Source organism: Argentina anserina, chromosome 1 (assembly GCF_933775445.1).
Source record: "Argentina anserina chromosome 1, drPotAnse1.1, whole genome shotgun sequence".
In the NCBI taxonomy this organism is placed as follows: domain Eukaryota; kingdom Viridiplantae; phylum Streptophyta; class Magnoliopsida; order Rosales; family Rosaceae; genus Argentina; species Argentina anserina.
In genome coordinates this window covers 22,389,485-22,533,663 of record NC_065872.1, presented here as the reverse complement: position 1 = coordinate 22,533,663, position 144,179 = coordinate 22,389,485, and the positions used below count along the sequence as shown (strand labels likewise).

The window sequence follows — 144,179 nt, the reverse complement described above, 5'->3', positions numbered from 1 at the left end:
ATGATTTGAACATCAAATCTCACCAAACATTCTTAAATCAAACATGTATAGTTATCTGTACATAGATAAAAAGAAAGAGAATTACATAATAACTCAAAACAAGAGGTTACAATGAAAAATAGATTCACGCGTGGTATGACCTTCACACACTTAAACAGTCATAAATTCTTTGATACAATATGTATGGATGAACTATAAAACGTTCTGGAAAGTAGACACTCGTGGCGTTCCAGTGATATATGATTCATAACCTAGTTCGTTCTAAACTGAACACAAAGCTCTGTCGAAGTTGATTCATCTGCAGTATCTGGACAGATCCGTCCTATTTTACTAAAAAGCTATAACTTATTCAATGTTATATATTTGGTCAAATGGTTAGTGTTCTTCGAAAGTAGACACATAGCGCTTTATAATGGTACCAAATTCATTATTTTCCAACAAGTGAGCTGCCATATACGTCCTGTGGAAGCTGACCTACGAATCTAGATAGATTTTGAAATCGCTTCATTAAAGTGTCTTTTGTGTTGGGATATAGGATTTGATGTCATAACATGTTGTGATCAAACATTGACATATGTGTGGGCACACTCAGCCATCATCTTGGCCTTATGAGTTTAAACTGAATGAGATGTTGAGTCAAGTATATTACAACAAGTACATGCATACACATATCATACTTAAATATTAGGAGTTTCATCTCTGAAGACTTATCATCGCTCAAACAGCGAAAACACGTCTTCTCATGACTTCGACTGATTCATGGAATACTTGTAAGCATCGGTTTAATATCCATATTGCCTTTGGCCAACCGATGAATAACATCATCAATAACGGTCATTACTTTCGAGACCTAGTATTCTCAAGATCCTTTCATTTTTAAGTATAGCTGCATGCAATATTGCATATCCCCAGACAATTATGGGTAAATTACTTAGGCGTAACAAGGGCCCTAGCTATAATTTATAAGCTATAACTGCTTAATTGTCGCTCCTGCTCATCCATTTTATAGAATGGACATGGGGTTACGGGAGGTTCAGCATCTATCCAGGCTATGCAATAAACCCTAAACCGATGAATAACATCATCAATAATGGTCATCACTTTCGAGACCTAGTATTCTCAAGATCCTTTCATTCTTAAGTATAGCTGCATGCAATATTGCATATCCCCAGACAGTTATGGGTAAATTACTTATGCCTAACAAGGGCCCTAGCTATAAGTTATAAGCTATAACTACTTAATTGTGACTCTTGCTCATCCATTTTACAGAATGAACATGGGGTTACGGGATGTTCAACATCTATCCCAGCTATGCAATAAAAAGTCTTCAAAGTGAATTCTTCTGCATTATCCGGTCAAAAAGATTTGATTGGATGGTCAAAATGGTGAGCCCTGAATTTTAAGCAAGGAGCTTAGGAATTGCAGCATTTGGCTCTTAGTTCATCAAGACTCCATCACACTTCATTTTAATATCTCTACCTTAATCAAATTATCGCGCTCTGTGGTCTAGAGGCACTTGAATTAGGTTAAAACCAATCAATTCAGAATCTTTATCTACATCTCTTAACTTAGTCCCAACAGAGATAATATGTGATCACAAGTTGCAAATTCAGTTGTTTTGGAAAACACCTAACTGACAAGGTATTATGAGGACAAACCGTCTCATATTTGATTCCAGGGTGTTTTGTCAGAGAGTTTGCACCATAAGGTGAGTCTAAACTCTTCTCTTTCTCACTACGGCTAGTAAAGGTATAATCGATAGGATTTACATATGCGGTGTTGGCATTACCTGACCAATGACCTATCTCATTGTTAAAACTAGATCATATGGCTTTCCAGGAGGCTTTGGCGGCGACATGGATCAATCATCACCATCAATTACTACCGGATAGCACTTTCTATATAGGCCAATCTACAATGTTGGAATTTTGTTTAAACAGAGTATGTATGATTTGACATCAAACTGAATCATGATAAGCCAATTTGGGCTTCCATCTTATGTCTCATTCTCTTTAGCGTATGTGGGTGTATGCCACTCCTAAACTTTGCTAAGGAATAGGCTTGAAGATTGAGCATAGTTAATGCAGGATCATAGAGGGGACTTATGCACTTAATAATGCATCTCCATTAATTTGGAGGATTTTATTGATGCGTTTAACTTCTTCGCTCAAAATAATAGCTTATACGAGTCTTCGATTCAATATTCTGAATTATAGTATCGTAAAAGAATACAATTCACACTATTTTCGACTCATAAATGTGCTACATCATTAGAAGCAATACATTAGGTGATACACATTGGCATAAGTACTGTCTTCAAGTAGCTTATCGTCTCACCAATTTTATTTATGGTTTTGTTGTTAACTCAACAACGTAGACAACTACTATGCCAAAAACCATTTTATAAGTTCAATTGCTCTCTTAATGCATAAAAGTATGTGACTTGAATCATAATGTCATAAGGCATTTAAACTCAAACATTTAAACCGCTCTTGATTCTATGTGATGATCTAGTCATCATAGTCACAATGGATTAAAAACTAAATCAATTAATAGCTTTCATTTAGCTATACACTCAACGTCTCTTTAACATATTCACAAATAAGAATATAGAGACAATTAAAGCACGGCAAGTACATTGATATAGTCTCAAATAGCCGTGTAACGTTACTTATGGGTTTTAGACCCTCAAATGTTATTCACCATATCCAAATACAAGGACCGTTATTGCCTAGACATACCCAAAAGGGGTTGTCGGCGTCATAAAATAGCCATAAAGGCTAGGAGTTCGTGAGGAGGATATGCGAGGGGACTGCGGAGGCCGTGCGAGGGGTCCTGCGGGGGGCCTCGCAGGGGTTGCAGGGGTCGCGGTAGGGGGGGCTACAGGGCAGGTGTAGGGGGCCTGCAGGGCTGCTACAGGGGCTGCCAATGGCCTGGCCCGAGCTAAGAGCTCGGCTAATTTTTGATGCCATTAGGGGTAAAACCGGGCGGCGGACGGAATATCTTGGCGATACTGCCAAAGCCGTAACTCGCAAACATGTTATAGTTTGCCACTCCCCTAATCTTGTACGAGCGTTAGTTCAATTCGAACTTTGTGAAAAACATCACCATATTTTGAAACGGTGGGATATATAGTGCATTACATGGCGTATAACACTATAAGTCATCACCAAAACAAGGTGGAAACGTGTCATAACAAGAGATCAATCAATGGTTCATCATGCCAACGAGGCAAAAATATACTACAACAAGCATTGTCGATTCGAAATAAAGCCGAGAGCAAATGCTAATGGCTCGGAGTCCTTCGGCGTTTTCTAATACTAGGTTGCAAAGTCTTGATCAAAATCAAATAGATGATGACCTAATCCGCCAAAGATTATGGAGAACCGAAACAGATGTATAATAACAACATCAAAGATCATATAAGTGTGCATTATGCCACACAAAAATCATGTAAGCCTGACTTATGCCACAATTAAAATTGTGACCTTATGTAGGTAGTGTCATGTTGTATGTAACGCGTTACATTGCATTAACATATTGCTTTTGGTAATGAAATCATAAATGCATCGAGACATTCTTGTATGTTCGTTTACTTGAACTACATGAGAATGTTATAGCCAACAATTTGATTGAGATCTTGACCATGAACCAATTTAAAGTGTAATGACTAAGTAACTATAGTCACACTTGTGCAGTGAATACATTCACAAAAACTTGGGAAAATACACAGATTTGTAGTCATTCAGACTTTTTAACTGAAGCATTTATGCTTCATTATTTTCATTTTATTACCGTAATGTATAATTGTTTTGAAATCCGTAATAGTGAGAACACATTCTCATGTTCTTCCATATAATGAGTGTCTTGTTTTAAGAACTTCCCATATCTTGCTCTTGTATATTTTGACCATAATGTTTCTGTCTTTCAATGAAATGATGTTGCACCAAAAGAAATTCTACACTAGGTGCATAAACACATCCAACATGAAAATGCTAAATTTCAGGCGCATGTTGCGGTTAACAAGAGGGGAGATTCATTAGTTTCAATACGATACAACTTTCAAGTACTGAATTGGAGGTCAAGTCCCACAGTATGATAACTCAATTTAATAAACCGTGACAAATTCTGTCCTAATGGTGTAAGTGACAATTTCAGTCACAAACCGGGGGTATAAGCGGTAATTTTCGTCACAAACAAATGTTTGTCCCTTTTTTTCAAACTTGTAGCTACACACAACGACTACAGATGGTAACATCGGCGTTCCGGGCCACTCCTAAAACTCGATACCGGGGGAAGCATATCTCTGTATACCACCCGAGAAGCGAAAGAATCGGGTTGAAAAGGTAAGGGAGGTTGAATGTCCCTGATGAAAGACAAAATTAAGATGAATTTAAATTTGCATGAAAGCAGCAAGTTTATTAAAACATGGTTGTATGCCAAATAAACAGTGTAATAGTTGCTCTTGCTTATTTTCACGGTCATGCTTGAATCAACGAATATACGTTGTGAAGTGACTTTCGCCATTCAAATTTGTTCGTCGTGTGATTAATTTCACAAAAATGAAAAACATATGATTAGCTGTGTTAATCATATAGAAAATCAGTAAATTAAAATCAAATTATTGATGTAAATACTTAGTTTTACCCATATAGTTTTACCATGCCCTTCTTACCGGTTTACCAGAGGTGAGAATCTCTTTTCTGTCGTGGTCAGAGAAGACCGAGCAAATTGGCGTCGAGCAAGGCAAGGGGGGTCACCGTACATGCAACGCTAGTCCTTCGTTGGAGGCACTAGGTCCGACGTCTAAGGGTCTACTGCCGGTATGGGTTCGATGAAGCTAGCGACTGAGCTCGTTCTTTGCAGATCAGAGAAGTGCAGGGTGGCATCGATGCAGTTGCAGAAGCTTCCAATGACTGATGTCTGTCTGGGCACTTGGGCAGCAACACCGTGGACGGTGCTAGATCGTCGATGAGCCTACCGCCGATCTGGGTGCATGCTGCAGCAGCTCCTGGTAAAGTTAATATTTTAAAGTTACTTTTATGCATCACATTCTACTTAATTTGGAAAGTAAATATATATAACTGAATTAGAAGGAGACCATGGTAGTCCAAGTTAAATAAGTTGCCTAATTTAGTTAGGAATAATTACAAAACTCTCTATATAGTAATAGTTTATTCATTTATCGATGATATAATAACCTCTCTAAAATAATAAATCTATATATAGAGGTTTTACTGTAGTTTAGATGTATAAAGTCAATTTACGATATTTAGATACAATTGAATCATTCTCACTTGTCCATTTGAGTTCTATCAAATACATTATAAATCAATAACGAATAAAAAAAATAAAACATTTTCGAGAAGTTTGAAATTGCATACTTGTTCTCCCACTTCCTACAAAATTTAGTAACAAAACAACTATCATTGCATTTGACAAATCTGTTTTCCCAATACAACTACGAAGCTCTAAAAAACAGCTTATAGCTATTACATCTATGATCTATGTATCCTAAATTGTTCTTCTTATGAGAATCCTTCACCCATGTCTAAATTTAGGGAAAGTTTTCACATCGGTCCACCAACAGAAACCCCACTTCCTCTTCAGCCTATAGCTATTTCACCAACGAGAAGTCGAGAAATAAGAAATGTATTAAATAAAATAGTACAATGAAGGTGTTGTAATAATTCAAATTAGAATTTACAACATGTCTCTTAAATAAACAAAAATAGTACAATCATTTGTATATTTGACGATTTTTGAATATGAACTCCAATCACTTCATTGACTTTATCATGTGTCTGAGCAGGATTCTCTCTCTCTCTCTCTCTCTCTCTCTCTCTCTCTCTCAAATCTCACATTAGGAAATAGGAGCTTGCCCGCCTGGCATAGGTAGAAAATGCGTTAAAACATCTTGACATTGGGTTTAATTTCTCGGACATATTTTCTTCGTTGGCTGCTATTGTAAATTGGAATGGGTTGTTTTTCAGTATAAGGGAGGCATGGCTTAGTCATCAGTGTCCTACATTTGTTGTTTCTATTCTATTTTACTGATTGTGTTGGCCAAACAAATCCCAAATGACTTTCCTTGTGACACAAATTGGAAAGTGGGGTGCTGCAATTTGTTACACAATTCAAATGATTGTCAATATTGTCGAGACGATTATTAATTGGATGATGATTAGATACCCACATTAACATAGCCATACACATTCTTCTCCGTTATGCTCCACTTACGTATCCATTCAGATATTCCCAGTTGCATTATGCCCCAATAATAATTGGTCGAAATATTTCTTAGAGTTCAATCAAGGTTTTAATTCTACATAGTTTACAACGAATATATATTTTCTTTCTCACCAACTCATTCTATGATGTCAGCGATGGTTTTAAAATACCAAGTTATTACTTGCTAATTAGAGAACAGAAATATCCCCATGAAGTGCGATTACATATCAGTAAGTCAGTAACATCGAGTTGACCCACGTTATTCTGTTCTTGTTTATTCCCATGTTAAGATGTGAGAGAACCAAAAATTGAAAAATATGATGGTTGGAACTTGGAAGTATCAATCAAGTGTACAATCCCAATCACCTTGATCGATCGAGTTCAATGTGTATTGCATCGAGAATACTACAAACACTATATGGGAACCTTGCTAAATTAGGTTTAAGTAAAGTGAATTCATGCAGGTAGACAGGTAGTAACTTCTGTGAACTAGTTATTACCTAAAGTACTCGGGGCTTACAGATCTAATGTAGAGTATTGCACATCCTTCCTCGACCTAGTTATCTATCTTTAACCTATTTGAAGAAGTTCGTTTTTCTTTTTCTTTTTTGTGGTAATTGAACTTCATTGAAACAAAGGAACAGAAAGAAACAACATAAACAACTAAGAAATCCTCATGGGGGAGGAGGAGCAACATCAAATAACTAAATGCGCATTAGGGAGGATGGAGGGTTTGAAATCCAAACCATCGGGCACGCCTTGCACAATGCTAACGAGCAATCCAGTCTACTGCTTCGTTTGCTTTTCCATTGGACCTGATGTAGAGCAAATGATGGAAGAGATTGAGGGGTTGATTGATCGCAACAAGGCAAAATTTAGTTTGTTGAAAATATGGCGATCAGTGGCAGAACCGTAAATAAAGTTGTAGTTTTGTGAGTTGCATATTTTTGCATTTGGAGGCCGATTGATTATTATGAAACCTTTCCGAGAAGAGAACAATGCCAGGAGTCAAACTCGATGCTTTGTCACGATGTATGAGATTTTTCGGACTTCTGAGTTCGTTTAGGGTCTCAAAACAACTGTTTTATATATTTTCAGAATTTATGTTTTCTAGTTTGTTTTAGATTTATTTTGTTTAATTCTTTGGGCTTTGGCTTGGTTGTTAGTTGCCCTAGGGTTTGTTTTATAAGTATTTAAGCATCCTTAAACGGGTGTAGACGATCCATCTTATTATTATTCAATCAAACAAGAATTTTCTCTTATTTTCTAGTGGATTATATAGTTTATTTTTAGTGTTCTTCGCTTGAGATCTATTTGTTTCCTTTCGGGTTTATTGCTGGTAAACCCTCCTTACTTCTATTGTGTCAGGTCCACAACCAGTTAACTGGCTAGAAGAAAGACACACGTTTCCTGATTCTAGAATCAGAGAGGATGCAGTCCAATCAATCAACGAAATGGAATTTGTCAGAACTGAAATAAGAGGGAGAGAGTCGGATTATAGTGAGAAAGTAGAGATTGAGGTTGAAGTTCATATTTAGCAACTTTAAAAATTTTATCATCAAATACCACATTTTGGCGTGGAGTAACATTAATATACACTTTAGGGTTGAAATACACTAGATAGAGACATGTGGAATTATCATTCTAATTATTTGGTTGTATGGTTGTGGTAAACTGATTCTCCTTTTTTATCTGCTTTGGGTTTTTACCTAAAAAGAAAAAAAAGGAAAAAAAAAATTGGGAGCATTATGATTATAAATTTGATGGTGTCATATGTTTTTGTAAAGATTTGTCCAAATGAAAAATAGTGGAAGAGGATGTCATGTAAAAGGTGGTGTATATTGTGATTACATAGTAAAGATATGATGAAAAGCAAGGTTAAATTAGTGGTATACGTAATGAGAAGGAGATTTGCACTATGAGTTACTTGTACGTTTAAGCCTAAAAAAATAAGAGAGATATTGGAGGTTAGGCAAATTACTATTGAAACAGATGAGAGGAGTGAGTCGGAGTGCCGCGTCGAGTAGAAGAAATTGTGGGTTGGGGAACACCTTCGAACGCATTAACCACCTGGTGCAGGCCTACCACCTTTGTTTTTGTTAGCTAGTGCTGCCACCCACAACTCATTAACTCTTCTTTCTTCTACCGCCTTTCTTGTACTTCGTCTTTCCTTTTTCTTCTTTCTTCTTCTTTAATCTGCAAATGTATATATAATTACGGAAACGTATATGATTTGTATTTGGGGTCAGCAAAGCTGATGCAGCCTAGGGTGTTTCGTTTTTTCTATTCACACAATTAGATCTGTTCATAATGGAAGATTTTTCAATTCTCCCGAGAACCACGTGATAATATCAAGTGATTCATTACACTAAAATTATAATTTTATATATTTTATTAGTTGTAAAATTATTTACATGAGTATTTATGATTTTGAACTAGAACTTAGAGTTTAGGGTTTAGGGTTTAGTGTTTAGGGTTTTAGAGTGTAGGGTATAGGGTTTTAGAGTTTTAGAGTGTAGGGTATAGGGTTTTAGATTTTAGGGTATTAAAGTGTATGATGTAGGGTTTAAAAATAAACCAAAATAGTCGTTAATAAAATAGTTTAAATATGATTTTTTTAATTAAATACCAAGTGTCAAATGGTAATTGGAAATTGAGACCACTGGACATTGTCACATGATTCTCCAAAATGATTAAAAAATTTCTCTCAATAATGAGAGCTAATCATAAATTCAAGGCAAAATTGTCAAAATACACTCTAAATTTGGCTGAAATTGTCAATTTGCACCCCGAACTTGTATTTGAGTCAATTTACCTCCTAAACTTGATAAAAATTGTCGATTTGCACCTCATCCGTAAAATAATAAATATATAAATCAATAACATGTTTCAAAAAAATAAAAATAAAACATAGTAGCAAGTGTTCATCTTAAGTAATTTTATTAATTTATTTTATTATTAAATATGAATAAATATAGAATGACAATATTGCCCCTCAAATGCATGACATGTGACTTAAAATTGGATGAAAAACATTAAATTTAACGGATGAGGTGCAAATCAGCAATTTTTACCAAATTTAAGATGCAAGTTCGGGGTGAAACTGACAATTATGGCCAAATTTGGGATGTAAATTGACATTTCTTCCTAAATTCAATGTAGTTAACGGGTAATTTCATATAGACAATTACATTATAGTTGTGGAAAAGTAGATAGGGTTTGTGTATGAATATATAGTGAAATTAAATATGTTGATAGCATCACTCTATATTTATTCACATTCATCAAGCTAACTACAGGATCGGGAATTAGAGATATGAGCTAAATGTCATGTCCAAGCCAAGGAACTCACACCAAAAAGTCTTGGTTAAAATTGACATAATTTTTGTACTCAGTGTTGAAGAATTTCAGCCAGTCACTTGGTCTCATCGGATCTCCCTCCATATCGAGCTCTAAGTAGTGCGTTAAAACCCTCTTGCTGATGTCTCTCTTAATTTTATAGGATGAAATGCTTATCTCAAATTGAAGTAAAATATTTGCATGAAGCCATACAAAATATATAACAATATTTTCTTTTTCATAGCCATGTAATATTGAAGATTTATCGATCAATATGAGGGTGTTTTAATTTGCTTACAGGGGTTTTTTTATCGATCATATGCAAATGGTGGTCCCCCAAGGAGGGCTTATATATAGGTAAGCTGCTACCATTAGTCCCTTAGGAGACACACAAGCAAACTTGAAGTGTTTTTCCTCATTCTTCATTGCTTCTCTCACTGCAGTCTGTATTTCCTTTCCAGCTAATTAACTAGCTAGCTAGCGAATTAAGTAATGGAGGGAAATGGCGGGTGTTTTCGAAATTTCTTCCACAGTTCAAAGCCATACATTGCTATGGTTTCTCTGCAATTCGGCTATGCCGGAATGAACATCATCACTAAGGTTTCGCTCAATCGTGGAATGAGCCACTATGTGCTTGTTGTTTACAGGCACGCCTTCGCAACTGCCGCTATTGCTCCATTTGCTCTTGTTCTTGAGAGGTACGTACAGTGAACGACTAATATCTATTTCCTACAGCCTGGTCCTATTCTTTTATTACATGAAATGTAATATAGTAATTGCCTTTTGATTTTACAGGAAAATAAGACCCAAAATCACATTCCCCATTTTCATGCAACTTTTTGTACTCGGTCTTCTTGGGTAAGCATACTTAACAACGTACATGTACTAAAGGATATGAAGCTAGATAAAATTATTTTTTTAGTTAACTTAATTTCATTCCATTTGCAGACCAGTGATTGATCAAAACTTCTACTATGCCGGGCTGAAGTTCACATCGCCCACCTTCTCTTGTGCCATGAGTAACATGCTCCCGGCAATGACATTCGTCATGGCCGTCCTTTGCAGGTATGGGACGAACTTATTCTACAAACGTAACTTTAAGATTAAGTTGAGCTTGCTTAAATGAGAGAGAGGTCGATCAGAACCTGGATATGTAGTTAATTAGCATTCTTCGTGATTTTAATGAATGAAGGATGGAGAGGCTGGACATGAAGAAGGTTAGATGCCAAGCGAAGCTGATAGGCACGATAGTGACAGTGGCCGGAGCTATGTTGATGACGTTGTACAAAGGTAGCATCATTAACTTTCCGTGGTCGGCACACTCGGCAAGCTCCAATAATGCCTCAAGTGCAAATAATAATGAGGACAAGGACTGGCTCAAGGGATCCATTCTGCTCATCTTGGCCACCTTTGCCTGGGCATCGTTCTTTATCATTCAAGCAGTGACACAGCAAAGGTACCAAGCTCCACTATCCCTCACCGCTATCGTCTGCTTCTTGGGTACCCTGCAGTCCATAGCAGTCACCTTCGTCATGGAACACAAGCCGGCGGCTTGGACTATTGGTTGGGACATGAACCTTCTTGCTGCTGCATATGCTGTACGTTACCGAATCACACGTAATTAGATTTACTTACTTGTCGATAATTCACAGTTATTTAACGTACTGTACGTGTGTATATATGGCAGGGCATAGTATCATCGAGCCTTGCATACTACGTTCAAGGACTGGTGATGCAGAAAACAGGTCCTGTGTTTGTCACCGCTTTCAGCCCTCTTATGATGATCATTGTTGCTGTCATGGGTTCTTTCATTCTTGCCGAGAAGATCTATCTCGGAGGGTACGCCTCTAATTATTAATAACCAATATCGTAATTAATTATATGGATCTTCATGTTTCATTGAACCTGATCAAGTTGTATGTGTTTGTAATTTCAGTGTTCTTGGTGCTTTACTAATTGTCATGGGACTCTACTCGGTTCTATGGGGCAAGTATAAGGAGTACAAAGAAAAAGAAGCTGAGAGCTTTAGTATTCCTCAAGCAATAAAGGGTGCCACAGCTACAACCGATTTGCAAGACATAAAAATACAAAAGAACACGCAACCTAACCCCAAAGAATGAAGCACCAAATTTTAGAAACTTATATCCAGGACTCCAAGAGAGCCCTTTCTTTTTAATTTTGTTTCTGTAGTTGCATCCTGCAGCTGATCAAGAGAGGCCTTTCTTTCTTTCTTTTATTTTTTTGTTTCCTTTAGTGATTGTCGAACTGTGATGCATTTCGTTATATTTCGTCTATGAAAAATTTCTATAAAAGGGAATTCTTCGATATTAAAAGGAAAAAAAATTAAAAACGGTTAACTTTAGTTACCCTGGCTACTTTAATTAGCTAGCGCTCATTCCGTTGTTCTTGTTGTCGTTACTTGAATAATTGCCAAACACAATTAAGGGGCAGAATTTGCTGATTCCATTATGGATTTATGATTTCATGGATTGTTGTCAACTTTTCTCTGCTCTTTTCTTTATTTTCGTCTCATGACGTATGCTGATTCCATTATGGATTTATGATTCCATGGATTGTTGTCAGAATTTGTTCGTTTCATGGATTTATGATTTATGAAAAGTTGCTTAATGAATCAACATAACTGATCAGATAATAATTTGAAAAGGGATTTGAAAAACAAGAAAAAGATGCAACATGTTGGCATGAAAACTCATCTTGGCCTAAATTAGAGGCCGACGGACTTGTCACTTTGATTTTCACGGGTGTGCCAACTCGCACTAAATTGATCAAGAGAGGTGCGACAAATTTTGTGCACAATTTTACTCTTTTAAGTGATTGTGGGCCGAGGAAAGAACTGTCTAGGACTTTGTTGCAATGACTTTTGGCGTTTTCACAAATGTTGTACTTGTAAGAAAATAATAGCCAAAATAATACAATCATATTTAATCGAGATTACATGAACTGTGATAAATACTATTCATAGTTCAACATGGATATTAAATCGTAATCTATTTTAGTTGCTTAATGAATCAATGTATTACTTCATTAAGGCAAAAGACTTGTACAAAATCTATAAGACGATTGATTTGCAATATTACATTTAGTATCTAATTAGGATACTTGTGCCGTAAGGAATCCTTTATGGATTTTTCCATGTGGTGTAGCCTATTATCCCTATTTATAGATGGCATTGTCCCTATTACCAACACCGTTTCTAAGCAAAAGTTCTATCCACACAAAAATTGTGGTGACGTTGTCGGATCAATCAAGGAGTTACAAGAGCAAGGAGCAATGGAACCGATTCGTGGAGCAGATGGTAAGTCTTCACGTTCTTATTTGGTTTTAATCAAGCATAAGAATTATGTGTATGAGCTAAACAAATGTTTTAATTAATATGAGAAATAAAATGCGGAAAGTAAAAAACTGGAATCTGGTTGCGTGAATCTAAACTAAAAACGCTAAAAAAACAATAAAAAATTAACTACACAAGCTGGCTAGAACAAAAAGTGTAGAGAATTTGGGCCGGCATTGGTCGGGGACCTTTTATGACGAGCTAGATATATACCTCCTATTTATATAAGATTTCATATGGAAAGAACAATTAGATTTAAAGGAAAATGATATCACTATAAAAAAAATACATACATATTTTGAATCCTAATTTTACTTTTAAAATAAATACATTGATGAGAAGCATAATAAAATAAAGAAAAAACATAATCATATGAAAATTAAAGTTTGGCATCACCACAACACCACCACAGCCATCACCAATTTATGGTTTTACTACACTCATCACCAATTCACCAATCACCAAAGCCTTTTCTATGCATCTCTTGTGACGCCTGGTTAGGAAGCTAGTAATTAAGCATATAGGTCACGGTCTCACATCACCCGGAGGAGTGTGGAAATTGTAGTTATATGAACAGAGTCAGATGCCCATAGTGAGGACGCATTTTGAGATGTTATACTGCTACCTTAAGAACAAAACCGTGCGGAGCAGTGGGCCCTAAGCGGACTGAGCTGTTACATATGAACAAGTACAATTGGGCAGCATGTCCTCTCTCTCTCTCTGATGGACTCTTCCTCATTATCAGTTCAAAATGAGCTTCTATAAAATGCACAATGGGGTTCTTGAGTATGAACTGAACTTCTATAAAATGCACAAAAGGAGTCTTGCAGTATGCTCCCTTAGAGGCACCTCTTATATATGTATCTTCCTTGATTATGGCGTTATAACTAGCTACACTGGCTGTAAGCTCAAACGTAATTTAATAATGTAAACTCTGATTGCCAAAACAACAGCTTCTAATAGAACATGAATTTGGATAAAAAGAAAACAGAAACAAGAGTTTTTAGTTTCTTTGATCATGATAGAAAAGAACTGGGAGTGAAATCATCAAAGTGAATAAATTAATTTGACAGGTTGTACACGGATTTGGAAACAAAACATACATTTGCTGGTTTAATTTGTGCGGAAGAGAATACACAAAACAGTGGCAATGCTGCATCTAATCAAAGGCCTGTCCACCTCTGTGACTTTGACCTGAATATGCAATGCATCTTATGCCAGCTGGATTTTTTAATCGACTATGTACACATAGGAAAAAAATATATCCACTCACTCACGTGTAAACCACGCTCTTTGCGTGGCTCAACATTACACAACAGGAACACCAACTCCTCCAGCCATTTCGAGTCCTTTCTCGACTGCCAGAAAAGTGGTCACACTTGAAACGCAAAGTTTATCCTTGGTTGTTATACATGTAATACCAAAGCTAGGAATAGTAATAATGCCCATTGAACCAAAGGAAGAGGAGCTGGCGAAGCTGCTGCAATAAATGGGTCAGTAAACACCATATTAGTTTCACCATAATTAACAGATCTCAGGTTGAAAGTAGAACAAGTATTGGAAGCTTCATATTCGTAACCTAATATTTCTATAAGCACTACGAATTCTTTTATTGCAGGAACAAAATGGACAAGGTGAGAAGATACAATATCAATTTTAAGATTACGCAATACGAAAAAAAGTTACGTACATGTTGATGCTGATGGTACAGGTGATTGCCCTGTGTAAGAATGGCTACTATCTGATGCACTCTTTGATGGAGGACGGGCATGAGAAAAAAACACACGAGGCAAAGGACTAGATGCTGGTACTGAACGAGAAATGGGTGCTGAAGGGTGTACATGCTTTTGGGGTGATGGACCCAAGACGGGAGGTGAAGCATCTGGTGCACCAGCAGGGGACAAATGATACTGGTTTCCTGCCTTCCCTCTACGACCAGACCAAAAGCTGGGAGGCGTTGCTTCACAACTTTTCCCAGGTGGAGGCATACTTTTCTGCGGTGCAGGTGAATGGTCAGCTGCTTGAGGTGCACCTTTGAGACTTGCGGGTGGACCACTGCCAGTTGCAGGTGCAGGTGAAATTGCAGGAGCTATATGGGAATTGTGGCCATGGTGATGGTGGTGGTGGTGGTGGTGATGGTGGGGGTGGGGGTGGGGGTGGGGGTGGGGGTGAGGCAATGGAGCAGGAGATGGTGATGAAGAGGTGCCATCTCCACCAATAAGCGAAATGGATGACAAACGAACTTGCTTGACTCTACCAAAAACCGTATTATTCAGGCCAAGGTTTCTTGAATGAGAATGTGTGATGGTTTGGGCCAGTTGTTTTAATCTTTGCATTGAAGGAGTGTTACCAACTGTCAGTAGAACCAATGACTGAACAGTAGTAGGGGCAGCCACTGTTGAACCTCTTAAATTGGATAAGCTAACATAGAGGTTCTGCATCAAAAAGATAAAGCATTGAGAATCTGCAAAAGTCCATCCGGCCACTGCTATCATGAAACTATCAACTCTTCACAATAAGTATCTCTGCCTTACAAAAGCATGTAGAGTTAAGGTGGGTCGTGAGGAAACAGAAAGGATAAGTTGTACTAACCTCATAGGGAGCTAGATGTAACCCAGACTTCAGTTGGCTTTTAAGCTCATTGAAATTTAGCTGTATCTGATAGATGGAGAAGTTTAAGGTGAAATTGAAACGAATTTGCACTTTCTGCAAAAGAAACGCTTTTTGTGGTGGAATTATGGTTATTCCACCTGGGAATTTTAGCACCTCGAAGAAGGACGTGGACCCAAACAAGGATGTATTCAGGCTCAGTGATTGGTGTGTGACCAGATATTCAAAAGACGCCCTGATCAAACTTTGGGAAGTTGGCAGTAACTTTGATGATTTTCGGTCTGGATCAACTCCAAATACGACTCTTGTAACATTTGAACCAGCTAAAGATTCCAGAGACAGGATAACCACCTGGTTCAAATAGTACATTAGATCTAAACACAGAAAAGATAGAGGCTAAAAGAAAAGAAGGGTGTGAGTACTTTAGTTGACGGAGCCACTATCTCATCAAAAATGTCATCTTCAAGCTGCATGACATTATCCTCCAGCAAAGAAACCGGTTTCAAAAGATTGAAACTTGCTACTATATCATGATCTGGAAAAAAAAATGCGTTGATCAAAAAGGTGCATTAGCATGCTAGAAATTGTGATCACAAAGCACTCAAAATCATGCTCACATACAAAATTAATTAATTAATTAAAGTAAAAAAAAAACAGAGAAGCAAAAACAAATAGAACACTGAATACAAGTTAAAATTAGAGCATCGGTTCAATCATATATTGGCTCATATAACATACTTTAGCCTATCATAAGCCCACCACAAGATAAGGCAAGATTAAATGTCACTCAGCCATCACGGAATCCAATATTCCCAGAAAGAAAACATAACATGCATCTGAATAAAGAGAGTTATACAGCTTAGCAACATATCATGTCTTCATATTGAGGACAGAAAAAAAAAACTGTAAATGCATGGTACTTTGAAATAATTACATAGCTATCGAGTATTCCAATTGGAATCAGATAGCTTTGGACCAAATTTCATTTTAAGTAAATGAAAATCATCCAATTGATAATGAATACAGAACTGAGAGCAGGGCTGTGTTGAAGAAAATCAAATCTAACATATGTGCAGTGAACTGATAGCATAACCTCCAAGTATAACGGCTAAAAAGAGCAGCCAGCAAGCTTAACAGTTAATACAAGTATACTGGACATACATTACCTGGCCAGTTAATGGCACGAAGATAGTAGATTTACTTAAAGCATACACAAGGAAAATATTGTTTGTATAGACGGACGCCGTCTGTTTTGCACTTTGCATGTCTGAAATATGAACCAAAAAGCATAAATAATGAAGTAAAAGTTGAGCATAGCTAAACATGACTGCCCCGTTTTTCACTATTGAAGAAAACCCAAATATAAAAAATAAAATAAAAACAAGTAGAATCAGTGATCAATCAAAACAAGTTCATAAAGCCATGAAAGGTAAAAAAATTGAAAGGGAAAAGAACAATTAAGACCAAGATTCTATATTTAGCGGCCTAACACAATTAAGGTGGTTTAGTTTAGTCCCTATAATTATTGGTTTTTACTTTTTAGCTTTATATAGAAACAAGTTTACCTTAATTAGTTCTTTGTTCAACTTTGATAGTAATGAGATTGGAAAAACCAAAAATGGATTTTGACCCGTTCAATTGCCAAATTGATGACCCCTACATATTTTTTATTTTTTGAACAAGGCAACAGTGCCAACTAATAAGAAATAATATAAAAAAATATAAAACTCAGAACATTCCAGATCCAATGGGTTGCAACAACACACCATGGTTAATTAAAGGTTTCAAGTTACCTCTGAACTTGGGATCAGGGACCGGATGGCCCTGATCCGAAAACTGAAGAAAGGGAGGCAGCCAGAAGATTGCAGAGAGGAACAAAGCGGCAGAGAGAAAGAGAAACAAAATGCATCGGAGGCCAATCAGAGTCCGAATCCTGCTCCGAGCAGACCAACAAGGGCAGTGAGTATCTGCATTTCGCGAGGAGAGCGAGGCCAAACCCTGCTCCGCTTCAGTCTTTCCCATAGAGAGGAGAGAAGAGAAGAGTGAGTGAGAATGGTCAGGCTCCATGGCCGCTGAGCTTCATTTCTCGGCTTGCAATTGCCGATTTCCGGTTGTGGAAACACAGTGGCGAATTTAGGGTTCGTGCACAGATGACAACTACGAGCTTTTTTCGGAATGGTGTTGGTTTATCTGGCGTTTTCCTTTTCTATTTTTTCTTTTCTTGATTTATTTTTGTACTTATTTTGAAAACAGAAATGAAATTTGCGAGTGTGCGCACGCACTAGCATCTTGCTCCAAAAAACAAGCATATGCAGTCAAAATATGAGCTAAAAAATCGTACTTATTTAGACTAGATTTTTCAAATAAAAAGATTATGAAAAACTTACTAAATATCATTATGAGTTGCTGGTCACTCGGTGGTCTATTGGCTTTGCTTTAATTGCAGATCCATGAGGTCTCGAAATATTAACTAAACTGTACGTACTCGCCATTTTCATCGAAGCAGTAATTATTTCTGTTGGTGCTTTCAGGCCAACCAACATTGTAATGAGTCATCAAAATATCATTTACAATATGGAAAATCTTGAACCTGTGCTTTTGGCTGATACGACTAATCATAAATTAGGGTTCCTAGCTGCAAGACCGGACTCCTTTTTTGTTTTGGTGGAAATATGGCTAGTTCATTAGGCAGCCTTTGCATACAGCAGTGCAACTCCTTCGATTTAGTAATTACAATTCATCAATTTAATATGACTTTCAGTACTAAAAGAAGGAAACAATAAGAGAGAAAAAAAAAACCTTAAAAGAATTTGCACGGTCAGACTTTCTTTTATATATGTCATCAATATTTCATACCATCTACATTCTTGTATCTCATGTACTAAATGTGTAGCTGTAATGGCCAGGACAACTCTTGCATCTAATAAAAAAATGGAAAACAGTATCTGCTGCAATTAAGCTGTGTTCTTGCCCCAACGCAATATGCTCGCCTGTCACTAAAGCCGGAATGTATTCCCCAGTCATACATGATCATTTGACCAACACAACGGAATACTTGGATCTGCAAAGTGCTGCATAAACAATTCTCATCAATTGATTCATTTGGTACCGTTCAATAGAACTATTATAAATATTAGAAACCAAAAATATGAATACACGACACGCACCCTCATATTTTTGATAGCAAAAGTACTGATACTGATTAGTGTCTTAATCAGCATCACCAAGTCCATCACTCCCGTCCCCTCTTTTGGATATAGGTGCTAAATGTGAGCTTGACTTGGTTTGTGAAGCAAGTTCAGCATTCTTCCTCAAGACAGCACCTGGTGATGGGTATGGACGCTGTTGGAAGAGAGGACCCTGGAATTTGCAAAATCACACATGAAAACCTCACAAACAAAATGAAATTCAATTAGGAACAAGACGTAACATTTGCTTTTGTTGCATAAATGATGCAGCTAGTCATATGGGTGAAAGTACCCCAGCAAATGGAAACATATAGATAAATATTGTAAGTGACAAATATTATGCTAGTGGTCTTATACCAAAAACAATAGGCATTTGTACCAGGGTCTTGGACAGAGTATTATCATGCGACACCCAGTATATGACCATTTTACCAGTTATACTGTGAGGCTACTGTGCGGCTCCTGTGCGTCAAGTGTTACTTCGCTAGCCACCAAAATATACGGATAGCCAGATTTCAATTGTCAAACAACATACATTAACTATGTCTACGCCACCTCCCAGATTACATTAACGGTTGTTAAGGCTAGCAGTTTTAACACTGTTTTACTAAGATGCTTTCCAAGCGGAAAAGCAAACAGAATAACTAATTAGTAAATTGGAGTAGAATTCAACATATATAATGGTGTGTTTGGATGAGGTAACACATGAGGAAATCTAATCAAAAGTGAGGATTTCATGATTCTTGAAAGTGAATTCTCCTGTTTGGCTTTATTAGATAGGAAGTTTCAAATTTCTTTGGAAAAGAAAACGAAAGAATTCGCTGTTTAAATTCCTCACTTGAATTCCCCCAAAAAAATAGATGTCATTTACAAATTCCTTCAATTGAACAATTATCTTTCCAAAATAAGGCTTTTTACATTTTAATTGTTATTAATATGTTTCAAACTTCTTAATCAATTACATACTTCAAATCCCACATAATTATAACCAAACAACAGAATTTGCAATTAATGGATTTCAGATTAATGAAATTTTAGATGCCATCGTTTATAAACACCCACGGACTTCATTATTCTCTCATCCAAACACACTGTAAGAGTACCACCTAAGTTGCTCCTTCAAAATTCTTTCCATTTTGCGATTTTTGCCTTTTCTGCCTTTAAAGGCCATAGAACTAAGTCCAATTTACTAATGGTATACCAAAAGAAATTCAGATTAGAAAAATTCATTGAAGCAAAAGTAATTTACTGTAGCAGTTGTGTCAGCTGCTCGTGGTTGCACTCCTTTGAGGCCTACCACCCTGCAAAATCAGCAACAGATGAATTTATAATTAATAAATGGAGAGCTATAATAGTGTTTAATCAAGCATCGAAACACACCAGCCACCGCGGGGAGCATCTGAGTAAGAGCTAGGGTCCATTGGATCCAATTCATCATCCTCAGAGTAAACACGCTTCCTACTCTCTTTTTTGTTGCCTTTACCTATTGGAGGTTTCTGATTGGACCTAAAATTCAAAATCAGAGTCAAATTCATCTCTCTCTAAGGTTTGTGGATATCCTTTGTATACTGTCTGATTAAACAAAGTCAAACATTTAAACTATTTCAACGTCCAAGGTTCATCGTGGCCATATAACATCAAGCATTCCAATGTAGCATGTCCAAACCCCATCTTAATTGGCAAACTAAACAAAAATTGACACTAGGGAGAAATAGAGTATCGCATAGTCATTGTTTAAAATTGAGAATAAGCCTCTAATGACAGCTGTAAAGCTGTGTTGTCCAAACTTGCACCTTTTTACATGTTTTGTGTTGTTCAAGAACCTTTCCGTCCTTAAAGTATAAAATAAAATAAAAGGGTAGTAGTATAGTTAGACAGGTTAGTAATGCAGAAACATAATAGCAGCTAACGACAGCTTTTTCCCATCTCAGGTTACATACCTCTGCATGGTGGCCTTGATGTCCGAATCACCTCTGATATCAGCAGCACTTGTGGTCTGCTGATTAAAATTAAGGCTAGCTGTCAAGTACTGGGACTGTGGAAGGGCAAGAGTTCTGCACATGATAAGATACATATATATCACCATGATTCAAAGAAGGTGAATCATTCTTGGAGACTGAAGGAGTTTTTGTCTACATCAATCACAACCGACAGATGAAGATAGCAGGATAGAAATGTATCTAGTAATTCTTACATAAGTATATAAACCGATTATAAATCATAGCACCATATTATGAAAAATGAGACACTACAAATGAAAGACGATAGGTGCAACAGAAATATGGACCAGAATCATAGAAATTCTAATTGACCGTAACAAAAGCCTTGATAATAGCAAATCTACTTCCCCGCAATTCCAGGTTTGCATGATAAAAAAAGATTGGTATCTTATCTATGTTTTCTGTTAAGTTCAATAGACCAAAGATCAACTAATTTGAATTAATTTTGTTATATGATCACTCAAGGAGAAACCCAGTTTTTTTAATCTTTGGCGTGCCCTTTACGTAGGGTAACAGTAGAATGAACCGAGACTCCAAGAGTTGAGAAGGTGCTGGTAACATTAAATTTAAGTATCATCTACGTTAGGTGGGATGTAAAAACGAGGTGGTTCTGGTGAGCTAAACTTAAATTTTAGTTATCGCCTTCTTAAATTTGACCTTCATAGTGGTGTTTTTTTCTAAGATCGTCCATCCAAATCTAACTTTTCCTCTTCATCTCTGTGAAAATGTGGCAATTCATAATATATAGATAACAGTTGCAGACTTTAGGGAGTCATATTGTTCATAGGCATATATAGTTTTGACTTTTGACAATCCTCATGAGATGGGGATGATATATTGGGTCCTCTTTCTTGTGGTCCAGAGGCTTCTAGGGGTGTTGACATCTAGCAGGATTGAGGATGTATCTGCTAGCTAGCTGTTTCTATCTCATAAATTGTTTGTTCAATAATCCTAATGTACTGTTTGTATTTCTTCTGTCAATAGTCTTGTTCTTCTGAGAACAAAAATAAAAAATAAAAGGGGATAGGTTGTACTAATCTAATCCGGAAAGAGTATTTAAAGATCCAACCAAAGTCTTTTTGTGCACCTGATGGAGCACTTATCTGGACAAGCATTAATAATGTATTATATAATGAAAATCATACATAACAAACAGACCAGTCAATAGATAGCTTGTGATCAACAGAGTCATCCTTACCTCGTGCAGTGATTGCAGTAGTCCCACATCTGAACAAGGCCTACCCCCCATCCACCACAATCCATGCATCTCCTTTGTTCGGATAACTGATCCTTTTCTACCTGTAGCTCAGATGCACCCTGACCACGTTGAGATGCAATTTTCTGTTCTAAGTTTGGGTGTTTCCATTGTGATACATATGTCTTCATATTATAGTAATACTTGTGACCTGTGTATGTGCAGAAAAATTCAGTTTAAAAAAAAATGTTTAAACAGCATACAATTATAAAGCTTAATCTGGTCATCCTAGAGTTCCATGGATTCAGGAAGAAATCCCAAGCAGTGCCTAGCTTTCCCTTGAAATGATACAGAATATAACAAATAAGGAAAGTACTCTATTTATAAAGATTAGACATTTAACTAGCTAATTGTTATCAAGAATCCTATCCCAGTTTCTCTTGATTCCCCTTTAATTCTTCTGCCTATCTCCCTACTCCCTAGTCTATCTATGATTAGCCCTATTCGTCTCTTTGCCCATCTGTAAACCATAATTTCCCCTTCTGTCCTCTATCATCTAAATATCTTATCTATCTTCCAATTCCAATCATGAGACTTTCTTGATGAAATATTACCATGTGGCTGTTAAGAGAAACCTGATATTTACTCTGACATCAAATTCAATAGCCATTCTTTTTTAAACGAAACACAAATTTTATCAAACGTAAATAATAGAAGTAAGGACGTGAGGTGAAAGAGAAATCCACTCAAACCATATATGTAATAAACACTATATTACAATCAAATTAACACTCCCCACTCAACAAAGCTTAACAGTAAGACGATTCATCAAAATGTTTATATAAAGATGCCAACTGAATAGTTTTCTATCTCAGTGCTACTCCAACTCCTTACTGATTCCCAACCACAAGATGAAGGACCGTATACCCCCATCAGGGTATCTGCCTTCTTGTTATTCCCACGAAAGACAAGTAATCCTGGAACCAATTTGGATTATATCATCAATCCGCTAATAACAGAGAGCCCATATCTGTTTATCAAATGCACAATGGAAGACAATAATTTTTTTCACCTCATCTATCATTCTCTCTCAATTCATATTAGTCTATATCAATTACTCTTGTTCGTGACCTCTACTGAGCTGGGGGGGAACCAGAATGATCAGGAAGCTGAGGATCTGGCTGAGCAATTGATGACTTGGAAACTATTGTGTTTGTCCTACCTAAGCAGGATTAAAGAACTGGAAGTCGAAGCCATCAGGAGTCTTCTCTTACATATCATTCTCATGAAAACTAAAGGAATGTTTTCAATATCTCCTTTTGAGGGGCAAATGTCAAGCAATTTGAAAGGTGTGGAAGCACCAAGGAGACGTTTTGAAACGCGGGATTGGATGGGTTTGGACTGTCTTACACAATCCAATATCAGACATCCCATGTTTGGTGCGTAGTGGGTTAATTTACTTGGGATTGCGGTGTCCCAAAAAACACCAAAAACTCGTCTACCATAAAGACACAAAAAACCATGGGACCATGAAGAAGCATCCCTCACTCGCTCTCCTCTTCCCTTCAATTCGTTCTCATTTTTCTCAACCAGCAATTCAACTAAACCCCATCTACCCATAATTCCGCGGCGGCTCCAGTACTCCCAATCTCCCACACCTAAGCAGACCCAGCTCCCACTGCAGACTTGTATTACATCTTGACAACACCTCTATAGGGTCAAATTTTGGATGCCATCTTAGCACCACCAAAGTTTCTCCAACAATATTCCCATGTCCATTGCACCTCCATACTCCATATCTTCATACAAGTTAGATTCTGCCATGAAAGAGAGCCTGCCACATCAGCTTCTAGGTAGAAAGGTAAGCTGATGTAACTAAAAGGGAAAAAAGGTTCATTCCAGAAAGTGAAAAGGAAAATTGAATTGGGATTTCAAAAAAATTGTAATTAAAGATTAAGATTATTGGGTGATTGAAATTTTTTATAAATGTCTTCATATTGCGCGGATGAGGATGAGGTTGTATTTCTGGGCATGAAGTCGAACGAAGATGTGGTAGAACCTGGAGCTGGGATGATGGCGCCAAACATGGGTTACGCCTTCTATAGCACAAGCCCAGCTTGAGGAGTGCAGGATTGTTAAAAGATTTAAGACCAGCTACAAACATCCTGTGTACCAAACATCCCCCAAAGGTGCAATGCTGGTTTACTGGAACTTAAAATAACTTATGCATATGTAAAATTTTAGGGATACCTGTTGTTTCATCTAAAGCCTCCACCCAATCTTCCAGAAGAGACAAAGGTGACTGAAGTGGTGTATTAGAAGATGTTGCAGCAGGTTTTTCCCATTGACTCCTCCCTGTGGTCTCATTAAAATAATACAAACTACCACTTCCAGGGTCTTTTGCTGCCACCTATGTAGTAATTTAACAAGTTACAGGTTAATAACAGCAGAAACAAAAAATTATGAGAAAACTAAAAAAATACAATCTCTACTACTTGCACTCTACAGCAATGGATGTGTAAAACAACTTTACAAATTAACCGAACAGATATGAGCTTGTGTATGTTACTTGTTTATAGTCTTGCATAAAACATAATTTTAAGCCTCATGCTATCCAATGCTACAGGCCTACAGCATAGGATCATTGGATGTGCAACACTTTTACAGAATAGAAAGAGCACAAATGTCCCTGTATATGTTACTTTTTAATATCCTTTGGGATGTCAACCAATGCCAGCCCCACCTAACAAAACTCATAAGCTGTATAATAGTTGCTATGGGATTTAGGGCTAGTTTGGTATTGCTGCGATTAAAAAAAAATTGCTTCTACTGTACTATGAAAAAAATCAGCTGTGAATTAAAACAGGTTTGTGTTTGGTAAATACTACTTTTACAAGTGCTTTCGATAAATAAATTGTTTGGTAATAGCTGCTGTAGATATGGTCAACGACCAAAAAGGACATGATTTGTTTTAATTTATTGAGAATGATTATAGAAGGGTGTTATTTGAGAATTTACATAAAAATATTAACATTTAATGAGCTTTGAGTAAAAGCAGCTTCTAAAAGAAACCTTCGGGTTGCTTTTAAAAGCTACTGTGGGTGACCTATAAATTCTATAAAAGCTGATTTTTCTAAAGTTACCAAACACTATGAATTTTAAAAGCCGACCTAAAAGCTGATTTTTTTAGAAGTGAAGTTGTACCAAACTAGGCCTTAAACATTTAGAACTTATATATACCCCTAACAAAAATGATATTAACATTCCATACATGTCTGAGATTATCATTGAAGGTTCTATGTTCCCACTCTTTCTTAACTACTAGTCGCAATGTCACTAGACACGTTCATGGGGGTGGTGTGACCAATTCTGAATATGGGATTCATGGTCCACAAATCATTTCCCAATCACAGGTTGCACATCTATACAGTTGCACATATATTCTCTACAGCTTGCATTCTGGACCTCAAGTAAAATATACCGAAAAAAGATGCAAAACTTAAATTACATCTGACAACTTATGCTCACCCATCCAGGAGGCAATTTCCCATTATCCATCTGTTGAGCTGAAATACTCTTTGTGTTCTGAAACTTAAAATTACAGATTAATAAAAGGCATAAAAAATTATTATAAGATAAAATTACCTTTTCAAACCTAATAAGAGAAAATTACAAAAAAAAAAAGTCAAGAGAATGAAATCAGATCTGTAACTCCCAGTGATACCAGTGAAGGAAACCATTAAGGCGTGCAGCTTTGACTTTAGAAAAAAATAACAAGAAAAGTAATTAATCATGTAAAAGAAATTTGGGGCTCAAGTTTTAAGCATTCATGAATTCCAAAATGGAGTAGGAAGACATAGATTACAACAGGATCATTGTTTAGACCTTTGGGGCATGCGCTAGCCATATTGATAAGATACTTGAACAAATGAGTCATCAAAGCGGCAGCCCTGTAATTGCCTTTACAGCCTACACTGACCTAATACACAACCCCAGGACTTGACCCAAATTTGCAGATTGCTAATAGAGCTGGGTATCACAACTTCCCTGTTGATAACCCACACATTATCCTCATCAGTGCTGAACTTCTATAATGGAGTAACAAAATGCCCATACATTAAGAAATCACATTTACGATATGATGAACTATCCAACAATTGTTTATACTACCTGTACTTCTACAACATATATCAACCTAGTACACATGATATCTAGCCTGAACATACCTACACAACCTACAAATAAAAGGGGCCGGCATATTACATGCACCCCCAATATAAAAGCATTCTTAGAAGCTCCATTTCAAACTTGCACAACAAGATTGAATTGTTTAGCTTTATACATAGATTTTGGTTTCTCAAAACAATGTAATATCAAGTTTGAAAAAGAACTTACAACGTCATCTTTGTTTGAGTCATCTTTAAGAATACCTCTATCTCGCAACTTTTTTTTAAGATACTCGGACAATTCTTTAGAAGGATGTTTCTGTTCAAAGCCCTTATCAGGCTCAAAGTTCATCTGTCCCATTTCATTGATTCCAAGTCCCAAATTCCCTAGGCATCATATGTAACAACAACTGTTTGAAAACCAGATTTAAGAAAAAAGATTTAAATACAGTCCAAGTGCTGCAATCAGTCTTACTAGGTAGAGTATTATTAGACCTCATACCACCATGATAAGCACCTCCTCCTGGTACACCATAGCCGTTACCGATTTCTAAGTTACCTGTTAAGACAACCATATATGGAATCATTAACACCATCAAAATCTGACGAGTTTGGCAACAGCTTGAAAGAATTTACCCCAACCCCCAAAAAAAAACACCACCGACTAGATTGACTATGCTACCAATTGTTGATATACAAGAAAAAAAAAGACCACACTACAATAGAGAACAAGAAGTCTTCAAATAAAGCTAAGGGAACTGGATACTATAAGAAACACCAGGCTTCCATGAACTCAATAGACATCTAAGTTTCACCAATAACCACAGTTTCCATGAATGCTGAATATTAATCCGTAGACTCATCAGCTCATGTTCTATGATATGTGGAAACTAATCCAATAAATCAAAAGGTTGAGAGCTGGATAGTGTTGCAACCCCCTATGAAGGTTCTTTAAGTCATATAACAAGACAATAACTTCAAGTAAAGCTGATGGTAAAATAGGAACCTTGTTGATCCTGAGTCCCGCGTTTAACAGCCATTAGGGCCCGATGGTCGGTGGTCATCTTCAACAGATGCTCCTGTAACAACAGCAGTAGCAATAAGCTCAATACTAAATAAAGCAGAATGCCCAAAAATTGAGGGAAAATAAGATTTAAAAAAAATGGGCCGGAAGAAGAGGACCTTGAGAGCACCGGAATCAGGGCGTTCGGAGAAGATATCTGAAGAATCATCGCCACCCACACCTCTTGCTTCTCTAGAGTTCACATTAAGTATTATATAGTCTATCATTACCAGATCAGTCGACTTGAATGGCGAAAGCAAAGAGATACAGACCTTTGAGTTCGTATGATATTCTGGGTAGTAATCTCCTACAACAACAAGAGAGCAATGGGTTGGCAAAAAACAAGTTTACTTGTTCATGAAAGACAATACTTTGCGCAGCAATTTCAATATGAGAAGGAGTTGCAGAAACGCAGGGAGGGAGAGGCACAGGCTCATCATCCTCCTCCTCCATTCTAAATCGGAACCCAGATAAACCCTAAATGAACCTCACCATGGACGCGGGTCTATATCACACATTTTACCAATTTACCTGGCTATAAATTTTAACCTCGAACGAAAAATTATACCAATCCACCTCCGACGTCTAGTTGGAGAAGATTTTCACTACCAAGCTTAAAAAGAAGCTGAACCCAATAAGTTTGACAGAGCTGAGTTCTTGCATAGTTGCATATGCTGAATACATTTCTTGAGAAGATTAGGGACATGGTTAGAGTTTCAATTGCGGTTTATTCTAATAATGATGGGTGTAGATGTGTTTTAGTTGAGAAGGTTGGGGAGTGTTTCATTGTATATGACAAATGATGCCGCTGATTTAGTTTTGGAGGTTTTGGAATTAATGGGGATTTTGATAGCAAATGGGTTTGTTTCAAATTCTTGCTGCGAGGATTTGTTGTGAAAATTATGGGAAAGAGGAAATCATATTTGTTTTGTTTCGTGTGCATCTTATGTGTCTGATCTTGGATCGTTGAAGTTAGTAGTAATCTTGGTTTGCGTTTAGGTAGAGATGTTAGTTGCTGAGAAGACGAGAGAGAACTGAAGAATTAAAATAAAAATACATAAGGGCATTTGAGGAAGTTAGAAGATAGTAGAAAGAATTTTACAGACAATTTGGAATGTGGTGGACGGAATGGATCAATTAGTAAAAAAAATTGAGAGTATAAAAAATGTGGGTTGAAATTGAAATTGTGGGATTAAATTGTCGAAATCCTCAAATTATGAGAGACTAGCATTTTATTTTTTATTATAATTTTTTTAAGAATTAAATGATTTCACATCCACCTCCTAATCTAATCGTGACTCGAACCTAAGACCTAATAGTCATATTTCTTGAAAATCAATATGTTCTTTTTTTTTTTTAGAAAATTTCATATAAGTCCACTTTTGAGCACTTCTCCGAAAGGACACCCTAATTTTTTTTTAATCTAAATAAGCCCACTTTTAAGGCCCAAATCCATTCTTTAAATTATTGTAGAACCTAAAATAACCCATCTCTCCCAAATCAGATCTCTCTCTCTCGCCATTCTTCGACCTTCCATCGACGACGTCGATCATCTCCGGCCACCAACCATGCCACCGCTGGCTCCACCTCGATGAGATTCTCAATCCGCACCCTCAGCTCCTCTCCACCTAGTCAACGATGGAAATCTACGGCGACGATGCCAATCTGCGTCGACAATGCCAATCTGCGCTGACGACGCCAATGCTAACGACGACTTATCTCTCTCTAGATCTTTGGGTAGACTATAGGAATTAAACCTCACTGTGATGAGGCAGAAGCTCGACGCCGACGCAGAGAGCTTGACTGCAACGATTCCATCACTGAAGTCAAGACGACAGCACTGAAACCATGGCGATACTTCTTGAATCCTCGGCGGCGGAGGCCTGAAGCCTCGACGACAAAGGCTTCATTTATATCTGATTGATCTCAATTTGTTTTGGAGAAATCAAGCTTTAGTTTCTAGATGGTGAAGACTACCTCAAAGCACCACAACCGGCGACGGCGAGGCCGGCTTGAACGAGGTAAGTGAGCCAAGGCTTTTGATAACTGACTATTAGTTACGCCGGATATGAGCTTTGTTTGGTGTTAGTAGTATTTTTGTTGATAGTAGTTTTGTTTGACAATTAAACTAACTTTTAGTGATGGTGATAGTAACTATTGCTTTATATGGTAATGGCTTTATTTGCCTTCAGTAATGGTTTTCTTTGCCTTTGGTAGTAGTTTTACATTTGCACAATAGAAACTTTCAATCGCTTGGACAGCTTGGTAGTAGCTTTGTTGCTCACTAATAGTATGTAATACACTAAGCCAAAAATCAAAGTTGACAATGGTTTTTGCCCATTGTCTAATATAAGGGTGTATCATTGTTTATTGAACAATTGTCTGTTACATGATTCAGACAATGCACATAAAGCATTGTCTAAGATTAACTCCAACAATGGACATAGTTAAAAGAGCCATTGTCTAATCACTAGAATAAGCAATACTTTTTAATTTACAATCATTGTGTAAGGTCTATTTAACAATAGTACTCTCTAGTTTGTCCATTGTGTATAGTTCCTCTTAGACAATGGTTTTTAATCAATATCATCAATGGTCTCTTTTATTTTGACTATTGTCTTTTATTTTATTAGACATGTACGCTTTAGTAAAAAAAACTAGTTTATGCTGATTTCTAAAAATAAGTGGCTGATAAGTAAAGTAGTTGACTGTTTAGTAAACTGACTTATATAAGTGGTTGCTAGTGGCAGAAGTAATGACAAAGCGTTTGGTAAACTCAAACTAGCTTATGTTTTTAATTTGTCAAATGACTAATTTAGACATGTAAGATAATTTCAAGTTTATTTTATTATAAAAGTAGTGTTCATATGATTAATACTGGATGGTTTTAAAATTTATTAATTAAATATATTCTTAACATTACAAGTTGGTTTTGATCATGTAAGTATAAATAATCAGTTTGTGTACTACAATTACCAATCTGGGTACACTTTGATCTTGCCACAAGAATTTCGGGACTCATGCTATATATATATATATATATATATATATATAGTTTGTGTAATATCATGTAATTATATTGCTATATATATATTCAGAAATTTTACAAACATGCATTGATCATATTCCTATCCAGAATGAAGAACATAGGAATATAAATGTGATATTCTCTTTTCAGCTTTTATATCAGACCAGATGTACAAGTAGTTGCTAACAATTTCTATCTACGAAAAAATGCAAATGAATAATGAATGATATTGATTCATAATTAGTATATATTTTTAATACATATATGTGAATATGAATCTGGACAATGAATCATTGGTCTCATTCTAAAAGACAACCACTTCTGCTATATACATATACTCTAACAACAGTAACAATTAATCTGCAAGAAGATTGCCTTGATACTTTCGAGCTCCCTCTTCAAGTCTGGAACCAATAATCTTATTTTTTTCTCCTTTGCAGCAGTATTGATCATGCATGTACACTCACATAACATAATGTCCAAATAAAAAAGTAGGTAAAATGTGGAACCTAACCAGTAACTTTGCAACTATATATATATATAGAAGAAATGAATTGAATATCACAACCAGAGAACTCCCATTATATTGATATTCATAGTCAGTATATTATGGACCACTCTTTACAGAAGCAAACATAAAATGAAAGCTATGCTTTATTCTGCAGTGGAAGACCAGAGTGACCACGTACACCTATAAAACCAAGACATCAAGCTAAAACAAGATCAAATATTATTTAAAAAAAAAACACTAATACAATAAGACCACAACACTCAGCAAAAACAAGTATGGTGTTACAGCAGTAAGCCTGGTGTTACAACATCATCAAGTTGAGTACATAACAGATGGGATACAGCCCCTTTGACATGATAACAGAAGAATGGACTGAAGTAGACCTCATTTTATAACACGTTTATAACATGCTTGAATTTAGAGCAGCAAGGATATACACTACTGCAGACTATTTAAAATCCTTATTAGGTCGAGCAATGGACTGATGGGAATTAAGTAGCAATACCATACATGAATGGCAAGGTCGGGCAATGGACAGATAGGAATGGAGGTAACTGATACTATACAAGAAATGAGGGAGCCTCAGACTCCATATGCCAACATAAAAGCAATATGTACTTTGAAAATTGTGAAGACAAGGGACAGGACTATGAAAATTGTTGTGGTTCAGAGGAATATCAAGGCATGCTGCAGGACAAAAAAACAACAAAAAGTAAAGACATGAAATGGCAAGCTGTCAATGTAGCTTTCTTACGCACATTTTAACTAGAAAACATGAAATCAAGCAGACATAGAGATGCACAAGAACTTTTTAAATAATTATAATAACTAATCATACATAATGTCCCTGAATGAAACAGAAATGAACTCATCTGTAATCAAAACAGAAATATACTAAAACCTTTATTAGTTGACCAGCCAATAGCTCATTTGAACCCTTTCTCTTGGTTATAGGTAGGTTACTTATGATCGGTGGGAAGATAAAATGTAAGCGGATAACTCATGGTAAAGTCCAAATGGCCTTTAATAAAAATCTACGCATATAAAAGGTAACATTTACAATATGAAATTGGTTAACATAATCGGCCACATAGAACACACAACATTCATTATGTTCTCTATGCATATACTAGAACACTGACACAACAAGATACAAAACCATCAGCACGAAGCACCAATAGAGAGCATTAACACTAATTAATAATCACACATTCAAGTTCAATTTACAGATCTTAGTTCGGATTCGCAAGCTTCTAATATTTAATCAACAATAAGTTCAACTCGATTCTTTATGCAAACAGCACGAATTATCTAAAAATTCAATGGGTACATTTTTAGCTCAAAATTCTCAAATCAATCAAATATTGTCAAACACAACTCATACCTACAAAAGACCCATTCTTCATGCGAGGCTAAGGAGCCATAAGCATCTGTTTTGGCACCACATCGCAAGCTGTAGAAATTTGGGGGTTCCCACCAGCATTATAAATGTTCATAGAGCTCTGTAACCCATTCAAAAACGACTGAAATCTACTCTTCTCCCTGCTCCACCCAAACCTTCTCGTGGTCCAGCAACACCTTCTGCTTTTTCAATGCTATGTACTCATTCGGAATCTCAGAAGACTTCGCTATAGGTAAACAATATCATCTTCATAAGAAAAGCCAATACATATGAAATTCAAAACCAAATCAGAATATCACCTCCTAATACCCTCTCGAACAAGCTATTTCGAGGTCACACAGAGTGAGCGAGCAAAGATTAAGGTACCAACATTGAGAGAGAAGAGAGAGAGAAAGAGGGAGAATGAGACCGAAGTCTCTCACAATCTGGGTTTGGAAAACAATCTTGTAATTTGTTGATGTTTAAGAGGGTACCCAATGTCATTTTAAAAGTTTCATTAATTCACAATCACAAAAGCTCCGTGCTTTCTAGGCTTCTACTTCTAAAAGTAGGGTGAACCAACTTCTAAAATACGGGGAAAAAAGCCAAGGCTTTTCGAAGCCGAAAAGAAGAAGCCAACTTACCAAACACCTTGAGGGGCTTAGCTTATAATCACCAGAGCCAAGAAGCTCCATCAAACACAGTCACTTTGTGCTTCTTTTTATGTGTAATCTCCTGAACTAAAATTCATGCAGGGATTATACATCTTATATTTATGTGTGTGTTTTTGAATTCCTGAACTATGCTTTCATGCATGATTCACTATTTGTTTTCTTCCTTGTTCTTCTTGTGTGAGTGTGTTTTATCGAGTTGAGTGTTGTGGTATTGTGAAGTGGTGTATCGTTTGTTGTTGTGCCCAATTGGCGGCCAAAGTGGTGATAGGCAGCGTCTACTATTCATGTGGCAAAGTGCTGAAATTAGGAATAGATTTCTAGTGTTTGAGTCTACTACTCATGGGGAAAAGTGTTGAACTCATGATCAGTTTGTTTGTGTGGAGCATCATTCATAGGCAAAGTGATGAACTCATGAATGGCTCAATGGTTGTTGAGCATCATCTAGGATGATGTTATTGGTGTCGTGAAGTGAGTGTTGTTTGGGGTGTTAGTGTTGTGATGTTGTTCATATTTAGTTTACTCATACCAGCTGTGAAGCTACTTGGGTTTGTGCTTGCAATCCCGGTGTACCAACCAATGGTGCAGGGGTAGTGTTGCAAGTAGTACATAATTGTAGTTTGAGAGTCGAGCAGCTGACAACAGTTTGTTGTTTTGATTTCAGTTCTTTTAGTTTTGGTGAGGCTCGACTGGAATCTTACAACTATATTTATTTACTGAAATGTAAACAGTGAGTTTGGATTCAAGTTGTAACTGAGTTGTTTGTTTGAACTCATAATCGATATTCAACAGCTGTATTGTAATTTCAATTATATTGAGATTATTTTAGAGTGTTAACATTCTAAATTTTGAAATTGTACTATTCAGAATTTAGGGATGTAACATAGTATCTTTAGTAGGCAGTGATAGTACCTTTGCTTGGCTTGGTAGTAGCTTTTGAGATCTAGTAGATTTGTTTCTCACTGATAGTATCTTTGGTAAGCAGTAATAGTACTTTTTGCTTGGCTCGATAGTATCTTTTGGGATATAGTATCTTTGTTTCTCACTAATAGTATCTTTGGTAGGCAATAATAGTTCTTTTTGCTTGGTTCTGTAGTAGCTTTTGGGATCTCGTCGGAGGTTGTCGGAAATCTCATTATAGTAGCTGTTATTGCTGGCAACAGTACATTTTCATACATGTGACATTATCTTTTCCGACATCACAGGAGTTCGTTGGAAATCTTGTCAGTCACACGAAAATCACCGGAACCTCGCCGGAGACAGCCGAAAGTCGCCAGGACCTTGCCGAAGCCGGCAGGAAGTCGCTAGGATTTTGCCAGAGCCGGCGGAAAGTCGTCGGAGACCTAGCTTGGGAGGAGAGAATATTTGGGTGTTTTGAGAATTCCAGTGGCAGTTTGTAATTTCATTAAACTTTAATGCCTAAAATGAAAGCTCTTTTAAGAGAAAATTGCCTTATGTTGAAACAAATGTTTAAGTGTCATTATATAAAAATATGAGTCATGAATTGGTCATCTGTGTAATTGGCCTTTTTTTTTTACAAACTAGATGGCGTACATCCGCTTTGGATATTCTTTTGTTTAACACGCGTCGCTCGTGTCTAACCACGGTTAGAATGCATTAGAGTCTAACATATCACCCTTGTGACCTTCTCGTCCTATATCTTATCAATGGAAATATTGAAAAGACAATGATGGGATTGAATTTGACAAGGTTCGAAAAAAAACGTTAGGTGGTAGCTGAGCGAACAATCATCGCCTAGCACCTAGGCGCTTTCGAATTATTAAATATTTATTTATTTTTATACATGTATTTAATATTATTTATATGATTAAAAATATATAATAAGTAAAAAGTGCTCAATATTAATGTTCAAAAATCAAAATACTCTCAACTCATAATAATTTAAAGTCTAAAGTTTATACCATAATATTAGAAATTTAGAACAAAAGGTAAATATTAAAAGTTTAAAATAAATGGAAGATTATATCTCAAATTCCTCTTGTCCAACTCTTTCCATAACTACTTTGGTATCAGATTCAAACTCAATATCCATGTCTTCTTCCTCATCTTTGGTGTCATCATCTGAAATGAAATCTTCATCATGAAGTTCTCTCACTTCCACACTCCTAGAACTTCTAGTCCTAGATCGGCTAGGCGCACTATCCACTCCCAAAGTCTCTCCCTCCACACTAGTAACCTCACTAATATGAATATCCAACTCATCTTCTTCATCATCACCTCCATCAACAATCCACCATTCAACATTACTAGCTTCATTAACAAGTAGCACATCTACTCCCAACTCTTGTATCCTTCTCCTTTTATTGATAATTTTGGCATTAAATTGAACATAAACTAAATTGTTCAACCTTGAAACATCTAGTCTATTTTTTTTTTTTGGATTTACATTAAGATAAAAATCATAAAATTAAGTTTGACCGTCGGAATTTCCGATAAACCGAAAACAACACTAATATGTCATAAAAGAAGACCCATTACCAAAATGCGAACACCGAAAGCCTTTTACATATCTGAAATCACTCATTTTTGTCACCGATTGTGTGCGGTTGCACCAAGGAAGCTCATTTGGCAAAGCCCCGGTCAATGAGAATTTTAATATGTCAAAACGCCTCTTTTTTGGTTGACCGTAGGTACGAACAGTCAAACAATGTCCAATACGGACGAAATTTTTACAGGGTCACTAAATATATATACCGATCACATCTGCTGGTGTCGATCGACCAGATTTCGAACTGGAGTTGGCGATCGCCTAAGTGTCCACTAATGTATCATAACCTTTATATTAGGTTTAAAATAAAACTATCGCATTATGAAGTGACTATATGAAGGAAACTTCTTGGGATCGATCGACACCAACCGATGTGATCGGTATATATATTTAGTGGCCCTGTAAAATTTCATCCAATTCAGACTTCGTTTGACTGTCAGAATTTCTGGTAAACCGAAAAACACCACTAATGTGCCCTAAGGGATGACCCATTACAAAGATTCGAACGCCGAAAGTCGTTTGCATATTTGAAATCACCTAATTTTTGTTATCTATCATGTGCGGTCGCACTGAAGAAATTCATTTGGCAAAGCCCCGGTTAATGAGGTTTCAATATGTCAACACGCCTTTTTTTTAGTTGACCGTTGGTACGAACTGTCAAACCATGACCAAAACGGACGAAATTTTTACGGGTACCCTAAATATATATACCGATCACATCTGCTAGTGTCGATCGACCATATTTCGAACTGGAGTTGTTGATCGCCGAAGTGTCCACTAATATATCATAACTTTTATATTAGGTTTATAATAAAACTATTGCATTATGAAGCGACTATATGAAGGAAATTTATCGGAATTGATCGACAACATCCAATGTGATCGGTATATATATTTAGTGACCATTTTAAAATTACATCCAATTCGAAACTCGTTTAACCGTCGGAATTTCCGATAAACCAAAAACAACACTAATATGCTTTAAGGGGTGACCCATTACCAAGATACGAATGCGGAAAGCTGTGCACATATTTGAAATCACCCAATTTTTGTTACCGATCGTGTGTGGTCGCAACGAAGACACTCATTTGATAAAACTCCGGTCAATAGGGTTTTATTATGTTAAAACGTTTTTTTTTTAGTTAACCGTAGGTACAGACGGTTAAACTATGTTCAAAACTGATGAAATTTTTACAGGATCCCTAAATATATATATCGATCACATCTACTGATGTCGATCGACAATATTTCAAAAATAGAATTTATTTGTGATTTTTTTTTAGAATATTTTCTAATAATTTTTTTATTGTTTCAAACCCTTAAATTAGAGTATTATGTTTTTTTTTCTAATAAAAACCCGCAAGGCCCGGCCCGTAAAAATCCGACTCGGCTGGCCCCTTTAGGTAGACGAGCTTTGATCTTCATATTGATGAAAATACCCGACCCGTCATTTGTTTAAATATATTAAGGCCCAGCCCGTTGACGAATCCTAATTCAAGACTAGAGATGCTTTCCTAATGAAAAGGGCAAAGTGCAAAATTTGTTACTAAGCTTTGACTTTGATCTAAAATTATTCTGGATTGACCAACTTAATCGTGAAGATTTGGAGATGAGACTTCTGAACAGAAAGATTTGAATATTGTACTTCTGATCGGAAGAAAAAAGATAAAAAAGAAAGACTGGACATCGCTGTTGTGGGATACATAGAGAATTGGATTTTTGTGAGCCATCTCTCCAAATCCACCTATCCAAACAAGGCCTCAAGGAAAAATATCCAAACTCACAGATATGGAAGTACCTAGAGCTAGAGGTGTCATTGAAACAAAGAACACTTCATCTCAGGTAGAACAAAGAGGCCGTTGACAGGTAAAAGATAAAGCAGAGTAAAGTGGTGCAACTCAAAACGGTTCTAGACACAATACAGATCTAACAACCCATAAATTAAGGGAAGTTATGGTCAAAAGCATTGAAAAAGCATCAATGGGGCTCACCGCCTATACTAGCAACAGCTTCCAAACTATGTCAGACTCACAGGGTCGTTGTGGAAAACAGGCCTAGATTAGAGCAGAAAACAGTTACCAGCCACCACCACCACTTTGCGAGCCCCATCCTGAAGTACCATCACCTTTTTTCTTCAAGTCGGAATCCCATCTTGAAGGCTCATTATCAGTGGCAGCATCATTTGCAGCCCCACCCCATCCTCCTGAACTGCCACCACTTCCACCACTTCCACCAGCAGCAGCCCAGCTGCTGCCTCCAGTACCACTTCCACCCGTACCCCAGCCACCAGGAAAAGCTTCCCTGCCAGGTGAGTTTAAAACCTTTGCTCCTGGAAAGTTGCCCAAGCCATCATTGCCATCCTTGGTATCTGAACCCCATGTAGAACCATCAAAACCTGAATCATGTCTCTCATTATTGCCTCTGTTATCATTATATGTTCCTCGTCCACGACCACGCCCCCCATATGGTCTAGGTGCGCCGCTTGGATGTCCATCTCGACCGCCACCGTTTCTGTAATCACTTCTGCCTGTAAAACCAAACATACAAACATCAGTGACAACTTATATTCTTAAGCTTTCTGATGCCGAGGACAACAATTAAACAAGCAAAAAAGACTTGCTGGTATGAAGCCATAATCACAATTTCAGAACATAAAGAGAAATTGAAGTCAACAAAACCATACATGAAAAGAGAAATGTAAGGAAATCTTAACTGATAGTTTTGTCTTTGGAGAACCTATTCCATAAGAAATAAAGATCTTATTGGCCCAATTTATCAAAAAGAAGTTTCATACCACATTTCCAAAGGTAGGGCAGAAAATAAAGTGGTGATTTCAATCAGTTGATTGAATTTTTTTATCCGTTAATTGACGTACTACTTGAAGAACAAGTAGTGCCCAGAAAGTTACAGCCTACACCAAGATGATACCCTAGTTTACACTTCGATTGCATATATATTCGATTGGAAAAAACTTCACCTGGTCGCGAACTAGGTGTAGAAGACCTATCCCTGTCAAATGACTGGCCTCTCCAACCACCCTCATTGTTTGAACCACCCCATCCACTGCCTGCCGATGCACCAGAGGAGCCCCCAGTTGCAGGACTTCGCATGGGCACCATAGCAGCAACTGATCTTATAGATGGTCCAGACTCATGTTGAGGCTCATCAATGTACTTTTGGAAATATGCTACAAGCCGATCAATGCTATCAAACATCTTTTTTCTGAACTTGAACCCCTTAGGATACAGCCCAACATACTCATGGTGTGGATTTGTACTCCGTATATAGGTCAGTATGAAAGTCCCTGGATGCTCATGTGATATGCCGAAACAATAAACAATCCTCATTGGAAACTCCAATTTTTCAAGCTTCAAAAGTTCATCAACCTCTGCTTTTGTCCCCCGTCGGAATTTGCGATAAGTTAGCATTGCCTTTAAGTGAGACACCAGGGGATCAACATAACGGTCCATTACCTGCATTCATGTTTGCCAAAAAGAAAATCAATCTTCTGTGCCATCAAACTTCTATACCTCAGCATCAAGAGGCAGAAATCCAAGTATTTACAAGCATATTATAAGAAAGAATAGCCAATATTGATAGTAGTAGCACCATTATAACATACATAGGCCTATTACATTAATACAAATTGACAATTAATTCGTACAAAATGACAGACCAAAGATAGATCAGTACAAGAACTGAAAAGTAAGACTCATGTTTACTTCCAACAATAAACTGTATTCAAATACTGACCTCATCCAGATCTTCAAAAGTGTCATCTCCAATTTTCAGGGTCTTTCCAATACGAAGTAAGCTGGTGATATCCTTGTGTTCCTTTCCACCTTCAACCACGTCTTTGTGAGCATAAACTCCATCATAAACTTTAAGAGTTAAGGTCAAATATGAAGGCCCACGAGAACTAGGACGAATAATACTTTCCCCGGGATCTTTATCGGATAAGAACTGTAAAACAAGTAGATGATTATATTTGGAAGAAATGGTTTGGAATAATATTTATGCATATCTAGACTAGATTATATAGTCCTCTTCACAAGCTCTTAATATTTAGAAAAGTAAGGACCAGTAAAGGCCCACTCACAGATGTAATTTAACTATCAACAAAAAAAGCAAGAGACGTTATACCTTCATTGCTTCATCAGCAGTAATATTCTGGAAGCGAGGATGAACAATCATCCTGGGCTTGAAATGTTTTTTCGCAAGCTCCTTCTCCTTACGAGCTTTTTCTTGCTCTGTCTGTAGACTTCTCCTGTCCTCATGGTAATAGGTATCGAGATTCTTCATATTTTGATTTCGATTATTTCTCATTTCACTCTCTCTACAAACTAGGAACACCTGATACCTTTCCTTTACAATAGATTTGACCTTGCAAGCGAGAATGTCACCCTCATTCAGTCTCTCAGATAAGTCAGAAATGTCCCTTGAATCATCTGAATAATCATCTTTTGTAAGTATACCAGTCAATCCAGATTCAAGAGCACAAAATGCCCTTTGAGCTTGCACCCTACGAACTGTGGCCTGCACAATTCTCCCTTCAGCAAGGGTATCTTCAGTTTCACCTGAAATCATGTAGAATTCTTCATCTTGACTCAGTTCTTCATATTTCTTACGCCAATCCTGAAAACCATGTATCAATTCTCTTCTTATGTCACCAAATGTTTGTATCTTATTCTCACGTTGTTTGCTTTTAGCATATGCTTCAACATCAAGATTCTTTAGATAAGTAGGTCGATCCCTGACATGTTCTATAGCCATCTCCATAGCATCCTCATCATCATTGGCACCATCAGCTTCAAATACATCTTTGGCCAATTCTTGCGCAAGAATATATGATTCCGGATGAATTCTTGTATCATCCAACAGATCAATAAACTGACTGCTGCTAGCAGCCAAACCACTGCGCCGGACACGCAAGAATCCAACCGCATTAACAAATACCTTTTTACTTAACCCATGTGTTGTCAAGAAGTCCTTCCGAGTAAATATTGCACCAGATCTTACCAATGATCGCTGCAAAAATGCTGCTTTTCTAGGTCCAAGCCCAGAAATGAATTGCAGAGGTGCGAATAACCATTCATGGCTTATAGCCAAATTTATGTCGAGACCTGCCTGGTTGGTAACATCTACCATGACCTGTTCAATCATTGTATACTTCTCATCCTGGGTAAGAAAGTTCTCCAAAGGATTGAGTTTCCAAGACAAGATTTCTCTTCCTGGTCCACAAAGAGTTGCAACCATTGCCAACGGATTTTGAAGATAACGCCCTAAAGCCACAGCACGCTTCACAATGCCTGAAAACACAGAATGCAAGATCAATGAACAATTCAATATGAAGGCATGAATCACATGACATTTCTGAGATGGGAATATTAGTACCTGATTGTGCAGGTAGCTGATCAGATGAAATGCGAGAGTTTTCATACAGGCGAGCCAAAGATTCATCCCCATAGACAATGGTTAGACCATCCATATCATGACCAACATCTCTAGGATTCTCCTCCACCATCTTAAAAATTATCTGATGATTGCAAGCAGAGAAATAAGTGTCGTGTGCAAAAGTTTGCTTTTTCAAATACGACATGCAGTCATGCACTACATCTAATACATACAATCAGGAAATCGACATAAAAACCAGATAAGTTACACATGAAAAAGCAACGCAGCAAACCTCATCAGACAAATGTCACCAAAGAATAAAAATTTCATACACACCATCTTCTCCCACCAGGTAGATTTATATTAACATGTAGAAATTACGACAAGACTTCAATTTTAATTTCCAAAGATTTATCACCATTATCTGCCACCTCATATATGACTGCATTGGAAACATAACCACAAATCAATCACCAGCATGATAAATGTAGATCCACTTACCTCGTAAATATCCTCTTTCAGGCGAAAACAAGACAAATTAGCAGCTCCTAGAACAGCCACGTGTGGTTGGTGCTCGGTCATGAATTTAAGAACACGTTCTTGATCATTTTTCTTCCGTTGTTGATCGCCAACATTCTGAGAGCGTAAAGTAAGAGACCCTGTGTAAAGAACATCTAACACCTCCCCTGATGCATCTAACATAACAAAAGTTGTTGCTGGCTTCCCAGGGCCCCAACAGCAAGCCATGACCCTGGGTGCAGCTTCATCGTCTGAACTAACGTCATTGTCTTTCCGTTGGTAAGGTCCCACAGAGACTTTATTCCACAAAACTTTTCCATATTCCATCAGTAACCAGTTTTTTGCCCTACTGGTCAACAAGGCTCTTGCTTCTTTCTCCATTGAAGGTAGAAGAAAGCTGAAAAGAGCATCCTGCAATATCAACTTTCGCTGCTCATTCCACAGTTGTGCAGATTTACTAACACCATCACTAAGATAGTACTCATTAAAGTCACTCATCAACTTGTTTAGTCTGTCTTCTGGTAGCTTAATAGTCACTTGAAGAAGTTTCTCCTCTTCAGCCTTCTGGATAAGCAGCCATTGTGCATCCTTAAATTTATTTAAAGGCTTTCTTTGCAGCCACTTCACCCCCGCAAACTGATGAAAAGCATCAATAGCAGAATTTCCATCCGGTGTCGGGCTTGTTGACAACTCAAATATATCCAAGTAGTTGCTCCGAACATACTTTCGGACACATGGCTCACAGCTTATCTCGACAGCAGCCTGAAATATGTCATCACTGACCATCAATCAACACTGTCCCAGAACTTGTGAATTTATGTTAAGCCAAACTACAGAAAAAATATATACGGAACACAAAACAATTAACGCATACCATATGTCTGGCTCCTTTGAGCACTTCTTGGGGCGTTTCAAACATTCCACACGTGAAGTTTGAAGCCAACTCCTCCGGAGTCTCTTTAGCATCCTCCAACTCGTCCATTCTCTAACATCAAGTAAAGTGGAAAATTTTTATGAGCTATACCTCTTGGAAGGAAAAACATATGAATGCTGAATAAAAAACAAAAATAAAAAACAAACCTACCATTTCCTCCAGTGATAGTTGCAAACCAAACTGTTCGGAGCTGTAACCAAACTTGTTAGCAACCTCCCACAAGCCAGCCTTACTGCAGATACTATAAAGTGACTTCCTCTTAGGCCTCTTATATTGGCCCTCATCCACACCTATCTCACCAGCAGGGAAATGCAAGTTAAACTTCGTATCCACATCATCAACTTCTCTCTCTGAATCTGCAGCCTTTAGTGACTTCATAATTGATTCGAAAAGTTGCTGATTTATAATGTGTCTGGTCTCATCATATGAGTGTGACTCTTCACGCCGCTTTTCATAGTAAGATTGCAGAGCACTTTTCCGCTTCTGAAGCAGCAGCCATTTTCTGTGCAAGTCCTGAATAGACCAAAGTACCTAGACAAAAGAGAACAAGTGTTTTAATATATTTCTTGTCCAAACTTAAAATGCAAGACATCTCATTTGTTTGATGAGAAGTACTTTGTGCCACTTTAGCGTAGATGCTTTCTCATTTTGATCATCCATGTCTTGTTCAGGATCTTTCAGTATACTAAGGCACTCCTCCTTTCGATACATCGCAATAAACGGAACCTGAGGATAGAGAATGACAAATTAATCAAATAAATACCAGAATAATTAAAGATAATGTTGACAGAATTGAAAATACTAACATCTAATTTCTGCACATGGTGCAAGTTCAAGAATCCGATAATGTCGTCCCTGCTTATAGAGTTCCCCAGTCCTGTGTTGCCAAAGAAGGGAACAGTACCACTTGCAAGTTGATTAAATATCCAGGTACTCTCATCATCTATGCTCTTTTCATCAAGTGGAGGAAAACCAGTGCTTTCCTCATATACCTACAAAGAAAAGAATATGTAAACAAAAAAAACAGGTCATGGAGACTGAAATCTTGAATTACAGGATATTATTCATATGAAGCTAAAAGGACCTGAATTCTTTCGGGGACATCAATCTCTCGAATCTGGTCATCCTTCTCTGTCATATACTTCTCCGAAAGAACAGTTGGTTCAAATTCATCTTCAAGCTTGCTTTCCTTCCATCCACTAGAATCCAAACCAAGCCTATACTTATGCAGTAAATCATCAACATCACCGAATATCTCATGGGCTTCCTGCAGAGCAGATGAAGATACTCCTGGTGCATCCCTAGATTTCTTTTTCTTAAACTTCTTCTGTCTAGCCAAGGGAAGAAAACAAGGGGCATCAATTAGTCAATTATTAGAAATTAATGTTCAAGACGTAACGAAGTCAAATTCACCAGATGGCATGCACACACTGCAAAATATACCTAACAGGAACACCAGCCTCATCAAACTCTTCGTCGACTATAAAGTCTGCCATTTCATCATCTTCTCCATCATCTTCCGCTTCTGCTGGTTCCTCCTCTTCAGCAATGTCCTCGAGTGGAGGACCTATATTGTTACATAATAATTCAATCAAGAACAAACCAGAATTCAATACGTTGAGCATAGTACAAGTTAAGTATAGATGGGCATACCTTCCTCATCACCAAATAACGAGTACTTAAGCTTCTCCTCAGCAGTTCTCCCACCTTTACCAGTACCAAGAAACTCCTCCTCATCAGATAATCCACCAACATCCCCCTGAGCATGTCTCTGAGCTTTCTTCAGCCGCTTGAATTGCCCCTGAAAGTTTGGCCAAAGAAAAAAAAATGGAACGCATTTCAAATATACACTTTGCGCACACAAACAAATAAATATGTACAAACGCATTTATAACTCAACAGGAACCGAACCGGAATGGATAGTCTTAACAACCTTTCTGCGGGGCGCGATCACATTATTGTCCTCCAGGAGCTCATAGTCATCTTCGTCAAGAACATATTCCTCTCTATAATCGAAAGGGGGCAAAGGAACAAGTTATACGAAGAAGAGTCTCTCTCTATTGAATTACCAAACAAAAAGCAGATATCTCAAAACAAAAACAGTCTCTCTAAAATTTACTTTTTCTTTCGTTTCTTCTTCTTGTGCCTCTCCTCATCACTGTCAGCCTTCTCCTCTTCCTCATGGTCATCTTCTTCATCGAGATCGTCTACGATAAAACCATCCTTCTCATATTCATCCGGGCCTTCTGCGAATTCCACCACGAAAACAAGCAGTAAGCCAAACAAATTAAAAAGCCATAGTTGTTTGAAGTAACAAAACCCTAACCCAAAAATGAGTCCTTAAACCCCAGAAAATCAACCAAATTATAAATCTGGAAAACAGAAACAGGCGAGTGGGCTAGGGTTTTTACCTTCTTCTTCGTCCTCATCTTCGTCGCCGCCATCCCGGTCGACTGCGTCCCCGTCAACGGGTTCCCTATCCTCCTCGTCGAGCTCGACCTCATCTGAACACAACAAAACATCGCAATCAAACAATCTCTAGGGCAAAAGAAGAAGAAAAGGCCGAATTTCACGAAATCAGAGAGAGAGAGAGAGAGAGAGATTACCCTCGTCGTCGGAGATGACAGCTTTGCCCATGATTTGGAGGCGGAGAGGGGACTTTAGGGCAACAAGTGTCGATTCACGAAAGCGAAAGACAGAGACAAGATGGTGCGACGGAAGAGACTGATAATTTCATTTCAAGCTGCGTCTGGGCTAAACGAATTATATATACACAGAAATTTATTATTTCCTTTTCTTTTAAAATTATTTTGGAAAATGAGAGACTCCAACTGGGGCGTGCTATTCGGTTTAAACGGTTCGGTGTTGGGATCAAACCGTAAACCAAACTGAAATTGAACTTCGGTTCAGTTCGGTTCGGTTCGATTCACGGTTTTTTAATAAGGCAAACTGAAAACCGAACCGAACGGTTCGGTTTTTTTCGGTTTTTTTTTATTTTTTAAATATTCTAGTTTCAAAATATTGTCGATCGACACCAATAGATGTGATCAACATATATATTTAGGGACCATGTAAAAATTTCATCCATTTTGAACATAGTTTGATCGGTCATACTAACGATTAACCAAAAAATAGGCGTTTTCACATAATAAAACCCCATTAACCGGGGCTTTCCCAAATGAGTTTCCTTATTTCGACCACGCACGATCGATGATAAAAATTATATGATTTCAAATATGTAAACAATTTTTCTCATTTGCATCTTGGTAATGGGTCCTCCCTTAGGGTATATTAGTGTTGTTTTTGGTTTACCGGAAATTCCGACGGTCAAACGAGGTCCGAATTGGATGAAAATTTAAAATGGTCACTAAATATATATACTGATCACATCGGATGGTGTCGATCAATTCCAATAAGTTTCCTTCATATAGTCGCTTCATAATGTGATAGTTTTATTATAACCCTAATATAAAAGTTATGATACATTAGTGGACACTTCGGCGATCGACAACTCCAGTTTAAAATATGGTCAATCGACACCAGTAGATGTGATCGGTATATATATTTAGGGAACCCGTAAAAATTTCGTCCGTTTTGAACATGGTTTGACCGTACGTACCAACGGTCAACCAAAAAACATGCGTTTTCACATAATAAAACCCCCATTGAACGGGGCTTTGCCAAATGAGTTTCCTTGTTTCGACCACGCACGATCGATGACAAAAATTATGTGATTTCAAATATGTAAACAAATTTTCTCATTCGCATTTTGGTAATGTGTCTTTCCTTATGACATATTAGTATTGTTTTCGGTTTACCGGAAATTCCGACGGTTAAACGAGGTCCGAATTGGATGAAATTTTTACAAGGTGACTATATATACATATCAATCATATCGACTGGTGTCGATCGATCTCGAGAAGTTTCCTTCATATAGTTGCTTCATATTGAGGCGGATTTAGTAATTACACATCCGCTTGTATATATATATATGTGTTTGTTTTAGCAAACTTATTGGAAACATACATATATGGGCATACATATAAACATAGATGATTATATATACATATATAACACTACAAAAGAGAAATATATAATTATATATAATATAAACCTAAAATCACATTAATCAAAACAAATATTCGGTAAGATAAACGTAAAACGACATTATTTTATAAATAATTCGGTTTTTCGGTTCGGTTCGGTTCGGTTTCTTATGTGCCTAAATTGAAACCAAACCGATTAATTCGGGTCGATTCGGTTTTTCTTGTGTTCGGTTCGGTTTTTTTCGGTTTTAGTCCGTTTTTTTCGGTTCGGTTTTCGGTTTTTCCACAACTCCAACAGCCTTTTTTACACAAAATTTACTCACATGCTATAATATCTTCGGTATGCAATTATATTTTGAATTATGAGACAAAAGTAATTTTTTTGTTTTTACTTGAGTGAGAGGTTATCTAGATTATCATAAACCACATACTTTATGGGTCTGAGAGTGGGAAAGGTGCTGGTTATTTAGTGAGTGAATATGTGCTCCTCCAGTTTTCCTCCGCAATTATATAATATAATTTCTTTTCATTTTCTATTTTACACCATCATAGCCTTATTTGTATTTTTGTGAGAGTGTGTGACAGAGAGGCAGATTTGGGAGTTCACAATTTGATAAAACCCTAGTTGTTGGCTTTATAATAATAGAGATAGGTGGTTAGTGATGATAAGCTAGTTACTGGTTCAGAAATTAAGTTTTTACTTATTATTTTATTGTCTTATATTCGTATTTATTAGATTGACTCTTAATTATTTAAAATTAATATAAGATCTAGGGGTACTATTGTATTTTCACAGGTGTTTCGGCTGATATCTTGTTTCGATGGGCTTTTTACCGGTAGCTACAATTGTATGACCATAATTATTGATGGTAGGGCTAAAATTTCGTTTTCCATGCGGTCAACTTAAGTTAACGACCCGTATAAACAATCTGTTACCAACTATCAATCAAATTATGGATATGTCATCACATATATACAGTATCATTCTTTCTTTGCATTTCATTCCCGTTTCATTTTAGTTTTGAGAAGAACTCTAAGCTATGTTTCATTTTGGTTTGGTTATGTATCTTGATTTGCAGTTGAATCTTAATAGTGTTGCATGCTACTAAGCCTCAATAGCTTTGGAAATCCATAAATGATGTCACTATTTTTGCTGAATCTCAATAGCTTTATTTACTATTGAGGCTCAGTAGCACTTGTTTGCCATGAAGGGTTGTCAAAATGTTAAACGGTAATTATTGTGTATAAAACATTATATGCAATTTAATCTCATGATATTAGGATGTGAAATAGACCACTATATATAAATGCACACATTTCATGTGAGCATAATGATAAGCCTTTACTTGAGCAATACTCATATATTTGCATATTTGGTACAGACTAATGACAGAGGAAGGTATGGAATTGTAATTGTCAACAATGTCTCATCAAGCATGGAGAACGAAAGAGTAGTAGAGTGAACCAGAGTCAGTTAAAATGACAATGACTCTTGTAATATTTCAGTTCCCCAAAAGGCTATTTTTGTAAATTGTTAGTTAGCATAATTAATTGACTCTTAAATATACTAACGACACAAGTTTTTTGTTTGTTAAATTGATGTTCCCCAAGGGAATTAAAGGCACGCTCCCTGGTTTGGGTAATTAATGAGGCAAAATTGTATGTATTGGTAAGTTTGTAGGTTATAAAAGTATACTAGTAATTCATACATGCAGATTTTTTTAGAAGAAAAAGAATACGATTGGTTTTCCAAAAAGAGTGGTTGATACAGAAAAAGTGTAGTGGGGGCAAAAATTAAAAAAAAAAAATTTGGCTAGCAAGCGATAAATCATTACAATTTTTTGTTAAGACAAAATTAGTCATAAATTTTATTGAATGAAGCCAAATTGCGCAATAACGGGTTTGCATGCATACAAATCACATTACACAACGATTGTTTTATTTTGTATCAAAAACAAAAGAAAAAGGAAAAACACCACAAAAAGATTATAAGGAAAAAAAAAGAGAGAGACGCTGAGAGGGGAGGAGGATGATGGAGATGTGATTTGAACATCCATCTCTTCTCTGCGCGTTATCGATCTCATATCATTGGTTTCGCCCCCTCACCAAACACCCCATCAACCCAAATATGTTTGGTTTGATTCTTTCAGCGGTGTTTGGGAACCCAAATTCCTTCCATTTAGGAAATCAAATTTGAAAAAGATTTATTATTAATTTCGCTTGATGACGATGTTAAGCAGGAAAACCAGCCAAGTTTGTGATTCTTCTTCCTTTCATGGCAACCCTCTCGCGCCTCAACAAGAAAGGCTCTACCGGGTTTGGAAGGGCAACAATGTATGCATTCATGTTTTTTTTTTCATTCTTCTTATCACAATTCATATTTTTCAATGATGATTTGATGAATTTTTTGAGTTTGTTGTCAGAAATTTTTATGTGGTGGAAGATTAGTGTTTGGTCATGATGGCGCCTCCCTCTATCTAACTAGTTTTTTGATCGGATGTCCTGCACTTACATTCTGCATCAGAATGCTTGTAACCATCAATGGACATCAACCCCATTATGACTATCCTGTTTTTGTTGCGGGCCTCCTCCTCACTATTTTGGTTGGTAAATTGAATTGAATTCTTTCTTCCTATCTTTTTTATTCCTTACTTGTTACCCTTGTTTTATTGTTTTTATCGATGACTATGCAGGATTTTACTTTTCTCTTCCTCACATCCAGTAGAGATCCTGGTATAATTCCGAGGAGTTCAAGACCGCCAGAATCAGATGAGGCTTGCGAGTCTACCCCATCAATGGAGTGGGTCAATGACAAAGGCTCTAGTATGAAATTACCTCGAATTAAGAATGTACAAGTCAATGGTCATACTGTAAAGGTCAAGTTTTGTGATACATGTCTTTTATATCGTCCACCGCGTGCTTCTCATTGTTCCATCTGCAACAATTGTGTTCAAAAGTTTGATCACCATTGTCCATGGGTTGGTCAGTGTATTGGATTAGTAAGTTAGCCTTACAACTACCAACTATATATATAAGTTTTCAACTTAATTACTTTCATTTTATTATATATAAGTTTTCATCTTGTGCATTTAAATTACATTCTAACTAGGTATAATATCAGCTTTTATGTGTCTACTCCTTAATGCATTTTTCAACGTCTAGTGTTACTATTGTATAAGTCCTTGTGTATAAACTAATTGTACTTATTGCATTTCCGTAAAAACCATTTGCAACCTCTCTTAAAAATAATATGTTTTTAAATATAAAAAGTTAACATGAGAATGAATTTCGGGAATAATAGGGTATTGGAAGACACGAGGTAAGGGGAAGGTGTTTAATTTGTGTCTTAAGGCTTGAGACCCTAGATAATCTTATTTAGGATGGCATATTGGGTTATCTAACTATAACAAAACGCATTTGTTACTGCACTTTAGTCTTTGTTGAAAGTTACTGCACTTGAAAAACAAAACTCTTACTATAGTTTAGATTCGGAGGAAGTCCATTATCATTCTAACATGGAAAATCAGTTGATTAACATTCTAACATGTTAATCAACTGATTTTCCATGTTAAATCAGTTGATTAATATTGTTAAAATGAAAAACTTTAGATTATTATTACAGAGAAACTTAATTAATTTCTTCATACTCTCGTGTTTGCAGCGTAATTATCCATTTTTCATCTTGTTTATTTCATCCTCAACCTTACTCTGCATATACGTTTTCGTGTTCTCGTGGATCAATCTTCTTCACCAACAAGGCAATCTATGGAAGGCCATGTCACAAGATGTCGTATCAGTAATTCTAATAGTGTATTGCTTCATAGCTGTCTGGTTTGTCGGAGGGCTTACGGTTTTCCATGTCTATCTAATTTGCACCAACCAGGTACACTATTGCTCTTTTTTCATTGTTGTAATATTCATTGGTCGATAATGGAATTACCATTTGTTTATGAACTATGTCTTGCCTGTTTCTTTTCTCATGAGTAAATTTAAGATGACATACATGTATATGCATTTATGTTGGTTGTTTTCTATAATGTATTCAACACATATAAAATGTTGTCATAGAATAGATGTGATGATTTTTTTATCGAGTTTTCCTTCTTCTTTTTTTGATCAAATACAACAACTAATATGCAATAACAAGTCTGTTGTAAGTGGAACTCATGACTTCTCACTTACAAAGAGAGACTTATACCATGAGACCTATTGGTATTGGGCAGTTTCCTTTACTCCTTTTTGACTGGAAAATGTGTTTTGCATCATTTTGCAAAACATGTATATGTTTAATTCATTTACTTGGCTTATAATTATACCATGTGGAAAAAAAGAATAGTAATTGATCTTCGATCTAAATTGATAGCTTAAAAATTCAAGACTGAACAATACTTATTATGGAAATTAAACAAAAAGAGGTTTATAGGATTATGATATATCCTTTGTCTTTACTATGTTCATTAGAGAATCTTGATCTTTTCTTTTTTTTAATGATTAAAGAATCTTGGTCTAGCTGGACGTCAAATATGATATGCTATTATATATATCATTTGAAGGTTATAGTATATCATCATATTCAGGGGAGTATATAGCTCGAGTTAATAAAGAATATCTCTTGAGCTAAATGAAAAGGTATTGTACATAGTTTAATTATTTTACATGCTATGTTTTAAATAAATTTTTTTGACGAACTTAGTTTGGAAAAGATAGAGGCCATGCAAATTTCAGACTACATGTATACCACGTGTGTGTGTGCGTGTATGTGAGATATATCAAGTTCTCTTTATTCTCAATTACCACTATTCTACTTTTGTAATCAGAAACTACACTACATTTAATAGGAGAGGCACACGTTTGACTTTTTAAAATTATTTTTTGATTTCCAGTTCTCATATGTTGACTTTTTTAATATAGTACTCCTTATATATTAAAATACTATAGAAATCAAACTATGCAAAGGGTAATGAACCAGTAAAATTACAAATAACATGGTATAAAAACAACATAGCCAATTGCATCCTTCTATTCTAGTGCCATGTCTATCTCTGTTTCTACTTTTGTTGTTGAAAGTTCATTTTTCATTTTATACCTCCTTGATAATATAGCTGTAATTAATTATTACATTGAGGATGTAGTTCTTACACCTACTTGTTTACATCAGTATGATGTGCTGAATATTTAGCCAACCTTCCAATTTGGCATAGATTATTTTTCTAATTTTACTACTATTTTTTAACAGACAACATATGAGAACTTTCGTTACCGCTATGATAAGAACGAAAACCCATACACCAACGGGATATTGGGAAACTTGAAAGAAGTGTTCTGCTCTAGGATTCCAACTTCAATGGTCGATTTCCGAGCATGGGTTTTAAAAGATGATGATAGTGTCATGGGATCTATCGCTTCAGAGAGTGAAAGAGGTTTCATTGGCTCCAAGCAGAAATTCGATATAGAAATGGGAAATAGGTTTACCAAGGATGGCAAGATGGTAGTTCCAAGTATTTTGCAGAAATTAGACTACAATGGCATTGATGATAACATGAGGAAGAAAAATTTGGATGGTAGTGATTTCAATGATGACTTAAAAAGGAGGACTTCAGATCAACCGTTTATCTTTCCTATTGGCCAAGAAACACAAAATTCAAAGGGGTATTCAGCAACTCGAGTTAATTCTGCTAGTGATGAGAGGACACGGTAGTTCCAAATCAGTAGTAAAAGGTAGACTTCCTCATATCTCATATACAATATAAATTGTTATTATTATGAATATCTTTTAGGAAGAAAGTAGAATGATTTATTTTTACGTCTATCACCCATGTTCTAGTTGCATTTGTATCCTGGATACCTCATACAAATTTATTGTCCATGTGTTCAGATGTGAGTTGCACTCGCTGAAGATATATGCAAGCTGAAATTAATTGACACAATTAAATGAAAATTTTATGTTTTAGATATAAAGAAAAGAGTTTAAAGGGTTATTTATTATTTCTTTCTATTTGTTTAAAGAAAAAAGGGGGAAAATTGTTAAGATAATTATTTATTTAATTGTATATCACTCCAAAGGGTAGAGATTTTGTTAAAAATTTGAGAAACTCTATTCCTTTGAAACAATAAAGTACATTATTAGAGGGAGTTTGGAAGAAAGGGAGAAATAGTTATGTAGAGAGTGAGTGCAACAAAATAAGAGCCTTTTTGACTTGTCCGGTGGATAGCTTTTCTGCTGTCATCGGACAAGTCTTTTGTTGGCCTATTGTCGATATGCAGTGTCCTGAGTTCTCTCAGTCTATGATTTGCGTTTCTATCGAGGAGCTGTGGTAGGCGTTGGTGTTGTGAGGAGAGGATAAATCTGGCTTGATCCACTATGGTCTAGTTGGTGATTTGCCTTGGTGGCTCATCTTTAGAGGTTATTGTGGTGGCGAGGTTGGGCCCATATCGAATTAGATCGAAATGGAGGAGTTGGGTGTGGAGGCGTAACTTGTATTGGGTATTTTAGACCCGATCTAAGCGCAACAACGATCTTCAAAAGGAGATGGTGGGATATGGTTCTCATCAGGTGCGACGTAGGCAAGGTAACACGAGTTGAGCTTAGTTTAGATGTCAACTTGGTTTTCTCCCGGTTCTTGTAGTGAGGCTTGGGCATTTTTAGCTCAGGCATGGGCTGGTTGTTCACTTTTTGGAGTTTTTTGTGTTTTTGATCTTGTTAAATATATTAGTTATGTAAGGCCAGTCTCGGGTGACACGTTCGTGTGCGGACTCATTGTGCTTTGCTGCTCTCGGTCGATGGCGAGTTTCGTGTTTTGTCAAATGGTCATTTTGCCTAGCAGTATAATGAAACTAAGTGTTGTGGGATCTAGTTTCTTGCATCAACATAATTAGGGAGCTGGTTTATTGGACATTAGGATATGTAATTGTTGCTTAATCATAACTAGAGTTACATATCTAGTGATTCCTCATTTATGACATTGTTGGTTTAAAACAAATATAGCCGAATTATAGTAGTGTTTGCTAGATTTTGTTTTATATTATTTCAAATCTCTGTAGTCAAATGTTTAAGCTTCACTTCTCCCTTACATTTCACAGTTTTGTTAATGAAAAATAAGGGCAACCACACGAGTTTTTTATTCAAAAAAAAAAGTGCAATATCATATATGACATGCTAAAAAAGTTTTAGTACATGTAGCTGGCATATTTACATATATATGTTTATACATGACATATGATAAGATGCAATATTGATTCACTTGTAGACAACACCCAAATAGATTTTAAAATGTCAATAATAATGTGGGATGATATAATTACAAAAAATGAAGAAATGTGAATGTGTCTTGCTGCAATATAGGGCATAATTGGTGTGCTCGACAGAGTATATCGTATCTTGGTTAGTATAATTGTAGTTCTTATGGGTTTACAACTTATCAGAGTGGACATATGTGAGAGGCAAAATTACCAAACTACTTCCCATTGAAATTATCTACTTACATCCTAAACTTGCAATTGCGCCAATTCACCTATTAAATTTGGAGAAAATTTCCGATTTGCAACCTCTCTGTTAAATTTCATGATTTTCATTTAATCTTACATCATATGCAATGTTTGTGAGAGGTAAAATTATCATACTATATATATTAAATTATTTTGAATAATAAAAACTTAATAATATTCTTTAAAGTGAAAATTTAGTTTTTTATTTGATTAGTTGTTCTTATACTTCCTCTCAGTTGTCACTGAGGGAATACATTGTTCTCAATCCTCATAAGTATGACTTGCTACTCGATGGAAAGATACCACGCACTCTCTAAGTGTTGTATAGGTAAGAAATCAAATAATAAATACTTGATTTGGTTGTTGGTTTACATTTCACAATTGACCGTATAATATATACATTTATACATTCATTCATAATTCTATGATTGAATGGATACATAGAGATAACGAGGTGAGTAATCGTACAGTAAAGGTTCGGGATTGTCAAATTGTATTATTTTAACGAGATGTTAATATATTGATAAATTAATAGATTATTAATTTATCGATTAATTAATAACTTATTAATTTATCAAGGTATAATAAATATAATTTTTCACTTTTTTAGAAGAAAACACAAGTTTTTACTTTGTTCATGCACTACATTGTTTGATTTATCACATATACTGTTGTTCAAAATATTATGGTATTCAATGTATTATATTATTTTATTTGATGATAATTAAATCAAAAAAATTCTTCATTGAAATCTTCATAAATGCAAAATTCATTATATAAATTATGTCATTATTAATTTGTATATTTGATGGGGTCTATATGAACTTTCAAATTTCTATTATCTTATAAATTTAACGAATTATTAATTTAGTACGTTAGCCCTGAGTCGAGACCGGAAAAAAATATTATTTTAGCGATGATATTAATTAATAGGGTATTAATTTAACGAGGTTCTACTGTACATGTTCAACTACAATGGAAGCAGGAGACATGTCATACCTAGATTGAGGCATGACGCTTGTTGGGAAACTTTCTTTCAAAATAAACACTAGTTGCAGAGACCTATTGTGGCTATCCGCCAACAGAATTATAGATGGAGACTTGCAAGTAAAGCTAGATGTCGACAATATCATTGTTGAAGTAGGAGACATATATAGTATTAGTAGTATAGTAAGAAAAATAGAAGAGATATATCCCACCTACCCTGAGAGTTTGTACCTCTTATCCGCCAATCTTCATCCAAATGCCGAAGAGTACCTAGTAGACTTTCAGCATTTCCTGCACATGTTGAAAACGGTTGACGATAACATGTAAGAACCACTTTCTACAACTCTTTAGAGTAACATCATAAAAAAGTAGATAGTTTAACTTGTCATCTAACGCATGAAAGATTATAGATTAATCGTGGCACATTACTATATAGTTATAGTGGTTTATGTAATTCATCATTGTTTAAAGTTTAAGCATAAATATCTTCTCAAACAAAGTGTTAAGCATAAATAAACATTAGTCGTCCACATTACATCATAATTTTGATCCAAATTTTTGAATATGCACACAGGGAGAATCTTAAGAATATGTACTATCATCCGACCTTACTTGAAGAAGAAAATGGGTTGATGATTTGCAATGCATTCAATAAGATTTACAAGAGACAAAAAGATTACTTGGCATATGGACTGATTTTAATGCTATGATGGGTAATTGAAATCCATCATAGCATTAAAATCAGTGCATATGCCCGGGTAATCTTAAGGGGGGTGTATTGTATATGGATTTAGTGAGAGTTTTAAAAAAATCTATGGAATTCAAAAGTCTAGTTGTATTCAATACAGACTTTTAATTATCCATATAAGTCTAGGTGTATTCAATTAGGATTTTTAAATGACCTTATGTGGCTTTAAATTTGACATTGGGCTAGTAGAGAAAGGGATATTCAACCCAATAAAGCCAATGCCCATTTCTGGCATAAAACCCATCACATAACCCATATCCATTTCCCATTTTCAATTGTTTCATCTCCATTTGGCAAACACGTTCTACCACTTTTGCTACTGGGATTGGTGCTTGGCTAGTTCCGACAGCACCAGAAAATCAGGGAGAGGGAATCACGCATAGATCTTTTAAGATCTCTTTGATTTTTCCTATCCCCACAACTTCCTTTGAGCATGATTTAAGGAGCCCATGATCTTTGATTGGTCACAACAACACCAAGGTGCCGACCTATCCCTGCCATCACCGCCCCTATCCATTGACCACGCATCTCTCCGACGACGCGATGAAGAGAAGCCTTGAGGACCATCGGTCTTTGAGGTTCATCCTCCATTCCCAACTCCACTATAAAGAGAGGAGGGGGATTTAGTCCAACTAATTCCAACCTAAGAGAGATTCGAACCCACATGGATTCATTCCAACTCATCCAGTACTGATCCCAACACACAAAAAACCCAAAAACCATTAAAAACTTCAAGCAAGAGAGCAAGCTCTATCTCTCTTATCCAAACCCTTACCCACCACACCTTAATGATAGATCATTAATTAAAACGTCTATAATAAACCCTGTAAAATGTCATCGTTAGTATAAAATAAGTAGGGATCGTTCAGTTTGGAGAATTGAAGGGAACTCTAAACTTTTAGTGTTAACAAATAATGAGGGGTTTGAGATTGATTATTAACTACTAATGAAAATAAATCCTAAATTACTATTTACATGATCGACTTCTCTTTAACAAACTTAAACCAAATTTACCATTACACCACATAATTACAAGTTTGAACATATCATGCATTCTAATTCATCTGATTACATATTTTTAGACACCAATACAATTAGAACCTTAGGGAAACATCTAATCATGTAAGATTTCTATTGACGTTTAGGTTGACTTAGGGCCTCACCTAAATTGCATGTAATCAAGTTTAACAACACTTAGAGTAGAAATCAAACAAGATTACATTTAAGCACCAAATCTTTGTTGGAGACATGTTTCATGTATGGCGTTACCCACCATGGTTTCACATGCAAATTTCTAGAATTTTTGCCACTTTTAATCAACACAAACCGAACCTACTTAAGGCATGATTCGATTTATGTCAATATGGTTGATGAATCTAGCACTCAAACACAATCTTAGGGACTGCATCCAAGCACTAAATTCATATGCACATATTTGAAAATTATCTAAAAGTATGAGAAAGATGGTCATAACACAACATTAGAAATACAAACTCATTAATTACAGGAAACCATTAATTCGGCAAAGATCCAAAAATCTAATAAAACAATCTGAAAATTTTGATTCTTAATACAAAACAATAATCCCACACAAACATCATACTATAATCTTCATAGACAAAGTATTGTAGAATATCAAAAATGAACAAACTCATGGAGATGAGTTGGGAGAATCAAACGTTGTAGGAACCTTGGAGGTGTGTCTTCAATGGTGATTTCGGTGGAGATGGAATTGGTATATGGGGGAGAACGTTTTGCTGTTTTGGTGAAGGATGTTTGAGGTAATATTTTGGTAGAGTTTTGGCTCTTGAATGCACAGGAGAAGTGATATTATTTGAGAGGTGAATCCATGTATATATAGAGGAAAGAGGGAGGGTAAGTTTGGTTTGAACTTGCCTCTTTCTTCCTATTTTAATGCCATGTTTTAATCCCTTAAATTATGTCATGCTTTATTCCCTAAATCATGTCATGTTTTATTCCATAAATCATGCCATGTTTTATTTATTTAATGATCATCTTCTAACTTTTAGGTTGCATATGCATGACTCCATCTCTGTTCTTTTCACTTAATTAATCTTCACATTTATTTTTTCCTTTTTCTTTTCTTCTTCCCACGGTAAGGACTCCATCTCTTAATTCTCTCCACTTTTTTTATCTCTTCTATTTAATTGTTGCATGACTTGTTGATGATATGACTCCTTGTGCATGACTTCTCATTGTTTTCCTCTAGTATTATCTCTTAAATCCAATCTGAAAATAAGAAAATAAAATCATAAGTAAGAGATAATTAGTTTCGAAACCTAACAAGGATTCCTAGTGCAAGAATGACTTAAAATATCGCAAATGCGACCAAAACGTAGAAAGATGAAGACTCCTAATCCAACTAGGTTTCCTAGTCCTACAAGGATTCCTACTCAAACTAGGACTCTAGACCAATTCTACGTTTTAAACTCATTTAAGCACAAAAATGCATCCAATACCGTCAAAGACTCTTACTACGACTCAATAGTTTAACAATAAGGGCTAAGCAAAGTACAAATGGAGGTAAAAACATGTTAAGAATGTCGTACAAAGTGCTCATATCACTTAATCATCATCCAAATCATGCGATCCCATCTCTACTAAACTCACAAGCATCCAGCTCCCATACCATGCCTTCTGTAAGTTTCATGTGAATTTGATTTGCTGTTATGCCTTCTGTAAGTTTCATGTGAATTCCATTTGCCGCTGTTACGGTCAAGCAAATCTCTGTTGCTACGGTCACGTGAATTGTTGTTGTTACTATCAAGTCAGATCAATCACAACAAAATCGTTCTTGGATCCTTTCCTCGATCGATTTTTGGTCTAGTTGCACTGCAAAAACACCCTCTTACAATCTCATGATTGTTTTCTTATTCTTTATGTTATGTTGTTACCTTGTATCTTTACACTTTTTAAAACCTCATTCTTATATGTGGATACATGCCCAATGCTAATAATAAAAACAATGACAATGAAAGAAGTACGTAAGAAGAAATGAAAATAATAACTATATCAATGTTTCATGAACACCGACTTCTTTAGCTTAAAACTTCATGAACAATTTATTTACTTCCATTTATTTGGTACCTATTAGTCGATAGATTAAATTTGAAGAGTTTATTTTATCTTCTTATAAATAATCGAGATTATCTAATTTTTTTGTAATAGATACAAGTCATACCACCAATAAATTTGCTTAGAACCAAAATTGTTCCGTAGAAAAGTTTCTTAGCATACATTAAATCATCTTCCAATAGCACCCATGAGGCGTCAAATAACCCATAAGACCAACCTAAATGCTTAAGGTGCACCCGCGAGTGAAGCAAATTATCACATAACCGTGAGCTTGTAGTTGAGAAACATGAAATACACATACATTATGGGTACTAAAAAATCTATATAAGTCAATCAATATGAATTATGTAGATTTCATGAATCAATGAAAGCATATAGAAATTAGCTAAAAATTTGTGGTTAAAATCAATAGTTTTAACAATTTTATGAAAATCTGTGTACTTTTAAACAAGTCTATTGTCTTTTCAAAAAGTATGGGTCAATTAAAATAAAAGAGTCTATTGTCTTTTAAAAAAACCTGTCAATTGAAATAAGTTCACACTATAAAGTACGAGCTCTAAGTGAATAAAGACGAAATTTAAGTTTTTTTTTTCCAAAAGGAACCCAGAGACCAGTGTATGGATAGTGAAATGTAAATCTCAGCTCCTGTATTTTTCGTTCTTAAAAAGAATGTAAGTACGAATTGCATCTGGGTGGGTTCCGGTGAAGCTGTGTTGTCACTAAAACCAGGGACTTTTCTTCTTGGCATGGCGGAGGTGTCGGTGTGCAGGCGGAGGAGCAGCAGCAGCAGCCTTACTCCCGATGAAGAGCGAATTTTGATAAAAGACATTGCTTTGGCTGCCGAAGCCAAATCCAAAGAGGGCGACACCTTCTTCTTGATTACCCAAAGGTAAAACACCCCTTGTCTCTCCCAAATCTGCAATTTGATTTGCTTCTAATTATGGATCGATATGAAAATACAAGATGGTGGCAGCATTGGATTGACTATGTGAACCAGGAACAACACCCCGAGCATTCTGAGTCGGCTGCTTCCACTAGGCCTCCTGGAATTGATAATTCCGATCTAATATTCGGTGCTTCTGCAGCAGCAGAGGACTCTGTTGAGATTCAGGATACTCTATTAGAAGGCCGTGATTATGTCTTGCTCCCTCAACAAGTTTGGAACCAGTTGCATGCATGGTATCCCCTTTCGCCTTGCATACATCACATCCAATGATTCCATATGTGACAATGTTTTGTAAGCCGGCTGCAGGTACGGAGGTGGTCCAACATTGCCCAGGAGGGTCATTAGTTCAGGCCCATCTCCGACAGAAATGGCTGTTGAAGTCTACCCTCTGCGTCTTCAGTTACTTCTCGTCCCACAAGGCGGGAGCGCCACTATAAGAATAAGCAAGAAGGAAACCATTGGAGAGCTCCACAGAAGAGCTTGTGAAATCTTTGATCTCAGCCCGGAACAAGTACATTTTTCTTGTCTTTCCACTCACTATGCCTAGGTTTCCTTTACTCCCAACTCTTCGTTAGTTAAGTTATTTGAATTTCCTCCCCTGCAGGTATGCATTTGGGACTTTTATGGACGCAAGCAACAAGCCCTGATGACCGACATTGATAAAACACTGGATGATGCAAATATACAAATGGACCAGGATGTGAGTGACTTTATTTTTCCACTTACTTATTTTAGTCTTTTGTAAATCACTGGGTTCTGCTTCAGCATGGGATTTCATATTTATAGCACTCTTTGCTAGAGCAGACACTGGCTGCAGTTGTTATGCTCTTAAGTATTACATCTGGAGGGGTATTTTGTATGATATGGTGTAGAGATTACTTTTTCTCTGAATGGGTCTCATATATCAAGAGTTAGTACACCTAAGGAACTTATAATGCAATTCCGTGGTTCTTTGGAATATTTGAACAAAAAAAACTAAATAGATAGACAATTAGACATGTATCTGTTCTTTATGTATACATGTAATCATTTTTCTAAACCTTAGACCTGTGTTGATAAACATGCAATAAACTCACAGTGATTGCAACTGACAGCCAAGTTTCTTCTCCTATCCACGTTAACATTTTATGCATGTCGTGACCTTCAATACAGTTCTAGGTGATTTCTTTGGATTCTACATATTTATTAGAAATGTTACCAGAGACAAGTTAGTATAATTATTTTTCATATGGACCAGTTAGTTTCAGCATTGATGTCCTGTGATTTTCTTTTGGTAAACGAAATCAGATTCTGGTGGAGGTCCTCAGTCTTGATAATGGTACAAGACCAAGTGGATGCACAAGTTCTGTTTGTTACAATGGATCTTTAGATAAGGAAGATGCCACTGTTCCTCTAGAGCCTTCTACGTTAAGCTTGTCCATAGCTGGAGGTTTATCTGCAAGCAAGGGTGCATCAAGAAGCTGTAACGCAGAGTTTGCGCAAAGTCAAAGAGAATCGGACACTACTTATGTGACAATCGGTGTTAGTACAAGGGGTTCGTCTGGTGGTTTGACTGGGTTACAAAACCTAGGGAATACTTGTTTTATGAACAGTGCTATACAATGCCTTGTCCATACACCAGAGTTCGCTAGCTATTTTCGTGAAGATTATCATCAAGAGATAAATTGGGAAAACACTCTGGGTATGCGCGTAAGTTTCTAATACTCTACCTAATTGGAACTGCCTGCGTTTTGTCCAAACCAGATTTTAAAAGTTCTTTTTGATATATTTGCTTATCCTAATGAACGCCCCCCCCCCCCAAACCCCCCACAAAAAAAAAATTCTCCAACTGAATTATAGATAAGATTACTTTCCATTACCCTATGCGCTACATTGTTTTGTAGAATAATACAGTTAACAGTATAATATGAGTGGCTATTAGACTGGCCACATGATTACATTCTCTCTCTCTATCTCTCTCATTTTCCTTTTTTTTTCTTTCTCGAGAATCATGGTTGCATCGAATGTTTTGGTTAGTGTTAGACAATTGTACTAGGGAGCATCGTAATCTCTAGTCCACTAGCTGTAATATTAATATTTGACACTTGTCTGGTTCATGATCTTGTTGAATTTTGTCTGCTGATGCGCTATGTAATAAAACCAAACAATTATTACAATGTTCTTTATATGGTATCGGTATTTCTGCCAACTCAAAGTTGTATTCTTTCTTCTTTGCCTCAGAATATTACTGATGCGAATTTTTCATACTGTAGGGTGAGCTAGCTCTAGCATTTGGCGAATTGTTGCGGAAGCTTTGGGCACCTGGACGAACACCGGTTGCTCCTCGACCTTTTAAAACAAAACTTGCTCGTTTTGCCCCGCAGTTTAGTGGTTACAATCAACATGATTCTCAGGTTTGAAACTTACAATTTTATTTTGACCAACATATGCATGGCATTTTCACTCGTCAGATGCTTTTATTTTCAGGAACTTTTGGCATTCTTGTTAGATGGTCTCCACGAAGATCTGAATCGTGTGAAACATAAACCTTATATAAAATCTAAAGATGCTGATGGTCGGCCTGATGAAGAAGTTGCTGATGAATATTGGGCTAACCACATTGCTCGTAATGACTCCATAATCGTTGATGTATGCCAAGTGAGTATTTTTGAAAACATTGAATTTTAATAAAATTAGTAGTTTAGCAACTGTTTTGTCAGTGCAACTACAACTTGGTTATTTCTGTATTGTTTTAGTTATCAAAAGTGAAGGTGGGTCTGTTCATTGTTCTCGTTCTAGGGTTATGTTTTAGTAGATATAGTCGTCAAGATATCTTTAAATTAGTATTTCAGTGTTAACCTAATGCTGTCTAACTGTGAAGAGAGCTGTGTTTTTGAGAACTGTTTCAGTAGTTTTCTACTTAGTGGATGGATATGTTGATTATGGCAATATTAATCTGGGGGCGCTTGTGAGGCAGTTGACATTACCATTTGAATCTGATGCTAGTATATTTTGTTTTTTGAGTTCTATCGTTTATGATAGCCAAGTTGCTGCCAACTGTTGACAACACTAGAGAACTACTTTTGGGGTTTACCAAAATGCCTCCAATCTCGTTTATTAACTTCTTTTGATTCTACCTGAGATCTGAAAGGGGGGATTAAGGCCTTGTTTGGTATAGCTGTGCTTTTAAAATAATCAGCTTCCATGTCAGCTTTAAAATTCTTTTGTGTTTGGTAGATCAAATAAAAGCAGCGTTTTTCCTTAAAATAATAGGTCACTAGAAGCATCTTTTAGAAGCAGCATCATGGTTGCTTTTATAAGCTGCTGTCATAAAAACACTGGAAAAATAATAGTTTATGGCGTGACAGCAGCTTTTAGAAGTACATGTTTACCAAACATGAAAACACGAAACTGTTTTATTTTACTGCTGATTCACAGCATAGCAGCAGCGGATTTTTTTAAGTCGCAGCAATACAAAACTACCCTTAAGGGCATCATTGCACTTTATGTTTCAAATCCCAGAGGCATATGCCTATAGGGATAGAGACATAAAGTGCAATAGGCACACTTTTTGCAAAAGCATGCTGTTTCCCAAGAAACACTGACACCATGAGAGGCACTTTTTAAAGGCATGGCTCACACAGTTTTTACTCCTTGCTCTCGTAAGCACCTTTAAATGCCCCTAAACGCGTTTTAAAACCTGTCCTGGATCTGTTTAGAATGCTCACTGGTAGAGTGGTTTGAGATGGAAAGAAAACCTTAGAGATATGGTAATTGTCAGAATAACTAGTGGTAGAGTGCAGACATGGGGCCCGGTGGTACCTTTCTTTACTTTGTGTTGGAGAGGATCAAATTATAGAATAAAAGGCTAGTCTTCTGTTTGTAATCTTTGTTTCATGTTCATTTTTGCTCATTTTTGCTGTTTCTGGTTAACAGGGCCAATACAAATCAACTTTGGTCTGCCCCATGTGTAACAAAGTCTCTGTTACATTTGATCCCTTCATGTACCTTTCATTGCCCTTGCAGTCGACCACAACTAGAACAATGACAGTAACCGTTTTTACGTGCAATGGAAGTGCATTGCCATTAACTTATACTGTTACAGTCCCAAAACAGGGACGTTGCCGGGACTTGATCCAAGCCATTAGCAATGCTAGCTCTGTGAAGCATAGTGAGAGGCTTTTGCTTGTCGAGGTATGTTGAATGCCGCATTTCAACTCTTAGCCTTTTAGACTTCTAAATGAATGTATGCCATCAGTATATATTTTTTAACTTGTGCTTGACAGATACAAAACCATATGATTCATCGATACCTTGAAGACCCGTTGATATTATTATCTACCATTAAAGATGATGACCATCTTGCTGCATACAAGGTTCCAAAGTTGGCGAAAAGCACAAAATATCTTCAGTTAATACACCGTCGCAAGGACCAGTATGTATATACTTAACTTTGGTCCTTGTAGTGCTATTTGTGCTTACTTAATACCATGTACAGAAAAAGCGTTTCCCACCTTATAAGTATATCTTTTTTCCTTTCTGCCCTAAAATAATCTACGTTGAGCGACTATTTCTAATTCTTAACCAATTACATCACACCTGGGTGCTAGCACTGAAAATAAAAGCTGGTTGCGTAGTTAATAATATTGATGGGATTGTTTATTTGTATTCTTCCCCCGAAACTTTTTGTTATCAGGCATTGTGATAATTTTCTGCACTCCAACTAACTGTCATCTGTATCCAGAGGAACTAGTGATGGCCTGGCCACATCAGGATGGGTACCTTATGGAACCCCTCTTCTGTCGTCTATCTCGTGTGATGATGAAATCACAAGAGGCAATATACAAAATATAGTCCGTACAATGCTGTCCCCAATGCTAAGAACTGAGAGTCTGGATCATACTGATACATCAAACGTCTCTGGCACTGTTTCGGCTATATCCAATTCAATGACTAATGATATGACCAGTTCTAAACCAGTGAAATCACTAAAGTTGCCTCTCCAGTTGGTGGATGAAAGTACAGCATGCGTTGATCTGTCAGTGGGGGAAGAGAAAGCTATCACCTTGCCTTTGGAATCATCATCAATACTAGTATACGCTGACTGGTCACAGAAGCTTTTGGATAAATATCATACCCATTATTTGGAAAACTTGCCAGAAGTTTTCAAGTATGGGCCTGTAACAAAGAAAGTGCGTACTGAACCTCTTTCCTTGTACACTTGCCTTGAAGCATTTCTACGTGAAGAACCACTGGTGCCTGAAGATATGTGGTAAGTCAGTGTTGTATGTAAAGATTCAAGATACTGAGTCAGTAATGATCTAAGACAGAAGTATGTTTCACATGTTTTGCATTGTTAATCCTGCCTGAACTACACATACCACATACCACACACACACACACCCACGCCTACACTCATGCCCGCAGTCCTGCATGTATACATATAATGTTTTATTGGTTAATATGAAATCAGGGCCAATTAAAGGTCCCTAACTTGAATCTCTGTGACAGTTCCACCTCTTACTTTTGATTTACTAGGCTACAGAAGAAACTGACTGGTGACGATATTAAGGGCAAATTTAAATGCTTGCAATTTGCTTTTCAAGTTTGTAGTGTTACTGTACAATTACATAAGTTTCTTAGTCTGCAACTCTCATTACAGCTTATTCATGAATTAATTTTTTTCTCTTTGAAGCACTTATGCGTTAGGCATTTGAGATGACTGAGATATCGGTTGCTTGTTCGACATGTGCTATCTAGAGCTAAATAATGTAGAATATGATTTATCTCTTTTTTTTTTGTTACAATTATGATTTATCTCTTTGTTAAAGCTTAAAGTTCATTATGATTTATCTAGTCACTAAAATTAATTTTCATAATATATCTGGAAAGGTACTGCTTAGAGGAGTTCATTCCTTATATACCTTAGATAACCACTAAAAATAAATCTATTAATATATGTGGTGAAGGTACTGCCCACAGTGCAAGGAGCGGCGACAAGCAAGTAAGAAGCTAGATCTTTGGAGGCTTCCTGAAGTGTTGGTCATCCATCTAAAGAGGTTCTCGTACAGCAGGTCAATGAAGCATAAGTTGGAAACATTTGTCAACTTCCCCATTCATGACTTGGATCTGACCAATTACATTGCTCACAACTGCAATGTTGGCCAGCAGCTTTATGAACTTTATGCATTGACGAATCATTATGGCAACATGGGCAGTGGGCATTACACTGCACATATCAAGGTGGGGGGAGGAAATTTTTTTTGTTCACGTATTATCTATAGTTTCATGTTCGTAGAATAATATTCAGACTATTTATTGTCTACAGCTTCTGGATGAGGACAGATGGTATAGTTTTGATGATAGTCACATATCACCCATAAACGAAGAAGATGTGAAGTCACCTGCAGCGTATGTACTGTTTTATCGTCGGGTGAAGAGTGAAGATTACTTTGTTGGCAATGGAGTTCTATCCTGTGGAGGTGACATCAAAGTTGCTTCACAAAAGTAAAACTGAACTCAGTAGAGTGTCTGTAATTTGTCTTTTCAGCTAATTATGGGCTTATTGGTCTGGTTGTCCTAGGTTATCTAACCTGAGGGTTAATGTTAACATCCAATGTGTATAGGGTTTGATGAATATCATTAGCGTGGTGAGTTGATCTTTAAAATTTTAAATGGTGGAGTTTATATTCGTCAATGGGTAGGAGATTGCTGCACGAGCATGCTCAACGCAGCAGCTGTTTTCAGCTTTCAGTGTGCAAACCCAGACTTCTAAGATCTCTGTCATTCTTGGTAAAAAAAAAAGAAGGTCCGAGTCATTTGGATAAGAACAACGACACTGTTATAAACGGAGCTAACTTGCTTGCTAGATAGTAGAGAGAAGAGAATGATAGAATAATAGATGGAGGATAGAGGTGTGTTTTTCCATTCATCACTAGTCCTTTTATATAAAGATGTACCACTCAAGTTACTTGGTGAGCACTTAAAAGTTTAGTTTGATCACACACAAAACTTGCCTGGTACCCACAAGCTATGTTCTACAGACTTGCTTGGAATTCTCACTTATGTAAGGAAAGAAGGCAGAGAACGCGAGAGGTGATTACGAGGACCAGACTCTTGCGTGCGAAAATTCTTTGGAGAAGAGAAGGGGGAACTTGTCTAGTCTCTTGGAGTGTTCTATAGAGAAGGAAAAGATGAAATGAAGAAGATGAAGTGCTTCTAGTCTATGGGGGTTTTCAACAAGGAAGGAAGATATGAAATGAAGAAGCGTGTGGCTAAACAAATAGATAGAGTTTAATTGACATGTAATATTTAAGAAAAATTAGGACGAAATGGGTAGGTCATATAATTTCATTAAAATAACATTGTAGCTATGTATTTAAAAAAAACCGCTTTCAAAAACTACCATTCCCTAGCATTTCGATTTTACCTGTTGCATAAATCAATTTGAGCAAAAAGTAGCTTTAAATGATTTTACCAAACATCAAATATTAATACTAAAAGCTGAAGCAGGTCCAAAAGCAGCCAAAACTTCCCTAAAATGGGCCTGAACCTTGGCATAACAGAAGCCAGGAGGCCCAACATAGGGGTCTGGGACACGGCCTTGCCCAACTCTGCTCCATATTAGTTTACCGGGCTGGTCCTTTACTGAAGGCCCATATTAGTTTGGGTGGTCCAAAATTACAAATCCTAGAGGATAAGGAAACGGCTGAGCTCCATTGCAATGTAAGCGAGCTCTCTTGCTCAGGGTTCAACCTCTCTCTCTCTCTCTCTGATTGCAGACAAATGTATGGTATTGATCTTGGTATTGCCATTGCTATGCGTCTGAATCTGTACGTGTAGACAGAGATGTCAATCTTATCATCTTCTTCATCACTATCAGTTGGGTACTGCGACGCCCACAAACACGCCACTGTCTCTTCCTCTTCTGTAATATGTTGTTCATTTCTCACCCCACTCTCTGTCCCGCACCCCAATCACAAAAACAGCAACAACAAGAAGAAGAAGCTCACCCTGTTGGCCTTCGGAGGTAGCAGCCTCTATGATGACATTGCCATGGGCTTCCAAGGTTTCGTTTCGTCTTCTTATTTAACACATCTGTCTTGTTCTAGTTTCAGTTCTCAACTCATGTTCCAACTAACAATTGTAGATAACACACTATTGTTTCATGCTCAATGTATTTTTCGCTGTGATGAATTTTAGTTGATGCTCAGCTTATTTGTATATTTTCTGATCCTTCAATTATTGTTCAAATGTGCAGCAAAAGCGAGATATCCTATCAGCTTCCGGGCACATTATATGGTATCTCCTGCGTCACATTCAACATCAACAGGAACAGCTGACTTGCTTGATATGGAGGATTTCAGATTACCTTCGTTAAAAGTTAACTCTGATTCTTTGGTTGCAAGTCCACCCTGGACATACACGGGAGCAATTGGTCCTCCCACTGAGGTTAGAGTTGTTCTGCACATTTTTATTAGATGAGTTATTAAATGAGGGCCAATGCAGAAATCTAAACTCATGCGGCAATGTTGCTATTCTGTGGTAATTCTTGAAAAAAGACCTGCAAATGTTGCAACAGTTATCTCTGTTCATCTGATATATTTTTTTTTGAAGCACTGCTATATATCTGAATGGTTTCCAATGAATGAAAGGCTTAAAGGAATTGGAAGAAAAAAAAACATAAAGAACTACAATACAAAAATTAAAGATGAAATGAAAGAATGGAAATTTGTTACAATTATTATGTAGATGCTAACCGTGCCTTGACTCATTCGGACTTGACTTACAAACTTTACATTACAAATGGCCTATATGTCAAGCAACTTCCTGATTATAAAATACCCCAGTTATGTTATTGCTCCTTGGATCTTCTTAGTGCCTGAGAATTGTTGTGCTCACAACTGTAATCATCTTTCATGTATACCTTCAGGCAAACTATGGGGCAGCTTTAGCTACAGAAACACTTCTTAGAAGTGACGAGGCCGTTATAGCAGCTGCTGCTGCTGAAGCAGTTACTCTTGCAAAAGCGGCTCTTAAGGTTGCAAAGGATGTGGCTTCGCTGGTTGGCAATCACCATGCTAAAGCAGAAAGTTTGTCACCAGTTTCTCGTGGGACCAATGCTTTTCATATCAACTGGGCTCAGCATCTGGAAACTGAACAAACTCTTAGAACTGGAGATTCCATGGTATCTGAAACTGCTTTGGTGGAGGATCATCTCATTCAAATTGCCATAAAAGATTCTGAAGATGTGGAGCCAGAAAATGAAGAATTTGAACTTCTGCCGGAGCAACTTTCCGGCGGAATAGCTGCAAGATCAAGGCGCCAAACAGAAAGGAAGGCAAGAAGAACCAGGGCAGCAGAAAAGGCTGCTGCCAGTGTTGTGTCCGTGAAATCTGGTTCAACCAGCCGGAAAAAGCGTGCTTCTTTACAAGATGTAGACCATTCCGATCCATTACGTTACTTGAGAGCAACTACCCATACTTCTAGGCTTCTTACTTCAACTGAAGAAATTGAACTATCAGAAGGAATACAGGTATTACTTATAATTAATAGTGATTTAGGCCTGATTTGAAACCACCTTGTTGATATGTATGTATAGATATACATATATATTGGTCTGCCCGTTGATAATAACAGACCTTGGTATATTCATTGATATTGCTCCCTTTACCTTTGCAAACAACATATGTGTAAATTTTAGGATAGTGTTTTAACAGTTCTCTCTCTCTCTCTCTCTCTCTCTCTCTCAAAAAACAGTTCACACTGGTCATTCTGTACTCTTCATGTACTCGTTTACTTTAATTTCTCATGTTAGTAGTCCATATACACTCTCATTATCAATCTTAACAGGGAGGAGGGTATAATGGCTGTTTAAATAAAGGGAGTGTGTTCGACCATTGGATACTGTTAATCAGAATGCCTTTTCATAGCTGATAGAATCCATGAAACTATTAAAAATTTAGTAATTTATGGTGGGTGTTCCTCTGGAATATGCCTAAGGAAATGTTACGTAATTTTTGGAAAAAGATAAAATGTGAGGACTTCCGTAATGAAGCGTTGGATACCAATGACTGTTAATATTTTGACTGATCTGCTAGATATTGTTGTCGTTGGAATGAGGAAAATGTCAAGGATATTATTGTTAAGCTTAGGGGGCTAATTACTCCGCAAAGTCGGCTCAATATTGTACAATTAGAAGTAAACTAGGAAATATTGAAGTTAGTTGCAGGAGCATATAAGAATTCAGAAAAAAATACTGTGCAATTTTGTCTTGGTTTGAATATTTGCAGGATATCTGATGCTTTAATTATCATTGTATATTTCAGGAACTTCTTAAACTAGAAAAGCTCCAAGAGGATCTTGCGCAAAGATGTGGGACTCAGCCCACCATCGCCCAATGGGCTGCAGCAGCAGGAGTTGATCAGAAGACATTAAGGAAGAGGGTAAACTATGGGATTTTATGCAAAGACAAAATGATTAAGAGCAACATACGTCTTGTTATATCAATTGCAAAAAATTATCAAGGAGCTGGGATGAATCTTCAAGATCTTGTGCAGGTACTATAAAATAAATCGTTTGATTACAAAGTCACCCTTTTCTGATTTGTAATTTAATAATGTGGACCATTGAATCTTCACTTCCTCTGCAAGATTATTTTTGCAAATAATTAAGCCAAATCCCTATTGCCATTTGGTTACTATCACTCTCATTTCAATTCCACCCTTTTTTAAATATACCCAGTTTAGATGACCAAAGAGTCAACATTTTAGCTGAATTTTGAGGAAAAATCCTTGCTTCCAGATGTGAAAGTGATACTTAAGTCATTGATTTTCAAATGCATAACTGCTGAAAATCGTGGAGGTTCACAATTCTTAAAATTTGCAATAGACCTATACATCTTTCAGATTTTGTGTTTTCCTTTTTTAGAAATGATGGAAGAAATTCATACTGTTATTATAACTTCATCTTGTTTATTGTATATCAGGAAGGATGTCGTGGCCTTGTAAGAGGTGCAGAAAAATTTGATGCTTCAAAGGGGTTTAAGTTCTCAACCTATGCTCATTGGTGGATTAAACAGGCTGTTCGAAAGTCTCTTTCTGATCAGTCGAGAACAATTCGTTTACCGGTAAGTTTAATATCATCTTGTGCATAATTCCCATGGTCCTGTATAGCAATTATAAACACTTGGGCTGCTAACCATAATTTTCATATTCACAAGTTCTCCCAGGGGACCCTATTGTTGTTGGACCCACATAGGGTATAAGTCAATGATTTTTTGAAATGATAAGTCAATGCTTTTGGGGAGGGGAATATTATTGTCTTGATTCATATTTCAGCTGGAGTTGTATATGACAGTGCTTGATTTTTAATATTCTTGTTAATATTTTTGGTAAAACAGTTTCACATGGTAGAGGCAACATATAGAGTGAGAGAGGCTAAAAAGCAATTGTATAGTGCAAACGGAAGACATCCTAATGATGAAGAAGTTGCAGAAGCAACAGGGCTATCGATGAAGAGGCTTGCGGCTGTCCTACTGACTCCAAAAGCTCCTAGATCTCTGGAGCAGAAAATTGGAATCAACCAGAATCTTAAACCTTCGGTCTGTCCTATTCTACTTCCAATCATTAGCAGTTTTCAACTTTTTATCCTACAAGTGCCACCTGGTTGCGGTTGAGTGTTTATTTTTCTGATGAGTTCATGACTTTCTTTACAGGATGTAATTGCAGATCCTGACGCAGAAACAGCCGAAGACCTATTGATGAAAAAGTTCATGAAACAGGATTTGGAGAAGGTACTGGATAGTCTCAATACAAGAGAGAAGCAGGTGATCAGATGGAGGTTTGGATTGGAGGATGGGAGGATGAAGACATTGCAAGAGATTGGGGAACTAATGGGTGTTAGTAGAGAGAGAATTAGACAGATTGAGTCATGTGCGTTCCGAAAGTTGAAGAACAAGAAAAGAACGAAACATTTGCAGCAGTATGTGCTTTCATAGGCTGATCTCCATCAAAGTGCATATCAGGTAGTTCATATGAGGCATGTAGAGCTGGTGTCAATATTCATTTATATATGGCGTTTTCTTTAATCATAGTGGAATTGTGCTCTTCTCCTTTTTGCAATACGAGAGTATTTGTGCATACAAACAGAATATTTTTGATCAAGAATTTGCCATTCTTTTGATATACCAAAGAGTTGCATGAAAAATGTCTCATATGAACGATCTTAAGGTAGATTTTACACTGTACAAATGTCAGCAACTGTTCTGCAAGAATTTCCCCCTTTTTTTTTAGGAACTAACATTTTTGAGAGGAGAGAGGGAGAGGTGATTTTGGTCTCTAGTGTTTGAAGAGCTTGTGGCCGGGGTCATAAGTGACATCGACATTATAATGGTGGCCTAGCCGAGATCGTAGGGATAACAATATTACCTATCGGGTAGGGTGTTCACGGGTATTCGACTTTAATAGGGCTGTGTAATGGGTAAAATGGGAAACGGGTATGGGGATCCCCTATATTTGAAATATAGAATCGGATAACGGGCATGGATGATATTTTGATCCTCATCCCCATCCCCACCCAATAAGAATAATATATATATTATATATGTTTTAATATTAATTAATTAATATTTATGTAAATAAAAACTTTTTTATAGTTATTATTTTATTTTGAACTAGACTTGTATTGGTTTAAGTTGGATTAATGTAAAAAAAAAACTAATTTCATCATGATATTTAGTTTTCATTTTTACGTTTTTTTACGTTGTTTCTATATTTCATATCAATTTTTATATAATATAACAAAATATCATTAACAAGTATTAGAGCGAATATTAAAAACGGATTCTCAATGGGTATGGAAAATGAATATACCCATTATTTTCTAACGGAAATTTGGACGGGTTTGAAGACTCTAATAGGTACTCTTTTGCCCCTAATAGATGTTGCTTCTCCAATAAACCCTTACTGCCTACATGGCACGAAATCGCTGACTAGCCCACGATTTGCTCCTCCTTAACAATGTCCATTGGTGAACCCTAATATGTCATTTAAAGAGTAACCAGATACTATAGTGGCAAAGAGAGATGCACTGGTGCCATTCCCTGGTGGAATTGGGCATGACCTGCAACACCAGACCAATAGTTCCCTAACGAGTCATGCAGTTGCTGCTGTTATAAGAGCTACTGAAAACCTTTTGAGTCGCGACCCATATCCATATGAAACCCAATCAAAAAGCCATGATGTCATAGAAACTATCACTGTTGTTCTAGAGGGTCACGTCTCGTTGGTACCCCTAAGGCTTTCCATTCTTCACCCGTGACTCATCTACTCATCGTTGAAGGTGAACAAATATCTCTCTTGCCTATATCTCTACTGCCACTGACAATCTCCATATATAACGCACAATACTTTGAGAAGAATCGAATGCCACCACCGTAACTTGTAGCATGTAGTGGGACATGATTGCCCTATTGCAATAAAGCCTTTATCCAGACACCAAAGATCTTGATGATCCACCAATTTTTCTTCCATCCCCAGAGACAGCTTGGATGCCAACCTAGTCGTCATCTAACGTAAGCTACAACCACTTTCGCATATACTTGCCGCACAATTTTTATTTTATGGTCACAAAAATGGTGGTAAGGTGAGCTACCACTCCGGGACCGGAGCAATTTAAGAATGACCCTTCCTTAAGGGGTGTTTAACCGTGTTTTTCACAAACTAAGGTTCATATCAAGGACCTCTTATTACCGAAAGCATCTTTGCAATGTTCACCCCACTTGCAGTTTAGCATGCATCCACTAAACCAATTTCATTGGGTCACTCACGTCAGAGCTTTTTAGTATTTGAAAGTTGAAGGAAAAAAAAAACAACGATATCCTAGAGGAGTGTCAAATGGTCAAAGAGAAAGAATAGGATCATGTGGCCTTGTTTTTGGTTTTTCAAAGTCTCTCTCTCTCTCCCCTCCCTTTTAACTAAAACGAGGAGAAAGGAGGAAAGTAAAAGAAAACTAACAAAATGGTAAAAGAATGTTGAAAGTAGGCCTCATCATTTAACCTGTGGATCCAATAAGCCCACAGAGGCCCGCAAGCCCGAGAAAGCCCGCTTCCGTGGGTAGAGAGCCGAGCTTAGTTTAGAGGTGTAAAAGCCGACCCAGCCCGTAAAAGCCCGTAGAGTAATAAAATATTATACATACATATTCTACTAGGTTTAGAATAAAACTATCGCATTATGAAGCGACTATATAAAGAAAACTAATCGGGATCGATCGACACCAGCGTATATATATTTAGTGTCCCTCTAAAAATTTCATCTAATTCGGACCTCGTCAGATCGTCAGAATTTCCGGTAAACTGCAAACATTACTAATATGCCCTAAGAGAAGACCAATTACCAAGATGCGAACACCAAAAGCCGTTTGCATATATGAAATCACCTAATTTTTGTAATCGATCAATCGCGGTCGCACCGAGGAAACCCATTTGGAAAATCCCCGGTCAATGAGGTTTTAATATGTCAAAACGCCCATCTTTTTTGGTTCACTGTAGGTACGGACGATCAAACCATGTCTTAAACTGACCAAATTTTTACGGGATCCCTAAATATATATACCAATCACATATGCTGGTGTCGATCAACCATATTTTGAACTGGAGTTATCGATCGTCGAAGTGTCCACTAATGTATTATAACCTTTATATTAGGTTTAGAATAAAACTATCGCATTATGAAGCGACTATATAAAGAAAACTTCTCGGGATCGATCGACACCAACCAATATGATCGGTATATATATTTAGTGACCCTGTAAATATTTCATCTAATTCGAACCTCGTCTGACCGTCAGAATTTCCGGTAAACTGAAAACACCACTAATATGCCTTAAGGGAAGACCCATTACCAAGATGCGAACACCGAAAATCCGTTTTGCATATCTGAAATCACATACTTTTTATAATCGATCGAGCGCGATCGCACTGTGGAAATCCATTTGGTAAAGCCCCTGTGAATGAGGTTTTAATATGTCAAAACGCCTCTTTTTTGGTTGACCGTAGGTATGAACGGTCAAACCATGTTCAAAATCGACGAAATTTTTAAGAGATCTCTAAATATATATACCGATCACATTTGCTAATGTTGATCGACCATATTTCGAACTGGAGTTATTGATCGGCAAAGTGTCCACTAATGTATCATAATCTTTAAATTAGGTTTAGAATAAAACTATCGCATTATGACGCGACTATATGAAGAAAAATTATCGGGATTGATTGACATAAACCGATGTGATCGGTATATATATTTAGTGACCGTGTAAAAATTTCATCCAATTCAGACCTCGTTTGACTGTTGGAATTTTCGGTAAACCAAAAACACCACTAATATGTCCTAAGGAAATACCCATTACCAAGATGCAAACACCAAAAGCCGTTTGCATATCTGAAAACATCTAATTTTTGTAACGATCGTGCGCAGTCGCACCGAGGAAACCCATTTGATAAATCCCCGGTTAATGATGTTTTAATATGTCAAAACGCCTCTTTTTTGGTTAACCGTAGGTACAGACAAAATTTTTACGGGATCTCTAAAGATATTTACCGATCATATCTGCTGATGTCGATCGACCATATTTCGAACTGATGTTGTCGATCGTGAAGTGTTTACTAATGTATCATAACTTTTATATTAGGTTTATAATAAAACTATCGCATTATGAAGCGACTATATGAAGGAAACTTCTCGGGATCGATCGATACCAGCCGATGTGATCGGTATATATATTTAGTGACCCTGAAAAATTTTCATCCAATTAGGACCTCGTTTGATCGTCGGAATTTCCGGTAAACCGAAAACACCACTAATATGTCCTAACTCCTAAGAGAGGACCCATTACCAAGATGCGAATGCCGAAATATATTTACATATTTGAAATCACCTAATTTTTATCATTGATCGTGCAAGGCCACAATGAAGAAACTCATTTGGAAAATCTCTGGTCAATGAGGTTTTAATATGTCAATACGCTTATTTTTTAGTTGACCGTAGATACGGACGGTCAAAGCATGTCCAAAACAGACGAAATTTTTACAAGGTCCCTAAATATATATATCGATCACATCTACTGGTGTCGATCGACAATATTTCGAAACGAAAAATTTATTGGTGACTTTTTTTAGAATGTTTTTGAAGAATTCTTTTATTTTTCAAACCTTTAAATAAGAGTAAATATGTTCTATTTTTCTAACACAAGTCTGCAAGACCTGGCCCTAAAAGCCCGTCAGGGTCAGCCTGCAAAAACCCACAAGACCCGCTTTAGATGGGCGGGCTTGGATCTTCATATTTATGAATATACTATGCCCATCACTTATCTAAATATACTAAGGCCCGGCCCGGCCCGTTGACGAGCTCTAGTTGAAACCTTCCTGACCACGATTGTTTTTAGGCATTTCGCCTAGAAAATAAAATATAAATCAAAATTATATCGATACTAGGTATCAAAAACGCCTAGTAAATCTAGTGGGTTCCATCTTTTCTATGGTTACTTCTTAAATGGCGAGGTCCTCTCTATACACTGGAGCCCTTCCTTTGTTTAATCAATGCTATTGTTAACTTGTATAGTTCACATTCTTTAGCTCTACCCAAAATTATCTAGTACTAGGTCTTTCACAACAAGATCTATTTATACAGTAACATTATTTAATTATGAAGATTTGTTGAGTAGCTGACCCAGTTAGTCCGTTCTTGTAAGAATAATGGTATTTACAGAACTTTTTACAGTTCATCCATACCTGTTGTATCGAAAAAGTTATAACTGTTTAAGTGTGTGAAGATCATACCACACGTGAATCTATTATTTATTGCAAACTCTTGTTTTGAGTTGTTATGCAATCCTCTTTATTTTTATCCATATACGGATAAGTGTACATGTTTGATTTAAGAATAATTGACGACATTTGATATTCAAATCATTGACCAATTTATACTTTTGAAGAATGTGAAGAGCGTTCGTATATGCTATCTATCTAAGCTCCGAGATTAAGTTACTGATCACAGACTTCAAGGGGAGTTTCTACTAGGGGTGGGCATAAAAAATGGAAATCCCGATCCCATCCTGATCCCATCCCGAAATTCATAGGGACGGGACGGAGGTCTAAAAACGTCCGTCCCGTCCCGATTTCATCCCGTTTCATAATAGTAGGATGAGACGTGGGACAAATAATTTATATCCCGCTTCGTCCCGTCCCGTCCCACTTTTAATGAAAACTTAAAATTTCTTATATACTTGTATTAAAATGAAACTAATTTATGTTCTTAATAACTACAAAATTATATCAACTCAAATAATAATGGTAAATTATAATATTTTGAACACAATATGCATTTTTTGTTAAAATTTCATTATTGAATGTTATTTTGTTATGAAAAAGTAAAAATATAGGTTTTTTTTAACTTCATAGGAAGGTGGGATTTGTCCCGTTCCATCCCGATCCCGTCCCGATTCAAAAGAGTGGGATGAGACGTGGGATGAGCCTCGTCCCATCCCATCCCGTCCCGTGCCCACCCCTAGTTTCTACCACAAGTTACCTTCAACTGTAGTTGGTGCGTTATACTATTTTTCCCTTTGACCAAGCGTTTTATTTTACCCGTGGTTTTTATTTTACTTGGCAATGTTTTTACCGAGGCAACAGTTATGCACCATGACACATTAGGATCACAATATAAGGGGGAGTGTTGTAGGAGGATTATCTCCGTAATCTTCTGGTGTATCTTGTTCTAATTAGTATATGTTAATCTAGATAAGGAATGATATATAATCTTTTATTCTACGGGATACTCAATGTAATGCCTATATATAAGGTCTCATTATCAATGAATTAAGATGATGTTTCTCCCTATTTGATAGTATTACATTCTTCTGTAATAAAATAGAAATCAAAATTGTATTGATTCTAGGTATAAAAACGCATAGTAAATAAATAATAATAAATAAATAAAGATTCTAGTGGGTTCCTGTTCCGGAAGAATTATTATAGTCTTAGCATATTTATGTTTTTTTATTGGAGTAGATTATGTTTTAATGTAATAGATATGAATTCCTGATTCTTCGGGATACTCCATATGTATAGACTCCATTTAATCAATAAAGTGTGACGTTATATTCTTTTAAGTTGTTATTATTCTCGTTTCGTTCCTCTTCGAACATGTTATCATGCACTTTGTTCTAAAGTGTCTGAGTGACGATGCCACCACAAAAAAATTAACCTTAACCATGAAATTCTTTTTCCCCGACAACCTCTTTTCCTTGAATCATCAAAAATATTTGGGGATGCCGACAACAAGTTGTCGGTAGATATGAGAGAAATTCGTTTACTACTTAGGACACCCAGAATATTGATATGGGCACCCAGTTCATCTACTCCGACAATCTTGATCGGGTTTTCTCCCCATGTTGTGTTCGCGCTGCTGCTCCTGCTTCAATCCCTCACGTCGCCGCCGACAAGGATCGATGTCGACCCAGAAGTAGCCACAAGAACGACGACAAAAATGATAACGAGCACTGCTGCCCGTCGAACTGAGATCAACGACAAACCGATCGACGCCGTCTACCACCTCGTTAGCATCGACAATGGTCCAACGATTCTCGCCCGGAACCAACGACATACGCATCTCGATGATAGCTTCCAACCAAGATTTGCAGATCAAGAGCTTCGGATTAGAACCTTCGCTCGACCTGTTTTCTTCGGGTACGAACCGGTCGACCCAGTTTCAACTTCAGGCTGACCCGTCTCCGATTGGGCCTACGGCCTGCTGAGCCCAATACCCTTTCAACTCTCTCTCCTCTTCCTTTTTTTTTAATTTCTTTGCACGTTTTAGTTTCTAACTATAAATTTCACATGCTCATAAAGGAAAAATGATCAATCGTCGTACCACTATGATGACATATTTGCTAGAGATGGACGTTACTCAAGATCTTTTTATGTCATTAGTACAAATATCGACAAGGAAAAAGAATTAATCAAGCAGCTTTTCTGCATGCCGATCGATTTGCAGAGCAATTTAATTATATGCGGTCTATTTATAGAACAACAAGTATGTTTTTCTTAAAGTTGCTGCTTTTAAACACACACACACACATATATATATATATATATATAAATTATCGAGGGCTATTAACATTCTTCATGTCTCTTTTTCGGCCCTTCTTATAGCGCCGATGAGACCAAAGAGGGATATGATTCCCTCTTGATCGATGTTTTTCATGTGATAATCCTGGGGGAGTCACGTTATTATTTAAAGGAAAAAAATCGGTTTCATGTGGTCGCCTGAGTGCACCACTGTTTTGGGTGCGTTTAGGAGAATCGCCGATTTGCATCGATTATTTTGTGACCATATACATCACAACCCTTCTAATTCCGGTTACATACTTGAATAGTTTCGATTATTCGAAACCTATACAACCCTCGTTTCTTTTGAATATGTTGCCATCGCGACTGTTATTTGAGTGTTTGAGTTTTCTTAAACTCATGTCTATAAACGATAATGATGAATGCTCGATTACTCGACATCAATATTTAACCCTGAACACATCATAGTAGTATAAAGCAAGAGGGTATCGTTCACAAACCGGGGATCCAGCCAGGGCTTAGGATCACAATACTTACACGAATTCATAAAGGTTTTAAGGTTTGATATAGGTTTTGGATTGAATCATAAAAACAGTAAATAAAACCTAAACTATTATATACATGTGATCAACCAACCAACACATAAACAATCACCAAAACAAATCATACAAAGCTAACGAAAATCAGATTATAGTCCTCCTTTAAGAGTCATGCCGAGACACTATCATGAATAACTAAGGTTGGATCATGCATTTAGGGTTCTAAGCAGTAACCTAAACACATAGACACTTAACACATTCGATCCATTCCAAGCGGTTTTAATCGAAATCTAACATACTTATCCTACCATGCAACTCCAAAGCCACGCATATTGAATTCATTAAGCATGTCACCTACTTAACCCCCAATCATGCAATTCCGAAAATCACATAGAAAAGAATAAACATGTTCATAGCATAAGTCATAAATCCAACAACCTAAATATCATGCTACAAGCATATACATAACATATAGATATCGAAATCATTCAATAACAAGGCACGGCAGAAACCAAAATTCATAAAACCAAAAACCTAAAATCGCAACTTTATATAATTTGAAACAAGTAACTATCTCATAGACAAAATTGAAACAAGTTTACTCTACACAAATCACATGCTTCATCCAAGAACAAGAACAAAACCAAAACCGAAATTAAACAAGAGTGAATCATGGTTACACTTTATAAATCAAGCAATCCACAAGTGTAGCCGAGACTTCTATGGATGAAACCTTCTCCACAAGGCTTGAAGGCTATTGATTGGTGGGGAATGATGGAATCGGTTTTAGGATTTCTTGGAAGGGTGAAGGATGAATTCGGCAGAGCTATGGCTTGTGTTTGTGTATAGGGCTGATGATCTTGCTGAATGGAGAGGCCGGCCTCTATATATAGAGGTGTAGGAAGCCTTCTTGCCGTGCCATAAGGAGATAGAATCCAATTGGGAAACTGAAATCCTCTTTGTTATGGATTTGATTTATGCACTCCATATCCAACTTGATGTATGAAACCAAGTCCAATAGGGAGATCACTTTAAGGCTGCACGGCAACAATCTTGGTCCAACTAGGAGTAGCTAGGCCGGCCTCCTCTTCTCCTTCTTCAACTCGAATATGATTTCGTTGTTCAACCAGGAATGCAACTCGGCAACTCTCCTTTCTTTCCAAATATGATTTGTCTTTCCTGAAAAGAAATCGTCGATTAAGGAATAGGAAAGAATGAAAATAGGAAAGTAGAGTCCTAGTCGAGTAAGGAATCCTAGCTCAATCAGGAGTTCTAACACTTAGCACAATTTCATCATCAAATCATCTCAATTCGAAATAGCTCTACTTCAAACATACATATGACAAGTATGAATCTAAAACAACTAAATAGGAAGTAACAAAGCATAAGAATAGGGCATATATACATTAAGAACGTCACACTTTGTGCTCCTATCAGATAATCCGAAGGTCTACGTACTCATTAATTTGAGTTGAAATTCATTACTCTGAAGCAACACTATTTGCTGACAAAAGATTCCCAAAATAGCAAATTCTATGGGACACACTTAAAGTGATTCAATAAACGTCTATGACGTTGTTTTACCAGAGTTGACATTGATGCATGCTCCACATTCATGAAGCACATGCCATTTTTGGCACCTAAACCTATATCTGTTGAGGGAACTTTGGAGATGGAAACGTAACATTCTTCTATTCTCAAGTAAACAAACTTTTTGAGCCTCAGGCTAAGGCTCTGCCCGATCTGATATGTAAGATTTTGTTGCTACAGACTTTTGATTAGTCAATATATTTTGATCATGTTTTCTGCTTACAATTTTTCAAGTATAACGTTGACTTTAGCTTAAGTCGTCTATTGGAATTGGAAGCTTGTTTGTGTTGTATTAAAGATTGACATATTCAATACAATTTCTCATATTCTTTGTTTACAAGATGATCTCGTGAGAATTTTATTTGCCTTAAACCTAGCATGAATGGTAAACGTATGCAACTACAAGTGGTTCTTAAATTGGCCGTGGGTTACATGAGACTCCAATAGTATTATATTGTGAATTTGACACTTAACATTTGAAAAACGAACATTGGAATGTCAAAAAATGACATCGTCATGATCCCTGCCGTTTCCATCACGATTCAAAAACGTTTTGTCGACGTTTCCGGCCGTTTTGACCGCCTTCCAGCTCATTTCCGGCGTTTTCGGCACCACTGCCCGGTTGCCAGCGCTCCCTGTCGGATATGAAGTCCGGCATCCTAATCGGCCAGATTCCGGCCGACGACGACTGATTTTCCGGTCATTGGTTTTTTAGCAAGTTTTTCGGCGATTCTTCACTGTTTTTTCATTGTTTTTCCGACATATTTATAACATTATTTGTTAGAGCGTTTTCCCGCTAAAGTTACGGTTCACATTTTTTGGCCCTACACAAAATTATCAGTGTTAGGTCTTTCACAACAACATCTTTCTATACAGTATTTAATTATGAAGATTTGCTGAGTAGCTGACCTGTTAGTCGGTTCTGGTAAGAACAAGGCCTAAAATTTTGACCTTTAAAAATACGTTTTCCCCTGCTTAATGAATACCATTTGCTATCAATGGAGAATCCTGTCTCATCTTAAATTAGGGGCTTCTTACTTCCGAAACAGATCTTCCTACAAATCTATATAAACGCTGGTTTATCAAGAATACACAAGAAAGGCACTTCGAATTGTTGATTCATCGTCAGAGATGGCTTAGACAGCAGTTCTCTCTTCCCCTGTCCCAGGAGAACCAATACTTCCAGGTATTTTTCTTTCTCTTCCTTTCTTGTTTCTCTGATTTATTGTCTTGAACAAATCAGATCAGTTACAAGTCAGGTTCAGTTAGTTTCCGATCTCAAACCCCTTCTTGTTTTTTCTTTTTCCTTTTCTTGTTTTTTTTTTCTTATTTGAACAAGGAACAGTTTTGGGTTTCGGATCTGTTGAAAGTTACCATCTTGTGCAAAGTGAAGTGAGTTTATGTATTCTATATTGGTTTTGTTGATGAGCTAATTTGTAATTTCTATTGTCTGTCTAAATTGTAGGTTGCCCTCTGCATTCTGCTGCTGTTGTAATGGATCTGATCTAGCTCATTTTCAGTTCTGCTGAGATTGATATAATGGAGCACAGTTTAGGTCAGGACTCGGCTCCTGGTTTTGGGTCTTTTGATAAGTCTAGGGTTTTGGATGTCAGGCCTTTGAGGCGCCTTGTTCCTGTTTTCACTTCAGCTTCTAGTAATTCCTCATCTTCAACACCGCCTTTTGTTTGTGCTTCTCCTGCTGGTCCTTTCCCACCTGGGGTTTCTCCATTTTTCCCCTTTTTCATTTCACCAGAGTCTCAAACGCGCCTCGAACAAGATCGACAAACACCAAGTTCAATTCCAGTAAATTCCTTTAGGACTCCTCCACCCTCAGCAGCTGGGGTAACCCCGAACCGGTACACGGGACCTTCAAATGGAGGAGATGCTACGCCTTCCGGAAGGATCACTAGAAGTCGTGTGCAACAACAACAACAACAATCGCAAAGTGGGGTTGATGAGGAAGATGGTTTCAGCTTAAGTGTTGCTGATGGAGAAAATACAAGGAAGGTTGGGAGGCCAAAGGGTAAATTCCGGTCTCAGAAAAGGACACGGACTAGCCAGGATTTTAATGTCACTTTTCCTGATGTCGACATTGATGCAATAGTTGATAATATTCTCAGCTCATATACCAATACATTGAGTGAAAGTGAGGGCAGTAAGGAATCAGTTGGATATGTACTCATGTACTATGATCTGCTACGAAGAAGAATTTTACAAATTGAAGAAATGAAGGAAGGGATACCAGGAGTGTTGAGAACAGGGCGCCCTGATCTAAGGGCTGCAACTCTCTTCATGAATAAGGGAATTAGGACAAATGCCAAGAAGAAGATTGGTACAGTGCCTGGTGTTGAAGTTGGGGATATTTTCTTTTTCCGAATGGAATTGTGCTTGGTTGGATTACATGGTCAAAGTATGGGCGGGATAGATTATATGGGAATCAAGAACAGTTCAGAAGAAGAGCCATTAGCATTGAGCATTGTTTCTTCTGGAGGGTATGAGGATCATATGCAGGATGGGAATGAGTTGATATATAGTGGCCAAGGTGGCAATGCCAGCAATGATAATAGGAAAGATAAGGAAATAAAGGATCAGAAGCTCGAAAGGGGTAATCTAGCTCTGGAAAAAAGTTTGCATCGGGGTAATGAAGTACGAGTAATCAGGGGTGTTAAGGATGTATTTCATCCCACTGGGAAGGTATATGTCTATGACGGTCTATACAAAATATATGGATCATGGGTAGACAAAGGGAAGAGTGGTGCAAATGTATTCAAGTACAGATTGGTAAGATTGCCCGGTCAGCCTGAAGCGTTTACATTATGGAAATCAATTGAGCAATGGAAAGAAACAAATGCTGGAAGGCCTGGACTGATATTGCCGGATCTTACTTCAGGGGCAGAAAATGTTCCTGTTTCTCTTGTAAATGACATAGATGGTGAAAAAGGCCCTGCTCACTTCACATATAGTCCTAGTCTCAAGTACTCAAAACCTGTTAAACTCACAGACCCTACTGCTGGATGTAATTGTTCTGGTGGATGTCTCCCAGGTGATTCCAGCTGCCTTTGCATTCAGAAAAATGAAGAAAATCTCCCATATACTGCAAATGGACTTCTTGTGAACCAAAAATCCTTATTACATGAATGTGGTCCTTCGTGCAAATGCCCTCCTAATTGTCGTAATCGTGTGTCCCAAGGTGGTTTGAGAGTTCGTTTGGAAGTGTTTAAGACGAAGGATAAAGGTTGGGGTTTGAGGTCCTGGGATCCCATACGTGCTGGTGCTTTCTTATGTGAATATGCAGGAGAAGCTTTGAATGTTTCTGGTATTGAAAGTCTTGGGGACGATCGAGCAGATGATTACAGTTTTGATGCTAATCGTACTTGTCAGCCACTTGGAGTTCTACCTGGTGATTCTATTGAGGGTCCAAATGCCCCTTTTCCTCTACTTATAAGTGCAAATACAGCTGGAAATGTTGCTCGCTTTATGAATCACAGCTGTTCTCCAAATGTAATCTGGCAACCAGTTCTACGTGAAAATAAAAATGAATCTGACTTACATGTTGCGTTTTATGCGGTTGGACACATTCCTCCCATGAAAGAGTTGACTTATGATTATGGGATGATCCTTCCTGGGAATCCATATCAGAGGAAGAAGTTATGCCTTTGTGGGTCAGTTAAGTGTAGAAGCTTCTTTTACTAATGGCTTGTTAATGGGTTTATCTGATGATGAAGAATCTCTACATGCTGAAAAAGGTTAGATGTTGATGATTTTCTGAATGAGTTTTGTTACTGATTGAAACACTTTCTGTTCACTATGATGTTTCTTGTTTATTCTTTCAAAACTCCTGCCGAAGTAAACATCATAAATGAAATTCTGTGAGAAAAGCATATGTGACAGTGTTCATACGTATCTGATAGTTTAGTTTCAGGACTCAGAAGGTTAAGTCTTTGCTCCAATTATTAAATCTAGTCTTACTTCGAATTCTAAAACCTACCATGTGTTGTCATGAAATCTGTTGAGCTTGTCTGTATGCTTCACCTGTTTGAACTTTGAAGACATTATATTGTAGGAGAAAGGATAAGTTCCTGAAATTCTTATTAAGATAATGCTTGAAGTTTTTAATGTTGAATATGATGAGTTTTGGTCGAATCAGTATCCATTTCAAATTGTACGAAACTATGTCATAAAGTCCCGTAGAGTATTTGTCTTACTTGGCTTCTGTTAATGACAATGTCATAAAGAGGTGATTTCAACAGCTAATGATGGCTGTGCAGAAAGCCTTGTAGAAAAGGAAAAAAGGACCGTAAACATAGTGCCATTTTCGATAGAGATTTCAGAAGCATCACCTCTAGCATGTCTAAGGTTGATTAGCTTCTGGACTGTCCACTTTTTCTTGCCAATAGCTTTTGCTAGTTTAATGGTTGATCACCGTTCGTTGTTCTGAAATTAAAATCTCTTATAACGAGTAATTTGGTGGACTTTGACCATTAATGTTGGTGAATTCATTGATTCCTTAAAATTTGCTATTTTGCATGACCTTTTAAATTTGCCTTTTGGTTTCTAATGTTGTTGAATTCATTGATTCCTCTATCTTTTTCTTACTCATTCCTATTCTTATCATTCCTTTTCTCCGAGACCTTGCATGCTTGCATAACTGCTGCAACGAGAGTCTTGTATTGAATGCTCTGTCCTTCAATTGACCAGTACTTTCAGTCATTTTTTGCTTCCATTTCAGTTGATTTAATAATCATTTCTCCCCTTATGTATGTACTATTGGTAGAATAATTGGACATTCATGATAAAATTAAGAACTGCTTTTAATGACTAGTGTCTATATGCGTTTTGGCAGACTACTTGTTTGTCTCAGCCCTCATGGTGTTAAAATTAAGAACATCCCCCATCTTTTCATGAATTGTTGGTTTATCAATGAACTTTTTTTTTTTCTGGGTACATATAATAGTAAATTGCAGAAAAAGGGAATAAGAAGAAATTGATAGAAGATCAGTTTATCAATTTCTTTGGATTCTTCCCAACTTTATCAATTTCTTTTCTTTTTTTATTTCGTTGAGAGGTCCATATAGCAAAGTTCGAGGTATGACTGGAACCACCCAGTTCTTTTAATTTTTATGATTTTGATCACTTTCCTTTTATTCATAGAAATTATTCCTGTCATCATTTTGTGTTTTATCTGACTGATTCACAGCTCGTCTAATTGTCCTCTAATATTTCATCTTTTCATTTTCTGTTATTTTTAATTCCGCCAATTTGAATAAGGTGCATCTAATGCTTTGATTATATTATGTTGGGTATGTACTAGGATTGGGCATATATCGGTTCGGTTTGGTTTTTGGTCCAAACCGAAATCAAACCGCTTTAATCGGTTTATTAGAAACTCAAACCGTTCACCGAATTGATTTAGCCTTAATCGAAATAATCGGTTTAACCAAATTCGGTTCGGTTTCGGTTCACACCTCATATGCAAAATTTTAGAACTTTGTAAAAGTTGAGACTCAAACTCCCAATCTTTTGGATAGGAGGTGATGCTACAAACCACTACATTACACGCACTTCTTGGTAATAACTATGTAAAAATTATACTCATTTTGATACATATTTTCAATAAAACATTGAAATGTTAATGTCGCGATTCAAACTCCTGACCTAAAATATAACAAGTATGCACTTTATCAACTATGCTAGATAATTTTATATGTTTTGTTTTGTTATTTTTTGTTAATACCCATTATTTATTAGTTTTTAAATTATTAAATTAAATTCGGTCGGTTCGGTTTTAAATCAGTCGGTTTGATCACCTAAACCATTTTCAATCCGTTTAAACCGGTTTCGGTTTGGTTTTCTTCATTCTTCAAACTACATCTCTTCAGTTCGGTTATCCGGACCACATTTTTGGTTCGGTTCGGTGAGTTTTTCTTGTTTAATTCGGTTTATACCCACCTCTAGTATGTACGTACCCTAAGTTAATCAAGTGTTTCTATTGGTCCTCGAGTTTCCAGTACTGTAAACCCACATTTCCTAACATTGAAGGGTTCATTTTGGTACCTTCATATATTTTAATTAACAGTTATAATAATATTCCAAGATAGGATATTATAGTGATCTGGAGTTCAGCCTATTTACTCATACCGCATGTTATTTTCTGTTTTCCCCAATCAAGAGTCTTTGATGCGTAGTTGCTTGATATGGATTGGATATTCTATGTTAGTGTTTCGATCTGGTCCTTCAGCTCCCAACAATTTAAATTATAATCCAATAGCTTTTCTTGCCTCCTTTGTTTGGCTCACTTAGCTAGTAATGGTATGTGCTCGACGAGCATAATAGTCATGTTATTGAGCTATTAATGAAGCTCGAGGTGCAGGTTTTTGGTCCTGCTCGGTGCAATACTTCAATGTCTTCACGTTATTAATAATATTGACCAAAAAAAAAACGTTCTTAAAATGTGAGGCAGCTATGTAGGACTAGGTACTCTGCTTAAAAAAAAAGGGAAAAAGAAATCCTTCACTAATGTCTGTTAATTAATTTGTGAAATTTATAAATGTCACGAGCAAGAAACTTTTGAACAATGATACTGTTTTCTTATTTTTTGGATTAACCAAGTTTTTCTGAAAGAGTGAGTACTACGGAAAGGCTTAGACGGCCTTGAGCTATAAAATCAATTATTTCCCATTATGTATCAAATTCTGGAAGCTTGAATTGAAGTTTCTGTTGATACAAGGTTATAGCTAACTTTGCTAGAGATTTTTTTGCTTTCCAGTTTCCACTGTTTAACTATAGTTTAATTACTAACGAACACATGTATCTTACAATATGAAAGTACTTTTATACATCATCATCTTACTACTCATTCGATACTACCATGTGCCTTTGGTATTATTCACTCATGTAGTATTTTTTCCTAGAAAATACTTGTATTCAACTCATGTTCTTAATCATTCTTTTTTGAAAGGTGTTCTTACTCAGTTATGTTCTCCTGGAGTTGTGAATGTTACTGCTGCCATTGTTGATATTGGGAAAAACAGGGAAACAAGTTACGTTCGAAACCATTAGATGGAAACTTCTACCGTAAGCTTTATTAAAATTAATTTCGATGGGTCAATTGTCCATTCTGAACATTAGAGTTTTTTTTAGCAGAGATAGAAGAAAGTTGCCGGGGCTAGAAAGCCCGGAAGAAAGATTAGAAGAATGACAGTTACTCTTGCCGAAAGCAATTACTAAGAAAAGCTCTAATTCAAGCAAAGGAATGTAAAATGGATTAAATCATAATTAACTGTCCGTTCTGAAATCCGAAGATTGGTACGCATGTCATGAAACTACATCCAATCGAAGTGTCTTTTTTAATCAAATACAATATTATACTACAACGAGTCTGCTGTGAGTCGAATTCACGATCTCACTTACTATGAGAGACTAATGCCACTAGACAAAATTGTACTGGGCGCAATCGAAATGTTTTAAGCCACTATGCGTCTGTATTGAAGTCATCGATCGGAACCATTCACATTAGGCAATTTTTTTTTTCAAAAAGACTTAAGGTTGGGCAAAAAACCAAATTTGCATAAAAACCGATCTGAAACATCCCGATTTTCTTAATCAGGTAACCGATCCAAAATATTTGGGTTGAAAAACAAATGAAACTGATCCGATCCGGTTAAAATCGGATTGGATACGGATCCACCTCTTAAATCATCCAAAAAAGGCGATCCGATCCGAATAATTTAACTTAATTATAAATATATTATTTTTAATATACATGACACTCCATTATTAGTTGATGAATGAAAGTTTGAACTTATGGTTATGATAATGAGTTTTATAATATGGTGACAAACTTATTCTTTAGATTTATATTTGAAATTTGTGTGCTTAAAGTGTTTAGATAATTAAATTGCCTGATACATTTTATAATTTGAGTTTATAGACAGAAGACTTTTCATATTTGAATTTTAACCGAAACTGATCTGAACCGATTTAAGAATTCGGATTAGTTGAATATTCGAGTTAAGATATTTAAAATTTAGATATTGATGGACAAATTGAATAACTGATTAATTCAAATTGAATATAGATTTACCCTAAATCTGAACTGAAATTCGGATACCGAGTCCTAAAAAAACTGTTTTAAGAAGTAACATAACTTGACTTGCCGTAAATGCATAGCGAAATTCACTTGTCAACATGGGCATTCCTTTTACGTCACAAGAATAATTGGAGGAAGTTTGAGTGGGGAGCGTGGAAGACGTAACAAGAGACAGATGTGGCGGCAACAAGACGCAGTCACGCAAAAAGAGTGATCAATAGTTGATCAGATCAGTTCACTATTAATTACAACTTATAAGAAAGTGATACACGTAAGCCCCCTTGCTTCGCTTGTAATCCACATCCACTCTTGTTCTCTTCACTCGGAGAAAGCAACTCGAACTCAATCCACTTCGGTTTTTTTTTTATGTTTTAATTTGATATTTATTTTATATATCTTAATTATTAAATAAAATTTCAGATTAACACTTTAGAAAAAAGCAACTCGAACCCAATCCATTTCGGATTTTTCTTTTATGTTTCAATTTTGTTATTTACCTTGATATGCTCTAGACCTGAAGTGGTTGACTACTAGTCCACCATTTTTAATTACCTATGAGGTTTGATCTCGTGGTGAAAAACATAATAGGTCTGTTTGTTGGGCAAACGCTATTGAGATATTCCTAGTAGTAAGGAGGTCTCAGGTTCAATCATCCGCAAGTGAAAAATATGGCTGTAAGTAAAATCAAGCCACCCGTATTTGACTCAATATTAAGCCTAACCTTGAAAATAAGCCGAGCTTAAACAACAAATATTCAACTCTTTCGACTCGTTTACCTTGTGAGCTAGCTCAAACTCGTTAAAAAATCGGCTCATTTATTAAGCTCGACTTAATAACTTTTATAATATATATAGTATAATTTTTATATGAGAATTATTATTAAAAATACATTATAAATAATAATTAAATGAAACCCTAATCTTATTGTACCACTATATAAATAGTGTTTACTAGAAACCATAATTTGATCATTCTATAATTTTTTCTGATTTGTTAAAAATTAATTTATAATTTAGAATTATTAATATAATTTCACAATGATTTTAGTCGACAAAGTACGTTGGAGTTAAAAATGGCTATCATAGATAATAAAGATAAGAGAGTTTAGAGACAGACCCAGTCCACCCTCTTCAATCCATTTCCTTATTAAAATGACGCTTGCGATCATCGAATAGAAGACAATCAATCGAGTCTGTTTTTTTTGAGCCATGGGTCTTCTCTCTGTGCTGCTCTGCTGCTTCTGTTTCTGCTGCTGCTTTGTGTTTCAGTGTCTCGCTGATACAGCCCAGACTGCAGAGCTGGTTGTCAATGCTTCTCAAGCATCCGGCCGACCAATATCCCCGACACTCTTTGGAATTTTCTTCGAGGTTCGCTTGCGTTTTTTTATTCACGTTTCTTTTGCTTTGTTGTTGTGTTCAGTATCTCACTGAGCTTGTGTTCAAACGCAGGAGATTAACCATGCTGGCGCTGGCGGCTTGTGGGCTGAGCTTGTCAACAACAGAGGTCACTTCTCAACTCACCAAGTTCTATGAATGCTTTGTTCTTCTGCATGTTGATTCTGTTATTATTTTCATTGTTTCTTTTTTTTTAATTTATTTGTTGTTCTGTAATTCTGTCACTCCATGTTTACAATGAGTTCTTCATGTTGAGCTAAACATCACATAATACCATTAGCGGTGCAGGCTTGTTATATTGATAATTTTCTCCACAGGTTTTGAAGCAGGGGGACCTAACACTCCTTCCAACATTGATCCCTGGTCAATTATTGGGAGTGAGTCATCTTTGATTGTATCGACAGACCGGTCATCATGCTTCGAGCGGAATAAAGTTGCACTTCGAATGGAGGTGCTATGTGACAGCCAAGGTGCCAATATCTGTCCCTCCGGTGGTGTTGGAATTTATAACCCTGGGTTCTGGGGCATGGTAAAAACTGTTTAACTCCCAAGTCTCTGTTTGGTTCTGTTCCACATATTGCTACGTTAACTCGTGTGTTTTTTGAGGTGTTTTCATTTTTTTTTTATAATTAGTGTTTTACGAGTACTTGTTTACAATCCCATTACTCCCATTGGGTTAAACTTACTAGAGCCTATGTTATATTTCTATATTTGCTTCATTTTCTATCCCACTGCCATAGATTGAACTTATTACTCATTTCTTTTTCCCAGAATGTTGAAAAAGGGAAGACCTACAGTGTAGTTCTTTATGTTCGTTCATCTGGAGCAATAAATGTGTCTGTATCGCTGACAAGCTCTAACGGATTGCAGACTCTTGCTGCCGATAACATTATGTGAGCATCTACTTTGTGCAGAGACTTTGTAGTAAGGACTTTATTGCTAAATCAATAGTATTCGGCCCTAGGAATCATAAATTAATTTTGCATTGCCTTTTCAGAGCTTCTGCTTCAGAAGTTTCAAGCTGGACAAAATTTAAGGTTCTGTTGGAAGCCAAAGGAACTAATCCTAGCTCGAGATTGCAATTGACAACCACCAGAAAAGGGTCGATATGGTTTGATCAAGTGTCAGCCATGCCTTTGGACACATACAAGGTTCTATTATCCTCTAAAAATTCATTCATTCATGTCCATCACAACTTAAGTTTCTTCTATTGAGGTTTCATACATAATTAAATTGGAACTGTAAAACATATCAAACCCATTGAAATTAGCATCTGCCTATAAAGTGAGATTTTGGCCAGAATCTGATAAACTCAGAAGCTGGATGCCATTTTGAATTCTCAATTTTGAAAACTGTGATTGGATATGACTTGCTATTATTTATTTTTGGTCTCTGGGACTAGGGGGCGTTTACTATTACATGCTAGCATCCATTATGTATCTTTTTATTTGGCCCAGGGACATGGATTTAGGAAGGACCTTGTCGACATGTTGGCAGATATGAAACCCCAATTTATTAGATTTCCAGGTAAATCTCCTCCTCCTCTCTCATACTCTCATTGGAGTAACAAGTGGATAAGTTGGATATGAATTAAGATCGAAAACATGATCATATCTACCCCAATATATTATTAACTATATGAGTCATAATTTCTGTCTGGATAAACTTCTGAAAAGCAGCTGAACTTAAGGATCTCATTGTAATTGATATCCAAACTACAAACCTTCCAAGACCAGACTCGTGGTCTGGACTTGTTGGTGAGCTGTAAGTTGTTGGCTATTTAAATAAGAGCACTGTATGTATGGGTTCAAATCTCTCTGGTATACAGAGATGATGGGTCAAGTTGAACAAAATTTGTATAAATGAATACACAGAATTATACAGACTTAACAATTTTCTAAAAGATGGCTCCACCTCCGGAAAATCATCCATTTACATCCTAGGAACTTCAGATATCCTCCAGGTTGTTCTTTGTTTCTTAAATCAATTTTTTGGTTGTTCAAGAATGAAGAAGTTAAATATCGGAGTGTGCATTTGACTGGGAGGGGATAGAAAGACGATATATATGTTTCTGATTACATTATATAATTCATTCTTAGAAACTTTATAGTCTATTAATAGTTATTATCTTTCTGAATTCAATTTAAATGAAGACTGATTCCCTATTAAAAGCTATTATAGCTTCTACCTTGTTTCAAAGCCATAGATACCATTAAATTATTGTTTTACGTAGATCTTCGCAATTGCTGTTTTCATCTGTTTAGGATCTGTGTCTGTTTGTAAGTAAACAGTCTGGTTTCGGTTATCTCCAGTGCTGGAAGTTGCTGATAATTGTTCTGAAGAGTTGATGTGCTCTGTATTTGCGTTTCTTTAGGTGGTTGTTTTGTGGAAGGTGAATGGTTAAGAAATGCATTCCGTTGGAAAGAATCAATTGGACCATGGGAAGAGAGACCTGGACACTTTGGTGATGTTTGGATGTACTGGACTGATGATGGTCTTGGTTATTTTGAGTTCCTGCAAGTAGGTATCTTGCTAATTCTCAGGGAGGCCTGATGTTTAAATAAATTGGTGGTCGATCTATATAAAATTATACAATACATTATTTTTCAGCTGGCAGAGGACCTTGGTACACGGCCAATATGGGTGTTCAACAATGGTACTTCACATTTGTTTAATGTTTGCCTTTCTTTCTTTTTATTTTTATTTTATATTCTTATTTAATTTTTGGTTTATCATTATCATATTACCATATCTTCCATAGGAATCAGCCACAATGATCAGGTTGATACTTCCAATATCTTACCATTTGTACAGGTATGCTGAGCAGTTTTAATTAAATAATCTGTAATACAAAGCTGGTTTATTGGTGCTCTGAATTATATTCACTCAAATCATTAATATTAAAGATGATTACGTAACTGGGGTTGAAGAAACATCAGATTTCAAAAGACGACAATTAGCAGATCAAATTTGTTTCTATCGGTTTTGTTTTGTGCTTTGTGCTTTTGATATTTGTTTTGAATTTTGCTAGTGGTACTTAGGTTATCAATATCTTTTCATGTTGTTCCTTCCAAATTCAAATTCCAATGACATTCTGTTTATCAGGAAGCTCTTGATGGTATTGAGTTTGCTAGGGGCAGTCCTGATTCTACATGGGGTTCTCTACGTGCCGCAATGGGACACCCGGAACCCTTCGATCTGAGATATGTTGCTGTTGGGAATGAAGATTGTGGCAAAAAGAACTACCGAGGTTTGGGCATTTTGTAGGTCATAATTTTCTGCTAAATTAATGTTTATATAGATAGAACAAAAAGGAATACTGCAATGGACAATTTGATTTAGTGCATGCATCACTTAATTGCTAGTATGAACGTGCTTAAATGTATAATTGACTTTTTACAAATAATTTTCAAAGATCTAATCATTAAACCCCCAAGCACAAGTCAGATTTCCTTCAATTTTTTTTTCCTTCTGCATGGCCTAGATGACGCCAACTATCTTTTGTTTGGGTCTCTCTATGATTTCATATCTGAAACTGCTAAGAATGTGTTAAGCTCCTTTTTGGCATTACATTTTCAGCATGTGGTTTGACTGAGAAAATCAAGTGGATCAATTATATCAAGTGAAATGCAGCAGGCGTGGCCAAATTGAGCAGAACTTGTTGATGAATTTTATTGTCTTTGATATAGTGTTAGAGTTTACAATGCACTACCTGAAGTACTTTGCAATAGTTGGAGAGAGAGACAATGGGTTTGATGCAAGGATTATATTAGTTAGTGCACATGTGGTGGAAACTTGTATATTAACATGTCTTGTGATTTTCCACTTTCTGTTGACTAGGAAATTACCTCAAGTTCTATAGTGCTATAAAGCGGTCCTATCCAGACATCCAAATTATTTCTAACTGTGATGGCTCTTCTCGTCCTTTGGATCATCCGGCAGATTTATACGATTTTCATGTAAACTTCTTTATACAGCACTTTGTATAAGATCTAGCTTCTAGTGGATTTCCATTATCACGCCAATCTTCTGGTTTTTGTTTAGGTTTATACGTCTGCCAGCAACATGTTTTCCATGGCTCATCAGTTTGATCGGGCACCTCGTAAGGGTCCCAAGGTATACTGATTAACTTTCTTCTGATTTATTGATTTTTCTGAATTGGTAACTATCACATCTCTGAGAATGCAACACTATCCAGGCTTTTGTGAGTGAGTATGCTGTGACTGGAAAAGATGCTGGAGCAGGAAGTCTTCTTGCAGCATTAGCAGAAGCCGGATTCCTGATCGGGCTTGAGAAAAACAGGTTCTGTAGCTTTACAATTAAATGGCTCATTGATTTGATAGTATTCTATATAAGTAATCAATTCGCAAAATGCTAGCAGAATATATATATATATATATATTATATATATATATTTGACATGAGAAGGTCCGCTGCCGGACCATGTCTCTCATAAAAGTGCTTGCCAAATTAAGATCATTCTTTTCTCTTACTTTTAGTTATAAAATTTGTCTTTGGAAACAATGCATATGTTTTCCGGCATTTTGGCATGCGACTAATCCATAGAAAGCTGGTAAAACCTTATAAACATCTCATTTACATTTCAGATAAAATGCAGAATGATCCATTGGCTTCCACATAACAGAGATGCCACAACATTTTCGTGTTTTATTTTCTTTCTTTCATTTATTTCCTGTGGATATTAAGTTAACCGTCAACTCCATTTAGTTTTGTGTATAAACTGTGTCGGGTGTCAGTGTCTTGTATAACTCGAGGTTGTTTCTTATCCCGTATTTATGCTTAATTACTAAAGAAAATTCTTAACCAGGTTTATAAACTTCTTCATTGTCCTATACAATACTCTCGTCCAACTCCAGCTAAACATGGCCCATGTGAAGTCGTACTTAAGAGGGTCAAATCTAGTAACTAGATAAACTCATTTTCACCCATTTTTGAGCATTGACACAATTTCTTGCTTCAAAGAAAAGCTTCAAACAATATTTGTCCTTCAAATTTTGTAAAGAACATTGCTGTATTGTTGAATAAGTTTGGAATTAGAGATGCATGGTCGGTAAATATTAAGAAGAATGTAGCATAATGAAAATTATCGTAATTAACATCTAAAGCACATGTCAACAAGCTAACAAACCCTTGTAAGGATTTATATGAGTTGGATCAAGTGTTTAATAGTGTAAATTTGTATCTCATTCCATTAATGTTAAAGAATATATAAAGACTAACAAAGAAATTTTTCAAACCTGATAAGGGTCATTATGTATATCATTCCATTAACATTCAATAATAAGTAAGTCTAATTAAAGATATTCAAAAGGGCCAATTTTCATGCACCTCATAGCTACACCCTTACTCATGGCCTCAGAGATTCATCTATTTTCATGCCCATCGTCATGCCTGCACCTAGAGGTTCATTGAATCTAGCCTGTTCATTACTCCAAAACCTTTCTATGAAATGTCATCTGCACATTATAATATTATAGATGGGGATAACTACTGTTTTCTACCATTTAGGAAGTTAACTTCCTAACTGATTGGTTCTAACAATTGGGTGACTTTGTGTCCGCTGTAGGAAAGCTTGAACGACAGCCATAGTAACAGAACAGTATTATATGATTACTTGGTCATTAGTGAACAAGATGTTATGGACTTGCGATTAAACTGAGGAAAAGTTGTAGAGTGAGCTCATAGCAGAACAGAAAATGAAATCCGACTCAATTAATTTAGTATGAGTGACTGATTATTTAAAATTGACTAGTTCATTAAATAGTAGCTGGGCAATAGATTCATAAGCAATCTGGAACGGGCAGAATATCTAGCAATCTGCTTTCAATAGTTTAAACATGGCAACAGTATTGGCGATTGAATACCATACCCTCTGGCAATTGATTAAGAAATTATTCATGAACAATTTCATTTCTTTCTAGGATAAGTATTAAAGTAACATATACAATGAACGGACTGTAGACGTAAACTGTGATCAGAATCTAGAATTTGTAGTCTGATGTCTAGATTCTTGTAGTAGATGTTTGTTAGGGTCCCTGCATGTACCTTCTCTTCGTGGGTATTGAGGAAAAAGAGTCGTACTCTGGAATAATGTCTACTGAAACTTCTTACGTTGAGAAAGTGCAAAAATGAAATATTAAGATGTACATTTATAGTTTTATACAAAGGTGAATGGGAAGACATTCTTTCTTTTTCTTAGTCACCTTTGGTTCACCTGTTTTGGTTTGTCTACAGGTTTCAAATCAATTGATGCATACCCATGCATTTAGTGACATTGTTAAAATCTAGAGGAACAAACATCAACATATTTTATTTTGTTCAACATGAAGATTATTTCATTTTTTCCTTCTAGTAAAATAGATTAAACTATGAAGTGACCAAAAAGTACAGACATGATTTTTCAATGGATAGGATAAGCAGTGAAAGAGTTGCTCTTGTAAAAAATTCCAGTCAAATGATATTTGTCACATAGCTGGCTCAGGTTCATTTTTAACAGAAGTTAGTGTAGCAGAGTATACTTTCCACAATTGTGTACCAAAGTTACTGCTGAGTTATACCTTTTCCCCTGTTGGTAACACTTAAACCTCTAACAAATGCCTCCAAGTGTGCTATTGAAATTTCACCCGGACCAGTGCAAGACTAAAAACCAAAAAAAAAAACAGCTAACTAGTTCAATGGTATAATAAATCATTTGTTGGATTTTTTTCTGACTACTTTTATCTAGCTAGAATATAATGATGGAGTAAACTTCTGCCAAAAATGATTTTTTAATTGTCTAATATGAAATGATCTGATCTCATCCTTACCCAAGTATTTTCGCTCTAACAAGAGCTTGGATATTAGAGTATACTAGGATTACCATGGCAGGAATTATTGCTGTTATTCTTTAGAGTAATTCATTTTCCGTTGATTTCTTAATTGTAAAGATGGGTGGCTGCTAAGTACTTCCACTGTTTTTCCCCCTCTATTAATTGCAGTGATGTTGTTGAGATGGCAAGTTATGCGCCACTCTTTGTGAATGCCAATAACAAGCGGTAACTTTGTGATCTCATTATTTATCTCCATAATAATATATGATTTATTTTAATTCTTGTGTGAGGATTATAATTCATGATTAGTTGACTAAAAACTGAAAACTTCTGTCATGAAGGTGGAACCCAGATGCAATCGTGTTTAACTCCTCACAGCTGTATGGAACTCCTAGCTACTGGGTGCAATGTTTTTTTAGCGAATCAAGTGGAGCAACTATTTTCAATGCAACACTCCAAACAGATTCTTCTAATTCACTTCTTGCATCAGCAATTTTGTGGAAAAGTTCTGAAGATCAGAAAACATTCCTAAGAATTAAGGTATGTTGGTTATGCTGATGTTATGATTAGAGTGAGTTTTATGCTTTGTGATGTTGAATTCAAATTGGCTTCCATTAATTTAGAATTTACTATTATCATAATGTTTTTGTGGCCTTGACATAGTCAAAATGTCGAATATGGAAACAAAATATGGGAAGCAGGCTGTACACCTTTATATATATATATATATATATATATATATATATTTTTTTTGCCTGCTCCTAGCGATATGTCCTAGAGACTGATACTCAGTAGTAGCAAGTCCTAGGGGTTTCCTTCCTAAAAATTGTTGGTTCAGCCGGAGCCCCAGTTTGGAACCCTTAGTCCGCATAGCTGGTTAGAGGGTTTGTGGATTATCAAAAAACAACAAAGAACCTGTGTGTAACCGTCAGTTATTGATATCCTCTACTGTGTCTGGATCCCCTTTTACTTTGTCTTGGAAATGCACCTGGGCCAAAGGAGATTTTCCTTTAAATTGCTAAAGCAATCCATCACTCTATTCTTCCTATTCTATTCCAGTTTTAAAGCTTGTTACTTGTCTCGTTTGAAGCAATGGTTTGCACCTATCGTTCTCTTTGGTGACATCCTTCCTGTGAATATTCTCGTGGAAACAGCTTCCTATTGCTGGGAGTTGGGTAAATGTTCTCATGGAAATAATTCCTACTGTTGGGAGCGATAAGTCCTTGTTCTTGAGGGGAGTTTCTGAGAGTTGAGTTTTGAAGGTTCTCAGTGAATGTTTTGGTGGCTTTGTCGTTGCAGGTGTTGTTTTTGGGTTCATTGGATGGAGGGGCATCCATTTATTCAGATTATGGGTGGTTTGTGTTGTGGTTGATCCTATGAGGAAGATTAGTTGTGTAATTGAGGGCCTGGGTGAGTTAGGAGATGATGGTCTATCAGGGTGGCTAACAAGCCAGTGCACCTAAGTTGGACGGGCAGGATCGATACTCTGGTGCAACTGTTCGCTGATCGGATGCCAATCTTCATTCAGCTGGGCTTCTGGCGGCCTGTCTCTGATTGTTGGTTGAGAAACTATTAGACCTGGGTAATGCACGTGGGACGCTTTAGGAGTTGCTTTGCTACCTGCATGCATTGTTTAGCTCTTCGGGTTCGGGTCTCAATGTTTTTGTGTTTTTTGTTTTTTAAAGAAATCTCCATATTTGCATTAGGGTCTGTCTTTCTGGTTTTTATTCTCTGTGTTGAGTCATTTCTTCATTTCCTTTGTTTGTTACCGTATCAATATTCAGTCTTTTACTGCTTTCTTATGACTTAGGGTCATAATAGAACAACTATATGGGTTTATAGTCAGATTTGGACTTGTATGTCAGACTTAGAGCCATTTTTAGTCTTTTTTTCCATCTCTGTTCGGTTTGTCAAATTTTGGAATTATGATGAAACTGTTTGTTCTTGTGGAGGGTAAAAAATTCTGCATTGGTTATTACCTACCTGCTGTTTTTAAGTTTTGAGTCTAAGAACATTATGCTGTTTAATGGCAATGTTGTTTTTTTCTACTTTCAATCCAATCGCAGTCCGGCAATGTAATTTACAGTCTGAAGTCAGAGTATAAGAGTTTGGTGTTCATATTATATTCCGACTGTAGTATACAAATCGTCTGAGGAAGCCATAGATTATTCCTTGTTATTCCTTTGTATGATTACAGTTAGTTGTTTGAATACCTTTATTAGTTTCATTGACATCTTTATTAGACTTTCAGCACACACTGCTTATATAGTGTCTTTCGTGTTCCATGAAATTTTGTGATTTTTCTACAGATTGTAAACTTTGGAAGCAACATAGTGAATCTGAGTATCCGTGTTGATGGATTGGAGCCAAATACTGTTCTGTCTGGATCAACCAAGACTGTACTGACATCTAAAAATGTGATGGATGAGAACTCGTTTGATGAGCCAAAGAAGGTATTTTGAGTCGGGAATGGATGTTCACTTTATTGCATTGAACTTTAAACTTGTGATTCTTTGTTTGTGTTGTTTCCTGGTTTAGTATATTTGTGTTTTTATTTCTTTTGTTTTTGTCGACTAACTCCCATCTACTAGAAGAATGGTGCTTACAGGATTAGCATTGTAAGTGAAATTGTGAGCAATTTCACGAAACATAACACAGATTTCTACAAACCTTATAATTAGATACTCTTCAACAATCGGTATATTATATGATATTAGCTTTTCCCACCAATGTAATGTTTTTTTGTGTGCAGGTTATACCGAACCTGAGTCTACTTGAAAAGGGTGGCGAGGAGATGGATGTTGGACTTTCTGCACATTCGTTCACTTCAATTGATTTGTTAATGGAATCAAGTTATATCAGGACTGGAGCTGATTCTTTCTCCATCTCTTCCATCTGAGAAAAAAAAAATATGATTAATTATTTACAGTAATTGTAATGAACGTACAGAAAATAATCCCCAAATGTACTGGGAATCCTAATCAAGTTGTTTTATCTTTGATAATTAAGGCAATTCTCCATATAGAATTGCCTAATCAGCACAAATCTTTTTTCTTTTTTGAGGAGTGATATGGCGCCAAATCCGGCGCCGCAATCCTACATGTCATATTATGTCACATTGTCATGTCAGCAATAACAATAATTATAAAATTGTTCCGGGAGAATTATTATTCTACTCTTGTGTGTGTCTTAGCCTAATAGGTTTCCTGTTAGGAGATAGATTAGCATCTCGGTAATAGATTAGGACTCCGAATCCTACGGGATTGTGATTTTGTAATGCCTATATATAGGCTCCCATATCATTCAATAATACACAATTATTTCATCCTGAAACACGTTATCACGCACTTTGCCCTAAAAATCTGAACTTTTAGAGCCCTAGAAATTTTTTCTCTTCTCCACCGCCGGCCGCCGTCGTCTCCGGCCTCTAACATCTTCCCGTCAGCGTTCCTCGTCGGCGCAACCCCTGCTCGCCGTCGTTGCAGCCCCTCCCCCCCCCCGCTGCTACCTCCGCAGCCCCGCAACACAGCTCCTGCAGCCCCGCTGCCCCTGCAACACCCCTGCACGCTGCCCCTGCACGCACCCCTGCAGCCCCTGCACGCACCCCTGTAGCCCCCGCATCGCAGCCCCTGCGACCCCCCCTACAGCCCCGCATGCAGATCCTGCCCTGCAGCCCCTGCGACCCCCCAGCTGCTCCTGCACGCAGCCCCTGCAGCCCCCGCAGCCCCTGCACGCAGCCCCGCATATATACGCAAGAAACGCATCAGAGGATTAAAAATTGATCTTCCCGCATATATACGCAAGAAACGCGAACTGCACAAGCAAACTCTTTGCTCAAGAGAAGCTACTCCCGTCTTCTCTACCCCTTTGGGCCTATGGCCTACCGAGCACAATAGCCCTTTGGGCTTCATACTATATTTTATTTTCCTTTTCTTTTTTCCTATTTCATTATTTAAATGTTCATTGGCACGTTTTTATTTCTAACGATATTTCACGTGCTCATATAGGTAAAATCATTGCTCGTCGTACTATGGTGATGACATTCATGCCGAGATAGACGATACTTTTGTCATCTACATACGATTTTGATCGTATCCTCCCAAGATTTTTATGTCATCAGACGAAGATCGAAAAGGAATTCATCAAGCAACTTCATGCATGACGATCGATTTGCAGAGCAATTTAATTATATGCGGTCTATTTGGCAGACCAACAAGTATGTTTTTCTTAAAGTTGCTGCTTTTGAACATATATATATAAATTATCGAGCGCTATTAGCCTTTTTCATGTCTTCTTTTCCGGCCTTCTTATTACGCCGATGAGACCAAAGAGGGATATGATTCCCTTCTTGGTCGAAGTTTTTCGTGTGACGGTCCTGGGGGAGTCACGTTATTATTTAAAGGGAAGAAATTGATTTCGTGTGGTTGTCTGAGTACACCGTTGTTTTGGGTGCGATCATGAGAATCGCCGATATGCATCGATTACTTTGTGACCATATACATCACAACCCTCCTAATTCCAGTTACATACTTGAATATTTCGATTATTCGAAACCTATACAACCCTCGTTTCTTATGGATGCGTCGCCATCGCGACTGTTATTTGAATATTTGAGTTTTCTTAAACTCATGTCTATAAACGATAATCCCAAGGTCTACGTACTCATTTATTTGAATTGATTCATTACGCTGATGCAGCACTATTTGCTGACAAAAGATCCCAAAAATAACGAATTCTATGGGACACACTTCAAGTCATTTAATGAACGTATATGACGTTGTATTATCAGAGTTGACCTTGATGCATACTCCACATCCAAGAAATGCATGCCATTTTTGGCACATGTATCTATTTCTTGAGGGAATTTTGGAGATGGAAACGTAACATTCTTCCATTCTCAAGTAAGCACATTTTTGAGCCTCAGGCTAAGGCTCCGCCCAATCCGATATGCAAGATTTTGTTGCTACGGACTTTTGATTAGTCAATCTATTTTGACCTGTTTTTTGCTTACTATTTTTCAAGTATGACGTTGGCATTGCCATGATTATTGCTCGACTTTAGCTTAAGTCGTTTATTAGAATTGGAAGCTTGTTTGTGTTGTATTAAATATTGGCATATTCAATAAAATTTCTTGTATTTCTTGTTTACAAGATGAACTCGTGAGAATTTTATTTGCCTTGTCTTAGCATGCCTGGTCAACGTTTGCAACTCACGTGGTTTTTAAATTGGTCGCTTTTGGGTTACCTGGGACCCCAATAGCACTACATTGTGATTTTGGACCTTTAAATTTGGAAAACGGACCTCGGAACGTAAAAATTGACGTCGTTTTTCCCGGTTACTGTTCTGGCGTTTCCGGAACGTTTTCCGGCGTATTCGCCGCCTTCCGGCCATATTCCGGTGTTTCCGCCACCGCCATCCGGTTCCTGACGGCGTCCCCTGTCGGACCTGAATTTCCAGCCTCCATACCGGTCAGTTTCTGGCCGCCGCCGGTTTTGAGTCGTTTCTCGTCATTTTTCCGGCATATTTCAGCAGTCTTTGCTGCCACGTTTTCCTAGTCCAAATTTCACCCGGTTTTGAGTTATTTTGACATGGTTTTCCAGTTACTTTTCTGGTTTTCTCCAAGTCGTTTCATAGCTCAAACGATATTATTATTATTGGTGACCACCCGCACCAATTGGATGGTCTTTACCACCCAAATTGTTTGGTATTCAACTGCTCCAATACCATATTTTTCCAACTCTTAAGTTGAAGAATGTAGTTCTATTGCCATGTGATACACTCAATGGGATTGCACATTTGTTTCAATCCCCCCTCTTACAATATCCTACGGCGTATTGTATAGAGAAGTTCACCGCGTCGTTGACTCTCTTAATCTTCATTTTGAGAATGTCCCGCCGTGAAATCGAGTGTCTTGTTAATTGCGTAATCACCCACACTGTCCTACGGCGCATGTAGTTATTTTACGGATCTCGTGCAGAGATTGTGTTCTATATCTTCGTGCCTTGCTAAGTTTTAAAGGCCATACATGCCAATGATGGATTTTCATCTTGATATTTGTGTTAAGAATGGAAAGGAATAAATCAGTCTGATTCCATTGACAGTAGCTTTTTCAAGCTTAGACAGTAGCTTTGTTACCATGCGGACATAACTTTTCTTGCCTGCAGCAGTAGCTTTATGTAACTCAAGATTCTTTGAATCATGAGTTCGGTTTGGTTGTCTCCTCGGTTTTGACATGATCATTTTTTGGTCATTTTAAACGAGATATGATAATTCGAGTTCTTTGAAATTCACATGATCATTTATTTTTCATGTTCAGGAAGCGATTGGAGGACCACCTTACCCGTGCTCCACACGGTGAGGCTGTGCCTATCCGTGCCATGCACGGTGAGGCCGAGCCTGCCTATTTCGGCGGCTCCATGGCATTAAGGCCGTCAGTGGCGGCATTCCCTCCTTCACAGGAGCTTGTGATGCCTCCCGTGTTTTCTAATGCCTCCATGGTAATCTCTGATGCCCATCGCTGATTTTGCAAAGCTTGTTCTTTTGCTAGATTTCAAGGAAGTCCTTATTTGCTAAGGCTTCAACCGAGACCATTCCATTCTTACGAAGTATTTAAGATTACATTAGTGGACCATATCCAACCGAATGCAGACATTTTTCGGTATTTTTATGGTATAGGTTAAGAGTATCGACGCGTTGGTCACACGTCGCTTTGCTTTCCACAAGAAACGCTGCATTCGCTAAAGTTTTTAGCTATGATCATCATACTAGGGGCTCACCACCCTTCCGCTCCTCTCAAATCTATTTGATTGGATATTGTTGAGAGAGTTCACCTCCACGACTTTGATGATTTCGTTTTGCATGTCTACTGGGATCGTCGTTGAACATATTATTCCTCATGTTCATTCACTACACGATCTAGCAGAGCTCAGACTTGGTTATGGGTATAACCTGCCGATTTTTGCATAGGGATATGTAATGATGTTGCATGCAGCGACACTTATTCGTTTTAGACCCACAACTTGCCAAGAGTTTAGTGCGTACCAGATGGTTACTGGATACGATCCCAACGTTCTTTTCACTAACGCCTATATGGTTAAAGTTGTTTATGTGCCTCTATTGTAGATATCTCAATGGGTCTACTTGAAACGATTAAGTATTCTGGTTGGTTATGATTTATGAATCACCAACACTTGTCCGCTATTTCCAATCTACAACCGTTGATCTCTATCCTGCGATATTAGCAGACGGTCACTTTGATGAGACATACTTCCCGTCGTTAGAGGGAGATATGGAATGCTCCCATTCCGATTTTAACGCCAGGAATTGACGTGGTGTGGCACTATGTCTCATTAAGATCCCGCACTACTCAAAGTGAGCAAATGTGCAACGCATTATCTACCTCCAGAAAGTCAAAGATTCGATGCTCAATGACTTTACCGATATTGCGAAAATGACGAGATCGCACATAAATGCTGTGATGTGTCGGTAAGGTTAGAACTCTCAGAATATGGGAGAATTTCATATGACCTGGTCCTAGCACCGTTGGCACCATCCCTGACAGTGGGAAGGAAGCCGGTGATGGCACCATCATACGCTGTGGTGTTGTCGGCGCACGTGGTATTGCATCACAAAACAAGGGCGGCAAACGCAAAGATGGACTAGTAAGGGTCATAGCTTCGGTCTTGGCTCCTACTTAGATGAGGGGGAGACCATTATTCTCTGGAATCAAAACCAGAAAGAAGCGAAGTGCGTAGGCACAAGTATTTCGCCCATCATCAAGAGATATTCTCTAAACATGTGTATCAACTAAGTTTCTGTGGGACGCTACAGACTCATTTTGTTGATGTTAGAGAAGAATAGAAATCTCATAAATTGATCATATACAGCGCGCACGTGTGTTTAATGGATTGATCTCCCATGATTGATGATGTATTAGCTTATGCTATTATTCCGTTGTAAAGTATCAACGATGAGCAACTTGACCGAAGTGGAAAGAATCAATATAGGCTGAACTAGACTTGTTATGTTGGTCGTTGTTCATAAGTATAATGAGAAAGATGAAGTCATGCGATATATGCAGGACTTATGGTGCAAAGATTGTTTCATTATCCTAGTATTGACTACGATGAGTTATATTATCTCGTTATGGACATAATTGCTTTCCGCTACTTGATCAGTAGTAGTGTCCATGAAAACTGATTTGCAGCAGATGATAGTGGTCATAGAATATATGTAAAGGGATCTTGACGCAGATATGAGAGTGCCCGAGGGACTTTAAATGCCTCCAGACCACAGAGAGCTTATGTAATCAGATTGTGACGTTCGAGAGAACGTAGTACAATCGGTTGCAAGAACTCATACCCATATGTGTTCATATGAAAGCTAATTCTTAATTCTCTATTCTGTCTAAGTATAGATGATGAAGAGATTCAATGAGCAATAGATTCATATATGTAAGTGTTGTTGGGACACTATTGCTTTGATTATGATGTGATTAACTATGCGCCTATGCATTGTCATTGGACTTGCATTGCTCCTTTAACATGGGTTTAGTTCTACACTTAGTGAACCAACACAAATCCTATCCACACCAACGCTGCCAGCAACTCCAGCAACATCAACGTATGTCTTATTGTAGTAGTCGACACTGGTAGCATAGAGGACGCACACGGTTCCGTCTCGGACCAAAATCAGTCATTTATTGGTCCATTCCCCCATTCTTTTGTGAAAGACACATTGAATGTGACAAATCAGAATCTGTCCAGTTTCACAAGTCAACTTCAACGAGACCTACAAGATAGCTCGCTCGATGAAATATGGTGAAATTGATACCGTTGGAAAGGCATATGTGTCTACTTTCCAGGGACACCAACCATTTGTTCATAGCTATCATATTGAGTGAGTTCTGGCCGTTTTAGCAAAGTATGACAGTTCTGTCCAGAAATTTGCAAGTCAGTCAACTTCGACAGAGCATTGTGAACTGCTCCGATCGGATCAGGTTGTGAACCTTATGTCACTGGAAAGCCACGGGTGTCTACGTTTTAGAACATTTTACGGTTCGCTGATACCTATTTTGACGAAGACGTTATGGCCGTTTAAGTGAGTGAATGTCATTTTATCCGAGAATCTGATTTTCAGTGCAAACTCTTGTTTTGAGTTGTTATGCAATCTTGTTTCCTAAGATCTAAGTTTGGCTAAGTATAGCATGTATGATCTAAGGATGTGTGGCTAGATTAATGGTTAATCATTAGCCCAAGGCTACGTTTGAGAAGCATGTAATGAACGTTGTATACGTTGTTCTTTGTACTCCATGATTATGGCACTAATCAGGGAGAGTTGTTTTGTAGACTTCAGGGGGAGTCTACCTCACAAGATGCTATCAAATATAGACGGTGCGTTATGGTCTTTTTCCCTTCGATCAAGCTTTTGTTTTTACCCAAGAGGTTTTTATTTTGCTTGATAAGGTTTTTACCGAGGCAACTATGTGTGCACCATGCAACCTAAGCATGCGACACAAGGGGGAGTGTTCCGGGAAAATTATTATTCTACCCTTGTGTGTGTCTTAGCCTAATAGGTTTCCTGTTAGAAGATAGATTAACATCTCGTAATAGATAGGACTCTGAATCCTACGGGATTGTGGTTTTGTAATGCCTATATATAGGCCCCCATATCATTCAATAATACACAATTATTTCATCCTGAAACAAAAAGTCATTTTTAAATGAAAACACAATCTTATCCTTATTAATCTAACAGTTCTAAATGATTATAAATTTTTTTAATCATTTTTTTCATCACAGTAATGGTTCTAAAATATAATTACGACATGCGATATATGACATTTAATTTATGGTTATTAAATTAAGAAATATTTTCGTTTCTCTGAAGGAAATATTTTAATGGAGATATATAATTCGGATACCTTATTTATTTAATTTTAAATTTCAAATGATTTAGTTACCTTACAACATTTATTTAGATAAACACTTTTGGTAAGATTCTTTTGGTTTTTTTTTCTGAAATGAAATATTCTTTTATTAGGGTATAATCGATTTAAAGGGATATGTAAGGTAACAAATGTTATTTTTTTCTATATTATACATATCTTAGTTAATATCATATTTACGATTTATAACTTTCTAATATTTAATTTATTTATATTTACGATTAATTAATGACTATAATTAATTAATACAATTACCATATAAGCACCCACACATGTGTGTATAACGCGCGCGTGCACACATACACACACACACACACACACACACATATATATATATATATATATATTTTTTTTATATTTCACGCACACATATACATATAAATATATATATATTTAGATATTTCAAGCATACTTTATAAATATCGATTTTTTATAACATTTTGAAAATAATTTGAAAAAATAAATGATATAAACAAGAACTACAATTTTTTATAATAATCTAGCCATTGCATTAACAAGGATATGATTGTCTTTTCATTCAAAAATGACATTTTGTGATTATTGTAATTGCTGACATGACAATGTGATGTGACATGCCACGTAGGATTGCAGCGCCGGATCTTGCACTATATTGTGGCGCCAAAATATTTTCCTTCTCTTTTATTATTATTTTTTAAACGGTATGCAATGTAGTATTAGATTATGGCTGTTGGTTGCTTCAAAATCTATTTTTTTAAAGGTAATTATGTTTGAATATCTATTTTTTTAAAGGTAATTATTTGATCGCTAGAACGGTGGTTGGAAACTTAGAACGGTGGAAAGTCATTAGCATCTAGAGAGTTTTTAAGAAATGATAAGAAGAAACATAAACTCTATCAAGAAATATATGGAACTCATGACGAATATGATGAAAGGATTAAAGCTCACCGTAGCTGCAAATTTATGATACAAAGAGGTGAAGAAGCAATTTCATGTGTTCTAGGATAATATCATCAACTAACTTCCTCCAGGAGCAACTTCTTATCTATACGCTTTCTGAGCCGCGCCTGTTATTCACGACAGTTAACCAACTTGGTCTAAAAGAAATCATGAATTAAATAGATAGGCACTTAAGGAGTATTATTTCACATCCTGATTCTTAGGAGTGTGTACCGTGGGCGTTGTTGGTTCTTAGAGTTGAAATGCATATGTGAGATTGCTCCAGATCAAAGTATGTAGGAACATATGTGTTGTCCCTACACAAACTTGTCGATCGGGATCTGGATCCAATCCCCTAATTTACCCAAGGCAGGGTAAAACTAGTTTGACATTACTCCATTGGATAATGCTGCCTTATTTGTTGGGGAGGGCCGCATGTGTTCGCGCTCCCTGTGGGTTTAGGTAATTGAACGTCCTTAATTAGAGCGTGTACGGGCGTGCCAATACTTTCGTACGAGAATGGGTTGGATGTGATTGCGCTGTCTTGTCTTTTAAATCCGGTGAATGTGACAAGGGTGAGAACTGTAACCTTACTTGGTTCGATGTGTAGGTCATCTAGTCTGTCAAAACCTTCTTTTGCGCTCACGAGTCTATCGATATTGAATCACTGAGACATGTGTCAACGAACGTGAATTATGGGCAAATCCTACGTGGAGCTATGTTGGGCAATATTGGGGAGAACATCCCTTCATCCCTAAGCATTGTCGTGTGTCAACGAACGTGAATTATCAGAATCTGGAATGTAAATCATGTGTTTATATATTAGAATAATTTGGAATGAAAATTTGATTCTTCTATGATCAAGAAACAATACTTAGTTTCCGGCCCCGCCCACCAGAATGAAAATGAGAGACATTCCCAATATCATTGTCTGACCCACACGAAATTATTGACTAATAAACGTCCATTTTAAAAGGAAATGTGAATCACACCCTCAGACGTTTCTACTTTCTAATAATCACCTGCACTGATTTAAAAAAAAGTATATGTTTCAGGATCAAACAATTGTGTATTATTGAATGATATGGGGGTATATATATATAGACATTACATCACATGAATACCGCAGGATTCAGAGTCTTAATCTATTACAGAGATGCAAATCGATCTCTAACAGGAAACCTAATAAGGCTAAGACACACACAAGGGTAGAATAATAATTCTTCCGAAACACTCCCCCTTGTGTCGCATGCCTAGGTTGCATGGTGCACACATAGTTGCCTCAGTAAAAACCTTGTCAAGCAAAATAAAAACCTCTTGGGTAAAAACAAAAACTTGATCGAAGGGAAAAAGAGCACAACACACCGTCTACATTTGATAGCATCATATGATGTAGACTCCCCCTCAAGTCTACGAAACAACTCCCCCTGATTAGTGTCATAATCATGGAGTACAAAGAACAACGTATACAACGTTCATTACATGCTTCTCAAACGTAGTCTTGGGCCAGTGATTAATCATTAATCTAACCACACATCCTTAGATCATACATGCTATACTTAGACAAACTTAGATCGTAGGAAACAAGATTGCATAACAACTCAAAACAAGAGTTTGCAATGAAAATCAGATTCTCGGGTAGAATGACATTCACTTACTTAAACGGCCATAACTTCTTCGTCAAAATAGGTATCAGCAAACCGTAAAATGTTCTGGAAAAGTAGACACCCGTGGCTTTCCAGTGACATAATTCACAACCTAATTCGATCGGAGTAGTTCACAGTGCTGTGCCGAAGTTGACTGACTTGCAAATTTCCGGACAGAACTGTCATACTTTGCTAAAACGGTCATAACTCACTCAATATGATAGCTATGAACAAATGGTTGGTGTCCCTGGAAATTAGACACATAGACCTTTCCAACGGTACTAATTTCGCCATATTTCATAGAGCGAGCTGTCTTGTAGATCTCGTTGAAGTTGACCTACGAAACTGGACAGATTCTGATTTGTCACATTCATTGTGTCTTTCACAAAGGAATGGGGGAATGGACCAATGAATGACTGATTTTGGTCCGAAGCGGAACCGTACGTATCCTTTACGCTACCAGTGTCGACTGCAACACTAAGGCATACGTTGATGTTGCTGGAGCTGCTGGCGGCGTTGGTGTAGATAGGATTTGTGTTGGTTCACTAAGTGTAGAACTAAACCCATGTCAAACGATCAATGCAAGTCCAATGACGATGCATAGGCGCAGAGTTAATCACGTCATAATGAAAGCAATAGTGTTCCAATAACACTTACATATATGAATCTATAGCTCATTGAATCTCTTCATCATCTTTACTTAGACAGAATAGAGAATCAAGAATTAGCTTTCATATGAACACATATGGGTATGAGTTCTTGCAATCGATTGTACTACGTTATCTCGAATGTCGCAATCTGATTACAAAAGCTCTCCGTGGTATGGAGGTATTTAAAGTCCCTCGGGCACTCTCATATCTGCGTCAAGATCCCTTTACAGATATCATATGCTGCAAATGAATTTTCATGGAAACTACTACTGATCAAGTATGGGAAAGCAATTATGTCCGTAACAAGATAATATAACTAATCGTAGTCAATACTAGGATAATGAGACAATTTTTGTGCCATAAGTCCTGCATATATCGCATGACTTCATCTTTCTCATTACACTTACGAACAACGACCAACATAACAAGTCTAGTTCAACATGTATTGAATCTTTCCACTTCGGTCAAGTTGGTCATCGTTGATGCTTTACAACGGAATAAGAGCATAAGCGAATATATCATCAATCATGAGAGATCAATCCATTAAACATGCGCGCGCTGTATACGATCAATTCCTTAGATTTATATTCTTCTCTAACATCAACAAAAGGAGTCTGTAGCGTCCCATAAAAACTTAGTTGATACACATATTTAGAGAATATCTCTTGATGATGGGCGAAATACTTGTGCCTACGCACATCGCTTGTTTCTGGTTTTGATTCCAGAGAATAATAGTCTCCCCCTCATCTAGGTAGGAGCCAAGACCGAAGCTATGACCCTTACTAGTCCATCTTTGTGTTTTCCGCCCTTGTTTAGTGGTGCAATACCACGTGCGCCGACAACACCACAGCGTATGATGGTGCCATCGCCGGCTTCCTTCCCACTGTCAGGGATGGTGCCAGCGGTGCTAGGACTAGGTCATATGAAATTCTCCCATATTCTAAGAGTTCCAACCTTACCGGCACATCACAACATTTATGTGCGATCTCGTCACTTTCGCAATATCGGTAAAGTCATTGAGCCTCGAATCTTTGACTTTCTGGAGGTAGATAATGCGTTGCACATTTGCTCACTTTGAGTAGTGCGGGATCTTAATGAGACATAGTGCCACACCACGTCAATTCCTGGCTTAAAACCGGAATGGGAGCATTCCATATCTCCCCCTAACGACGGGAAGTATGTCTCAACAAAGTGACCGTCTACTAAAATCACAGGATAGAGATCCACGGTTGTAGATTGGAAATAGCAGACAAGTGTTGGTGATTAATAAATCATAACCAACCAGAATACTTAATCGTTTCAAGTAGACCCATTGAGATAACTACAATAGAGGCACATAAACAACTTTAACGAAATAGGCGTTAATGAAAAGAACGTTGGGACCGTATCCAGTGACTATCTGGTACACATTAAACGCTTGGCAAGTTGTGGGTCTGAAACGAATAAGTGTCGCTGCATGCAACATCATTACATATCCCTATGCAAAAATCGGCAGGTTATACCCATAACCAAGTCCGAGCTCTGCTAGATCGTGTAGTGAATGAACATGAGGAATAATATGTTCAACGACGATCCCAGTAGACATGCAAAACAAAATCATCAAAGTCGTGGAGGTGAACTCTCCAACGGTATCCAATTGAATAGATTTGAGAGGATAGGAAGGGTGGTGAGCCCTTAGGATGATGATCATAGCTAAAATCTTTAGCAAATGCAGTGTTTCTTGTGGATAGCAAAGCGATATGTGACCAACGTGTCGATGCTCTTAACCTATACCATAAACATACCGAAAAATGTCCGCATTCGGTTGAATAGGGTCCACTAATGTCACCTTAAATACTTTGTAAGAATGGAATGTTCTCGGTTGGTGCCTTAATAAATAAGGATTTTCTTGAAATCTAGCAAAAGAACAAGCTTTGCAAAATGAGCGATGGACATCAGAGATTGTCATGGAGGCATTAGAAAGCATGGGAGGCATCACAAACTCCTGTGAAGTAGGGGATGCCGCCACCGACGGCCTAAATGCCATGGAGCCTCCGAAAGGGGCAGGTTCGGCCTCACCGTGCATGGCACGGATAAGCACGGCCTCACCATGAAAAATAGATGATCATGTAAATTTCAAAGAACTCGAATCATCATATCTCGTTCAAAATGACCAAAAAATGATCATGTCAAAACCGAGGAGACAGCAAAGCCGAACCTATGATTCAAAGAATCTTGAGTTACATAAAGTTACTGCTGCAGGCAAGCAAAGTTATGTCCACAGGCTAACAAAGCTACTGTCTAAGCTTGAAAAAGCTACTGTCAATGAAATCTGACAGATTTATTCCTCACCATTCTTAACACAAATATCAAGATGAAAATTCATCATTGACATGTAGGGCCTTTGAAAACTTAGCAAGGCATGAAGATATAAAGCACAATCTCCGCACGAGATCCGTAAAACAACTACCTGCGCTGTAGGACAGTGTGGGTGGTTACGCAATTAGCAAGACACTCGATTTCACAGCGAGACATGCTCAAAATAAAATTAAGAGAGTCAACGATGCGGTGAACTTCTCTAGACAATACGCCGTAGGATATTGTAAGAGGGGGGATTGAAACAAATGGCAATTCCATCGAATGTATCACATGGCAATAGAACTACATTCTTCAACTTAGGAAGTTGGAAAAACATGGTATTATAGCAGTTGAATACCAAACAATTAGGGTGGAAAACCATCCATTTAGTGCGGGTGGTCACCAATAATAATAAAATCGTTTGAGCTATGAAACGACTTGGATAAAACCGGAAAATTAACTGGAAAACCATATCAAAATAACTCAAAACCGGGTGAAATTCGAACTGGAAAACGTGGCAGTAAAAACTGCGAGAAATATGCCGAAAAAATGACGAGAAACGACGAAAAAATGGTCGAAAACTCACTGGAACCGGCGGCAATCGGAGTTGGCCGGCAAGGAGGTCGAGGCTGCTGTCCGACAGGGGACACCGGCAGAAACCAGATGGTGGCACCGGAAACGCCGGCAAGTGGCCAGAAGGCGGCCAATACGCCGGTAAAACGCTAGAAAACATTTCGGAAACGCCGGAACAGTAACCGGGAAAAACGACGTCAATTTTGACGTTCCGAGGTCCGTTTCCTAAATTTTATGGTCCAAATTCACAATGTACTACTATTGGGGTCCCATGTAACCTAAATGCGGCCATTTTAAAAACCACGTGAGTTGCAAACGTTGACCATTCATACTAGGTTTAAGGCAAATAAAATTCTCACGAGTTCATCTAAGGAATACGAGAAACTTTATTGAATATACCAATATTTAATACAACAAAAACAAGCTTCCAATTCCAATAAACGACTTAAGCTAAAGTCAAGGAAGAATCATGGCAATGCCAATACTTGAAAAATAGTAAGCAGAAAGAATAGTTAAAATAGATTGACTAATCAAAAGTCCGTAGCAACAAAATCTTGCATATCAGATCGGGCGGAGCCGTAGCGTGAGGCTAAAAAATCTGCTTACTTGAGAATGGAAGAATGTTACGTTTCCATCTCCAACATTCCCTCAAGAAATTGATACAGCTGCCAAAAATGGCATGTGTTTCTCAGATGTGGAGTATGGTTCAAGGTCAACTCTGGTAATACAACGCCATAGACGTTTATTGAATCACTTTAAATGTGTCCCATAGAATGTGTTATTTTTGGGATCTTTTGTCAGCAAATAGTGTTGCATCAGAGTAATGAATCAACTCAAATAAATGAGTACGTAGACCTTGAGATTATCGTTTATAGACATGAGTTTAAGAAAACTCAAACATTTAAATAACAATCGCTATGACGACACATCCATGAGAAACGAGGGTTGTATTGGTTTTGAATAATCGAAATATTCAAGTATGTAACCAGAATTAGAAGGGTTGTGATGCATATGGTCACAAAATAATCGATGCATATCGGCGATTCTCATGATCGCACCCAAAACAGCGGTGTACTCAGACAACCACACGAAACTGATTTCTTCCCTTTAAATAATAACGTGACTCCCCTAGGACCATCACACGAAAAACGTAAACCAAGAGGGGAAACTCATCCCTCTATAGTCTCATCGGCGTTATAAGAAAGGCCGGAATAAAGATAAGAAGAAAGCTAATAGCGCCTGATATAATATATCTATACGTTCAAAAGCGGGAACATTAATAAAAAATTTACCTTTGAAGGTTTGTAGAATACGGGAGTAGCTTCTCTTGAGCGAATATTTTGCTTGTGAAGTTCGTGTGTCGTGCGTGAATATGCGGGGGAGCAATTTTGTATGCTTTGATGCAGGGACTTGATGAGCTAAAAGATGTTTTTGCGGAGCGAATGCGGGGGAGACCCTGTGGGGCAGCGGGGCTGCAAAGGCTGCGTACAGGGGCTGCGGAGGCTGCGTGTAGGGACTGCAGGGGCTGCGGGGGCTGCAGCGGCAGCGAGCAGGAGCGGCGCCGACAGGAAGGTGCTGGAGGCCAGAGACGAAGGCGACCAGCGGTGAAATTTTTTTTTTATGACTCTAAAAGTTCAGGGTTTTAGGGAAAATGCGTGATAACGTGTTTCAGGATGAAACCAATTGTATTATTAATGATATGAGGGTCTATATATATATGCATTACATCACCTGAATCCCGCAGGATTCAGAGTCATAATCTATTACAGAGATACAAATGTATCTCTAACATGAAACTAATAAGGCTAAGACACACATAATGGTAGAATAATAATCCTCCCGGAAAGAGTATAGTCTTTTTTCATTTCATATTACCATCTGTCGAGTAATTATAAGTAAACAGAGTATTGGCTTTTGCATATCGCTGGGCTGGCAAAGCCCTTGAACCACTAAAGAGGACACAGAAGCAGTGAGATAATGATTCAAATACGTGCATCCGCAAATACTTGTTGCGTTTAGATCCAATCTAACCCAACTCTTGGTCTTTTTAACTTTTTGTCGATTTCTTAGTGTCTCTGGATAATTCAAATGGTTGTATGAACGAGCTACTGATTGCTTGCGACCTGCAAGTCTATATATCGATCGATCGATACATTTCGGTTGAGAGATGCGAATGTTTGCATTCTTTGCTTTCTACAAATCTCTCTTAGTTTCTTTGCTTGCTTTCTACAGGTAAACGTACATCAAATATTTAAATTCATTGACTACTGTTGAGCTACTGCATGTATGCAGATCTACAAATATGCATGAGCCAGTTCAGTTTTGATTTAATACATTGCTTTCTTGAGGTAAGTATATACTTGATCAAAAAGAGCAAGTATAGATACTTTCTAAAGAGCTTCCTCTTATGAGTCTCCCATTATGAAGTTAACGCTGATGTTTTAATTTGATATCGAATATCTTTTTTGAAGTAAGTATGCTTTCTAAAGATCTTCCTCTTACAGTCTTACACCCTTTATATTCCCAAGTTCATTAATTTTGCTCATTTTCTGTGATTTATTTATAGTTTAGTTAGACCCTGTAATTCTACTTACCGAATGCTATATATTTTTAGAACACAAATTATACACACGTGTACTTTCAATTCCAGATCTCCGGAATTTAATTTATTCAGTTTCAAGTAACTTTAAAAGGAACGGGAAAAAGAGAAAACAGTTTCTTACCTTAATGAGGCAGTTAAGCTATCAGTTATACTTATGAGCAGCTATTGTAGACAATATTAGTTACTCTAGCAATATGATATTAAAGGTTAAGTGTCCTGGCTTGATGTTTACTTATTTAGTTTGCATAATATGAATGTTCCATGGTCACATGCATGTAGGTTCTCAGAGTTTATTTTGGGCTCAAACATACTCAAAGAAGTTGATTGACTCTACTACGCAATAACGAGTTTAAATGGCGCGTAATCCAGATAATCTGGAAGATCCAATTTATCCATGGTTATTTTCAATCCCGATAATTTTTTTATTAATAAAAGGTTGGTGCAGCTGATCTCAAGCGCCATTAATTACTTGTACGTTTTCAATAATTTGTATCTTAACCAAATATCTTTAGCCATTTATACGCGTACTCATCACTGATGACAATTTCTCTCTCTTCATTTGCTGTGTATCGAGGGCTTTAACAAAAAAGGGAACACTACAAGGAGTTCTTCCGGTTTTGCACCCATATTGGCGAGCAATTTTTGTTTGCTCATGTGTGATTGCAGTTTCAGTAGATCCTCTCTTCTTCTATCTCCCAATCATTGACGAGAAAAACAAATGCCTTCAAATGGACCAGACGTTGAAGGTGACTGCCCTCGTTTTGCGATCGGCCACCGATTAATAGTGAACATTTTCTATCAAATTTGTAAGGCCATGAAAGCTGCTATAAAATTAAGAGAGGACCAAAAGATGAAAAATGAAGAACAAAAGAAAAGAGAAACGAAGAGAATTGAGAGGAGAGAAGAGAACTTAAGAAGAACAAACCAGACGACAGAAGTCAGATAGTTAGAATCGCAAGTAGAATGTCAGTTGGGGAACGGACTAGTGGAAATAAATTAGTTGAGGAACGGAGTGAGATACTTTTGTTTGCCAAGGCATTAGCTCAGAAATTATCTTGGCACTCCATCGTAGTCGACTTTTTGGCTGTTTTTCCTATTCCACAGGTAAGACAAGGACTGTGCCAAAGTTAATTCTTTTGATCCCATCCATGATCAGTTAAGGAGATTAAGGGCTAGTTTGGTATAGGTTCGCTTTTAAAACAATCACTTTCTACGTCAATTTTTGTATATTATTGTTTGGTAGCTTAAAAAAATCAGTTTATTTTTTTATTTAAAAAATTTTTAAGTCACTTACAGCAGTTTTTAGAAACAGGTTGCAATCTCAAGCTCAATAAATGTAATATTTTTCTATAAAATCTCAAATAATACCCTTATCTATAATCATTCTTAATATGTTAAAACAAACTCATGTCTTTTTTTATTGTTAACCATTTTTACAACAGTTTTGTTTAGAATTTATGAAAAAAATATACGTATTTACCTACAACATTTATAAAAATAATATTTACTAAATAAAAAATTGTTTTAATTCACAACTGATTATTATCACAGTACAGTAGAAGAAGATTTTTTTAAAAGTTGTAGTAATACCAAACTAGCCCTAATATTAATTGCTAATGTAATCGAAAAAAATTAGTTGTTAGACTATTCGTTAATTTGTTTTGCAAGTCCTGGTTAGAAAGTACCTAACCCAAAATTATACGTACTTTTGGCCAGGTGCTAATAGTAGTTGCTGCCTCCAAAATGAAAAGCTCTAAATATGTAGTACATAAAAGGACACTGAATTTCTTTCTTCTCGCACAATATCTGCCAAGGGTCTACCGCATGCACCATTCCTCTATAGAACTTAGGAGGAAGACAAGAATATGGGCTAAAGGTGCCTTCAATTTTTTCTTGTACATCCTTGCCAGTCATGTAAGTTTTACTTATATATATATAGTAAAATTTCATGTGCAGACGTCCGTATCTTACGTATGGTACAGATTCGCTGATTCCGGCGACGACAGGCCGCAACGGCGGGATGGACCACGACAGATACACTCCCCACCTCCCGGAGGTCCCGTCTGTGCCGGCAACCCATTGCGGTCGGAATCGCGAAATCACCGGAGTCTGTCTAGAAACTTGAATTTTGCATATTCCGGCCGCCGTGGGTTGCTAATAGATGTTGCCAATAGAGCTCCGGCTGGCACATACGGAATCACCGGGAGGTGGGTAGTGCGGATGTGCTGGTCCGCCACGCCGTTGCGGCCTACCGTTGCCGAAATCGAGACGTCCGCACCTAAAACGCTATATATATACATTTCCTATCCAGAGTGAAGCTTAATTCTGAAATTACAAAGTCAATTCCAATTTTGACACACTTTTCGGTCAAATGTTTTCACCATAAGTGATTCAATATTTAATTATGTTAGTCAAGATTATCTCTATAAAGTTTCATCTAATTCAACAATGGTTTGAGTTTTTAAAATTGAGATTTACACGAACGATTCACGTTGAACAGTTTTAATTCATTCATTGATTTAATCTAATTTCGATACATTAACGATGTCTGAATTTGATGAAATTTTGTAGAGATGATCTTGAATAACATACCTAAATATTGAATTGTTTATGATGAAAAAATTTGACCGAAAAGTGTGCCAAAATTGGAAATTCACTCTGTAATTTCAGAGTGAAGGTTCACTCTGGATAGAGACTGTATATATATATATATATATATATTTAAATCATCTATTTATTGTGTTATTTGTTTGTTTTTCTGTTTCTCTATTCTTAAAAATTCGAAATTTACTTCTATTTACTGGGTTTCTGTGTTTTCTTCTTCTCCAACCAAACAGTAAGTTTTCCAGGTCCAACATTAAGTCCCGAGTGAGGCATGAGTGGAGCAGAGAAGCTTGTCACTCTTAGATCTAAGTATTCTGAAGTCATTTTTCTATCATTTTAAGTCTAGTACCAGATTCATTTCATCTGACACATTGAGCAAACTTTTCAGATCCAACTCAGTCTCATCTCGAGTGTCTAGTTTCTCCCCAAATAGGATCACAGACGTTGTTAATGAAGAACCGATCGAATACCAGTCAAATGATAATATTGACCATAATGATTAAAACATACCTAAAGTACAATGTTCCATTTTCCATTATCATTTAGTTGGTCTTTATTTCTCTCAGTGATTAATTTAGTCATTTAATTTATATATAGGTGCTGGGAGCTTTTTGGTATTTCATTTCTATTAACCGAGAGACGTCATGTTGGCACCGGGCATGTACCAGATATAGGGTATGTTTGGTGCAGCTGGGCTTTATAAAAAAGCTGGCTTCTGTTTTTTTTTAGAATAAGCTGCTGAAAAGCAAAATAGCTGAGTGTTTGGTAAACTGACTTTTTATTAGTGTTGTCAATAGCAAAAGCAGTGAAATAGTGTTTGGTAACTCAAAACTAACTTGTGTTTTTTAATTGTATAATGACATATTTAGACACCCTACGATTTTTGCTGCAGATTGGCGAGGTGCCATGCTTGTTGTTTGAAGCTTTAGTTTTGTAGATTCATACATGTTTTGTTGGCTAGGTCTTCAGGGCATCTTCCTTCGATAAGGTTGATCCATATTAATATTAGTCAAGTTAAAATTATGAGAAAATTAAGTCCAATGTTATTGGCACTTTCAAAATGTATATGAGAGTTGCTGAACCATATTTGCATATTCATTTACTTGAACAAATTCATAGGGTCATGAAGGTTGTGTTTGAAAACTGCACAACCCGCACACAATGTATTTGTCCCTATTTTTGTTGATACATCAGATCTGGAGCAGAGATGGTAATGATGGCATCAGAAGTGTGACCTCTGGGTAGGATGCAAGTGCAAGGTTGCATGGATCTCATTGATCATCTCCTATATATTCAGTTTTTTTCTGTAACATTTCGGCATCATTAGTAGTCAGTGTAGTTGAAATCGAAGATGAGGCACACTAGAAGCTCCATGGTTCTTGCAACTTTTGTGCTCCTGTTAGTAATATCAGGTTTGGGGGTGCAAGGTCAAAGCTCTACCTGTGGTGTTACCTTCTTTGCATCAATAATTCAGCTAATACCCTGTAGACCAGCTGTGGTTCCTTTTAGCCCCATCCCCCCAAGTGAGACTTGCTGCACTGCACTCAAAGTTTGCACACTCATCAGTGGCCCTCCGATCTCCGGCGTTGATCGCAACATGGTGATGCAGCTCCCCGAAAAGTGCAATGCCAACTTTGAATCGTGCTCGATTATGAAATAGGGAGATTAGTCATGGAGCTGGGGAGTATCAATTCTGGAATAATTATGTTTGTTTTGCTGGATCAGACTGTGTGAGTGACTCCAGTTAAAATATGTGGAGAGAGAGCCGAGTAGAAAACAAGTGGCTCATCTTTGTAATTTATTTAAGAGAGTGAGGGTAATAGCTGGTATTTTGAAATGTTCATTAAACTACAGTACTCCCGCTACAGTGCAGAAGTAGCTTACGGCTTCCAAAAGGAGGACTCCCCTTACTTCTGCTTTTAAAGGAAAAAAGCCAAGGCTTTTCTCAAAAGCCGGGTGGAGGGGAGTTACCAAACACTTTCCTCTTCATTGCTTATAAGCAGGGGAGCTAAAAAGCCCCCCCAAACGCAACCATAGTACCACTGAGTGTAACTTTTATTGTGCTGAAGATGCGGCTTCATGAAATATGACGTTCATCAATTCTCTAGACAACTTTTGCCCTGTAGATGTTCCAGAAAATGCTACAGTACCTTTTGATTTTGGAATATTTCTCGATTCACCTAGAAATGGTAATGCGGGATCCATAGACTTTAGAAATTTTTGGAAGTTTTTGTACTCCTTTTGGTGGGGCTTGCGGAATCTGAGGTTTGCAATCGTACATTCTTTTTCTATATATTATGAATTAATGGGTTATGAATGCACCCTATGACCCTAAGTCGTTGACGCTCATTACTCGATTGTTTGTTTAGAAGCACTCAAGTCCTTAATAGGGGTGGACACGGGTCCATTCGGTTCGGTTTTGGACAAAACCCATAACCCAACCCAAATTTTAAATTCGGTTCGGTTCGGTTCTGTTTTTCTATTTTAGAGACTGTGACCCACAACCCAACCCAACCCGTACGGTTCGGTTCGGTTCGGTTTTTTTTTTCGGTTTTACCCGTATGTAAAATACGTAATATTATATATTAATTTTAAAAGTACAAAATTTAACATAAAGATGAAAAACTAATAGTCTAATGATTATTTCATACCTAATTGACTTATGCCTCATCATTTAGCCCGTGGATCTGAAAAGCTCGCCGAAGCCCGCAAGCCCGATGGGTTTTTACCCGAAAACAACACTATTATGTCATAAGGGAAGACCCATTACCAATATGCGAATACTAAAAGTCGTTTGCATATATGAAATCACCTAATTTTTGTCACCAATTATGTGCGGTCGCACCAAAAAATTCCATTTGGCAAAGCCCCGGTCAATGAGGATTTTAATGTCAAAACGCCTTTTTTCTTGACCATAAGTATGGACGATCAATCAATATCCAAATCGGACGAAATTTTTACGGGTTCCCTAAATATATATACTGATCACATCTGCTGGTGTCGATCGACCATATTTCGAACTGGAGTTATCGATTGCTGAAGTGTCCACTAATGTATCATACCTTTATATTAGATTTATAATAAAACTATCGCATTATGAAGCGACTATATGAAGTAAACTTTTAGGGATCGATCGACACCATCCGATGTGATCAGTATATATATTTAGTGACCATGTAAAAATTTCATCCAATTCGGACCTAGTTTGACCGTCAGAATTTCCGGTAAACTGAAAACACCACTAATTTGTCCTAAAAGAGAATCCATTACAAAGATGCGAGCGCCGAAAGTCGTTTGCATATTTGAAGTCACCTAATTTTTGTTACTTATCATGCGGGGTCGCACTGAAGAAATCTATTTGGCAAAGCCCCGGTCAATGAGGTTTTATTGTGTGAAAACGCCTCTTTTTTGGTTGACCGTAGGTACGAACGGTCAAACCATGTCCAAAATGGACGAAATTTTTACGGGGTCCCTAAATATATATACCAATCACATCTGCTGGTGTCGATCGACCATATTTCGAATTAGAGTTGACGATCACCTAAGTGTCAACTAATGTATCATAACCTTTATATTAGGTTTAAAATAAAACTATCGCATTATGAAGCGACTATATGAAGGAAACTTTTAGGGATCGATCGACACCAGCCGATGTGATCGTTATATATATTTAGTGACCCTATAAAAATTTAATCCAATTCGGACCTTATTTAACCGTCGGAATTTTTGGTAAATCGAAAACATCACTATTATGCCATAAGGGAGGACCTACTACAAATATGCGAACGCCGAAAGCCGTTTGCATATCTGAAATCACCTAATTTTTGTTACTTATCATGCGGGGTCGCACTGAAGAAATATATTTGGCAAAGCCCCGGTCAATGAGGTTTTATTATGTGAAAACACCTCTTTTTTGGTTGACCGTAGGTACGAACGGTCAAACCATGTCCAAAATGGATGAAATTTTTACGGGGTCCCTAAATATATATACCAATCACATCTGCTGGTGTCGATCGATCATATTTCGAATTAGAGTTGGCGATTTCCTAAGTGTCAACTAATGTATCATAATATTTATATTAGGTTTAAAATAAAACTATCGCATTATGAAGGAAGCAAGACGGCTAAATAATGCGCCTCTTATACATTAGGTCAATTAGGTTAGAAATTATGTGCGGCTGTGAGGCCGACCACAATATTTTTTTTATTAAAAAAATAATAATAATGTAAAATTATAAATATGACAAAATGATGTCGTTTTGTAACGTTGACCATTGACTTCGGGTTGTTCGGGTCGGTTCGGTTTCTAAGGGACTGAACCCAAAACCCAACCCAAATAGAATCGGTTTGGTTCGGTTTTTTTATTTTCGGTTCGGTTTGATTCGGGTTTCGGTTTGTTCGGATTCGGTTTGGATTCGGGTCCGGTTTTTTTCGGTTTTCGGGTCAGTTTGTCCACCCCTAGTCCTTAATGTCATAACAAGGTAATATCATCTATATGCTAAGTTCTACCTTGTAGATCTATTCAGAGTGCTCGTGCACTCGTTATTATTCGTGAATTAAGTGGAGTTAATGAAGGATGTATCAAAATTGGGCTGAATATCAACCTTTAAGTACCATTATGAATTTTTCCAAAGATAATATACCAACCTTATGAGTGGGCTATATATGGTGTACTGTTATTAAAAATAACCTTTAACCTTAATTACTATCATATTTTGACACTTTTTTTTTCTCTTAAAACCCTGAATTCCCATTTATGATAGGGAGCTTCTATTTATACCTCCTAAAACAATACTTAAACCTCTCTTTTTTTCCCAAGTTAAAATTTATTTTTTCAATGCATGTGAAATTACCAAAAGAGAGCTTCTATTCATACCTCCTAAAATAACATTTATACCTCTTTCTTTTTCCAAGTTAGTATTGACTTTTTCAACATATATGAATTACCAAAATGATATATAAGAGTGAAAAAAAAAGAAGAAAAAAAAGAGAAGTCTAAACATACCTATTTTACAATAGAAAATTTAAATGAATTTTTCCTTTTTCGTCAATTCTTTATTTATTACAGGTTAAAACTTTCATTTGGAAATTGGAATAAGATGACTTATTTAATTAATTTTTTTATTGTTAAAAAATTACAACAAATAATATTATCAATCTTCATATATCAATTAAAAAGCTATATGAGTTTTGATAAACTTCGTTTAGGATCTGAGGGAAACAATTGTTCAATTGATGTTTGAATTTTTCGTGCTGATTTTAATATTTGGTGAGTTTCAGATTAATGAATGAAAAAAAAACAATAACATTATTAATTAAATTTACGAGTGAAAGTGAAAATTAATTTGAGATGGATAGTGTAATTATTAAGAATTTTTCGAGTTGTCTATAATAATTGAATATTAGAATTGGAAAAAAAATTAATGGATAGTAATTTGATTGGATTATGGGCATTTTCAGAAAACTAAGGAGGTCTAAATAGCATTTTAACCATTTGTAAAAGTGAAATTGAGGTTTATTAAGTAAGGAGGTCTAAATACCATTTTTTGAGGTATGAATAAAAACTCTCTTTATGATATACTAGCCTCAAACACACTATTGGTGAAAAAAAACAAAAAATTAACTGAACGTAAGAGTAGAGAAAAGTGGAGGATGTGGAGAGAGTTAAACATGAGGAGTTATTATTCATTTAAACTGAATTCTCCTTATTTTTCTCATTTCTCTTCTGTCGGGATTATCCTTTATTTTTTTTTAATTTATATTTTACAAATTACAATAAAGAAACTTCTATTCATACCTTTCATTTGACGATTTACACCTCCTGTTATTTTTGAACATTCAATAATCCTATTTACCCTCTTAACAAACTGAAAAGGAAAGAGAGAGAGAGAAAAAAAAAACACTCCCTCCAAAATACAGGTATATTCTACCAAAAACAATGCTAAATGATATAGCTATATGTTCCAAATTTTCTTTTCAATATGTTAACTCAGATGAGACTATGAGAGGAGGTTTAGTGGTGGCTTTATGTATTTATGATTGCACTTATGGATGGAAGATGATATATGCTGGTGACATGTGTTTGTTGGGATTCGAGATACAATTTTTGTTGAGAGAATTTTGCTGCATAGTTTTCTTCCTCCTCTTCTTCTAGAGCTTCAATCTTTTCACTGTTTTTTTTTTGGTTTATTATTTCCTCTATGTATTCTTGATATGACAAATAAAAAAAGATGCATACAATTTAATTTATCAAAGAAATGATTATCTCCATGCAAAGAAAACTAACAAAGGTTTCTCTATAACTGGGTTAGAGTAATTAATGGTGAATATTAAGAAGAGGTGTAAAAAAAAAAGATGTAAAGCCAAAAGAATAAGAAAATGACAAAAGTTGGAATTCATTGATAAAAATTATTATGGAGGTCTAAGTAGCCAAATGGGAGGTATGAATAGAACCTTCCTTACAATAATCATATCTTTTAACATAACACAATTAAATTCCCTATTAAAAAATGCACTCATGAGACTTAGATAACCCCACTTGGTTAGCTCCCATGCCGTGTAACGACAGACAAACTAGAGCTCTAACTGATCGTAACCAATCACTCGGCTAAAGGCTTGGTACCCCAATTAATTGACATTGTCACGTGACCCAGGTCCGAAGACCATAAAAGGTTTTAACAAAATACATATGTTAAAACAACATGTACAATAAAATCAATCCACCACATGATAATATTATACAAAAAAAGAAACCAAGTGACTCTCACAACAACACAATGTGATCAAGTTATGCCAATAAACCAATTTACCGGAAGGTATATTTTCTTCATTCACAGTCCCTTCCGCCAACAACATTCAAATAACCACAGTCAATAAATCAGATTACCAGAAGGTACATTTTCTTGCCTTCTGGTTCCATCCGCCAACAACAACCAATTACGCAACAATAACAATATATAATATAATATAGCTACGTGTATATGTATATTGTTACTACCATTAAATAAACGTATACAAATAAACTATACTATCTATAACATGCATAATCCAATTTCATTCTCAACCTTTACCATAGTTCATAATCACCAAATCCTTTTAAAATCATTTTATTAAAATAATATTTACTTACCCATGAACAGTAGACGATCAAGTTCACGTAATTTAAAACCAAAACATATTTTTAGAATAATTTTTATAAGTTAATGATACATGAACTATATTAACAACTTAAATTGAATTTGTAACTAGTAAGGTTTACTCACCTTAGCTCCCGCTGTATTTTCTACTCAAAATATGGATTAGTACTGAACCCGCATCCACTCTAAACAAGCATCACATCCTAATCATTCCAATGCACAACTCAATAACTCTTGAGGTACCAAACAACTAACAAAGTTCTACGCCCCTCCCAATTAATCTAAAACTCGAGATTAAGCCGCCCGAAACTAACTTAGTCCAAGTCATTCAGTACTTGACAAGGTCGAGTCCACACGAGTCGAGCACCCAATAATATGATACTCCCTAACATAATAATTTACAATAGGTACCTACCAATCTTATATGAAATATTCGAATTGCTTTAAATGTACTACCCGGACTTGCTACTCCCGCCAACATTATCGCAACTGCGACAACACAACATGCTACCCAAAACTACAAACCTAGACAACCCAAACAATTAACACATTAACAAGGCAATGAATTCATTTTGGTACCTCGAGTGACAACAAACCCAGTCGAAATCACTACTAGGAGATCAACCCTTAATCTGTAAATTTGAGGCTCCAACCCCAAAGTGATAAAATTCATTAAAGGGTTGAATTGGGATGCATTAGCAATCACACAAGCCACATTTGGAGGCAATTCACCATTGGAAACACATTGCTCTGCCAAATTGATGTGAAATTCGAAGTCCCTACAGTCAGATCGAGTTGGAATGACTCATTGCCATAGGGAGGAGGGAAGATGTCATGGATCCACTGCATCACCGAGAAAGGCTGGAAACCAAGTCAAATCGCCACCGTGGAGCTGTTGCCGATGAACACAAACCTGCCTCCACATGTTCAAGCTTGATTCGTTGTTTTCGGCTCGAATTGGAGTGGCTTGCTATCAGAGAAAGGAGTATAAGAAGGAGGTGATGCTATCTGAGCCATCTGAGCCAAGATCATTGCTAAAAAAATGCATGCATCGACCAAACTCGTTCTGGGTTGAAACCGGGTCGCCGCCGCAAAAACAAAAAGCTTCAATTCACGCAACCGACCATGAAGTGGCGCAAACCACAGCCACATGGAGGCTTAGCAGAAGGAGGCGAATCGGTCTGGGCCAGTCCTTAGGTTAGGCGACGCCGGACGGTGCCGAAAAAGTCAGGTTGGGTCCGGGTCGGGTCAATCATAAAACCTTGATTCTGAAGGCATGTGAGGCACGTGGAGAAGAAGTGTGAAAAAGAGGGTTCGCACAAATGAAATCCTAAAGGAGCAAAAATTCTATTTATACTTAAAATTTCTTAAACACGAAATCTTCTGCCGGTTGTAACTTCTGCATACGATGTCCAAATCAGCATGCCACATGTTCACGAGCTCGCATCGACGAGCTCTACGACTTTCATGAAAAAAGTTTTCTAAGATTCCCAACAATCAAAAAGTCAACTCTTAGGCCTTTTAAATTGAACATTTCCAAGAAATTTGTTTTTACCCTCGTACTATCAAATCGGATCACCACCAAAAATAATATCCGAAAAATACTTATAAATTATTTATAAATTTTTGGGATATTACAATTGTTGTATTCCATTTTGTGGGAAAAACTGTTAACTACACATGCAGAGCATGTATGAAAATGCTAGTAGTAGTAATAATAATAACATACTTGTTACAGAAGAATGTAATACACATCAAAATAGGAGGAAATATCATCTTTATTCATTGATAAGGACTTCTTTATATAGACATTAATTGAGTATCTCATAGAATAAGGGATGTTATATCATTCTTGATCTAGACTAACCTATACTAATTAGGACAAAATACACCGGAAGATTACGGAGAGTAATTCTCCTACAACACTCCCCCTTATATCGTGATCCTATTGGGTTATGGTGCATAACCGTTGCCACAGTAAAAACCTTGCCAAGCAAAACAAAAACCTCTTGGGTAAAATAAAAAGCTTTGTTGAAGGGGAAAACAACACAATGCACCAGCTACAATTGAAGATAACATGTGGTATAAATTCCCCCTGAAGTCTGCAAAATAACTCCCCCTGATCGGTAACTCAATCTTGGAGTTTAGATAGATAGCACATACGAATGCTCATCACATTATTTAAAAGTAGTAATGGGTCAATGATTATATAAAATCTCACTAAACATTCTTAAATCAAATATGTACACTTATCCGTACATGGATTAAAAGAAAGAGAATTGCATAACAACTCAAAACAAGAGTTTGCAATGAAAAACAGATTCACGCGTGGTATGACCATCACGCCCTTAAATAGTCATAACTTCCTCTACAATAGGTATGGATGAACCGTAAAAATTTCTAAAAAATAGACACTTGTGGCTTTCCAGTGATATATGATTGAAAACCTTGTACATACGAAGCTGATCACAAAGCTCTGTCGAAGTTGACTCAGCTACAGGTTCTAAATAGATCTGTCCTATTTTACTAAAATAGGTATAACTCACTCAATATAATTAATATGGTCAAATGGCTGGTGTCTTTGGAAAATAGACACATAGAGATTTCCAATGGTACCAAACGCACCATTTTCTAACACGTGAGCTGCCTTATAGGTCCCGTGGAAGTTGATATATGAATCTGGGCAGATTCTGACATTGCTTCATTAAAGTGTCTTTTGTGTTGGGATATAAGATTTAATGTCATAGCGTGTTGTGATCAAACATTGACATATGTGTGGGTGCACTCAGCCATCTTCTTGGCCTTTCGAGTTTAATCGAATGAGATGTCGAGTCAAGTATATTACAACAAGTACATGCATACACATATCATACTTACATATTAGGAGTTTCATCTCTTAAGACTTATCATCGCTCAAACGGAAGAAACATGTATTCTCCTGACTTTGACTGATTCATTGAATACTTGTAGGAATTGGCTAAACATCCTTGCTGCATTTAACTAACCGATGAAAAACATCATCAGTAACGATTATCACTTTCGAGACCTAGCATTTCCAAGATCCTTTCATTCTAAGTACAGCTGCATGCAATATTGCATATCCTCATACAGTTATGGGTAAATTACTTATGCGGAACGAGAGCCCTAGCTATAAGCTATAACCGCTTAATTATCGCTCCTGCTCATCCATTATGTAGAATTAACATGGGGTTATGATAGGAGCACAAAGTGTGACGTTCTTAATGTTTATATGCCCTATTCTTATGCTTTGTTACTTCTTATTTAGTTGTTTTAGGTTTATATTTGTCATATCTATGTTTTAAGTAGAGCTATGCCGAATTTAGATGAATGGATGATGAAATTGTGCTAAGTGTTAGAAATCCTTATTGAGCTAGGATTCCTTACTTGACTAGGATTCTACTTTCCTATTTTTATTCTTTCCTATTCCTTAATCGTCGATTTCTTTTCAGGAAAGACAAATCATATTTGGAAAGGAAGTAGAGTTGTCGAGATGCATTCCTAGTGAGACAAGGAAATCATATCCGAGTTGAAGAAGGAGAAGAAGAGGCCGGCCTAGCTATTCCTAGTTGAACAAGGAGAGATGCCGAGTAGCCCATATGTGTTTCCCTATTGGACTTGGTTTCCTACATCAAGTTGGATTTGGAGTACATGAATCAAAATCCATATCAAAGAAGATTTCAGTTTCCCAATTGGATTATATCTCCTATTTGGGACGGCAAAGAGGGTTTATTTTCCTCTATATATAGAGGCTCGGCCTCTCCATTCAAGGCATCATCAACCTTGCACACAAAGCACAATCCATAGCTCTGCCGAATTCATTCTTCACCATTCCAAGAAATCCTAAAACTGAATTCATACTCTAGGGTGAGTGGTACTTCTCGGTTCAAGAGAGTGGAGTTGGATGGAAGGAAAGCTAGGAAGTATGGGAACACTAGAGACCATTTGAAGCCTCTGGTTGGCATGAAAAGAAAAGGTAGACCGGCTAGAGTTAAGACTACGCCCACAAGAGCGGAGCACCGCTGAGACAAGATGATGAATGAAATGCAACAATCGATTTTGGATTTGGCAAGATCGCATAGGGAGTTAAAGGATCTTGTGGAGGACATTCGTGCTAGCTCTAAGGAAGAGATCAAGGAACTTACAATTGAAGAGGTGGAGTCTCACAACCGTGTCAATGAGGAAGATGAAGAAGAAGAAGAAGATCCGAGTTTGAAGGAAGAAGTTGATTCGAGCTATAAGAGCAGTGATTCGGACTCGAGTGAAGACGAGGAGGATAATGACAACATCATGATCATATCTTCTGATGATGAGGAGGACGAACATGTCGTATTCTTTTAGTGGATAAAGATGAAGAAATCTAGGCTATAGACTATAAACTTAAGCCAATGAAGGAGCCGTCAACGAGTGTTTGCATTTTCTTATCCCTTATCTCTTTTTAATTTTCGTTGCTTTTCATATTGTATATTGAGGGCAATGTAAGTTTTAAGTGTGGGGTGGGGTATACATCATTTGTTGAATTCTATTGTTTTGATGCTTATGTGTTTCAATTTTGTTGTGTTGATTTCCGATTTTTAGTTTGAATTTTTTAGTTTGTTTTTCGATTTTGAGTTGTTTTTCGATTAAGTTGTTTTTGTTTTGAGTCCTAGGTATGCCTTTAACTGTCTAGGATGAGTTGATCTTTGAATTTATGGTTGATAGATGATCATGATATTGAAATAAACTTTATTGTTATTTGATGGTTAATCGATGTGTAGATTTTGTACGAACATGTAGTAGATGAGGATTTTGAAACTTAGGTACAGAATGAGCATGTTCTTTACTTGTTTTGAATTCATGTAACCTATGTGAGTTTCGAGCCATATACTTGTGCCTTTCTTTGGAGAGTTTATTCTATCGTTTCTTGGCTTTATAACCTCATTATATTCATTTTGATCAATTCATATGCCATAGAATCGCAATGAACTAGAGAATGCTAGAACTTACTTTGTGAAACTTTCGAAGCTTTATGTCATAATATACTCTGATTTTGAAAAGGATTGTTGGATCTTTTTAGGATTTCCACCACTTAAGCCAAAAAGCCGTATATCCCTATTTGAGCCCTGCTTGGGACACCTTAGTTTTAACCCCTTTGAGCCTACGTTAAGCCTATTCTTTCATTACCAACATGTTATATCCTTGCTTAGTATAGTTATATCTCTACCTTGTCTTTGAGGCTTGGCAGAGCCGATTCTTGGATGTTAATATGGAGTGATGATTTGATTCAAGTGTGGGGTTATGCTACTGTATGTATGTTATGCCGTGAAAAGAGAATGAAAAGAAAGAAAAATGTATTGATACCGTGTGAAAAGAAGAAGAAAAAGTATATATGCACGGCAAGAAAAGGAAAAAAATGAAAGAATGATGAAAGATCTCGGCATACATCTTGTTTATGTGAATTTGGAGTTGTGATGTATTTGTTGAAGGCTCAATAATGTTATACTTTAGCCTTTGTTCGTTTTCACAATGTTTAAAGTGAAGAATGGGTCCAACATGATGATATTTGGCCCTTGTTTTATGGAGTATGGCGACATAAGGTGGATGTTTTGCTCTGCTAAGTCTTGAGGATGAACTTTTGTGATTCCTTTTACCTTGAAAATATATCCATGCCGAGCCTAACCTATCCATTTTCTAAAGATCCACATGATTCTTAAAATGAGTAGCTCTTGATCTGTGGAGTTTGTTTCATGAGTAAGCTTATGGTTTGGGTTCATTTGTGCATATGATTGGTATCTTTCATGAGGTTTTCGATTTTCACTATGTTTATAACTCTTGTGTGTGAAAAGCTTTTAAGCATATGCCATGTTCTTGAGAGAAAAGATTTGGAGTGCATATCCTATGTGAGTTGAATTTGAACTTGTTTTGAACATGTCGAGCTTAATTTCATCTTTGTTTCTGCCATGTCTTACTTGTTAAACGAAATTCATGTTTATTAACCATTGAATTCATCTTATCTATTTCGATTGAGTGTTATTCTTGATGCTATGAGTTTGAAGATCTCTAAGACAAAATGTTGAAGGCATTAGTGTTGTGTCGTTAATGTTAGTTGCTTTGATTTTGTTTTCTGTTTTGATTTTCCTTTTTAGTGTTTGCTAAGGGACTAGCAAAGTCTAAGTGTGGGGTTGTTGATAGAAGCACAAAGTGTGACGTTCTTAATGTTTATATGCCCTATTCTTATGCTTTGTTACTTCTTATTTAGTTGTTTTAGGTTTATATTTGTCATATGTATGTTCTAAGTAGAGCTATGCCGAATTTAGATGAATGGATGATGAAATTGTGCTAAGTGTTAGAAATCCTTATTGAGCTAGGATTCCTTACTCGACTAGGATTCTACTTTCCTGTTTTTATTCTTTCCTATTCCTTAATCGTCGATTTCTTTTCAGGAAAGACAAATCATATTTGGAAAGGAAGTAGAGTTGTCGAGATGCATTCCTAGTGAGACAAGGAAATCATATCCGAGTTGAAGAAGGAGAAGAAGAGGCCGGCCTAGCTATTCCTAGTTGACCAAGGAGAGATGCCGAGTAGCCCATATGTGTTTCCCTATTGGACTTGGTTTCCTACATCAAGTTGGATTTGGAGTACATGAATCAAAATCCATATCAAAGAAGATTTCAGTTTCCCAATTGGATTATATCTCCTATTTGGGACGGCAAAGAGGGTTTATTTTTCTCTATATATAGAGGCTCGGCCTCTCCATTCAAGGCATCATCAACCTTGCACACAAAGCACAAGCCATAGCTCTGCCGAATTCATTCTTCACCATTCCAAGAAATCCTAAAACCGATTCCATCATTCCCCACCAATCAATAGCCTTCAAACACGCTTGTGAAGAAGGTTTCATCCATAGAAGTCTCGGCTACACTTGTGGATTGCTTGATTTATAAAGTGTAACCATGATTCACTCTTGTTTAAATTCGGTTTTGGTTTTGTTCTTGTTCTTGGATGGAGCATGCGATTTGTGTAGAGTAAACTAGTTTCAATTTTGTCTATGAGATAGTTACTTGTTTCAAATTATATAAAATTGCGATTTTAGGTTTTTAGTTCTATGATTTTGGTTTCTGCCGTGCCTTGTTATTGAATGATTTCGATATCTTTATGTTATGTATACGCTTGTAGCATGATATTTAGGTTGTTGGATTTATGACTTATGCTATGAACATGTTTATCTTTTCTATGTGATTTTCGAAATTGCATGATTGGGGGTTAAGTAGGTGACATGCTTAATGAATTCAATATGCGTGGCTTTGGAATTGCATGGTAGGATAAGTATGTTAGATTTCGATTAAGACCGCTTGGAATGAATCGAATGTGTTAAGTGTCTATGTGTTTAGGTTACTGCTTAGGACCCTAATTGCATGATCCAACCTTAGTTATTCATGATAGTGTCTCGGCATGACTCTTAAAGGAGGACTAGAACTTGATTTTCGTTAGCTTTGTATGATTTGTTTTGGTGATTGTTTATGTGTTGGTTGGTTGATCACATGTATATATTAACTTAGGTTTTATTTTCTGTTTTTATGATTCAATCCGAAACCTATATCAACTTTTTATATCTTTATGAATTCGTGTTAATTGATGTGATCCTAAGCCCTGGCTGGATCCCCGGTTTGTGAACGATACCCTCTTGTTTTATACTACTAACGATGCTTACAGGGTTAAATATTGATGTCGAGTAATCGAGCAATCATCAGGTTACAGAATGTTCAACATCTACCCCGCCATGCAATAAAAAGTCTTCGAAGTTAATTCTCCTACATCATCTAGTGTAATAGACTTGATTGGATGGTCAAGTTGGAGATCTATGAGTTTTAAGCAAGGAGCTTCGGAATTATAGCATTTGGCTCTTAGTTCATCAATAGTCCATTACGCTTCATTTTAATATCCCTACCTTTATCAAGTTAACGCGCTCCATGGTTTGGAAGCACTTGAATTAGGTTAAAACCAATCCATTCATGATTTTTATTTACATCTCTTAACTTAGTCCCAACAGAGAGGATATGTAACCACAAGCTGCAAATTTAGTTGTTTTGAAAACCACCTAACTAACAAGGTATTATGAGAACAAATCGTATCATATTGATTCCAGGGCATTTTATCAAAGAGTTTGCGCCTTAAGGTGAGTCTAAACTCTTATCTTTCACACTACGCCTAACAAAAGTATAACCGATAGGATTTACATGTGTGGTGTTGGTATTACATGACCAATGTCCTATCTTTTTGTTAAAACTGGATCCTACGGCATTCCAGGAGGCTGTGGCCGCAACATGGGTCGATCATCACCATTAATTTCTGCCAAATAACACTTTTCATGTAGGCCAATCTACAATGTTGAAATTTTGCCTCAACAGAGTATGTAAGATTCAACATCAAACTCATTCAACATCGTCATTCTTCGAGATCTTTAATTTAGATTAATATTGACATTGAGACGTCCCCTAATGATAACCATTATCCAAGAAAACTGACGAGTGAGTATCATTGATTATAGATCAAGTTGTGCCATGACTCGCATTTAACAAATATTATCGAACCAAGTGGTCTATCCACACTTATGTAAGAGCCACGGCCTAGTGACACCATATACCACATTTGTGGAGTCACCACGTCACCAACAAAGAGTGACTACATGTCCATCTGTCGGACATCAATCCTTACAAGCATAGTTGCAGCATGTATCTCTAATCTCATTTGTATGACTATTAGGAACATGATGAGGCAAAGTGGGACAGACCACGACAATACCAAGTCGTTGAACTTGAACAAACTTGTTCTTCTCTCCCCCTAAGGATGGGGTGACTGGCTCATCAAAAGTGACTAAACGAGATCGCATGTTAAGGTCTTTATATAAGCGGACATAGGTGGAAGTTTATGTTTTATTCAAAGACAAAATTTAACATCAAATAACTCATCATTATGTGCTTGTAGATGCGCAATTTGATACATAAAATATGTGGACGATAATCCATTAACAAACATGCATATTGTCAGACTTAAAACACTAACATGCGAATCGTTGGTTTGTTGTAAGACATGCTACAAGCCGTAGCTTATGGTTTGAATTGTTGGTTTGTTGGAAGCCTAGGCATTGTACCACACAAAGATCGTGTAAGCCTGACCTATGCCACAATTAAAACCGTTGGCTTATGTAGGTAGTGTCATGTAGTATGTAATGCATTATATTGCATTAACATATTGATTTTGGTAATAAAACCATAATTGCATCGAGACATTCTCGTATGTTCGTTTAGTTAAACTACATGAGAATTTTATAGCCAATAATTGGATTGAGATCTTGACCATGAACCAATTTAAAAATGTATTGACTAAGTAACATTAGTTACCTTAAACTTGGGAATAAATGGATTTCTAGTCATTCAAACTATTAACCGAAACATTTATACTTCATTATTTTCATTTTATAACCGCAATGTATAATTGCTTTAAAAATCCGTCATATTGAGAAGATATTCTTATGTTCTTCCATATAATGAGTGTCTTGTTTCAAGAACTTCTCATATCTCGCTCTTGTATATTTTAACCATAATGTTTATGTCTTTCAAGGAAATGATGTTGAACTAAAAGAAATTAATTTTGGACTAGGTGCATAAATACATCTAACATGAAAATGCCAACTTTCAAGCGCATGTTGTGGTCAACAAGAAGGAAAATTCATTATGTATCAATATACGATATATCAAGTACTGAATTGTAGGTCAAGTCCCAAAGTATGGTAACTCAATTCAAGAAACCGTGACAAATTCCATCACAATGGTATAAGTGACAATTTCCGTCACAAACCGATGGTATAAGCGACAATTTTCGTCGCAAACCAATGTTTGTCCCATTTTTTTTCAAACTTGTAGCTACACACAACGGCTACGGATAGTAACAGCAGCACTTCCAACTGTTCTGAAAAACTCGGTATCAGGGGAATCATATCCCTGTATACCACCTGAGAAGCGAAAGAATCGGGTTGAAAAAGAAAGAGAGGTTGAAAGTCCCCGATGAAAGACAAAAGTCAGAAGAATTTAAATTGCATAAAAGCAGCAACGTTAATTAAAACATACTTGGTTGTCTGCCAAATAAGCAGCGTAATAGTTGCTCTTGCTTGATTTCACGGTCATATTTGAATTCACGAATATACGTCGCGAATTAACTCTCGCCATTCGATTTGGTATCATTATGTAATAAATTTCACCAAAATGAAAAACATATTGGTTAGTTTAAATTCGTCACATAAGAAATCAGTAAAAATAAAATGAAATTACTGATAGTAAATAAATGTGTTTCACCCGTAGGTTAAAACAAAATTATCAGGGGTAAATTACCATGCCCCTTTACCAGTTTACTGATTTACCCATAAGAGGTTAAACTCTCTTAGTTGTGGGTTGGGTCGAAATCAGCGATGCGGGTTGGGGCGACAATGAAGAGAAGACAACGTCGTTGCAGCATCGAAGAGGTGGGTACTCACCAACACTGGTCAGCCTTGGCAGGTCGGAGGAAGATAAGGTGCCAAGAGCAAATTTCTAGGTGCCCAATCGAGTTATGATTTCTGCATTTTTTTTTCCAGTATAATATTTTTTTCAGTCATCTTTTGCCGAATGTTTCGTGGCAGGATGAATTTTTTATTCTTCAGAAATTAGGGTTCTAAACCTAAGAACTCATGGTTAGAACTTCGTGCTGATAACATGTTACAGAAGAGTGTAATACGCATCAAAATAAGAAAAAGTATCATCTTTATTCATTGATAATGAAGCTTTTATATATATATATATATTACATTGAGAATCTAGTAGAAGAAGAGATTATATATCGTTATTTATCTAGACTAACATATATTAATTAGTATAAGATACACCGGAAGATTACAAAGAGTAATTCTCCTACAACAATACTATGAATTTCCTTCCACAATTATATTTGTCCATTTTCCATAATTAAGGAAGAATTTTCGTCCAAAATTAAGAGAAATCAACACTTGCTAGTTAACCATTGTTTAATAATTATATCTCGCATGCATATATATGATCTTACGTCTAGATTCAATGTTCTTTAATTAGTAACCATTATCTGCAGTAACTTCGGCACAATTCTGGGAACGAGTACTTACGTGTGGGAAAATTGCTTCGCTACTCTTATTTCGGTCATTGGCTTGCTCATCTTTCTATATCTTATTGGAAAAGTACAAGTAATTTTTTTTCTTGTCAATAATGAAGAACTTCATTAAACACGGTGGCCAAGGCATGCAAATTAAAGGACTACAAGAGAAACACGCCCAGCACAATTACAATTGGATAATTCCCATTCACATTCTTAGGCTTTGCTAAAAGTGTAGATAATTTTCAGTTGGCACATATATTGTTGCTTAGTGATATATGCCTTCTAACTAGATAGCGGGGATTACATAGTAGAGCAGCTGACCAAGTTATTGTTTTCATCTAACAGACATTTATATCAATACTAATTCAAAGATCTGAGGAGAGAGAAAAAAAAGCTTAAACTGAAAAAGCTAGGTATACAACATTGGATGAAGGAACACAATTTCGATGATGAAATGATGCGGGAAATGAAGGAACATGTAAAACGAAATTGGGAAGATGTCAAAGATGCTGAGATGGGGAATTTATTCCATATTCTTCCGGTGAAAACTAGAAAACTCATCAAGAAACATATCTACCGTGAGAAGCTAAAAAGTGTACGTATTTTCTTCCTCTATTTATTTATTCGAAATTAATTATAAATGTATGATTATGTTGATACTTTGGATACTACAATAGAAAACAAGGACGAGTTTGATCCAAGCTAAAGGAAAACAAATGACTAAACTGTTGAAAATATATATCTAACATTGGAAATTGGGATCTAGCATGTGAGTTTATAAGGGTTTGAGACATTTCATCCATTACCAATTGGTTTTGGATGTAAACCACAGCTCATTTTATCATAGTATCAGAGCGGGTTACTCATGCGTGTGCGTGATCTCTCTCTTCCCGTCTCTCTCTCTCTCCACCATATGGACTTCATGTCACCCAAAATAGTTGTTAACATGTATGGTTTGAAAATTTGTCACTGCGAGGACGTGTTAAGATATAAATCCCACATTGAAAATATGAGGCATTGCTAATGAGTTTATAAGGATTTTGATCACTCCATTCATGACCAATTAGTTTTGGATGTGTAAGTCATATAATTACTTTATTATGGTATCAGAGCAAGTTACCCACACCCATGTGTGAAGCCCAAATGGCCTCTCGGACTTCACATTACCTAAAATCTTGTGCACGTATATGACTTGAAAATTCGCCACACGTGCGGAGACATGTTGAGAAAATATGTCTCACATTAGAATTGTGACATAGCCTATGAGTTTATAAGGACCCGTTCGGTATCATTTCATAAAACCATTCTTTTTTTTTACATAATTGAAAACTTGTAATCTGCGTTCGGTGGAGGGTATTTGAAAAACAAGCAAAACGAATTTTAAGATACAACTCGAAAATTGTTCAGAATTATGAGAAACGATATTTTGTCGTTTTCCTAGTTTTCTAAAAACAAATCCTGCCAAGACTTCTCTCTCTCTCGCGTTCCCACAACTGCCATCGTCTCTTCTGATCAACATATCTGATGGAGCTTACAAGTTGCGGCAACACCATACTTGTTCATTTCAGTTGAAGAAAGAGAACATATTTTTCAATCAATTGAAACTTACAAAGAATCATGCAGAGGAGACTAATAAAGAATCTATACATGGGGTGAAAGTTTGGATGACTAGAATCAATATGATTACTTGGATGTTCTGGGCTGGAAGCTTCCGTATTAATTATCTGCTTCAAAAAATCGTATGGGCAACTAAATCGACATATCTAATTTAATAGAGATTCAAGAACTTGCAGATCTAATATATTTTACAAATAAAATTGAGGGTTTGTGTTTCTTCTCATTCAATCTCCTTCATGGTATTGTTTCTTTTCTGATTGAAATCAAAAGAGGATTCATAATAAGAGTATTTCAAACAGTTTAGTAAATTGTTCATGATCGCAAGAATGCTGACAAATGATTTTTTCTTCTTTTTGTAGACCATATAGAAACCCGAAAATCATGGGTAAAAAAGCCACGTGGCAGTTGTTGGTTGGTTGACTTAGTTCAGTTAAAACCAATAAAACCTCTATCTCTCTCTATTCCGACGCAGACAGCAGGCCACATACCCTCGCCGTGCGCCGCCACCGTCTAGCAACCAATGGCCTTGAGACTACCCAAAAATCATTCTCTCTTCACCCTCTACAAGATCCACAAATTGCATGTGGGATTTGAGCCTTTTATCTACCAAATCAAAATTGTTCTTCGCTTGGTTGTTCTCCGTTTCGCGTAGATTGAATTGGGGTTTGATTTGTCGGCGAGGTTTGTTTGTTCTCCGGTTGAAAAGATCATATTGAATTGGAGGAGATTGCGAGACGAGATGAAGTGCATGTTTGTTTGACAGTACTAAGTGGTACAGCTCATATAAGAGAGGCTTAATAAGCTTGTCCGATGTTTGGTGCGTAGGGGGCTAGAATTAATGGCAGAAGATAGCGCCGGTTTTCCTTTTCGACCTCCTTAGGAGGTGTTATTCTGGGTACTCATATTTGGCTCCCCAAGATAACACCTATTTTCCTCCTCTATCTCTTCGTCACTCATTTCTCACAATAAGGCTCATCTCATCTCATCTCTTCTAGCTGATTTTCCTCAAGGTTCTTGGTTTACTTTTGGGTAATGCAAAATTGAACTTCATTGATGAATATTTGATGGTTGGGATCGTATAAGTGGTTCGCAGATGCTGGTGCCCATGTTGATGTTGATGATTACGCAAAGTTGTTGGTGATTGGTAATAGTTGAAATTTTCATGCCCATGAGATAGTTTTGCACCCAATTTATTCTCTACGTAGTGCATGCATGACTTTGGCTTTATGCAACTCTATCTCTTTGCTCTTGCACCCTTCACTTTAATTGATGCTCTTTCATCATCTTTTTCTCTTTCTTGGTGTTTGCTCTTAGTCTCTCAATTGTAATACATATTTTATTGATTAGTTTTCCACATACATACGATAATATAGATCTATGATAAATGTATAGTGATCCATTCAAATTGTCAGAATCTTGGTTCTACCTTTCTGGATATTGCAACAATGAAGAAATTTTAATCTGTATTACCCAGAACTTTTAGTCTGCAAAATTGAAATATGCAGTCAATAGAGATTAAATTCATCCTAATCAGAACTTTTCTTCTATATAATCAGAGTTTTGGGAGGCAAAGAAGGAGGAGAAAACAGATGGGAAGAAGAAAAAAAAGTTTCAAGGATTCCGGGTTCTTATATTCTGCCCACCCTTAGCTAAACTCTTTTGTAGTTAGGGCTTTACTTGAAGCCCCAGACATATTTTTAGTTCATAATTAAGATGAATTTCAGTTTTATACTTGGTTGGTGATTTTGATTTCTCTAGATTAAATTGCAATCTTGTTTATATTTTTATGGACGCATCTTAGAAGCTTGAATTAGATTAATATGTTGAAGAGTATAACTAAATATTCATGTTATTATGCTCTATTCCGCAACAATTGGATTGTTTGTAGCATTCATTGGGAAATCAATTCTTGAATTTCAATTACATATACCATGTATTGGGGTTCTTGTGACATTCAGATTCTCTTAAAGCTTAATGAGTTTTCATTTGCTAGCTTGAGTAAATGTCATGCTAAGTTGCATTTGAAGATCTAAATTTTGTTGTAGATGTCATACATGGAATGTATGAAGCAAGAGAGAATAAAACAACTATAGTTAGATTCCATGACTTGGTTGTGAATGTTTTCACCATAAAGATATGTTCTGATTTTCACTCTTATTGTGACTAATTACAAGTCTGGTGGTGGATAGAAGTCCTAGCTAGTTCACTTCTTTGTTTGCCAAGTTTGACTCACAAGTGAAATCGTTCATCTAGTGTTTTTGTCCATTTGATTTCTTTTTCTGTTTTTAATTTCAAGAACTCAAACTAAAACCCCCCGATTGTGTGTGTGAGTGTATTAAGTTAGTCGCTTGGTTAGTTATTAAAATTGATTAGCACAATTGATACGAAGTCTCTGTGGATTCGACCCCTGCTTATTTGCTATATTATGCTTGAATATGTACACTTGCACGGTTTAATTTGTTGTAATTAGCTATCTTTTGATTGCCAGATAAACGACCAACAACACTCTAATAGTTTTCTCCAACCTGGATCGTGTCTGACAAACTGGATCTAGGGATGAGATTGCTGGGCGGTGGCTGCACATATGTGGGTAACAGTGGTGGTGACAGTCCTTCGATGCATGCAGGGTGACGTAGGTGATGAGCTACCTCCAGTTTCCGACGTTAGGTGGTGCCTGACTTGGCAGGAAGTCCGTTACTCTCTTTCTTGCCATAATAAGGCATGGGCCTGGGCTCCTCTTTTGGGCCTGGGTTGGGCTGTTTTTATATTTGTTTTTTATTTTGCTGTTTATTTTTATTACATTAGTTTGTTATTGTTGTCGCGATTTTTGCGTGTAATAAGTCTCTGTATCTATATTATAGGGCCTGTCAGGCTGATTGTCTATGTGTGCACTCTTAGTGCATTGTTTGCTCTATGTAGGCAGCGAGTTTCTTGTTTTGCCAAATGGTCGTTGCCGCTTAGTGGTAGGGTGAAACTAAGTGTTGTCGGATTGATTTTCCGGCGGCAACATGGTTGAAGAGCTGAATTATTGGACATTAGGTTATGCAATCAGGTTACATATGTACCAATCTCTCTATTATGATACCGCTGTATCAAAGCAAATAGAGTCACCATTAGAGTAGTTTTCTTTGTTAGTTAGTGCTATGTTGTGTATTTATTTATAGGGACTTCAAATATTATTTCATATCTTTGTAATTAAAAATTTATGCTTCACGTCTCCTCTTGTATTCAACAGTTTCATTAATGAAGACCTCAGAGTTGCTGCACCAACCCCTTATTAAAAAAAAAAACTTGTTTTGCTACCATGTTTTTTTTATGGGAGGGCTAGTGCGGCTACCCTCAAGCCTTTATTAATGAAACTGTCGAATACAAGGGGGGACGCAAAGCCTAAACCCCTGATTACAAAGACATGACATAATATCAAAGATCCCTACAAATAAGTACTCAACAAGGCACCAACTAGCAAAGAGTACCACTCTAATGGCGACTCTATTTGCTTTAAAACATCGGTGACATAATGGAGAGGACAATAGATATGAGATCCTAACAACGATGAAGCAGCAAGTACATATCCTAATATCTAATATAACAGCTCCCCAATTATGTTACCGCCGGACGATCAATCCGACGACACTTAGTCTCACCCTGCCACTAGGTGGCAACGACCATTTGACGAAGCAAAGAACTCGTCGATACCTAGAGCAGACAAAGCACAAATAGTGCGCACACATACACGAAGCCCGACTCCCCCTACGAAACTGATGCAGGGAATTATTAAACAAAATAAATAAATAAACACAAATAAATCAAACACAAGGCCCAAGCCCAAAGTTTATTCGAGGAGAGAGGAAGAGCATCCGGCCAAGCCTGAACCAATCCCATCTCAACCACCGCCTTACCACCTAGCACACTGCCCAACCTTTTACGTCGGGTTGCTACCCTCCCCATCGCACCATCCTTTCCACTCCGGCGACTCCTGCTGCACATAACCGGCCAACTATGGCCTGGAGCGAATCAAGACCCCACAACCCAGATTGGATCTACACGATCTAACTTGAGTCGCACCGCCACTAAATCGCCGCCACCGCATCAAACCCACACCAACTGCGCAAACAGGCGCCAAACACTAACCCAACGAGAATCAAGCCAAAGCCCAACTGACGCTCTCCTCGTCCTTAACTGATGCTCCCCTCGTCCTTAAAAACATCGTGCACGGTCTCGATCTAGCCACGATCAAGGCAACCGGCGTACACTCTGGCCAACACAAAATCACCCAAGCCTGTCCAACGACGGCGTAGAGGCGCGCCGCCGAACAGGGACAGACTAAACCCTACGACTATTCTCTGTTTTCTCTCCTTCGTGCTATCAGCTCTTCAAAGTCTTAAGCTTACCAAGTTTTACGTATAAAAATAATTAAATGTCTGAGCCCAGGTACGAACTGAAACTGATTTTTACTACCATGTTATATGTAAGGGTATTTTGATAATTCATCCTACATGTTGGTAAAAAACATCAATGGGGTACTGATTCCAATCCAATAACACAAGTAAACAAAGAATGTGAAATGACTCCAGTGGGGACCATTCCAGAACGGTTCATGACTCCAACTCATTCCTTCATAATCCCGGTTTTAATAAACGTGCCAAGATTTTTGAAAAAAAAAAAAACAATTCTGAGCTGAGAGTAAAACCCCATCCAAAACCCTCCATCCTGTTAGCAACATAGTGAGTGCTGGGCAGTTCCAATCCGAAATGACAATGATTGCAAACCTTGTATCACTCCCTCCCACAGCCCCATTGTTTAACCGTTTCGCAGGAGCATGGTGTTCCCGCAAACCCATTCTGCATTCTTGTACTATTCGAGCCCATTCCCACTCGTACGCTCCGAATTCCGGCAGCGGTATAGTATTTCGGCAACTTCGTCTTAGTCCGAAGGCGGTTTCCGATGATGGGTACAACGGAAGTGATGGTAACTCTGGTGACGGCAACAATCATGGCAGAGGGGGTGGCGGTGGTGGCGATAGCAATGGTGAAAACAATTGGTCTTTCCTCTCATGGTAACTCTGGTAACTTTGTTCATGTCTTGAATTCAATGAAATGAAATCATCCTTTTGATGTGTTGTATTGTGCATTATTAGGTATTTGGATCTTCTCGCAAAGTATCCTGTGTTGATAAAAGCTCTGACATCTGCATTTTTAACTCTCATTGGAGATGTTATATGCCAGGTATATATATGTATTCTTCCTCTAGTTTCTGTTATTGATTTTTGTTTTCATTTTTGGTGGAACTAGTCATTAAAATTCAAAAATACGATTCACAAGTCGAAGTAAGATGTATTTGTACTTATCATGGATTACACTTTCCTGGGTGATGCAAAGCGGCTTTTTAGTGTTTTGATGTAGTTTTAAGACATCATGTCGATCAAATTTGGAAGGCAGACTATACAAACAAAATAAAAAATGGACACAAAGGCAATTTTCTCTCCTTAGCCTCAACGATAATAATTGAAAGGTGTGTGAAGACTTATATCAAACCACTTAGCGGTGACTTGCTGAGTAGCACTTTAGTGGTTTACCAAGAAACAAAAATGATGTACCGTTATGGTCCATCTGTAAGAATGACTCTGTAATTTGCAATTGTAGTTATCTTTCTTGAGCCTGCTGTTTTCCTGTATGAGAATAAGAATACAATCATTGTCCCCCCTTGAGATTTAAGAATAATCGATAAAAAAAATAACTAAGAATAATTTTTTTCTCAAGGTTTTTATGGATTTGTTCTTCATTATTTTCCACAGCTTGTCATTGATCAAGCTCCATATCTTGACAAGAAAAGAACTTTCTTATTCACCTTGCTGGGTCTGGTGTTAGTAGGTCCGACGCTGCATTTCTGGTAACACTGTAAACTTTAAATTTAGAACTACATTATTCACGCTCATATTCACATCCTTGCATCTATGGACTTTAACACTTCAAAACAGAAACTACCTTCCAAATGATACCTTAGTCTTTTCTTAATTTTATTCTGATTATATAAATGATACAATTGTA

The 144,179-nt window shown here is 36.9% G+C and overlaps 10 protein-coding genes and 1 pseudogene across 17 annotated transcripts in view; 8 read left to right on the top strand and 3 right to left on the bottom strand.

Annotated features, from left to right (window-relative positions):
- The first annotated feature begins 9,969 nt into the window (after positions 1–9,969).
- On the top strand, positions 9,970–11,908 carry LOC126790702 (WAT1-related protein At5g07050). The gene is made up of 6 exons (XM_050517047.1): positions 9,970–10,268; positions 10,366–10,428; positions 10,519–10,635; positions 10,763–11,168; positions 11,258–11,409; positions 11,507–11,908. Exons 1-6 carry the CDS (start codon positions 10,063–10,065, stop codon positions 11,688–11,690), a joined length of 1,128 nt encoding a protein of 375 aa, XP_050373004.1. The 5' UTR covers positions 9,970–10,062; the 3' UTR covers positions 11,691–11,908.
- A 2,053-nt stretch (positions 11,909–13,961) lies between these two features.
- Positions 13,962–17,699, bottom strand: LOC126787983 (uncharacterized). 2 transcript variants are annotated; one of them, XM_050513920.1, is made up of 5 exons: positions 17,326–17,699; positions 15,955–16,067; positions 15,515–15,883; positions 14,613–15,357; positions 13,962–14,402 (listed from the first exon to the last, which is right to left on the bottom strand). In XM_050513920.1, exons 1-5 carry the CDS (start codon positions 17,597–17,599, stop codon positions 14,329–14,331), a joined length of 1,575 nt encoding a protein of 524 aa, XP_050369877.1. In that variant the 5' UTR covers positions 17,600–17,699; the 3' UTR covers positions 13,962–14,328. The 2 variants fall into 2 exon arrangements, with proteins under 2 accessions (XP_050369877.1, XP_050369885.1); XM_050513928.1 differs by having other exon boundaries at positions 13,962–14,399.
- Positions 17,700–18,332: 633 nt separating this feature from the next.
- Positions 18,333–27,865, bottom strand: LOC126787309 (uncharacterized). Of its 5 annotated transcripts, none has more exons than XM_050513231.1 (15): positions 27,721–27,865; positions 27,496–27,675; positions 27,417–27,451; positions 27,264–27,336; positions 27,088–27,160; positions 26,557–26,640; positions 26,311–26,468; positions 25,444–25,506; positions 24,166–24,325; positions 21,919–22,126; positions 20,661–20,774; positions 20,101–20,226; positions 19,970–20,021; positions 18,700–18,892; positions 18,333–18,603 (listed from the first exon to the last, which is right to left on the bottom strand). In XM_050513231.1, the coding sequence occupies exons 2-14, from the start codon at positions 27,595–27,597 to the stop codon at positions 18,743–18,745; spliced, it is 1,398 nt and encodes a 465-aa protein (XP_050369188.1). In that variant the 5' UTR covers positions 27,598–27,675; positions 27,721–27,865; the 3' UTR covers positions 18,333–18,603; positions 18,700–18,742. The 5 variants fall into 5 exon arrangements, with proteins under 5 accessions (XP_050369188.1, XP_050369195.1, XP_050369174.1 ...); XM_050513238.1 differs by having other exon boundaries at positions 27,516–27,675; XM_050513217.1 differs by having other exon boundaries at positions 27,264–27,451; positions 27,516–27,675.
- Positions 27,866–37,082: 9,217 nt separating this feature from the next.
- Positions 37,083–44,839, bottom strand: LOC126805000 (transcription elongation factor SPT6 homolog). The gene is made up of 17 exons (XM_050532087.1): positions 44,698–44,839; positions 44,503–44,595; positions 44,211–44,337; positions 44,025–44,097; positions 43,745–43,892; positions 43,535–43,658; positions 43,176–43,422; positions 42,898–43,083; positions 42,707–42,817; positions 42,242–42,622; positions 42,032–42,142; positions 41,140–41,919; positions 40,639–40,780; positions 39,388–40,553; positions 38,998–39,207; positions 38,222–38,717; positions 37,083–37,771 (listed from the first exon to the last, which is right to left on the bottom strand). The coding sequence occupies exons 1-17, from the start codon at positions 44,726–44,728 to the stop codon at positions 37,320–37,322; spliced, it is 4,878 nt and encodes a 1,625-aa protein (XP_050388044.1). The 5' UTR covers positions 44,729–44,839; the 3' UTR covers positions 37,083–37,319.
- Positions 44,840–48,360: 3,521 nt separating this feature from the next.
- LOC126805001 (probable protein S-acyltransferase 1) lies at positions 48,361–51,835 on the top strand. Its single transcript, XM_050532088.1, has 5 exons — positions 48,361–48,471; positions 48,561–48,740; positions 48,831–49,136; positions 49,799–50,020; positions 51,374–51,835. Exons 1-5 carry the CDS (start codon positions 48,361–48,363, stop codon positions 51,833–51,835), a joined length of 1,281 nt encoding a protein of 426 aa, XP_050388045.1.
- A 7,233-nt stretch (positions 51,836–59,068) lies between these two features.
- LOC126804993 (ubiquitin carboxyl-terminal hydrolase 5) lies at positions 59,069–66,129 on the top strand. Of its 2 annotated transcripts, XM_050532076.1 has the most exons (12): positions 59,069–59,342; positions 59,417–59,632; positions 59,706–59,910; positions 60,004–60,099; positions 60,687–61,088; positions 61,652–61,792; positions 61,866–62,036; positions 63,315–63,572; positions 63,665–63,813; positions 64,123–64,650; positions 65,348–65,621; positions 65,707–66,128. In XM_050532076.1, the coding sequence occupies exons 1-12, from the start codon at positions 59,200–59,202 to the stop codon at positions 65,887–65,889; spliced, it is 2,766 nt and encodes a 921-aa protein (XP_050388033.1). In that variant the 5' UTR covers positions 59,069–59,199; the 3' UTR covers positions 65,890–66,128. The 2 variants fall into 2 exon arrangements, with proteins under 2 accessions (XP_050388033.1, XP_050388034.1); XM_050532077.1 differs by lacking the exon at positions 60,687–61,088 and having other exon boundaries at positions 65,707–66,129.
- A 997-nt stretch (positions 66,130–67,126) lies between these two features.
- Positions 67,127–71,593, top strand: LOC126787706 (RNA polymerase sigma factor sigB). The gene is made up of 7 exons (XM_050513607.1): positions 67,127–67,446; positions 67,639–67,829; positions 68,311–68,913; positions 69,707–69,937; positions 70,366–70,506; positions 70,780–70,980; positions 71,095–71,593. The coding sequence occupies exons 1-7, from the start codon at positions 67,227–67,229 to the stop codon at positions 71,374–71,376; spliced, it is 1,869 nt and encodes a 622-aa protein (XP_050369564.1). The 5' UTR covers positions 67,127–67,226; the 3' UTR covers positions 71,377–71,593.
- A 9,985-nt stretch (positions 71,594–81,578) lies between these two features.
- Positions 81,579–84,680, top strand: LOC126782331 (histone-lysine N-methyltransferase, H3 lysine-9 specific SUVH1-like). Its single transcript, XM_050507552.1, has 2 exons — positions 81,579–81,819; positions 82,099–84,680. Exon 2 carries the CDS (start codon positions 82,173–82,175, stop codon positions 84,324–84,326), a length of 2,154 nt encoding a protein of 717 aa, XP_050363509.1. The 5' UTR covers positions 81,579–81,819; positions 82,099–82,172; the 3' UTR covers positions 84,327–84,680.
- A 5,146-nt stretch (positions 84,681–89,826) lies between these two features.
- On the top strand, positions 89,827–99,973 carry LOC126787431 (alpha-L-arabinofuranosidase 1-like). 2 transcript variants are annotated; one of them, XM_050513322.1, is made up of 17 exons: positions 89,827–90,089; positions 90,171–90,225; positions 90,434–90,645; positions 90,888–91,009; positions 91,114–91,267; positions 91,574–91,643; positions 92,491–92,636; positions 92,727–92,772; positions 92,878–92,930; positions 93,222–93,366; positions 93,957–94,075; positions 94,161–94,232; positions 94,315–94,418; positions 97,115–97,171; positions 97,288–97,486; positions 99,256–99,399; positions 99,699–99,973. In XM_050513322.1, the coding sequence occupies exons 1-17, from the start codon at positions 89,931–89,933 to the stop codon at positions 99,843–99,845; spliced, it is 2,004 nt and encodes a 667-aa protein (XP_050369279.1). In that variant the 5' UTR covers positions 89,827–89,930; the 3' UTR covers positions 99,846–99,973. The 2 variants fall into 2 exon arrangements, with proteins under 2 accessions (XP_050369279.1, XP_050369283.1); XM_050513326.1 differs by lacking the exons at positions 99,256–99,399; positions 99,699–99,973 and adding an exon at positions 98,246–98,538.
- Positions 99,974–112,052: 12,079 nt separating this feature from the next.
- On the top strand, positions 112,053–139,287 carry LOC126804056 (cyclic nucleotide-gated ion channel 1-like; annotated as a pseudogene).
- A 3,509-nt stretch (positions 139,288–142,796) lies between these two features.
- The window catches only part of LOC126787514 (protein SYM1), a 6,163-nt gene continuing 4,780 nt past the window's right edge, over positions 142,797–144,179 (top strand). Inside the window, exons 1-3 of the mRNA XM_050513388.1 lie at positions 142,797–143,188; positions 143,270–143,357; positions 143,927–144,021. Of these exons, the coding sequence (XP_050369345.1) occupies positions 142,884–143,188; positions 143,270–143,357; positions 143,927–144,021 (488 nt within the window). The 5' untranslated portion in view covers positions 142,797–142,883. The remainder of the gene's footprint in view (positions 143,189–143,269; positions 143,358–143,926; positions 144,022–144,179) is intronic.

Coding starts and splice junctions, on each gene's coding strand:
- LOC126787706 (XM_050513607.1), top strand. CDS start 67,227: ATGTCAATCTTATCATCTTCTTCATCACTATCAGTTGGGTACTGCGAC. Junction 68,914..69,706: donor AACTATCAGAAGGAATACAG/GTATTACTTATA, acceptor TGTATATTTCAG/GAACTTCTTAAACTAGAAAA. Junction 70,507..70,779: donor CGAGAACAATTCGTTTACCG/GTAAGTTTAATA, acceptor TTGGTAAAACAG/TTTCACATGGTAGAGGCAAC.
- LOC126782331 (XM_050507552.1), top strand. CDS start 82,173: ATGGAGCACAGTTTAGGTCAGGACTCGGCTCCTGGTTTTGGGTCTTTT.
- LOC126804993 (XM_050532076.1), top strand. CDS start 59,200: ATGGCGGAGGTGTCGGTGTGCAGGCGGAGGAGCAGCAGCAGCAGCCTT. Junction 61,793..61,865: donor ACAATCAACATGATTCTCAG/GTTTGAAACTTA, acceptor TTTTATTTTCAG/GAACTTTTGGCATTCTTGTT. Junction 63,573..63,664: donor AGAGGCTTTTGCTTGTCGAG/GTATGTTGAATG, acceptor TGTGCTTGACAG/ATACAAAACCATATGATTCA.
- LOC126805000 (XM_050532087.1), bottom strand. CDS start 44,728: ATGGGCAAAGCTGTCATCTCCGACGACGAGG. Junction 43,659..43,744: donor GTTATTTGGTGATGAGGAAG/GTATGCCCATCT, acceptor GTAACAATATAG/GTCCTCCACTCGAGGACATT. Junction 42,818..42,897: donor ACCATGTGCAGAAATTAGAT/GTTAGTATTTTC, acceptor CTCTATCCTCAG/GTTCCGTTTATTGCGATGTA.
- LOC126787431 (XM_050513322.1), top strand. CDS start 89,931: ATGGGTCTTCTCTCTGTGCTGCTCTGCTGCTTCTGTTTCTGCTGCTGC. Junction 90,090..90,170: donor TCTTTGGAATTTTCTTCGAG/GTTCGCTTGCGT, acceptor GTTCAAACGCAG/GAGATTAACCATGCTGGCGC. Junction 92,931..93,221: donor ATATCTTACCATTTGTACAG/GTATGCTGAGCA, acceptor TCTGTTTATCAG/GAAGCTCTTGATGGTATTGA.
- LOC126787309 (XM_050513217.1), bottom strand. CDS start 27,597: ATGGAGGAGGAGGATGATGAGCCTGTGCCTCTCCCTCCCTGCGTTTCT. Junction 25,507..26,310: donor ACTCAAACAAAGATGACGTT/GTAAGTTCTTTT, acceptor TGTAATTTTAAG/TTTCAGAACACAAAGAGTAT. Junction 24,326..25,443: donor GGAAATTGCCTCCTGGATGG/GTGAGCATAAGT, acceptor ATTACTACATAG/GTGGCAGCAAAAGACCCTGG.
- LOC126787983 (XM_050513920.1), bottom strand. CDS start 17,599: ATGGAGCCTGACCATTCTCACTCACTCTTCTCTTCTCTCCTCTCTATG. Junction 15,884..15,954: donor TAGTGGCTCCGTCAACTAAA/GTACTCACACCC, acceptor TATTTGAACCAG/GTGGTTATCCTGTCTCTGGA. Junction 15,358..15,514: donor TACATCTAGCTCCCTATGAG/GTTAGTACAACT, acceptor TTTTTGATGCAG/AACCTCTATGTTAGCTTATC.
- LOC126790702 (XM_050517047.1), top strand. CDS start 10,063: ATGGAGGGAAATGGCGGGTGTTTTCGAAATTTCTTCCACAGTTCAAAG. Junction 10,636..10,762: donor GTCATGGCCGTCCTTTGCAG/GTATGGGACGAA, acceptor TAATGAATGAAG/GATGGAGAGGCTGGACATGA. Junction 11,169..11,257: donor TTCTTGCTGCTGCATATGCT/GTACGTTACCGA, acceptor TATATATGGCAG/GGCATAGTATCATCGAGCCT.
- LOC126805001 (XM_050532088.1), top strand. CDS start 48,361: ATGACGATGTTAAGCAGGAAAACCAGCCAAGTTTGTGATTCTTCTTCC. Junction 48,741..48,830: donor GCCTCCTCCTCACTATTTTG/GTTGGTAAATTG, acceptor ATGACTATGCAG/GATTTTACTTTTCTCTTCCT. Junction 50,021..51,373: donor ATCTAATTTGCACCAACCAG/GTACACTATTGC, acceptor ATTTTTTAACAG/ACAACATATGAGAACTTTCG.